Below are 121,896 nucleotides of genomic sequence, written 5' to 3'. Positions count from 1 at the left end.
AAGCAACGATGAGGGGAATCACAGCCGGCAATATTCCATCTCTATAACTGACGCTTGTTGATAACGAAGTGGTAGGCAGGTACGCCAGTGATTGACAGGGAAAGCAACGATGAGGGGAATGACAGCCGGCAATATTCCATCTCTATAACTGACGCTTGTTAATAACGAAGTGGTAGGCAGGTACGCCAGTGATTGATAGGGAAAGCAACGATGAGGGGAATCACAGCCGGCAATATTCCATCTCTATAACTGACGCTTGTTGATAACGAAGTAGTAGGCAGGTACGCCAGTGATTGACAGGGAAAGCAACGATGAGGGGAATCACAGCCGACAATATTCCATCTCTATAACTGACGCTTGTTAATAACGAAGTGGTAGGCAGGTACGCCAGTGATTGACAGTGAAAGCAACGATGAGGGGAATGACAGCCGACAATATTCCATCTCTATAACTGACGCTTGTTAATAACGAAGTTGGAGCCAGGTCCGCCAGTGATTGACAGTGAAAGCAACGATGTGGGGAATGACAGCCGGCAATATTCCATCTCTATAACTGACGCTTGTTAATGACGAAGTAGGAGCCAGGTACGCCAGTGATTGACAGGGAAAGCAACGATGAGGGGAATGACAGCCGACAATATTCCATCTCTATAACTGACGCTTGTTAATAACGAAGTGGTAGGCAGGTACGCCAGTGATTGACAGTGAAAGCAACGATGAGGGGAATGACAGCCGGCAATATTCCATCTCTATAACTGACGCTTGTTGATAACGAAGCGGTAGGAAGGTACGCCAGTGATTGACAGGGAAAGCAACGATGAGGGGAATGACAGCCGACAATATTCCATCTCTATAACTGACGCTTGTTAATAACGAAGTGGTAGGCAGGTACGCCAGTGATTGACAGTGAAAGCAACGATGAGGGGAATGACAGCCGGCAATATTCCATCTCTATAACTGACGCTTGTTAATAACGAAGTGGTAGGCAGGTACGCAAGTGATTGACAGGGAAAGCAACGATGAGGGGAATCACAGCCGACAATATTCCACCTCTATAACTGACGCTTGTTAATAACGAAGTGGTAGGCAGGTACGCCAGTGATTGACAGTGAAAGCAACGATGAGGGGAATCACAGCCGACAATATTCCACCTCTATAACTGACGCTTGTTAAAATGAAGTGGTAGGCAGGTACGCCAGTGATTGACAGGGAAAGCAACGATGAGGGGAATGACAGCCGGCAATATTCCATCTCTATAACTGACGCTTGTTGATAACGAAGTGGTAGGCAGGTACGCCAGTGATTGACAGGGAAAGCAACGATGAGGGGAATCACAGCCGACAATATTCCATCTCTATAACTGACGCTTGTTGATAACGAAGTGGTAGGCAGGTACGCCAGTGATTGACAGGGAAAGCAACGATGTGGGGAATGACAGCCGGCAATATTCCACCTCTATAACTGACGCTTGTTAAAGACGAAGTAGGAGCCAGGTACGCCAGTGATTGACAGTGAAAGCAACGATGAGGGGAATCACAGCCGACAATATTCCATCTCTATAACTGACGCTTGTTGATAACGAAGTGGTAGGCAGGTACGCCAGTGATTGACAGTGAAAGCAACGATGTTGGGAATGACAGCCGGCAATATTCCACGTCTATAACTGACACTTGTTAATGACGAAGTAGGAGCCAGGTACGCCAGTGATTGACAGGGAAAGCAACGATGAGGGGAATGACAGCCGGCAATATTCCATCTCTATAACTGACGCTTGTTGATAACGAAGTGGTAGGCAGGTACGCCAGTGATTGACAGGGAAAGCAACGATGAGGGGAATGACAGCCGACAATATTCCATCTCTATAACTGACGCTTGTTAATGACGAAGTTGGAGCCAGGTACGCCAGTGATTGACAGGGAAAACAACGATGAGGGGAATGACAGCCGGCAATATTCCATCTCTATAACTGACGCTTGTTAATGACGAAGTGGTAGGCAGGTACGCCAGTGATTGACAGGGAAAGCAACGATGAGGGGAATGACAGCCGACAATATTCCATCTCTATAACTGACGCTTGTTAATAACGAAGTGGTAGGCAGGTACGCCAGTGATTGACAGTGAAAGCAACGATGAGGGGAATGACAGCCGACAATATTCCATCTCTATAACTGACGCTTGTTAATGACGAAGTAGGAGCCAGGTACGCCAGTGATTGACAGGGAAAGCAACGATGAGGGGAATGACAGCCGACAATATTCCATCTCTATAACTGACGCTTGTTAATAACGAAATGGTAGGCAGGTACGCCAGTGATTGACAGTGAAAGCAACGATGTGGGGAATGACAGCCGGCAATATTCCATCTCTATAACTGACGCTTGTTGATAACGAAGTGGTAGGCAGGTACGCCAGTGATTGATAGGGAAAGCAACGATGAGGGGAATGACAGCCGACAATATTCCATCTCTATAACTGACGCTTGTTAATAACGAAGTAGGAGCCAGGTACGCAAGTGATTGACAGGGAAAGCAACGATGAGGGGAATGACAGCCGACAATATTTCATCTCTATAACTGACGCTTGTTAATAACGAAGTGGTAGGCAGGTACGCCAGTGATTGATAGGGAAAGCAACGATGAGGGGAATGACAGCCGACAATATTCCATCTCTATAACTGACGCTTGTTGATAACGAAGTGGTAGGCAGGTACGCCAGTGATTGATAGGGAAAGCAACGATGAGGGGAATGACAGCCGACAATATTCCATCTCTATAACCGACGCTTGTTAATAACGAAGTGGTAGGCAGGTACGCCAGTGATTGACAGGGGAAGCAACGATGAGGGGAATGACAGCCGGCAATATTCCATCTTTATAACTGCCGCTTGTTAATAACGAAGTGGTAGGCAGGTACGCCAGTGATTGTCAGGGGAAGCAACGATGAGGGGAATGACAGCCGGCAATATTCCATCTCTATAACTGACGCTTGTTAATAACGAAGTGGTAGGCAGGTACGCCAGTGATTGACAGTGAAAGCAACGATGTGGGGAATCACAGCCGGCAATATTCCATCTCTATAACTGACGCCTGTTAATAACGAAGTAGGAGCCAGGTACGCCAGTGATTGATAGGGAAAGCAACGATGAGGGGAATGACAGCCGACAATATTCCATCTCTATAACTGACGCTTGTTAATAACGAAGTGGTAGGCAGGTACGCCAGTGATTGATAGGGAAAGCAACGATGAGGGGAATGACAGCCTTCAATATCCCATCTCTATAACTGACGCTTGTTGATAACGAAGTGGTAGGCAGGTACGCCAGTGATTGATAGGGAAAGCAACGATGAGGGGAATGACAGCCGACAATATTCCATCTCTATAACTGACGCTTGTTAATAACGAAGTGGTAGGCAGGTACGCCAGTGATTGACAGGGGAAGCAACGATGAGGGGAATGACAGCCGGCAATATTCCATCTCTATAACTGACGCTTGTTAATAACGAAGTGGTAGGCAGGTACGCCAGTGATTGATAGGGAAAGCAACGATGAGGGGAATGACAGCCGACAATATTCCATCTCTATAACTGACGCTTGTTAATAACGAAGTGGTAGGCAGGTACGCCAGTGATTGACAGTGGAAGCAACGATGAGGGGAATCACAGCCGACAATATTCCATCTCTATAACTGACGCTTGTTAATAACGAAGTGGTAGGCAGGTACGCCAGTGATTGATAGGGAAAGCAACGACGAGGAGAATCACAGCCGACAATATTCGATCTCTATAACTGACGCTTGTTAATAACGAAGTGGTAGGCAGGTACGCCAGTGATTGATAGGGAAAGCAACGATGAGGGGAATGACAGCCGACAATATTCCATCTCTATAACTGACGCTTGTTAATAACGAAGTGGTAGGCAGGTACGCCAGTGATTGATAGGGAAAGCAACGATGAGGGGAATGACAGCCTTCAATATCCCATCTCTATAACTGACGCTTGTTGATAACGAAGTGGTAGGCAGGTACGCCAGTGATTGATAGGGAAAGCAACGATGAGGGGAATGACAGCCGACAATATTCCATCTCTATAACTGACGCTTGTTAATAACGAAGTGGTAGGCAGGTACGCCAGTGATTGACAGGGGAAGCAACGATGAGGGGAATGACAGCCGGCAATATTCCATCTCTATAACTGACGCTTGATAATAACGAAGTGGTAGGCAGGTACGCCAGTGATTGATAGGGAAAACAACGATGAGGGGAATGACAGCCGACAATATTCCATCTCTATAACTGACGCTTGTTAATAACGAAGTGGTAGGCAGGTACGCCAGTGATTGACAGTGGAAGCAACGATGAGGGGAATCACAGCCGACAATATTCCATCTCTATAACTGACGCTTGTTAATAACGAAGTGGTAGGCAGGTACGCCAGTGATTGACAGGGAAAGCAACGACGAGGAGAATCACAGCTGACAATATTCGATCTCTATAACTGACGCTTGTTAATAACGAAGTGGTAGGCAGGTACGCCAGTGATTGACAGTGAAAGCAACGATGTGGGGAATCACAGCCGGCAGTATTCCATCTCTATTACTGACGCTTGTTAATAACGAAGTGGTAGGCAGGTACGCCAGTGATTGACAGTGAAAGAAACGATGTGGGGAATCACAGCCGGCAGTATTCCATCTCTATTACTGACGCTTGTTAATAACGAAGTGGTAGGCAGGTACGCCAGTGATTGACAGTGAAAGCAACGATGAGGGGAATGACAGCCGACAATATTCCATCTCTATAACTGACGCTTGTTAATAACGAAGTAGGAGTTAGGTACGCCAGTGATTGACAGGGAAAGCAACGATGAGGGGAATGACAGCCGACAATATTCCATCTCTATAACTGACGCTTGTTAATAACGAAGTAGGAGCCAGGTACGCAAGTGATTGACAGGGAAAGCAACGATCCACATCGTTGGCACAGATTCAGCTAGATCGCACATTAAAACCACCCTATTCCAGTTTTAGTCGGCTGATGGGTTCCCGCGGTCATAATATTCCCTGGAATCCCGACAGGACTGGCAGCTTTGGAGGAATCGGCGCTCATGCCGCAGAAAACTGGTTCAGCTAGGTCAACGCGGTCTGGAATGTATAAATAAACCTAGACCAGGTCAACCACAGGTAGACTTTTGTGAGCATCGACCGACAAAGTCGGAGAACGTTGACACACAAATCAACCATGATAACGGTACATAGCATTAACTCGCTCGATCGTCCGAACACAGGTGTGACATAGGGGACCCCATTGTCTCTCACTCGAACACAGGTGTGGCGGGGGACCCATTACTCCAGCACAGATTTGACGGGGGCCCGGCCATTACTCGAACACATGTGTCGGGAGGCCGATTATTCGAACACGCGTGTGACGGGGTTTCCGTGAGGATTCCGGGTTAGAATAGGTCTTCAGCAACCCATGCTTGTCGTAAGAGGCGACTAACGGGATCGGGTGGTCAGGCTCGCTGACTTGGTCGATGCATGTCATCGTATCCCAATTGCGTAGATCGTTGCCCATGATGTCAATCACTGGATTGTCTGGTCCAGAGTGGATTGTTTACAGACCGCGGCGTTAAACAACAAACAAATAATATGTGTGACGGGAGACCCATGACTCGAACACTTGTGTGACGGGAGACCCATTACTTGAACACACGTATGGCGAGGGACATTACTCGAGCATACGTTGGCGAGGTGAGGTGAAATTGGGTTTAACGTCGCGTCCAAGATTATTGCATACGTTATTAGCGACGTGCATGCACGTGTATGTGTTTGTGTGGCTGTTTGGACTGATGCCGATTTATAGTGCTAGCTCACTGAGTCACAATGCCGCAGTTTAACATGAATACCCCACTCAAACACTGTTTACTCCGAGCCGACCAGTCCTTGTTTTATCCCCTTAATGCCGAGCGCCAGACAGGGTAACAAAAAATACCATCTTATAACGTCTTTTGGTATGACGCGGCCGGTGATCGAGCCCCGGACCTTCCGCTCTCCGGGAGGACGCTCTACCACTAGACCACGGAGGCGGTCTCTCGAACATAAGTAGGGCTGTGGGGTAGCCTAGTGGTCAAAGCGTTCGCTCGTACAATGTGTGAAGCCCATTTCCGGTGTACACCGCCGTGATATTGCTGGAATATTGCTAAAAGCGGCATAATGCCATACTCATTCACTCCAACAGATGTGTGACGGGGGACTCATTACTCGAACACAGATGTGCAGCAATATCCATTACTCGAACACTGGTGTGACCTCAGACTCATTACTCCAACAAAGATGTGACGGGAGACCGAATACTCCAACACAGATGTGACGGGAGATCTATTACTCCAATACAGATGTGACTGGATACCCATTACTCCAACATAGATGTGACGGGAGATCTATTACCCGAACACAGATGTGACCTCAGACCCAGTACTCTAACACAGATGTGACGGGAGATCTATTACTCTAACTCAGATGTTACGGGAGATCTATTACTCCAACACAGATGAGACTGGAGACCCATTACTCAAACATAGATGTGACGGGAGATCTATTACCCGAACAGAGATGTGACCTCAGACCCAGTAGTCCAACACAGATGTGACGGGAAATCTATTACTCCAACACAGATGAGACTGGAGACCCATTACTCAAACATAGATGTGACGGGAGATCTATTACCCGAACACAGATGTGACCTCAGACCCAGTAGTCCAACACAGATGTGACGGGAAATCTATTACTCCAACTCAGATGAGACTGGAGACCCATTACTCCAACGCAAATGTGACTGGAGACCCATTTCTCTAACACAGATGTGACGGGAGACCCATTAGCTCCAACATAGATGTGACGGGAGATCTTTTACCCGAACACAGACGTGACCTCAGACCCATTACTCCAACACAGATGTGACGGGAGATCTATAAACGGAACACAGACGTGACCTCAGACCCATTACTCCAACACAGATGTGACGGGAGATCTATAAACGGAACACAGATGTGACCTCACACCCATTTCTCCGACACAGATGTGACTGGAGACTCCACGGTCTTTCTCGCCAACACAGACGAGACGGGAGATTGAACGTTATCCAATCACCCACAATACAGGTTCATAAAAAAAATAATGTAAAATATATTTCGCCACCCAATACATATTTACTAATCTTGTCATATTGCCGTCGGATACCAGATGACTCATCTGCTCATTCCCCGAACCAAACGGAACCAAACAGATTCGGGATCGTGAGTGAGTGAGTATGGTTTTACGCCGCTTTTAGCAATATTCCAGCAATATCACGGCGGAGGACACCAGAAATGGGCTTCACACATTGTACCCATGTCGGGAATCGAACCCGGGTCTTCGGCGTGACGAGCGAACGCTTTAACCACTAGGCTACCCGACCGCCCTTCGGGATCGTGAATATATCGTGGATATATTTCCTGAAGGTGTGTGCTCAGTCTTCACTACAAAAAATATTCCCTTAAAAAAAATGATCCCTGATAGTTTCTGTTCAGTATAGTTGAAAAGAGACACTAAGACAGGGAGAAACACTTAGTAATTTAGAGATTGGAAGTTCCTGGATTGACAACAAACACGAAAAGGTTGGCTAGAAAGTTTATTACATTCACGACGTATAAAAATAGTTCTCGCGCGCCAGCACGCGGGAAATATGAACGATGACATAAATACTGGAAACTAGATGGACGATGTGTATGTACAAGCAGCTATTTCCTGAGTGCTGACGCTAGCGAGATAACAAGACAATCTGGCCTTGAAACTCGCAGTTCTGGGTGCACCTGTACCCATCGGTCACGTGATCTATCATTGTTTGGGCCCGTTCTATTTTTCCGTTAGTTGCGATGAGCTCGTAGAGCGTAACTTAGCATAACAGTTGTCTCAGCTTCAGGACAGGCTCAATGGAACATGTATCATTTCTCCGTACCGCAGTGAGGTATCAGCGTCGTCGTAAAGATGTGTTTAAGTAAGAGTTACGACAGCGTTAAGAAGACGTTGGAACTGAGCTTAACATCGTTGCTTAAATCGAAGATAATCTTAATGTCAATCATAAAGACAGAGCCCAGTCCTATACACGTCGTTGCGCAACGACTGTCGTAAGTCTACGCCAAGTGAAAGGAGTTACGACAGGTTAAGGTTACGATTGCTTTCGGAATCTTATTGATACGCACATCGTAACTTACACAGTTCAGCAAAGACTTACGACGGTTCGTAGCGCAGTGATCGTGTTGTAATCAGAGCTATCTTATACTAGCTTAGCTCACTCCTTAACCTTTCCACAGTTTAACTCGAAAGTATTGAGATCGCTCTTTGCTTGATCTGTTATTAATTGAATGTTTTCAGTGAAAAGACTTCGTTAGTGTATTGGGCAGCAACATGTAATATTAGTTTGTACACACACAAGTAAGACACTTTTATAACATGAGGACATGAAGTGACCACGTGACCAGCAGCAGTACATCGTGCACCTAAAACACAATTCAGTAGGATGATTGAATAAAGGCAGGTAAGGTAGAGAGCCTTGTAGTAGTACTGCTTCAAATGGGTCTCTCACTATACTATCTAGGAGTAACAGTGTACTTAATATAATGTCGTTATATAATTCATATATATGTACATGTATTGTTTAATTGTTGATGACGTACTTGTATAGGCGTGACGTTTAGCGTCTATTTGAACAGTTCCTTCTATATGACTGTATGTCGCTATCCTGTTTAGTGTCGTGGGCGTTTGTCACTTTAGTGAAACCTGCGAGAACCTGAAGCCTTTTAAATTCCCGCTAGTCTGCAAGCCCGATGCCACTAAATTGTGCTGAGGACAAGTGAAAACCAATTATGGTATTCCTCATTGATTTTTTTTGCATTTGAATGCCAAAATTCTGAGCCAGTTCTCAAAGCTTCAATTTTGCTACTAAATAAAACTGACAGAAAAATTAAACACAGTGAACAGTTTTGTCGCGTTCACGCAGAACTAGCTTCAAACTCTGAGGACAAGTGACATAAGGTTTATGCTACACTTGTCCTCAGGACAACGTATACGGTGTCGACACACCAGGGATCATACTCGGGACGAATCAGAGATTCTAACCGAAGACTAATGGCCCCTTACTGTAAAGGATACTCCGATCTACAAACGATCGTAGCGTTAATGTCACGCCTATATCTTTACACAGCCGTAACGTTAAGGTGGTTCACGCCTCAACCATGCTCGTGGGTTTCACAAAAGTGGTATACTAAAAGTGTCTACGCCTTACGTCAGTTTGGGCTTTCCACCCACATAACGCTGACTATGGTATTGTTAAGAGGCGTTGAACTCAATTCACTCACTCACTAAGATCGTTCAGTGGATCGGTTGGCCAAGTCTCTTAACATATCACCCTAGTCAGTAATGTGGTTTCCACAGCAACATAGAAATCAGTCTCGTCCTCTGGCGTTCCTCCCTATTGTTGTAAGTTTGGTTTAGGACATAGCTTTATGCAGATAGGGAATACAGTGTTGAGAACGAGAGGGTTTTGTAATAATAAGATGATTTAATATATAGCTAAACAAAATGTAAAATATATCAAAGATGAAAATGTACATGCAAGTCTATACACGTCAGTCTTTTGTCAGTGGCATTAAATGTCCTCCAAGTGCGCATGTCCGCGTTTACAACAACACGGAAAATGATTCATGTACTCAGAACATATGTCGTCGTATCGCACACGTTTCCAACGGAACGTCGTCAAGATAATTCCAATAAGACGTCACTATATATGGCGTTACTGATCGTTCGCTCCACGAAGACGTCAAGATGGTCCAACAAAAGGTCGCTTTATATGGCGGTACAAATGGGCCCTTCGTCAAGATGGTCCATCAAAAAGGTCGCTTTATATGGCGGTACAGATCGGCCCTTCGTCAAGATGGTCCAACAAAAGGTCCCTTGTTATGGCGGTACAGATCGTTCCTCCGGCAAGATGGTCCAACAAAAGGTCGCTTTATAAGGCGGTACAGATCGTTCCTCCGTCAAGATGGTCCAACAAGAGATCGCTTTATATGGCGATACAGATCGGCCCTCCGTCAAGATGGTCCAACAAAAGATCGCTTTATATGGCGGTACAGATCGTTCCTTCGTCAAGATGGTCCAAAAAAAGGTCGCTGATATGGCGGTTTTCCCAGTTCGGTCACAGCTGACCATAGTTGACATAAATGGTCTTCTTGTCTATACGTGAGTCCCATATAGCATCTGCAGATACCGAAGCCCTACAGCCATTCTCTTAGCGCCAAAGTCTCTCTCTTATAGCACATCACGTGTCCTTTATCAGAAGAACTGACGTCATTCAACCAAATCGCTTCCTTGGTACTGTGATACACGACCATGTGGCGACCGCGCTACTGTCTACAAGACTCCACAATGTATAGCAATAGTGAAGTTTCATGAAAGACTACTGTGAAATCACGTGATGATCGATCTAGTCCATGATATTTACAGAGTGACAGCAACATCCACGAGACCGGAAGTGAAGGTGTATTTCAAATGGCGGAGATCGTAGCGAGATCAATGATTTCAGGGATCGAACTTAAAACTAGCCCAGTAGCCCTAGAGCTGAGTTCGAGCCCGGATTTTCTCGTGGTTGATGGTATGCAAAATGCCAAAGACTTGTGAGTAGTAATTGTAAAAACACTTTTACCAAAGCAGTCATACTTTCCAACACCATAGCTTGTGCTGTCATTAGCTCACGTGACCATGTCACGTGATGCCCGTGACGGAACCTCCTCCAAGATGACGTGCACTCTCGTCCGTGGAATGATTTTCAAAATTCACTGTTGTTATACGTCTAGTTATAACCTATTGCCCCGTCCTTGACGTCATCAACTGCACCGGCTTTGTAGAAACACACACAAACACACGAGGAGGCCTCCAATACTATTGAGTCCTATCACAGTGGCGCTGTTCACACCATTCGGCGGATCGAGCACGGACAGAAACCCTTCACCTTTCTCCTCAGCCTCGTTACGAAGGTTCCCCGTGTTTCGTCCTCTGAGGGTATTGGTGTCGTTGAGCTGACTGAAGAGGTCAATCTGGGGCGGATCCGGGCACCCTAGCCACCAGCTGCCCACGTCTCTGGGGTAACCGTCATCAGCCTGCAGGGACACAAACATTAATATAGAAATATTATGATCGTCAGTGTTTCTCATTTGAGGATTTGGTGTCCACAATGGCTGTTGTAGGATCGTTATGGCTTAATTGGACACTAGGTTACATGATGTAGGTCTTCACCAAATAGTAAACACCAGTACTATGTCATGACTCTAGTAAACAGTATTTCAGTTATATCGCGGCTCTAGTAACAATAGGGACGGTCGGGTAGCCTAGTGGTTAAAGCGTTTGCTCGTCACGCCGAAGACCCGGGTTCGATTCCCGACATGGGTACAATGTGTGAAGCCCATTTCTGGTGTCCCCCGCCGTGATATTGCTGGAATATTGCTAAAAGCGGCGTAAAACCATATTCGCTCACTCACTGACTCTAGTAATAATATAATAGTTGTAAATCGGCTCTACTAAACAGTATTCAGTATTTATATATCGCTTCTACTAAACAATATTAGAGTTATACCACGACTCGAGTAAACAGTATTACATTTATATCACGGCCCTAGTAAACAATCTTACAGTTATATCAGGTCTCAAATAAACAGTATTACAGTTATATCACGGCTCAAATAAACAGTATTAGATATATCTCGAATCTTATAAACAGTACTACAGTTATACGGCGGCTGTAGTAAACAGAATTACAGTTATATAACGGTCGTAGTAAACAGTTATATCTCGGCCCTAATAAACATTATTACAATTATACAACGGCTTTAGTAAACAGTATTACAGTTACATCACGGTAAACAGTATTATATACTGAAAATACTGAAGACTTGTCAACTGCCATGGACTTCCTAAATCCGACTACATCGAAACTCCCGCCGTGGTAAAGTGTGTCACGTACTGCTTCTCTTAACCTGTATATAATAACGACTGGTGACCGTTCCACCTAAATCTTACGACAAACGACTTACCCTAAAATTGCTGTCATGGAAACGATAGTATTTGCTTCCAGTGAAGAAGTAAGTGCGACCATTCTTCCACTTGAACGCTGCTTCAGCTCCCGGGGGTATCCCCCGCCACACAGACATCGGCTTGGGGTAGGTTGAGTCCACCCGGTTGTCCGAGTAACGCCAGTACTTGTCCCCTAAGTCACAGACAGAAAGTGGGATAAGCCAGATGCAGGCAAGAAGCAATCTCACATTCACAGAGACTTAAATAAGTTCTACAACCAAACGCCTTCATTGTCATCTCGACGCCTACACAGCGTCCTCAATGTCTATATAGTAACGTTGACGCTTGAAATATATCGTAAACTTCACATACATTTTCGCGTCAACGTTCATGTGTTACAACTTTGTCTACTTTCCCCCGTTGACGGTTACACTGTTACGTTGCTTCCTGAGCGTAACATCACCGCCATCTTTGTCACGCGAACGTGGACATTTAACGTCAGTGGCCATGTCTCTTTCTGCACGTTGTCACGTTACCATTTTAAATATCATGGCGTCTGCTATCAACCGTTAATGTCTGCACAGTCACGTTACTATTTTAAATATCATGACGTCTGCTATCAACCGTTGATGTCTGCACTGTCACGACACCGCCGGCTCTACTGTCACGCTGACGCTAAAGCTGTCACGTCAACGTCTACTCAATACCACTAATACACTATTACGTCAATGTATGTATTGTCACGTCAACGTCAAAACTGTCACGTTGATTATCAAAATGTCCAAATTAACGGCTACACTGTCACATACTATCATAACAATGTCTCTCTCATTGTTTCACTGTCACGTCATCACTGTCACGTCAGCGTCAGTTAGCTCCCATTGATTCCCACACTGTCGCGTGACTAGGGAACGCTTTAACCACTAGACTGCCCCCAGGAAGGGGGGTGGGGGTTGGGTGTCTGCAGCACCTATGCATGAGGCGACAAAAATTGGAATCTCATGGGGAATACCGGAATGAACAGCCACATAGCAAACTATGCTGGTCGTAAATGGCGACGTGATGGATCGGTTGGTCAGGCTCGGTGAATTGATTGATGCGTGTCAACGTACCCCGACGGCTTTGATCGTGGCTCATAATATCAATCATTAAAGTTGTCTGGTCTAAACTCCATTATTTACAGTCCGCCGTCTTATAGCTAGAACACTGCTGGATGTGGCGTTAAACAACAACACTACTATAGTGAAACACTGTTGTGTCGAAGTTGAAGGGCACTAGGTTAATACTTCGAGTTATCCGTGGTTCGGCACAACCGAAAATGATGACTTAAAAGGAATACGCAGCGACCAAGATTTACTTCGAGACAACCGTACGTTTGACACATTAAAGTTCGAGACAACGGTGTTTGACTGTATATGTTGCTAGTAGGCTTACTCCATGCGTTGAACTGTCTCTCTCAACTACGCCAACGGTGATCAATCTCCCGTCACATTCGCTATACCCACTGACGGTCAGCTGACCCGCAGTCGCGAGCTACCAGATCAAACAACACCCGCCAGCTTCACTATCTCCACATACCGTCGGCTGATTGGTCGACGTAAACAATCAGACTGATACCACATTTCCACTGACCAAATCTAATATCGAAGCTTTCATATCGAATTAAACAACTATATTTACAGTATAGGTACTTGACAGTGTCAAGCCATCGTTTACTCCGCTTGTGACCACCGTCCAACGTCATCGACGCCGATAAAAGCATCCCTGTAATTCAATAATGAGCCCCCATCTCTGGAGCAGTGTATTATGGGTTGGGGCTAGATCAGTTGGTACACAGTACAGACTCTAATTGCTACCATATGATGGAAATAATTAAATTGGGACGCTGGCTTTGAACATTCTCATAGGATTCTTAATTAGATAATTATTCACGCATGGAGATATCATCGTTCCGTTGCCTATCAATATAGACATTAATTTGGTTGTACACTGTATGAAGCCTTTTCAGTCGACCTTGTGATTCTGATTTTGACCTTGATACGACTTCTCGTTGCTGACGTTGCTATTGGTTGACGTTTGGTACACGTTTTGATAGGTGATCTGTTAGTGTTGATGCACGGTCTGTTGATGACGTCACCTACCACTTGATATTCTGGTGGCCCTTGAAATACATTTCAACAAAATTGTCTGCGAAAAGTCTTGAAAAGTATAATTACGCTTCAGATTGTTGAACAAATTTTTTTGCCTGCCACAAATTTTGCAAGGTGTTTTTCATAAAATATATTTAGGCTCGTTATTTTAATAAAAAGAATATCTGTTTTTGCAGCTGTTGCTGATAAAAAAAAGGATGGAGACACCCCCACCCACTCCTACCCCCACCCCCACCCGATTACCAAATGGTTGGCCCCTATGTACATATCCGTCTTAGCTTAACATCAGGTAGTACGGTTAAGATTGTTATTAATTAATTCGAGTTTCAAATTGACTTCTTTAAAGGGAGGCTTGGCTCTATTGATGAATCTGATTCAAGTCGTTGAAACACCATTTCTTAACCCTATTATGTGATCTATAGCAATTTAACAGTTGAGGATGACAGATATGTCAATATGTCCCTTTAACACAGGTTACCACTTACAATTGAAACAGGCGCGATATCTTGGAGCATAGTCCCGCAGTGAGGTTTTAATCAAATGTACTTAATTAGATGATGCGGTGGGTAGGACTATTGGTCACTGTGTTGACTTGTCACGCCGAAATCCCGGGATCGATCCCCACATGGATAAAAATTGTGAAGATATTTTTTGTGCCCCGCATTTTACTGGAATAAACGGCGTAAAACCAAACTCACTCACTCACTCACTCACTCAAGACATGTTCAGATACTGAGGGGGAACATCTACATTGTGATGACCGGAAGCTAGGACGCATTGTGAATGAGTGTGAGTGAGCCAGACAGCGGCTTATAACCCCGGACCCGTATTTGTTGCACTGTTGCCCAAATTTAACTTTCAGAGTGAGTGAGTGAGTATGGTTTTACGCCGCTTTTAGCAATATTCCAGCAATATCACACGGCGGGGGACACCAGAAATGCGCTTCACACATTGTACCCATGTCGGGAATCGAACCCGGGTCTTCGGCGTGACGAGCGAACGCTTTAACCACTAGGCTACCCGACCGCCCCTAACTTTCAGAGTGTGTATCGAGACGATAAATTTGACAAAAAATAACCACATTCAATTTCAGATTTCATTAAAAAAAAAATTCACAATCGCAGGAACGTCATTAGACGTCCAAATTACCTAAAGGGGTCAGATGGGCGTCACTAACAAAAATCGTTACGTTAACTTCAACTCATGCAGCTAAGGACATTCACCTCTTCATGAAATATTTCCTTTCATCAGAGATTCATTCACGGAATTAAGTAATATAAACATGTTTATTTAAGATTGTTGGTTGGTTGGTTCACGCCGAATGAGGTCGGTAGGGTATACGAACAGTTTAAGCGTCGATTCGTCATGTCATTTACCCGGGTTCGATTCCCTTTGCCTTTGCTTCGTTGTTTAACGCCACACTCAGCAATATTCCAGCTATGTGACGGCGGTCTGTAAATAATCGCAATTGGGATCGATGACATGCATCAACCAAGTCAGTGAGCCTGACCACCGGATCCCGTTAGTCGCCTTTTACGACAAGCAGAGTCACCTTTTACGGCAGGCATGGGTTGCTGAAGACCTATTCTACCCCGGAATCTTCACGGGTCGGGTTCGATTCCCAACGTAATGAAGGCCAACTGATATATATGTGAACCGGTCGAGGATGAACCATGAAATGAATCTCACAAGATACTTTGGACATATTGGTCCGGTTATATGACAGAGCACTGGAGTAGCCGGGTGGATAACTTTCGCTCGTCTCGTCGAAGGTAGGAGTTCCCCATGGGGTACAATGTGTGTCTTCCGCTGTTAATACAGCTGGCACATTTATATAGAGGCAAGAACAAACCCACTCACTCTGCTGCCTTGCAATCCGCTTTGTGTGCATTTATGACCGTACATAAAGACATGTGCGTACTAATGCCTCCCGTGAGACTTCACCGACCTTTCACGAAGTATGTCTTGCCGTTGCCGCTCCAGACAAAGGCGGCGTCGATGTGGTCGGGGACGCCGCGGAAACCCTCCGTGATCTTCCTTCTGTAAACCAGGCGAAAATTGTAGAACTTCCAGTACGTCTCCCCCTGAAAGATAAGACAGCAATGCTAGAGCTTACAGCAAGTTTCTTCTAAAGGCATGGCAATATTGTCGAACTTAAGCTGAGGTTCCTCTGAAACACATGGAAATACTGTCGAACTTATAGTAAGTTTCCTCTAAAAGGCATGGCAATATTGTTGAACTTATGCTGAGGTTCCCCTGAAACACATGGCAATACTGTCGAACTTATAGTAAGTTTCCTCTAAAAGGCATGGCGATATTGTCGAACTTAAGCTGAGGTTCCTCTGAAACACACGGAAATACTGTCGAACTTATAGTAAGTTTCCTCTGAAAGGCATGGCAATATTGTCGAAGTTATGCTGAGGTTCCTCTGCAATACATGGAAATACTGTCGAACCTATAGTAAGTTTCCTCTCGAAGACATGGCAATACTGTCGAACTTATAAGTAAGTTTCCTCTAAAAGACATGACAATAATGTTTAACTTATGCAGGGGTTCCTCTGAAAGACAATAATGTCGGACTTGCAGTAGGTTTCCCCTGAAAGACATGGCAATAATGTCGGAAGTTAAAATAAGTTTTCTTTCAAATACCACGACACTGCCACGCCCAAACGTACAGCAAGTCAACCCCACACACAAGACGCCAACATCAGCACGTACACCGACTGAAAGACGACACAACGAATTTGTTTGTTTGTTGCTTAACGCCGCACGCAGCAATAGTCCAGCTATATGACGGCGGTCTGTTATTAATCGAGTCTGGACCAGACAATCCAGTGGTTGACATCCTGAGCATCGATCCACGCATTTGGGATACGATGACATGCATCAACCGAGTCAGCGAGCCTGACCACCCGATCCCGTAAGTCGCCTCTTATCTTAACCACAGTCGCCTTTTATGGGAAGCATGGGTTGTGAAGACCTATTCTAACCCTGATCTTCACAGGTACACATCGCAGTAAATCTCCCATTTAGCGTCTTCCTTGAGTTTACAACTTGTTATAAGGATGACAAGCGTTGGTAGGTGTTACATGAACATACATTGCATTGATTCCTGCCATCACATACGGTAACCCATCTTAAACACGAACTTAAATACAGAACGTGCTATTCAAACACCTTGGCCACGGAAGTCCCCGTATGTGTTAGGCGCCACAGTTGGCTGAGCTGCGTCCCTTGCGCACAACAGAAACCTATGATCATGGGTTAGAATCTTGGTTCTCCCTGATTATGTTTCTAGGTTTGACACCATACCAATGCTTGTGGGTTTCACCAAAGTGGTAAACGTCTAAGACCCGCATCACTTCGGGCTTCCCTCCTACATTAAACTGACACACCGTGATACAACTGGAATAGTGTTCAAAGCGTCGCTAAACTCAACTCAATCACTCACTCACTCCAATTGAAACCACTCGGAAGTAAGAATCTTTGTTAAATTAATGGCCTTGCTATTTTAAGACGTGTTCTAAACTTTGTCCATCAGTATCACGGGGTCCGGATGAGCCTCGGATGGCCACAATGGCTACTTTGTGTTACTTTGGATGGCGATCAGTTGGACAGATAGGACAACTCTCAGGACCACTGTCTGAATCTTCGAGAGCCACCATACTCCGCGGTGAAGCATCCATCTCCAGTCGCATTCGTGACCAACTCGTGTTATTCCGGCACAAGCCGAATAGCGACTCGTGCCCCTCTCATGGCCATTTTTTCGACTGGGTTCCGTCTGAGCGCAAACGGGCATAGGCAAAAAGACATGCCGTGATATAAATGATGCGCATGCAATGGTTGTGAGTTGTTTGTGTGGCGGTGGGAATGTTGGGGGGGGGGGGGGGGGGGAGGGTGTTGGGGGGTCCATACTGATTTCCTTACTCGGTTACGGCTGGGTCTCTCTTCAGCGACCATGCATTGGGTTCTGGTCGTCCTCTCCGACAACCGACCTTCTTCAGCCGCAGCAAATTGCATCTAACTTAGCTATTGACGTCCCTGGACGATTCACTAAAGGAATTCAATTTATCTAACTTGCAGAAACTTGACCTCCCAAATGTGTGCAAATCGGTGGTTGGAGACCCTTGAGCTCTGCACTGCGTCATCAGCGCAAGCAGTGTGTAGAGTCTGGCTAGTGTAGGACTATCGATCTCTTCACTTGGAGTCAGTGTGAAAGTATCTCCTTCTACTGAGCGGCGAGGTGCGAGAGGGTTTCAGAGGCGGCTGGCGAGTTAAACACCTCACGCGAGTAATAACTGAAAAACATATCCGCAAATACGTAACAGTTACTGTGGTAATCTGACAGAGTGACGTCAGACGCCAGAGTTAGCGGGACCTGACGTTCTGGTTGCCATGACGACGCGTCTCAGTGGCGCCCTCTATTGAGCTTGGGCCATTGGCCATGCTTCACAGTTCGGTGAATCTATTATTAAAGTGGGGATAATCTATATACAACACAATGGCGTCCGGTAAATGCTGATGACTCTTCCTGTTACGCAGAAGGTCCCGCGGCCAACTGTGAAATGTAGCGGAAAGTAATCCCGAGAACTCTTAGATCTCAATCAGCATTCCACTGACATTTTTCAGTGTCGAAAAAATGTGTTTTTGGCCGCTGACTATGGCGCAGAATGCGAGTATTATAAATCCCAATGTGTCGACACAAGTCGAGCATATAGTATAGATAGGGAGCTCTTGGCTAACATAATGATTCCAGTAACGCCTCCTCAATCAGGATCATACCATTCTAGTAATAAAAATGGGTGGCCCAGTCGTCTAAGGCACAGCAATCGCTCTGCAGAGTTGTGTCCCTTTGGCACGCCAGAAACATATGATCACGGGTTCGAATCTCGGTTTGCCCCGATAATTTTTGTTTGTTTGTCAGCACTATGCCCGTCCTCGTGAGTTTCACCAAAGTGGCAAACTCTTGAGACCTGCATCACGTCCGGCTTTTCTACCACATTGAGATGACACGCCGTGATATAACCGGAATATTGTTCAAAGCGGCGTTAAACCCAACTCACACACTCATTCCAATTGAAACTATCCGGAAATACGAATCATTGTTAGATAAATGTAATTGCTATTTTAAGGGGGCACGGGTGGCCCAGTCGTCTTAGGCGCCGCGATTTGCTGTGCAGAGTTGCGTCCCTTGGGCACGCCAGAAACCTATGATTGTGGGTTCGAATCCCGGTTCGCCCCGATTATGTTTCTAGGTTTGTCAGCACCATACCCGTGTTCGTGGGTTTCACCGAAGTGGTAAACGTCTGAGACCTGCATCACTTCGGGCTTTCCTCCCACATTAAGTTGACACGCCGCGATATGACTGTAATACTGTTAAAAGCGGCGTTAAACCCAACTCACTCACTCACTATTGCTATTTTACGACGTGTTCTAAACTTTGTCAAAAAAGTATTACAGGGTCCACTTTATGATGAGTCTCGGATGGCCACAATGGCGACTTTGTGTCTCTTTTGATGGAGATCAGTAGAGGGCCATGCTCCATGGTGAAGCGTCCATCTCAAGTCGCATTCGGAACCAACTCGAGTTATTCCGGGACAAGCCGAATAGCGACTCGTGTCCCTCTCGTGGCCATTCCTTTTCGACTGAGTTTCGTCTAAGGGCAAACGGGCATAGCTAAAAGAATTGTCAACTCGTTGCGTAATGGTCGCGTCTATTCCCCCGATGCTATTGAGAACACATCGGGACTCACAGTATTATACAGGATGATTGAACACCTTTAACTGTATCTTGGCTATGTTTTTAAATGCAGATATATGTAACATAAAAAAAATATTCCTGAGGGATTCTTTGACCGCATTCTGCTTCTGGTTAGTCTTTTTCGCACATGACATTAATCGATACGGGGACGAGTCTTTTTGCAGGTTACGGAAAGGGGCGAGTGGTGACGAATGCTCCAGTCGCGATCTCAGTATTAAAGTGCCCTTTTTGAAATTCGGACATTGTCTCTGTGTAATAAGTTGGTTGGTTGGTTTGTTGTTTTACGCCGCACTCAGCAATATTCCAGCTATATGACGGCGGTCTGTAAATAATCGAGTCTGGACCAGACAATCCAGTTATTGACCTCATGAGCATCGATTCACGCAATTGGGATCGATGACATGCATCAACCAAGTCAACGCGCCTGACCACCCGATCCCGTTAGTCGCCTTTTACGACAAGCATAGTCGCCTTTTATGGCAAGCATGGGTTGCTGAAGACCTATAATTCTACCCCTGATCTTCACGGGTCCTGTGTAATAAGATTAATCATTAACTGCTAAAATGAAATGCATCATATAATTTGAGTCAGCAATCAAAGAGAGGTTTTGAATGATCTAAATCAAGCATGCGAGGGTTGAAACATTGGTCCGAGCATGACAAAGACTATTTTTGGTTTGCCTGCTCAAGACTCGAACTCATAATTCCGGCTTCAGCTGCTGCCCTCCTCTGTCCCAGGACTTCATCTACATCCTGTTAGTATGTACGTGGGTGTGGCCAAATGTCGTCACCAAAACGTCTTGGTAAATACAAAGAGTCGAGAATATCACGTATTTCTTCTCACCTTAAAGAGAAAGGTGTAGCCATTGTCCCAGTGTAGGGCGGCATCTATTGGCCCTGACACCTCCACCCAGTCCCAGGAGATTTCCCTGGGGAACCCGGGCTCAATCCCCTTCCCGTTCAACCGGTAGTAGTACCGCCCTGGAACAAGCATGGTCAAACATAGTTAGATACCGTTCAACCGGTAGTAGTACCGCCCTGGAACAAGCATGGTCAAACATAGTTAGATACCGTTTAACCAATAGTAGCCCTACTCTGAGACAAGCATGGTCATACATGGTCAGAAACACGTTCAACCCATAGTAGCCTTACTCAGAGTTCGGAGAGCGGATTAATATATGAAGTGAGTGAGTATGGTTTTACGCCGCTTTTAGCAATATTTCAGCAACATCACGACGGGGGACACCAGAAATGGGCTTCACACATTGTACCCATGTCGGGAATCGAACCCGGGTCTTCGGCGTGACGAGCTAACGCTTTAACCACTAGGCTACCCGACGCCCCTAATAAATGTAAAGCAGTGATGTCACTTTATGGTGTTGTTATCAACTGTACTTGGTCTGACAATTGCATAGTAAGTACTTATCTCTTAATGGAGTCTTATTCACGCCAGATAAAGAGATGTGTTTGCTCCAGAAAGATATGTCTGGCATAAATAACCAAATGCGTCTGGAGTAAATAACCATTGTGGTTACGAGTCCCGAATACGCATACATTGCTGAGGAGAAATGTTCCCTCAGGTCAACGCCGGTAATTTATTATAGATTTCGCTGACAGAAAACGACCATGCCATTAAAAGATCATAAGTGAGCTCAAAATCAAAGTCTCTTACCTTTAAAAACGTACGTAAAACCGTCCGCGTTTTGTGTAATGGCGTCGATGGATGGATCTCGACATATACTGGGAATGGTGATCTTTGGACCCTCGGTGGGGCGTGGCTGTTCGGGGATGGGCTTCACTTCGTTGCGGGGACCTGAAACACATTTGTATGTCTGATTGGGTATGGAATGACGGTGTGTGTTGGGGCGTGGCCTCTCGGGGATGGGCTTCACTTCGTTGCGGGGACCTGAAACACATTTGTATGTCTGATTGGGTATGGAATGACGGTGTGTGTTGGGGCGTGGCCTCTCGGGGATGGGCTTCACTTCGTTGCGGGGACCTGAAACATATTTGTACGTGTCTGATTGGGTATGGAATGAGTGTAAGTGTGTGGGGGCGTGGTCCCTGGGGGAATGGTTTCACTTCGTTGCGGGGACCTGAAACACATTTGTATGTCTGATTGGGTGTGGAATGAGGGTGTGTGTGGGGGCGTGGCCTCTCGGGGATGGGCTTCACTTCGTTGCGGGGACCTGAAACACATTTTTATGAGTCTGAATGGGTGTGCAATAAGGGTCTGTGTGGGGGCGTGGCCTCTCGGGGATGGGTTTCACTTCGTTGCGGAGACCTGAGACACAGTTATATGTGTATGATTGGGTGTGGGATGAGGGTGTTTGGGGGCGTGGTCGCTCAGGGATGGGTTTCACTTCATTGCGGGGACCTGAGACACAGTTATATGTGTATGATTGGGTGTGGGATGAGGGTGTTTGGAGGGCGTGGTCCCTGGGGGAATTGTTTCACTTCGTTGCCGGGATCTGAAACACAGTTATAGGTGTATGATTGGGTGTGGAATGAGGGTGTTTGGGGGCGTGGTCGCTGGGGGAATGGTTTCACTCCGTTGCCGGGACCTGAAATACAGTTATAGGTGTATGATTGGGTGTTGAAAAGTGTGTGTGTGTTTGTGGTCGCTTCCACTTTGTTGCGGGTACCCTAAACTTGTATAAAGCGGACACTTGACTTACCGTACAGCTCCTGTATTGCAGCCACGTCGTCGGGGTCCAGGCTAAATGATCTCTGGTAGCCCCGATAGAATGGAGCCATTAAAGCGGTACTGACGTCAGAGTGTGCGAGACCCAACGAGTGGCCAAACTCATGTGCCGCCACCTGGAAGAGGTTGATTCCTGAAATAAAGGGGAGATAACCGTTTAGAGGTCATTTCAGCTGTCTTGTATTTCCTGTTTTCTAAAAGTTCGTGTTCCCGTCGTTTTGAGGAACCAATACATCTAACTGAATATATACCGATGTTTATGCAGAAAATTGATACCGGTATTACATAACCTGAGAATCCGCTGATATTAATTCGGCATCTTTTGGCGTATCAATATATTCAATAACACCAAAATTCATATATTACATTTCCAAGCACTAAATGTATTGTGTACTTCTAGGTAACGTCATCACTCCACATACCATCCGGTACAGAGATGGTCCAAGGCTCATCCAGGTCAAAATGGGCGTCGCCTCCATATTGGGGGAAGAACGCATGCGCGAGGGTTCTGCCCCGCCCATCAAAAGGATTGCCGTCACCATGGGAACGACTGACAAATTTGACTTCAATATCAGCAGGCCCATGGCTTCGTCTTGTAAATCGGAGCGGCGTCACTTTGCTCCACACCTGAAACAGAAAGGCAGAGTTGATAACATAATGGTGAGGTGAGGTGAAATGGGGTTTAACGTCGCGTCCAAGATTATTGCACTTATATAGCGACGTGCATACACGTGTATGTGTGTGTGTGTGGCTGCTTGTACTAGTCTGGACTGATGCCGATTTATAGTGCTAGCACACTGAGATACCATGCCGTAGTTTAACATGAATACCCCACTCAGACACAGTATACTGACTCCGAGCCGAACGGTCCTTGTTTTAGTCCCTTAATGCCGAGCGCCAGACAGGGTAACAACAAGTACCATTTTTTAACGTCTTTGGGTATGACGCGGCTGGGGATCGAACCCCGGACCTTCCGCTCTCCGGGCGGACGCTCTACCATTAGACCACGGAGGCGGTCTGATAACATAATGGCTTTATTATGAACAACTGGTTTTATTTAATAGGACTGGTAATTTGTTTAACTCGCCCTGCTTCGAAGAGAGATGTGGACGAGACGTACACTATAGGGACTGCAAATAATTGAAGTAGGCCGTTTAAACCACACTTATCTCGTCTAGTAACTCAAGTTGTATGATGGAGTTTGATATAACAATAACTGATTCATCTCTTTAAAGTAAAACAACATCTCTGTTTCACGTGACATTTATTGTATTGCGTGGTTGAAGACGGGAGCTGGTCACCAGACCGAGGAGATGAAGCCCGATATACTCGTCTGTAGCATCATTAAATCTGCATGGTATCTAGAAGCGAATCAGCAGTCTGCTGGAGACTGTACGGGGTAATATGTCGGGAAAGTTGTTTGTATCAGTGCTCTTTGTGTGATGGAATAATGTGTCCTCGGACCTCTTGATGTGTATTTAATCCGTAGTGAGGGGAAAGAGACTCCGAGCCGACCAGTGCTTGTTTTATCCCCGTCATGCCCAGCGTCAGAAACGGTAACAGGTACCTTTTTAACGCCGGGAGTTACATTTATATTCACAAAGGCAGTGTTTCAGCTTTTGAATTTTGTTAACGTCTTTTGGGATGACGTTGCCGTGGATCGAACCCACGATCTTCCGGTCTCCGGACAGGCTCTCTGTCCACTAGGCCACGGACGCTGTCACGTCGGTAATATAGCCACTGAGCTGTAAATGTGCCCCCCTATAGGACGACTGCTACAACAAAGTTATCATTAAAACGCCAGCATTCTCAGTCCGACACAGCGACACTGTAGTCATAACAACAGCAACCAACTGCGTTCGACATCGAGACATTGTAGACATAACAACAGGAGCCACCTGAGCTCGACACTGTTATATTGTAGACATTACAACAACAACCAGCTGAGTTCGACACCAAGACATTGTAGACATTACGACAACTAGCTGAGTTCGACGTCGAGACATTGTAGACACAACAACAGGAGCCAGCTGAGTTCGAAACCGAGATATAGCAAACACTTAAAAAGAAGCATGTATGAAAGTTTGATGTTACCTGAGAAACGGACACTTTGGGCTAACACTCTGACATCGTCATACCTTCCCTGGGACACGTGACTTACCTTTAACGCTCTGTCAACTTCCATCACAGTTTGCCCCTTGGACAGTTCCCGGCTGAACATGGTGATCCTGTACGTCAAGTCGGTCTTGGCCCACTTGCTTCCTGGAGAGGAGACCAACACATGGTAAACACAACGGGGAGCATGTGGCTTCACTGTCAGTATTGGGGAGGAGACCAACACATGGTAAACACAATGGGGACAGGTGGCTTCACTGTCAGTATTGGGGAGGAGACCAACACATGGTAAACACAATGGGGACAGGTGGCTTCACTGTCAGTATTGGGGAGGAGACCAACACATGGTAAACACAATGGGGAACATGTGGCTTCACTGTCAGTATTGGGGAGGAGACCAACACATGGTAAACACAATGGGGAACATGTGGCTTCACTGTCAGTGTCGGGGAGGAGACCAACACACGGTAAACACGATGGGGAACATGTGGCTTCACTGTCAGTGTCGGGGAGGAGACCAACACATGGTAAACACAACGGGGAACATGTGGCTTCACTGTCAGTATTGGGGAGGAGACCAACACATGGTAAACACAATGGGGACAGGTGGCTTTAGTGTCAGTATTGGGGAGGTGACAAACACATTGTAAACACAACGGGGAGCATGTGGCTTCACTGTCAGTATTGGGGAGGAGACCAACACATGGTAAACACAATGCGGAACATGTGGCTTCACTGTCAGTATTGGGGAGGAGACCAACACATGGTAAACACAACGGGGAACATGTGGCTTCACTGTCAGTGTCGGGGAGGAGACCAACACATGGTAAACACAACGGGGAACATGTGGCTTCACTGTCAGTATTGGGGAGGAGACCAACACATGGTAAACACAACGGGGAACATGTGGCTTCACTGTCAGTGTCGGGGAGGAGACCAACAAATGGTAAACACAATGGGAACATGTGGCTTCACTGTCAGTATTGGGGAGGAGACCAACACATGGTAAACACAACGGGGAACATGTGGCTTCACTGTCAGTGTCGGGGAGGAGACCAACAAATGGTAAACACAATGGGAACATGTGGCTTCACTGTCAGTGTCGGGGAGGAGACCAACACATGGTAAACACAACGGGGAGCATGTGGCTTCACTGTCAGTGTCGGGGAGGAGACAAACAAATGGTAAACACAATGGGAACATGTGGCTTCACTGTCAGTATTGGGGAGGAGACCAACACATGGTAAACACAACGGGGAACATGTGGCTTCACTGTCAGTATTGGGGAGGAAACCAACACATGGTAAACACAACGGGGAACATGTGGCTTCACTGTCAGTATTGGGGAGGAGACCAACACATGGTAAACACAATGGGGAACATGTGGCTTCACTGTCAATATTGGGGAGGAGACCAACACATGGTAAACACAACGGGGAACATGTGGCTTCACTGTCAGTATTGGGGAGGAGACCAACACATGGTAAACACAACGGGGAGCATGTGGCTTCACTGTCAATATTGGGGAGGAAACCAACACATGGTAAACACAGTGGGGAACATGTGGCTTTACTGTCAATATTGGGGATGAAACCAACACATGGTAAACACAATGGGGAGCATGTGGCTTCACTGTCAGTATTGGGGAGGAGACCAACACATGGTAAACACAACGGGGAACATGTGGCTTCACTGTCAGTATGGGGGAGGAGATCAACACATGGTAAACACAATGGGGAACATGTGGCTTCCTTGTCAGTATTGGGGAGGAGACCAACACATGGTAAACACAACGGGGAACATGTGGCTTCACTGTCAGTATTGGGGAGGAGACCAACACATGGTAAACACAACGGGGAGCATGTGGCTTCACTGTCAGTGTCGGGGAGGAGACCAACAAATGGTAAACACAATGGGAACATGTGGCTTCACTGTCAGTATTGGGGAGGAGACCAACACATGGTAAACACAACGGGGAGCATGTGGCTTCACTGTCAGTGTCGGGGAGGAGACCAACACATGGTAAACACAATGGGGAACATGTGGCTTCACTGTCAGTATTGGGGAGGAGACCAACACATGGTAAACACAACGGGGAGCATGTGGCTTCACTGTCAGTGTCGGGGAGGAGACCAACAAATGGTAAACACAATGGGAACATGTGGCTTCACTGTCAGTATTGGGGAGGAGACCAACACATGGTAAACACAACGGGGAGCATGTGGCTTCACTGTCAGTGTCGGGGAGGAGACCAACACATGGTAAACACAATGGGAACATGTGGCTTCACTGTCAGTATTGGGGAGGAGACCAACAAATGGTAAACACAATGGGGACAGGTGGCTTCACTGTCAGTGTCGGGGAGGAGACCAACAAATGGTAAACACAACGGGGAGCATGTGGCTTCACTGTCAGTATTGGGGAGGAGACCAACACATGGTAAACACAACGGGGAGCATGTGGCTTCACTGTCAGTGTCGGGGAGGAGACCAACACATGGTAAACACAACGGGGAGCATGTGGCTTCACTGTCAGTATCGGGGAGGAGACCAAAACATGGTAAACACAATGGGGAACATGTGGCTTCACTGTCAGTATGGGGGAGGAGACCAACACATGGTAAACACAACGGGGAACATGTGGCTTCACTGTCAGTGTCGGGGAGGAGACCAACACACGGTAAACACGATGGGGAACATGTGGCTTCACTGTCAGTATTGGGGAGGAGAAAGTATCCATGCATGGTATCTCGCGGGCCAATCACTATACAACTGGCATACGATCGTACACGTACAAGCAGCCACACACACACACACATGTATGTGTCAACGATCATCATTGAATTAGTTCCATCCGGACAAATATTGTAAATGTACCGTGGATAAAGTTTCTTAATAAAACTGTTCAATTAGAACAATTCCCCTCTGCAGGTCGCACATAATCTTGAACATTGTAGTGTATTGCTATTGTGAGTAGTGTTACAGTTAGTAGTTTGAGCTACCTCGCGCTATGACGTAGTGAATGACGTCATCACATGTACTGCTGCAAGACTAAGAATAAACGTGTGAAATGGCGAGTGGTGACGAATGCTCCAGTCGCGATCTCAGTATTAAAGTGCCCTTTTTGAAATTCGGACATTGTCTCTGTGTAATAAGTTGGTTGGTTGGTTTATTGTTTAACGCCGCACCCAGCTATATGACGGCGTTCTGTAAATAATCGAGTCTGGACCAGACAATCCAGTGATTAATATCATGAGCATCGATCCACGTAATTGGGATCGATGACATGCATCAACCAAGTCAGCGAGCCTGACCATCCGATCCCGTTAGTCGCCTCTTACGACAAACATAGTCGCCTTTTAGGGCAGGCATGGGTTGCTGAAGACTTTTTCTACCCCGGATCTTCACGGGTCACGTGTGTAATGAGTCCTGATGTCTTCGTGGTTGAAGATTTATACAGAGATAGCCTTCAATGTGACACCACGCGGAGAAACATCACAAACACGACATCAACCCATTTCACCCCACTTCGTCTACTGATGCGGCGTTAAGCAAGATTCACTCCTGCCTCCGGCGCTGCTTCTGGAGTGATGTATTTGCAAAGGTGGACTAATTAGGACTATGGGAATTGCAGACAACAAGTCTAGGGCTTAGCCAGTACATGAGCAACGTCAAGATTAACACGATGTCCATATAGTCCAGGCTAATAAATAATCAAACAGCTTCAGTCTCTCAAAGCCCAGCTGCTACGATCTGTTTATTTCGTAGTGTCTAAACATAGGGCCAATACATCGAGACACCAATCAAATCAAATCTCGTATCATTTGGTACATAATTCAAGAAACTCGGGAGGTTTCAAGTTCTTCCAATCAGCAGGTCACGAATGAGGTCATCCGTAAGTAGTGCGTTATAGTCCTCGTCTGCTGGTGATTATCAAACATTCATGTCACACCACACACTACCAGGAATGAATATTTAAAAGAAATAAAGCAAGTTCGACCATGAATTTGGAAATTACTCGATTCTGATTAGTCAATCAGAGGTTGTCAAATCACAATAAGTCCCCTGTGATTAATACAGCCGATTTGACGGCCGCATCACCGCGGAAGCTAATATTCATAGAACTTTTTTCAGTCATCGTCGGTAGGCATATTTAAATAAGTATATCTACAATTATAGGCTACAAAATGCAAAGTTGTGTTTACTACAATAGTCAACGGTTGTGTGGCAACCCATTTTGGGCAGAAAACACGATAGAAATCTACAAAGATAATGTATTTTAAGTTTTGGGGAAAACAGGGAACATGGAATTTGGCGCTTTTATTCGACTGTGACTTCATATTTTTGCGTCACAATGAGTGATATGACGTCATGATGGTGATGTGCGGTGTAGAACGAATGCTTTGCAAAGCTTGCTTAGTTTTCTTCAAGAGTGCCGACCTCGTTAGCTAACGAAGTTGCTTATATGCTTTCAAAGCCTGTCATATGTTCGAGTGAAGTATTACTGTGTAAACAAACAGCTTGAGCATGTACAGCGCCATTTTTTGTTTAAAGACTTGTCGGTGATTCTGTAATTCTGATCGACAACACACTCAAAACACTGGACTCAACACATGCCGCTTCACTCAGTATATTTGCTAACACCAAAGAGTTCGCGTTTTATTTAGTCATTGTGTTTTCAATGCGGCGCGTTCGGTTTCAAAAGTTAATTTTAGCGTGGTAAAATCTACAGGTAACATAGCTCTTTGCTGAAAACACAGTAGGTCTACTCCTAAATAAACCATGCATAGAGGTAGCAAATCAACACCTTGTTCATAATAAGCATCATTATTCAACCTTTCTTTCAGGACATATTGGTTCTAAGGTTTGAGTTAATGCCGCTTTGAACAATATATATCACGGCGTGTCGTTTGTATATACAGTGATGCTCACTATAAGGACGAGGTAGCATAAGGGCCTTTTTTGGCCCATTGAAAATGTTTTTAACTTGTTATAAACTTGAAATCTTTTTACACTGAAACTTATAAGGGAACAATGAAACATCTAGGGAAATATGATTTTCTGTCAGTAGCGCGTATACGAATTCAATACATGTCTGAATCAAATTTTGAGGTTAGTTTGTGTGCATTGTTTCCAAAGCGTATTTGGCCGACAAGGCTGGGAACCCATGATAACATATCATTTTACTGTGTCATAAAAAGTGTTTCCTTATTCATTTCCATCAGTAAAGCCAACTCCCCTTTCTTTCCCACACTTGCAAGTTTTGGACTTCTGACAAAATAAAATCCATAAGAATGGCTAAAATGAGTGAAAAAGGCCGATAAGTTCGTCACTCAAAATGAATGTTTTGCCATATATTTGGAGGTGAGGTGAGGTGAAATGGGGGACTGATGCCGATTTATAGTGCTAGCTCACTGAGTCACCATGCCGCAGTTTAACATGAATACCCCACTCAGACACAGTATACTGACTCCGAGCCGACCAGTCCTTGTTTTAGCCCCTTAATGCCGAGCGCCAGACAGGGTAACAACAAGTACCATCTTTTAACGTCTTTTGGTATGACGCGGTCGCGGATCTCTCCGGGCGGACGCTCTACTACTAGACCACGGAGGCGGTCATACATTTGGACAGCTGTATCTACATTTGCAAAGAAAGTCAGTTTGGGTCAAAGACCTGCTAATGTTCAAACATTAGAAAATCGCTTCCTGGAAACATGTATAGTCAGGCTTTTTGACAGAACGCATCCTCAGATATACATTACATCTTTTTAAGTCCCAAATATGAAACGAACCAAGTCAAATTCCCATGCATGTTAACACATAACTTTCATAACGATTTGAAAAGGCTTCCCCCCATTTCTTCAATTATGCAGATCTCGTGGGCCGAAAAGAGCCCTTGTCATGCCTTGTTTTTTCCGTATCAATGAATCATGACGATACTATAATGCCCCTAAAGTTTATATAGAGAAATTACACCACGAGTGGATGTCAGATACCATTTATCTTACAACGAGTGGTTACACAACGTATCTAAAGAGCGAAAGGGTTAGAAACGTTTTTGAAACGAGTTGTAAGATAAATGGTATATGACAGGCACGAGCGCATTAATCTGTTTCTTACACCCCCTAAAATCGCGCCAATTTAGCATCGAATCGATGCATAATTTTTCTTCTCTTATGACCGCAGTGGCGCAGTGATACAAGGGTCATGAGTGTCATCATCCGGCTGACTGTTTACTACTCATACCAAGTGTGACCCTCTACAACAATGTTTCCGCCATCTCTCTCTATCTTATAGGCGATGATGATAATGCTAACTATACAGGATGAAAGAAAACGTATTAACACTCTGAAACCATAAAGTTTTGACACAGACGTTGGTGAATCACGAGTTACTTATCAGTAGATTTCAATCTAGAAAGTAGTCCGTCATCATCTGACTTTTGGTCAACACCATGGAGTAGAAATCACGGACTTGAAATTCGATTTCACACATATGTTTGATACCAGGTGTTTCAAATGTGTGTGTGTGTGTGTGTGTGTGTGTGTGTGTGTGTGTGTGTGTGTGTGTGTGTGTGTGTGTGTGTGTGTGTGTGTGTGTGTGTGTGTGTGTGTATATGAGTGAGTGTTTGTATTGGTGTGTGTTTTATTATATACTACAGTGTGAAAGACTGAGTTTTCTGAAGTTGAGAAAGGTGATAAGTGTGTGTAAGAAATAGAAGTTCGATGGCTCAATGGCGTTCCTAAAACCAGGAAATATGAGTGTATTGAACGCGTGGTTTGTCTTTTCTTTGTTTGTTGTTTAACGCCGCTTCCTGCAATATTCCAGCTGTATGACGGCGGTCTGTAAATAATCGAGTCTGGACCAGACAATCCAGTGATTGACATCATAAGCATCGATCTACTCAGTTGGGATACGATGACGTGTAACAACCACGTCAGCGAGCCTGACCACCTGATCCCGTTAGTCGCCTCTTACAACAAACATGTGTTGCTAAAGACCTATTCCTACCCGGTTCTTCACGGGTCAAATCGTTTAGTAGACGGGCTAACGGACTCACAAGGTTTCGCTGTATAAAGATATCCATTGGAGAGGCTAGTTGGGCAGTGGGGGGCACAATCTAACTGATACAGATTACGTCATTCAAAACTACACTCGTCCAGTTTTAGGTCAATTTGAAGAATAAAAACCAGGCACCCGCACCTTTCAACAAGAAAGGCTCACTCGCAAAAAAAATCGAAATTTTCGACATTACCACAAAGGTCCAGTCCAGTGTATGCGGTAGCTGGGAACGACTGTCTCTTTGAGACACATGGGTGATGATATGCATAGTTCATCCACACCACGTGTATAAGTACAATGTTCAAACCTCAGCAAGAACATATGTTGTTTCTTCTCAAACCTCAGACTTCAACCTTCAATTGATCCTGACTGATCTTGTCTCGCGAGATACGACGAGAGTAGATTGAACATGGCGTAGCAGGAGTTTCAATATTTGATGTTTGTACTGACAGACTGGCTGAGAGTTATTTCCTATGAGATGAGAGCAGTCAGGCAAAACCCGTGTGTATTGCTGTCGTCGTGAACGGCAATCTCAGGAAACACGTCTACAGTGAGGCGTCTCGTTTTAGTTTGATTTGCGGTTCCTTGAAATTCCTGTCGATGATTAATTACTTCAACGCAGGAAATATATTTTTTATATGTCTCCCCACGATGGTGTTATTCGTACTGTATCCCCGTCACGACACATGACGTCATCACTAGTTTGATGACGACACTGCTTCTGACGTCAAAGTAGTGGTATGTGATATACTCTGACTGTTAACCTTCACAGGCAGCTTGGGTTGTATACTCCCCTGGGAGCTGAGAATGAATATCGAGTGCACACAGATTTATTTTGCTTTGAACATGATACCCAGCATGACAAATGCACAATACAAATGGATTATTAGGGCTCCAAGCCGAAAGGCTGTAGAGCCCTCTTGTAATAGTTCGATTCATCATCATCATCATCATCATCATCATCATCATCAGCAGCAGCAGCATTATTGTTATTATTATTATTAGTAGTAACCATATCAGTTAATTGTCAAAGAGTATGGGGGATTTTGCTTTACTCATATTATTCATTTGTGTTAGCAAAGTGCGAACATTGGCCACGATGAGGTGACAACAAAGTGACGTCAAGTCATACGGTATGTCGTCATGATGTCCATTTAGGCCCCTGCAGCAGGCTGAAATCATTGCTGTGAGCCTAGGCTGAGGTCACTCCCCTCTACGAGGCCCAAAACACTCACTCCAGGTTAAATCATTCATTTACATTTTTACAGTATTCTACTACTGCTGCTCTGTTTTAGCCTGCAGTTCTGAAACGTTCCGATGTTCACGTGACCATCTCCTTACCTGGAAAGGTAGTAGGTGACTGTCGACATCCATTATTATTTGTAGACAGCTGTGCTTGAAAAGATCTCCGCATATTACTTTTGAATTAACACTTGACTTCACTCTCTCTTCACAAATGTGAAAGTACGTGTATGTTTTATTTTACCCTAAAAACAGTCAGATCTCAAATACTTACTGTACTGTTTCACCAACTGTTTCTAATCATAACAAACACATCAGGTTTATGTCTAACTTCGAAGCATGAAAAGAATAAGATGCATTTATGCAATGGGGTATACCCCTATCAAATACATATAGATGTTATTTCTCAATGAACTTATTTTCGAGAATATAAGTTGATTTGGATTTCATAATATAGAAATCAGAGCATATCATAATTGAACACTGTTTGTTCAGTACATAAGATGTAAAATCCACACACTTCTGCTGTGTTTACCCTTTTACCTGGTACTGTCTGCAGTTACCATCTTCTGCTGATTCCTGTTTCACTAATGGAACGCGCACATGTTTAAAACTATATTTTGTAGCTATAAAAACTTTCAACACCCTATATTGTACTTGTGCATGGTGTTATAATGAGTGATGAGAAATTAGTCTGTCACTGCCTATTATAAACCCAAAGAGATCCTACATGAGATCATAAAGAGATCCCCAACATGACGAACTCTCTTGATATAATGTAGTGGGCTAAATCAGACTGGTTTCAGCTGTTGTGTATCCCTGCGCTAATGCGAGCTAATATCACCCATTCTAGGGCTTCCCTGGGAGGAGTTCAACGTGTTCCTTTCATCCAACTTCCCTATTTTGGTCTGAGTACATACTTCCCCAGGGGTGACAAATGCTCGCCTCTCCCTGTTGGTTCCATGTACTGCCACCTGCCTGGGGGTCAGGGGATGTAACTCTGGCTGCACATGGCGCCCAACCCAGCCCGCTGGCTCACAGGTGGGGCACAGCAACAACAGCCTGCTGGCTCACAGGTGGGGCACAGCAACAACAGCCCGCTGGCTCACAGGTGGGGCACAGCAACAACAGCCCTCTGTGTCCATGAAGTGCCACTGGTGTGTGGAGCTCTGTCGCATCACGTTCCCCTCAGTGCGTTCCTTGAGGGTGAGGTAAAGCACCTATGACCCTCAGCCCGGGTGTGTGTGTGTGAGTGCGTGCATGCGTGCATGCGTCCATGCGTGTGTGTGTGTGTGTGTGTGTGTGTGTGTGCGTGTGTGTGTGCGTGCGTGTGTGCGTGCGTGCGTGCGTGCGTGCGTGTGTGTGTGTGTGTGTGTGTGTGTGTGTGTGTGTGTGTGTGTGTGTGTGTGTGTGTGTGTGTGTGTGTGTTTGAAGGTGGGTGAGTTGGTCGGTGGGTAGATGGGTGGTAGGCTGTGCAGGGAGCATTGAAAACACGTGGGGAACATTACCGTGACGTACAGAGCTACAAGCCTATGGCCATGATAGAGAAAGATGATCATTGACAATCAAGAAATGAATAAAAGATTTCAAAACCTGAAAGTGGAGCGAAGGGGAAAGGGGCACACTACTCAAGCACTCGTAGCGAACACAAACAGAGGTAGGAATGTCATAGAAACGAAAGTTGTCTGAAAATGGAGGATGCGCCCTCTGGTACCAAACCTGCACTGTACATAGAAGGTTCTTGACCACTGGGTCACCCCTGCCCCCAACACCACCTAGCAGGGACAAAAGGGTAATCTCGGCTACCCGACCCTCCACGCAGGGAAAATGACGTGTTGCGTGATGCATGTGATTGATTGATCCATGAAACTACAGACACAGATTGTGAGGCGAGCGGTAAACACATTCCCCTTTTTCTGATGTCTTCAGTGTTGCTGGCGGAATCCCACTGTCGTCTTTGAAGATCCCAGTCATCCACTAACGGCTGTGTTGTATGCCAGCGTTATACTATCACGTATGCAAACGTTGCCATCACATATGCAGGAGATGCCATCACGCATGTCGGGGTGATTCAAGGGAAAAGAGATTGACATGCTTGTTTGATCATTTCCAGAACAAAGGCTGTGAGCAATACTTTGATATCACCCATACAATTATTATTTATAAGCCAGGTCCCAGGTGAGACATGCTCTTTCACGATGGACGTCATCTACACGATGGACGTCATCTGTGTACTATCTTACAGCCAGGCCACTTAACCGTCGTCTATCGATAAACTACTCCAAAGACGAAAACACCATCTAAACGCCAAGGCCATCCATCCAAGTACCATCTACAAATGTATAAGATAAGCCATCCATTCAAGTGCTATATATAAGCCAGACCACCAACCTAAGTACCATCTATAGGCCAGGCCACAATCCAAGTACCATCTGTAAGCCAGACCACCATCCAAGTACCATCTAAAAGCCAGACCACCAACCCAAACGTCATCTAAAAGCCAGGACACCAACCCAAGTACCATCTATAAGCCAGACCACCAACCCAAGTACCATCTATAAGCCAAACCACTAACCCAAGTACCATCTATAAGCCAGACCACTAACCCAAGTACCATCTATAAGCCAGACCGCTACCAAAGTACCACCTATAAGCCAGACCGCCACCCAAGTACCATCTATAAGACAGGTCACCATCCAAGTACCATCTACAAGCCAGACCACTAACCAAACTACCATATATAAGCCAGGGCATCCATCCAAATACAATCTATAAGCCAGGGCATCCATCCAAGTACCATCTATAAGCCAGACCACCAACCCAAGTACCATCTATAAGCCAGACCGCCAACCCAAGTACCATCTATAAGCCAGACCGCCTATCCAAGTACCATCTATAAGCCAGACCGCCATCCAAGTACCATTTATAAGCCAGACTACCAACCCATGAACCATTAATAAGCCAGACTACCAACCCAAGTACCATCTATAAGCCAGACCGCCTATCCAAGTACCATCTATAAGCCAGACCGCCTATCCAAGTACCATCTATAAGCCAGATCTCCATCCGAGTACAATCTAAAGTATATTTCTTGTGTCTCACGCTGTGAAATCTCATGAATGTTGCTAAAGGCAGTGAAAACCCCTACTCACTCACTGACTCATACACCCAGAAATCGAAGTACCACCCATAAGCTCGGTATAAGATGTGAAACAAAGCTGGTATATGTGCACATGGTCTAAACACTAGGACACAAAATACACGTGTTTGAATGGTTCGCAGGTGCAAAAATAGGGCCAAGAAGGTCACGTGACCTGGATGTTATCCATATAGCCTCGAGATTTACTCTCCAGGAAATAAGAATAATTTGACGGCATTTTGAATCCATTCCCAATGACTGTACCCAATGCTACATGGACGAATGAAATCCATATGTATTTTTTGCCTTAGCCTAGAGCAAGTCACCATCGGGTGCTCGTTAAGAATTGTTCCCTGTAGCGGCTTGTGTCATTCACAGTTTCACATTTCCTCCCTCGTATAATGCTGCGCTCAAATAGTTCCTATTTAGGATTTGGTCTCTCGAATCTGACATTGCCTCACACAAACAAGGTGCACGATTGCTTGTGAAATGGATAATTAAAGGAAATGCTTGGTGGTTTTGTCGGAGAAGTACAAGTTTAACTTTTCTAAAATTGCATAAATATATAATGGCATTTTTTCGAGACAGGATCTTGTTCCCATTATATTAGCTCTGGTAGATGCATGGAGGCTATTCCGACAGCTCTACAGCAAACTTCCACCGTATCTGGTGGCGGAACATGAACTGATGAGGCTGTTTTAGGAGTGTAGCAATTATGTTGGCTTCAGCATTAACGGACCATTCAGGTGCCAACGTCAACGTCTTTTGACAAGGTCATCACTGGTGGCTGAATGTGCTGCCTTTACAGAATCAGCGACGGGTTGAACTTCTGACAACGTCATGATTACTAGTACATCCGCGGTTAGCGTTAACAGTCGAATACATGCTGAATGTTTCCTGTGCTATTATCATCGTTGTGTACAGTTTAATGAGATACCAACGTCATCCGTGACAGATGAATCAGTTACAACGTCGTCCTTGACAGATGAATCTGTTACGTCATCCGTTAAAGATAAATCTGTTACAACGTCATCCTTGACAGATGAATCTGTTACAACGTCATCCTTGACAGATGAATCTGTTACCAACGTCATCCTTGACAGATGAATCTGTTACAACGTCATCCTTGACAGATGAATCTGTTATCAACGTCATCCTTGACAGATGAATCTGTTACAAAGTCATCCGTGACAGATGAATCTGTTACAACGTCATCCGTGACAGATGAATCTGTTACAAAGTCATCCTTGACAGATGAATCTGCTACAACGTCATCCTTGACAGATGAATAGGTTACCAACGTCATCCGTGACAGATGAATCTGTTACAACGTCATCCGTGACAGATGAATATGTTACCAACGTCATCCGTGACAGATGAATCTGTTACAACGTCATCCGTGACAGAGGAATCCGTTACCAACGTCATCCGTGACAGATTAACAAGAACTGGTCGGCTCGAAGTCAGTATACTGTGTCTGAGTGGGATATTCATGTTAAACTACGGCATGGTATCTCAGTTGGCTAGCACTATATTATATGTGCAATAATCTTGAACGCGACGTTAATCCCCATTTCACCTCACCTCATGCAAAGTTAAACATGAGTCCGACAGTGTTCGACGAAATGCACGACACAACGCAGTGATTGGAAACACAAGAAGCCAACGGATTTAACATAGAGTTGGAAAATGTTTTCAAAGGAACTTAAATCATTAACGGAAACATTGAAAGGCCATTCCTCTCATCACATTTTGTTCTGCTAGGCGATCGATGTGAGAAGGAAGTGCTTCAGACAATGGGTACTCCTCGCTACGTCACTTCCGCCCAGTTATGCCGACATAGCATAAATGCACGTCATTAAGGCAGCTTGCTGCACGTAAAAGTTCTAGAAATGTTTTTTACAGCCCCACTGATCTGGACGGCAGCTGTACACAAAGCTAAACAAAGACTCTCTGGTCTCTATCGGGCACCCAACCACTCCCATCTAACGGCACAGTAAACGATGTTGAAAGACAGTGATGTTAACCGTAAAGGATGTTGACCGTAAAGGATGTTGACTGTAAAGGGGCATTAACTGCAAATGATGTCAAAACTGTATACGAGGTATACAACTTATAGTGTTCACTGTAAAAGATGTTAAATGTAAAGAATATTATCTGTAAATAAGGTAACATTTTAAGGATGTTAGAACCATAAAGGATACTATTCGGGATGTTAACTGTATATGACATTAACACTGCAAAGTAACTGTAAATGATGTTAAAACTCTAACTGATGTTAACTGAAAGTGATATTAACTGCTGAAGATTTTTAAGCAGTAAAAGTTGTTAACGTAAAGGAATTTAGCTTGTTGGATCTTAAAGTTTAAAAGTTGTTGACTGTAAAGAATTTTACCTTGTAACGTATACCGCTTCCTCCTCGCGCCTCGGCTCATGTCGTCTTTGTCGCTGTTACCACAGCGTGGAAGACTCATTGTATCCTTTGTCTCCTTGTCCATCACACCTGCAACAACAAACACACGTGGTCACACCTTCAAAAAGCAATAAACACGTGGTTACCCCTTTTAACAAGCAACAGTCACGTGGTCACACCAACAACAAGCACCCACCACACGTGGTTACCCCTTCAACAAACAAAAGTCACGTGGTCACACCAACAACAAGCACCCACCACACGTGGTTGCCCCTTCAACAAACAAAAGTCACGTGGTTACACCGACAACAAGCACCCACCACACGTGGTTGCTCCTTCAACAAACAAAAGTCACGTGGTCACACCAACAACAAGCACCCACCACATGTGGTTGCCCCTTCAACAAACAAAAGTCACGTGGTTACACCGACAACAAACATCCACCGCACCATCTTCCCGAGGCAAGGGAGTTAACTGACTATAAAAGCCCAGTTTCCACCCTTGCCGAACTAGGCTGGTATTATGGAGTTACATTTTGGCTGGACTAACGAGTCTATGCATGGTCCAATCAAAATCGCGCAACGAAATGGAAATCCTGTTTGAAAACTGTCATGTATATTTCGGTCGATTGCAAGATTTGTAAAGTATGTTCACCGCCAACTCGTTGTCAACACATATTTTTCTAATCTTTTCATGTTTTTAAGCAAGGTGCTCACGTGATTTGATGCATGTAAGACCCGTTTCATGACAATATAGATCTTGATTATCGATCAGATCGTCATCACTGGGCGCCGCCATTTTGTTTGAAGCAAATGTTAGTGATTCCGGAGGTGGAATCTGATTGGTCCATAGGGGAGGCATAGAAGGGACATAACTCGTAATAGCCACTGGTGGCGCTACGATCGAGCCCAGAAATACCAGCCTAGTTCGGCAAGGGTGGAAACTGGACTTTTAAAGTAAGTAAACTCCCATGATTGTGACTGATGTGTCTGTGAGGGAATGATTGTGACTGATGTGTCTGTGGGGGCATGATTGTGACTGATGTGTGTCCCATCAGTCTGTGGGGGCATGATTGTGACTGATGTGTGTCCCATCAGTCTGTGGGGGCATGAGTGTGACAGCTGTGTGTCCCATCAGTCTGTGGGGGCATGATTGTGACTGATGTGTGAGAGAAAACGATTGGGTTTAAATGTTACTTCGCATTAGCTGTTTCTTCAGCCATATAGAGGAGAGTACGTAAGATTGTGTAAATGTTCATGTGAGTGTGAAAATATGTAAGTTATTGAGAATGTGATATGTGAGTGAGTGAGTGAGTATGGTTTTACGCCGCTTTTAGCAATATTCCAGCAATATCACGTCGGGGGACACCAGAAACCGCGTCTTCGGCGTGACGAGTGAACGCTTTAACCACTAGGCTACCCTACCACCCCGAAAACAATAAGTGTTAATATGAGTGTGAGGATGTGTAAGAGTGAGTGAGTGAGTGAGTATGGTTTTACGCCGCTTTTAGCAATATTCCAGCAATATCACGGCGGGGGACACCAGAAATGGGCTTCACACTTTGTACCCATGTCGGGAATCGAACCCGGGTCTTCGGCGTGACGAGCGAACACTTTAACCACAAGGCTACCCGACCGCCCCCAGAGGATGTGTAAGAATGTTAGTGAGTGTTAGAGTATGTTTTACACAGCACAACATCAAAATCACGACGGAAAATCCCGAAACGTGGTTTCGCTACCCTATAAAACTTCGAAGCAGCGAGAACAATTAACCAATAGGTCACCACACCGCCCCTAATGCGAGAGAGACGAACACTTGACTCTAATGATGGCGCATCTTCTGTTGACTTGAGGTCAACATTTACCCTAATTATAAGCCACAACGCAAACGACTTCACTCACCGCACCGGCTGCGTCTCTAACTGCACTGCAACATCGTCCAAGAAGAAACGTCTTCAAAAGACAACAAACACGAAAGCTAATTTAAGAATTCTGTTGTAAAACAGCTATAATTTCAAGCTTACAACTCCCAGTGTTTGTCCTTAATCCCTGTTCGCCTCTACACAGACAGTGAATGAGTAGACTAGGAGCAGCACTAATGGGCCGTGTATTACATAACATCCCATTCCACGACAAGACGGCTCCCAGGGCCGTGGTAGACGATGCTGTGGTAAGGAAACTAAGCAGTGAGAACGTTAATTATAACCGAGGCAGTTTTTGTTGTTCGTCAGGATCAATATTTGTGGTGAACACTTCAACTACACTGTAGCCCCGAGGCGTCAATGTGGATTGTCAGATTCATTAATGTACATCTCCTTACGAGGATCTGTAGACTCACACGTTAATGTTCAGGGTGGTATTGAGATGGGAAGCTTAATATTTGATTTGGCCAGTATCAGTGAAAGCGAGGAGGTTTCATATTTAACTGCTTGGTCTTGTCGTTACGATTGGTGTTAAGGTTGGCTGAAAGGATGGTGTTAAGGCTTGTTTTACGGATGGCGTTACGATTGGTGGTAAGGTTGGCTGAAAGGATGGTGTTAATATAAGGCTGATATTACGGATGGCCTTACGATTGGTGTTAAGACTCATTATAAGAACATACTGCTGTGTCTCCTTTGCAAGAACTATTCCTATCAAGCTTCCAGTATCAAACAACGTGCGATTTGAATCGTAAATGTCGGACATGGTCAGATATTATCTTGATATTATCAGCCATTTTAACGTTATCTGAACTTTATCAGACACCATTAGGACATTATCAGGCATCTTCTGGACATTATATGACATAATATGGGCATTATCATACACCATCCGCACTCTTTCAGACACTTTCTGTACATTATCAGACACCTTCCAAACTCTTTCAGACACTTTTTGTACATTATCAGACACCTTCTGCACTCTTTCTGTATATTATGAGACACCTTCTGCACTCTTTCAGACACTTTCTGTACATTATCAGACACCTTCCATACTCTTTCAGACACTTTCTGTACATTATCAGACACCTTCCATACTCTTTCAGACACTTTCTGTACATTATCAGACACCTTCCAAACTCTTTCAGACACTTTCTGTACATTATCAGACACCTTCTGCACTCTTTCAGACACTTTCTGTACATTATCAGACACCTTCCATACTCTTTCGGACACTTTCTGTACATTATTAGACACCTTCTGCACTCTTTCAGACACTTTCTGTACATTATCAGACACCTTCCATACTCTTTCAGACACTTTCTGTACATTATCAGACACCTTCCATACTCTTTCAAACACTTTCTGTATATAATGAGACACCTCCTGCACTCTTTCAGACACTTTCTGTACATTATCAGACACCTTCCATACTCTTTCTGACACTTTCTGTATATTATGAGACACCTTCTGCACTCTTTCAGACACTTTCGTACATTATCAGACACCTTCTGCACTCTTTCAGACACTTTCTGTACATTATCAGACTCCTTCCATACTCTTTCAGACACTTTCTGTACATTATCAGACACCTTCCATACACTTTCAGACACTTTCTGTACATTATCAGACACCTTCCATACTCTTTCGGACACTTTCTGTACATTATAAAACACCTTCCGCACTCTTTCAGACATTTTCTGTACATTATCAGACACCTTCCATACTCTTTCGGACACTTTCTGTACATCATCAGACACCTTCCATATTCTTTCGGACACTTTCTGTAGATTATCAAACACCTTCCGCACTCTTTCAGACACTTTCTGTACATTATCAGACACCTTCCATACTCTTTCAGAAACTTTCTGTACATTATCAGACACCTTCTGTACATTATCAAACACCTTTCGCAGTCTTTCAGACACTTTCTGTACATTATCAGACACCTTTCGCACGCTTCGAGACACTTTCTGTACATTATCAGAGACGTTCTGGACATTATCAGACTTTCTGTACATTATCAGACACCTTCCACACTCTTTCAGACACTTTCTGTACATTATCAGACTCTTTCTGAACATTATCAGACACTTTCTGTTCATTATCAGACACCTTCCGCACTCCTTCAGACACTTACTGTACATTATCAGTGACTTTCTGAACATTATCAGACACCTGTACATGATCAGACACCTGTACATTATCCACCATTAAACATCACTCAGACATTATATGAACATCATCCACCATAAACTCATACACAATCAAGACATTATCCGTACATCATCAGAAATAAACAAGACATCAGTCAGACATCAATCAAATATCAATCAGACATAAATGAAATGTCAGTAAGACATCAATCAGACACCAGAAAGACATCAATCACACCAGAAAGACATCAATCAGACACCAGAAAGGCATCAATCAGACATCAGAAAGACATCAATCAGACATCAGACTTCAGTCTTCATCAGGGCTTGTAGGTGTTTCTCCTGTAGACTTACTGGTGAACCGTCTCCAGTTTGGGGCGTATTACTATGACGAGTGAGCAGTGAGAGGTGATGCGCGACAAGCAGCAAGCCGCTGCACTACCTCTGACGTAGACACACAACATCTGTAAACATTACAAGTCACGCTGTATGCCGTTTGAAGGACAACTTTGAAATTTAATTCTTTACAACTTGAAATTAAATAAAAATTCTGAAACCTGTGCATCTAGCGAGTTTCCATCTCCGAGGGATCGTAAGAAATGTATGAATTGAAATCAATAAAAATTAGTTTTATCTCATCCCGATCAAAGTTCGGGGAAGACGGAAGTGGAGATACATGTAAGCGTGGATGAAAGATTAGGAGGGACGGTAATTGGAAAACTTCCCCAGTCCCGCAGGAGTTACTCTGTACTTTAATTTGAATTAAACTTTTTGTCAGAGTACAAGAGGAAGTCTCTTTATTTATTTCACAAGGATATCTTCAGTCGTTAGTTCAGAAGCATAGAGTAGGAAGAAGTGGTTTGGAATTGAGGCATGTTATTGTCAGTACCCACTCCTCCGTGAGGTCGTTTCCAAAGGATGCTCAGACATCTGTCTGTGGTTCGGCAATATATACAATGTGTAAGTTGTTTGATCGCATTGTCTTTGAAAAGCCACGTGGGTCCGAAGCCATATGTTGAGAGGTAGGGGATGGAAACGAAGAAGATGGGGATGGGGGATGTGTGTTTGGTTGTGGTGGTGGGGATGGGGGTGGTGTAGTGTGAAAATCTTGGGTTAATGCAACATCTGGTTCACCTGCCAAGCAATGGGGATGCTCACCACAGCATGTGCTAATTGTGTCTACAACTAAACAGTTATTTGGGTCTCAAGCTTGGTTTTGCAAGCAGTGGCATCTGCGGAGACAGCTGTTGGTGAGCGTCTTAAGTCGATTGATGCTTCTGGCATTTCTTGTTCAGTAAATGTTCTAACTCTCTCTGCGTGTCTAGAAGAAAATCGCTGATTCGACAAATTAAACAGCTTTGTCGCGTGAAGGAACTGTATCGATAGTAGGTGTCACTGTCACTTGCTGTGGATGACGCACATTAATGAAGTGTCTGTTAGAAAAAAACCCCGTTTTTTAGGTGTTCACTGATGGTCGACAGGTGTTTACCGACGGACGATAGGTGTTCATTGACGGACGATAGGTGTTCATTGAATGACGATAGGTGTCCACTGACGGACGATAGTGTTCACCGAAGGACGATAGGTGTTCACTGACGGACGATAGGTGTTCACTGACGGACGATAGGTGTTTATTGACGGACGATAGGTGTCCACTGACGGACGATAGGTGTTCACTGAAGGACGATAGGTGTCCACTGACGGATGATAGGTGTCCACTGACGAACGATAAGTGTTCTTTGAGGGACGATAGGTGTCCACTGACAGACGATAGGTGTCCACTGACGGACGATTCGTGTCCACTGACGGACGATAGGTGTTCACTGACGGACGGTATGCATCCACTGACGGACAATAGGTCAGGGAATATCTAGAGATGGCTTCTCTAGCACATATACAGGGAATATCTAGAGATGGCTTCTCCAGCACACCGGTAGGGAATATCTAGAGATGGCTTCTCTAGCACACCGGTAGGGAATATCTAGAGATGGCTTCTCTAGCACACCGGTAGGGAATATCTAGAGATGGCTTCTCTAGCACGCCGGTAGGGAACATCTAGAGATGGCTTCTCCAGCACACCGGTAGGGAATATCTAGAGATGGCTTCTCTAGCACGCCGGTAGGGAACATCTAGAGATGGCTTCTCCAGCACACCGGTAGGGAATATCTAGAGATGGCTTCTCTAGCACACCGGTAGGGAATATCTAGAGATGGCTTCTCCACCACACCGGTTGGGAATATCTAGAGATGGTTTCTCTAGCACGCCGGTAGGGAACATCTAGAGATGGCTTCTCTAGCACATATACAGGGAATATCTAGAGATGGCTTCTCTAGCACACCGGTAGGGAATATCTAGAGATGGCTTCTCTAGCACACCGGTAGGGAATATCTAGAGAAGGCTTCTCTAGCACATATACAGGGAATATCTAGAGATGGCTTCTCCAGCACACCGGTAGGGAATATCTCGAGATGGCTTCTCTAGCACACCGGTAGGGAATATCTAGAGATGGCTTCTCTAGCACACCGGTAGGAAACATCTAGAGATGGCTTCTCTAGCACGCCGGTAGGGAACATCTAGAGATGGCTTCTCTAGCACACCGGTAGGGAATATCTAGAGATGGCTTCTCTAGCACACCGGTAGGGAATATCTAGAGATGGCTTCTCTAGCACACCGGTAGGAAACATCTAGAGATGACTTCTCTAGCACGCCGGTAGGGAACATCTAGAGATGGCTTCTCCAGCACACCGGTAGGGAACATCTGGAGATGGCTTCTCTAGCACACCGGTAGGAAACATCTAGAGATGTCTTCTCTCACAGAAAGGCAGGGAACATCTAGAGATGGCTTCTCTAGCACACCGGTAGGGAACATCTAGAGATGGCTTCTCTAGCACGCCGGTAGGGAACATCTAGAGATGGCTTCTCTAGCACGCCGGTAGGGAATATCTGGAGATGGCTTCTCTAGCACACCTACAGGGATCATCTAGAGATGGCGTCTCTAACGTCCACATCAGGTGCAACTGACTCCATTCATTAACACAGATTTACGACTTTTGAACCGGGCCCGGGAGGACTAGCTGCAGTAAGTGCACAGACTACTGGGTTTGCAATGTGACAGATGCCACGTTTCCGACACATCCAGCAAACTCCGGAAGTCCGCTCTGAGTACCTGTCTGTCTGGAGAAATACAATCTCAGGTGAAACCTTTAGGAAAGGCATAATTATTCACGTTTTCTTGCGAGACGAAATAATGAGAAAACATTACGCTTGAAGACATTTTAATGAACCGCAGAAGAAACGTGATACGTGAAGTGTTCGTGGAATGTGCATGTCAGGTGTGAGGGCAACCATACCATTACTCAATGCAGGTAACAGGAAAACGTATATAGCCATGTAACAGATATACCTGACAGCAATCTAACATGTTAGGAGTGAGCGAGGTGGGTTTAACGCCGCTTTGAACAGTATGCCAGTTGTCACGGTGTGTCAGTTTAATGTCTATGTCAATGTCACATATCACATATTATATACTTGTATAGTAGTGTTTCAAATATACGTGTATAGCCATGTATCAGATATACGTGTATAGCCATGTGATATATATATACGTGTATAGCCATGTATCAGATATACGTGTATGGCCATGTGATATATATATACGTGTATAGCCATGTGACACATATGCGAGTATAGCCATGTATCATATAAACGTACGCGTGTATAGCCATGTAGAATACATACGTGTATTGCAATGTAACATATACGTGTATAGCCATATATCATATATACGTGAATAGCCATGTATCATATATACATGTACGTGTAAAGCCATGTTACATATAAACGTATATAGCCATGTGACATATATACGTGTATAGCCATGTAACATATATACTCGTATAGCCATGTGACATATATATGAGTAAAGCCAAGTGACATATATATGTATATAGCCATGTAACATATATACGCGTATAGCCATGTAACATATACATGTGTATAGCCAAGTGACATATATACGTGTATAGCCATGTAACATATATACGTATATAGCCATGTAACATATATACGCGTATAGCCATGTGACATATACATGTGTAGCCAAGTGACATATATACGTATATAACCGTGTAACATATATACGTGTATAGCCATGTAACATATATACGTGCATATCTAGGTGACTGATATACGTGTACATCTATGTACCATATGTACGTGTATAGTCATGTAACATATATACGTGTATAGCCATGTAACATATATACGTGCATATCTAGGTGACTGATATACGTGTATAGGCATGTAACATATATGTGTTCATATCTAGCTTACTGATATATGTGTACATCTATGTACCATATGTACGTGTATAGTCATGTAACATATATACGTGTATAGCCATGTGACATATATACGTATATAGCCATGTAACATATATACGCGTATAGCCATGTGACATATACATGTGTATAGCCAAGTGACATATATACGTATATAACCATGTAACATATATACGCGTATAGCCATGTGACATATACATGTGTATAGCCAAGTGACATATATACGTATATAACCATGTAACATATATACGTGTATACTGATATACGTGTATAGTCATGTAACATATATGGGTGCATATCTAGCTTACTGATATATGTGAATCTATGTACCATATGTACGTGTATAGTCATGTAACATATATACGTGTATAGCCATGTGACATATATACGTATAGTGAATGAGTGAGTGAGTTTGGTTTAAGGAGCGAACCGGGATTCGAACCCACAATCATAGATATACGTGTATAGCCATGTATAGCGAATCGCGGCGCCTTAGACGACTGGGCCACCCGTGCCCCCTATATACGTTTACAGCCATGTGACATATATACATGTATAGCCATGCGACATATATACGTGTATAGCAATGTAACATATATACGTATACAGCCATGTGACATATATACGTGTATAGCCATGTAACATATATACGTGCATATCCAGGTTACTGGTATACGTGTACATTATTGTAACAGATATCCCTGTACAGCAACGTAACAGATATGGGTGAATGGCCATGTATCAGATATGTATGTACAAAAATGTAACAGATTTGTGTATAGCCATTTATCACGTCTACCTATGTAGTCATTTTAGAGACGGACGTGTATAGCCATGTAACAGATATACGAGTATGCCCATGCATCATGTACACGCGTATATTTTTAGTCATGTAACACATATGCTTACGTTTTGATTGTTTCGTTAATTTCTCGTTAACGCCCCACTCAGCAACATTCCAGCTGTATGACAACATTATGTAAATAGTCGGGTCTGGACCAGAAAATCCAATGGTTGACATCATGAGCACCGATCCACACAAATAGGATACAGTGACATGCAATCACCCAAGTCACCGAGCCTGACCACACGAACTATTGAAACGCCTGCTACTACAAGCATTGTTGCCTGGGGCATACATTCATACCCAGAATCCCCACGAGGACAATGTATACGCGAATAGCTATCAGACAGGTATACGTGTATAATACGCGTATACGCGCGTAAATGATTACCCAGTAATACGACTGCTTTACGGCCTAACGCGTATCCCTACACGCTCATTACACTAGACGAAGGAGGTTATCAGGCTGAGATCGGCGGCTTTAATCGCCATCCACATATGTGAGTGTCTGATCGTGTCTGCCAGAGCCCTACCGTCTGTCTGTCGCTATCTGAAACAAATCTGGCCTAGGGTCAAGATCTATAACCACAGATCTAAGTGTTTAGTAACCTAGATAATTGAACTGCACTGTGTCAGCCATGAGGGTCTGTAAATGAATCACATACCGGAACCGGAAGTGGTAAGTTACGCGAGACGTCTGCCCAACAAGCACCGTAGTCTCGTGAACCTGTAGTCTGGCAATATCTTGGGTTTGCGTGGTAGGGTGTTGCAGGACCCATGGTAACATCGGTATCGTCTCTCCACGCTGTGATACACTAAGGATGTCGTCTGCGGGTAAGTGGTTTGTTGAGGGTCAATGTTCTGTGTGGTATTTATTGAGTGGAAACTTCAAGAAACATGTGTCGAATTTCAGTTACACGTGGACGAAAGGATATGCCTTCAGGATAATAGAAACACTTGAAGTCTTAAACTAGTTATGCGTGGGTGAGTCTTTGTGCTTGCCCACTGAGATACCCTGCCGCAGGTTAACATGAATACCCCACTCAGACACAGTATACTGACTCCGAGCCGACCCGTCCTTGTTTCGTTCCCTTAATGCCGAGCACCAGGCAGGATAACAACAAGTATCAACTTTTAACTTCTTTCGGTATGACGTGGCCGGGGATCGAACACCGACCTCCCGCTCTCAGGGCAGACGCTCTATCCACTTGACCATGGTTTGGCCCTGGGTGAGAGGATGTGCGTGCTACGTCACATACGTATTGAGTGAGTGAGTGAATTGGGTTTAACGCCGCTTCTAACAGTATTCCAGTTATATCACGGCGTGTCAGCTTAATGTGGGAGGAAAGCCCGAAGTAATGCAGGTCTCAGACGTTTACCACTTCGGTGAAACCCACGAGCACGGACATGATGCTGACAAACCTAGAAACATAATTGGGGCGAACCGGGATTCGAACCCACAATCATAGGTTTCTTGCGTGCCCAGGGGACGCAACTCTGCCTAGCGAATCGCGGCGCTTTAGACGACTGGCCACCCGTGCCCCCTATATGTATTGAGTGTATTAACAAGGTATATGTGGTCGACGCGACAAACGACAAAGTTTATGGTATGTCAGCTTGATTGACACAACCATCACTTCTAACAATACTATACACCTCACCCTCACCCATCTACTCAAATTACCCCACGCCGTACCCATCTTTCCCCTTACCCCATCGCTCTAAGCCACCCACCTGCTATCCCGCCTCCCGCACCGTCCACCACTACCCCGCCCCTCACACCCGTCGGGCCCCTACCCATCATCACACCCTTCAATCCCAATCCCCAGTCCCATCCCCCCACCCTCACTGCTCCCCCACAGCCCCTATCAGATGAACACACCTACTTAACCTCACAACTAAAGGTATATCAGCTTCACTAATAAAACAATTCCAAAACTTCGACTTCACATTAAACAAACAACGGTCTGTTTCCCCAAGAACGAGTTACATAAACTTCGGAATTCAAACCAAATAAGCAATCTCAGTCTCCTTGAGCTTCACAGACACAGAGGGGTTTGGCCAAGGAGAGGTTAATGCATTTTCGATACGTTTGTAAACACACCCGGAAGCTCCAACGTTTGCCCATATGCATTAGAGAGCCTGTGGTATCCTATGTGGAGGCAACGTTTCCCTTGCCACGTTGTTCTGGCCACAAACTGTCGACTGTCCCGCTGATTGAATCCGGTGGGGCCATCAGACAATATGGCCGGGTAATTGGCCCCGCGTGGGTACACAAAAGTAGAGGTAAACCCAGTGACAGATACATATAAACCACTTGGGAAATAACAACATACTTTGAGAAAGACATTGCTCGGGCCGTGACCTTCGTTCAGAGGCGTTTTACGCTGGAGATACCGGGAATGTATGATCGACGTGACGGCGCATGTGTAGATGTGTTGAAAAACACAACCAAACAAACAATCACACGAGGCTTCCGTGGCATTGTCTACGAGGCAACTCTTCGCATACAAGGTAATCCCTGAAGACCATTAGGCAATCGCTTCGGTTACCCAATCATATACAAGGCAGTCGCTTCGAATACCAGGCAGCCTCTCAAAATACCTAAATATACCAGAGAGACCCTTCAACTACCTGGAAACCCGTCCTACTACATAGAAACCCGTCCGACAACATAGAAATCCCTTCGACTACCTCGAAATCCGTTTGACTACCCGGTAACCCGTTTGACAACCGAGAAACCCCTTTGACTACCTAGAAACCCCTTCGACTACCTAGACACCCATTCGACTACTGAAAAACCCCTTCAGCTACCTAGAAACATCTTCCACTACCTAGAAACCCCTTCCACTACCTAGAAACCCTTTCCAGTACCTAGAAACACCTTCGACTATCAAAAAACCACTTCGACTACATTGAAACCATTTCAACTACCGAGAAACCCCTTCGACTATCGGGAAACCCCTTCCACTACCGAGAAACCCCTTCGACTATCGAGAAACCCCTTCGACTACCTAGAAACCCCTTCGACTATCAAGAAACCCCTTCGACTACCGAGAAACCCTTTCGACTCCCTAGAAACCCCTTCAAATATCGAAAAAACCCTTCGACTACCGAGAGGAACCACTTCCACTACCTAGAAACCCCTTCGAAACCTAGAAACCAACCATGAGATAAACATCATACTTCTTATTACATTTTAAAACTACAGTATCTCAGGACCACAAAAATATACAAACATGTGGATTCGTTTTCTGCAAAGTCCCATTTTTCAGATTTAAGACCGTTTATGTAATAATTGCAGTTTTTAGAGCTAATGTAAGATTAATTGAAAGTAGATAGGCATGCTGAAATGCTTTGAAATAATGTTTTCATTACGACCTAACGAGAGAGAAAAACAAGATTCTTTTGACAGTTTGAACACTTGGCGAGTACGTTGACGTCAAACGTCTTCCTGTTTGACATCACAGCACACTCCTAGCACACTCAGGTCCATTTAGTCCAAGCAATATATGCCATTTTTGCACTCAACTTTGAAAAAATTGCAACATAATTTATTTCATACTAATTTTATTACATACTAAAAGTCCCAAGCAATCCCAGTTTGGGAAATATGTCTAATTTGCACAATCCAATCTGGCCACCAATTATCAACATATCTTTCATGTTTCAGATCAGGTTCAATGTTTCAATGAAAACGCATGTGTTGTTTTGCTAAATAGACGTATAAAGTTTCTAGAAACAACTACTGAACGTTTTCGACTGTTGACAAATTACAAAAATTCAAGATGGCCGCCAATTTCAAGATGGCCGACAGATTCCCTAAATGTGTGTTTATACTGTTGAATCTTTTAACTCTAAAACAGGGTGCTAGGACTTATATGCATATAACTTGGCGAACTAACTCACTGAACTATAGTATACAAACTCCGTCACCAGAGTTTTGGTGAGCTTCAGTACATGTATATAAGTGCCCAAGCTGTGTATATGTGTTCTGTATCTGGAAAACAGTCCCAGTCAAATTCTAATATTAGTCATGTCACTTTGACATGTTTTTAGTACGGATCATTTGGAGGTGCCTATTAAAAGTGAACTATATTTTATGAGGGAGTACAGATGGAATCAAAATCAATATTAATTTCCCATAGGGGCTCGGCTATCGGTGAAATTATTTTCAGTATTCCACACTGAGGATGTTTGCTTCCTACTGGCGAGGTCACGCATCTTCCACAGTTTTCGTTTTGTGCTCATGCAACGTCACGATGACGTCATCCATTATTTATGACATCATAAGCGATCTTATGTGACGTCATTCCAGTAATTGATTGATTCAGCTCATCCTGAAAGCAAATGTTTTCCACATTCATTGACATTTATAAATAATGGCTCGTGACAAATCTCAGTCGGGACAGAATCCGATCCTAGTACCTCGTAGGTTTTATTTCGTCAGGAAGCCAAAACGTCAGAACAAACGACAAGCTATAAGTAAACCCTACTCGTCTACGACAAGTTGAGCTAATAACGCCCAGACAGTTGTGATACGTACGTCCAACAATCAGTGATCCAGGAATAGAACTGGGTCATGCCTGCACATCAAGCAGCCCCTGTTTCATCAAGCAGGCGACGTTAACAAGAACGCCAGACGTTGCCGCTGTCCCGCCCTGTGTGTAATAGGTAGTACCATGAACTACTTGTATGGACGCGGGCCTCATAAAGCAAATGTATCGTGTGTAGAACGGACATGAGTGACGAGATGGATGATGTGCAGGTAGTCGGGATGAAAATCAATTCTCGGGGGCAATGGGGAAAGGTCATTTAACGATGGTGCAGCAGCTGTAGCGCACAACGTGCCTCACATAAAACAGAGAAATTACAAATTAACGAGGCCGCGCCAGCGCTGTATGAAAGATAAAAAGCGACGCCACTTTGATGATATATTACTTTGAATGTATGTTGAGAACATGCCCTTCATATTTGATGGACCAGGTGGTTTATATAAGTGTGAGGATGTGATCTATTACAGTTGCGAGTGGTAGTGAGTGAGTGAGTGAGTGAGTGGGTGGGTGAATGAATCAGTGTGGGTGGGTGGGTGGAAGTGAGTGAGTGAGTGGGCTGGTTAGTGAGTGAATGAGTGTGTAGGTGGGTGAATGAATGAGTGTGGGTGGGTGGGTGTGAGTGAGTGAATGAATGAGTGTGGGTGGGTGGGTGGGAGTGAGTGAGTGAGTGGGCTGGTGAGTGAGTGAATGAGTGTGTGGGTGGGTGAATGAATGAGTGTGGGTGTGTGTGTGTGTGTGAGTGAGTGAGTGAATGAATGAGTGTGGGTGGGTGGGTGGGAGTGAGTGAGTGAGTGGGCTGGTGAGTGAGTGAATGAGTGTGTGGGTGGGTGAATGAATGAGTGTGTGTGTGTGTGTGTGAGTGAGTGAGTGAGTGAGTGAGTGAGTGAGTGAGTGAATGAATGAGTGTGGGTGGTGGGTGGTAGTGAGTGAGTGAGAGGGCTGGTGAGTGAGCTGGTGAGTGAGTGAATGAGTGTGTGGGTGTGTGGGTGTGTGAATGAGTGAGTGAGAGAGTGAGTGAATGGGTGAGTGCTCAGTTGACCATAAGAGCGAATTCGTATGGCTATGCACTGCCCTTAGCAATATTCCAGGAATAATAATTAATGTAACCCCTAAGCACAGAATGATCGGGTGTAATAACTTTCCGATATATTAGCGGTTCTCAATGCTTATTTGAAGCCACATAACGTCACCGTACGGATCTATTGTTTATGACGTCACAAATTGATTACATTACGTCATCTGAACAACAGGGTGCCCTCAGTTTTCTGCAGGGTTGGGATTAACACAATTCCTTCACTCGGGACAGATAATCAGTAACCCCTCGTAGCTCGGTGCTTGTTCTATAAATACATTGTAAAGTTCGACTAAAATAGAGCCGAAAAGTATTAACTTAGGGTGGTGATCATCTGGGTGTTTCTCTTTACTGGTCGTACATTTCGTCCTGTACTATCAACCACTGGTTTTCCAGGCCCAGATTCGTGTATCTCAGGTCGTCATTAGAAAGCTGAAATGTTGACGTCAAACACCCACTCACTCACTCACTCACGGAGACACCATCGTGTGTGTGTGTGTGTGTGTGCGTGTGTGTGTGTGTGTGTGTGTGTGTGTAGCGACATCGTGGAATTTACAGTACATCGGTGATTGTGTGAGTGAGAGAGCCGTGATACTGTGGAATATCCCAGTCAGCTGTATATCTCAGATAGGAATAACTGACTTGCTGTAGAAACACTGTCACTGCACGTTACCATATATCCTGAAGTAAATATCACTCGTGTGATGAAGTCAGTATTACAACGTGGTACTTGTGTGATGAAGTCAGTATCGCCCCGTGGTACTCGTGCGATGAAGTCAGTATCACGCGGTGGTACTCGTGTGATGAAGTAAATATCACTCCGTGGTACTCGTGTGATGAAGTCAGTATCGCCCCGTGGTAGTCGTGTGATGAAGTCAGTCTCACACCGTGGTACTCGTGTGATGAAGTCTGTATCACTCATTGGTACTCGTATGATGAAGTAAATATCACTCCGTGATACTCGTGTGATGAAGTCTGTATCACCCTATGGTACTCGTGTGATGAAGTAATTATCACTCCGTGGTACTCGTGTGATGAAGTCTGTATCACCCTATGCTACTCGTGTGATGAAGTAAATATCACTCCGTGGTACTCGTGTGATGAAGTAAATATCACTCAGTGGTACTCGTGTGATAAAGTCAGTATCGCCCCGTGGTACTCGTGTGATGAAGTCTGTATCACCCTATGGTACTCGTGTGATGAAGTCAGTATCACTTGGTGGTACTCGTGTGATAAAGTAAAGATCACTCAGTGGTACTCGTGTGATAAAGTCTGTATCGCCCCGTGGCACTCGTGTGATGAAGTCAATATCGCCCCGTGGTACTCGTGTGATAAAGTCAGTATCGCCGCGTGGTACTCGTGTGATAAAGTCAGTATCACTCGGTGGTACTCGTGTGATGAAATCAGTATCGCCCCGTGGTACTCATGTGATGAAGTCTGTATCACTCAGTGGTACTCGTGTGATGAAGTCAGTATCACTCAGTGGTACTCGTGTGATGAAGTCTGTATCACTGTATACTGAATGTGGTCAATACCAGTCCGTAAGCCAGTATAAAAAGCATTCAGGTTTGTCATATTACCCATGGCCAAATAAAATGACCGATTATCAAACATACGAAATGTAGTGAAAACTGATTATTTCTGTTGAAGTAATCCTCCGGAATCTTGCCTTCGACTAGTTGAGCCAATAACACTTAAAACCTCATCCCAGATGATAATACGCGCCCCTTGGCTTCGGCATCGTTAAACGCACAGATCACGAAGAACGGCACTTCAATGTCGGTCAGCGCTGAACACGCTCTTCACAGATCTGCCTATACCGCGATTCATCTTTTATTGCAAGGACTGTATTAAAGGGAACGTATGTGTTCTCGGTCGGATGCTATCTGCCAATGATCGTACATCCTCTCTCTGAGGTCGACTTAACTGTCCCAGTACGATGGTGTCGGCGTAGACCTCCACAAGCCTCCGAGGCAATGAATATTAGTTTAAATCATAATTCCTAGATTATATACATAATACGAACGCGTTGTCCTAAAAAAAGACTGAATGCTTATCTGGACATGCCGATTATAAGGATAAAATAACGATATATCCATGGCCTTATAATTCAATGTAGCCTTGGAGCAAGGCTAGTGTTGGCGCTTTATCGGCGTTTGTAAAGCGTTTTGGCAAATGCTTTCTGAATTGAGTCAGAGAATCTTGTGCAGACCGTCGTCATTGTGAGGGTATCAATAACTGGTACTTGCTACGCCGTGATGTATGTAAACATAGGCACAATATAGACACGCGACCATTAGGGGCTGGTAATTTATAATGGGGGTTGGTGTGTATGCGTGTGTGGTGGTGGTGGTGGTAGTCGGAGGGGAGGTGGGGGTCTGAGGACTGTATCGCAAATTGCCGACTATCCATGTTCAATGTCCAGTATTCGTCGTCACACAGAGGGAGTGAGTAAGTATGCTTTTACGCCTCTTTTTACGCAATATTCCACAATATCACGGCGGGGGACACCAGAAAGGGACTTCACAAATTGTACCCATGTCGGGAATCGAACCCGGGTCTTCGGCCTGACGAGCGAACACTTTAACCGCTAGGCTACCCGACCGCCCCTTGTCACAAACAATTGTGTGTGGGGGTGTGTGTGTGTGTGTGGGGGGGGGGGGGGGGGGGGGGGGATAATAGCCCCTTGAATGTGTGAGGTCATTGTCACGATTTGACATGACTGACTTATCTCATAGGGACCGACCATTTGAAAGTACTTCCCGCAAATGCAAATAAAAATCCTGCAACAGTATGATGTGGTTTAGTTAAATAATTGTGTTTGGTTCTTCTTTTAAAGAAAGAAAGTGTATGTTTGGGTGCGATTGCCGAGTGGTTCATATGCGTGTTACTGGACAAACTGAGAATATCCGAATCAGTGTTTCTGGCTCTGCTGAAGACGTTCCAGTGGTGTGGATGTGTGTTATCACCTCTCTTCCCTGAACGCCAGATCAGAAGGGAGGTGTGAAGCCTCCTCACACTGTCACGCAATCAGGTGGCAGCACAGGCCACGACACGCACGGCGCAGCCTTCGTCACGTTACGGGCAGCAAAGGTCACGGCTCTCGCAGGACGCCTTCGTCACGTGGCAGGCAGCAAAGGTCACGGCACCCGCAGTGAGCCTTCGTCACGTGGCAGGCAGCAAAGGTCACGGCACCCGCAGTGAGCCTTCGTCACGTTGCAGGCAGCAAAGGTCACGGCTCTTGCAGTAAGCCTTCGTCTCGTTACAGACAGCAAATGTCACGGCTCTTGCAGTAAGTCTTCGTCACGTTACAGGCAGCAAATGTCACGGCTCTCGCAGTACGCCTTCGTCACGTTGCAGGCAGCAAAGGTCACGTCTCTCGCAGTAAGCCTTCGTCACGTTACAGGCAGCAAAGGTCACGGCACCCGCAGTAAGCCTTCGTCACGTTACAGGCAGCAAAGGTCACGGCTCTCGCAGTAAGCCTTCGTCACGTTACGAGCAGCAAAGGACACGGCACTCGCAGTAAGCCTTCGTCACGTTGCAGGCAGCAAAGGTCACGGCTCTCGCAGTAAGCCTTCGTCACGTTACAGGCAGCAAAGGTCACGGCACCCGCAGTAAGCCTTCGTCACGTTACGGGCAGCAAAGGTTACGGCACGTGCACTGCAGAATGTAATGCAGTGTCGCTAAGACCCTGAATAGCAGGTACAATATGCCAATCCAAGGACAGATAACGTCACGGATATCATGTTAAGGACACCCATATACAATAGCAGATAACGTTAAGGACACCCATATACAATAGCAGATAACGTTAAGGACACCCATACACAATAGCAGATAACGTTAAGGACACCCATTCACAATAGCAGATAACGTTAAGGACACTCATATACAATAGCAGATAACGTTAAGGACACCCATACACAATAGCAGATAACGTTAAGGACACCCATATACAATAGCAGATAACGTTAAGGACACCCATACACAATAGCAGATAATGTTAAGGACACCCATATACAATAGCAGATAACGTTAAGGACACCCATATACAATAGCAGATAACGTTAAGGACACCCATACACAATAGCAGATAACGTTAAGGACACCCATATACAATAGCAGATAACGTTAAGGACACCCATATACAATAGCAGATAATGTTAAGGACACCCATACACAATAGCAGATAACGTTAAGGACACCCATATACAATAGCAGATAACGTTAAGGACACCCATATACAATAGCAGATAATGTTAAGGACACCCATATACAATAGCAGATAATGTTAAGGACACCCATATACAATAGCAGATAACGTTAAGGACACCCATATACAATAGCAGATAACGTTCAGGACACCCGTGTACAACGGCAGATAACGTTCAGGACACTTGTGTACAACAGCAGATAACGTTAAGGACACTTGTGTACAACAGTAGATAACGTTAAGGACACCCGTGTACAACAGCAGATAACGTTAAGGACACCCGTGTACAACAGCAGATAACGTTCAGGACTGAAATATGCAGTAACCACTACCCATTCTGAGACGTAAGTAAAACATCAGAGATAATCCACCAGTTCCTGCCATATTAACCAGAGCGCATCCCATATAAACTTCTTTTCTATCATGATTTCTGTGACCACGAATTCTAAGAACAGAAATATGTGTGGCGACCGAAGCATCCTAGTCTTGTACACTGAATAGAACTGGTCGCTGTTATCGTCAAGAAGGAACGTGTTGCAACCAGAGACAATATCTATGCTTTGACAACTGTTCACGTCTCCTCCAGAAGACAGAGGTCGTCATATCGAACATTTCCAATGCTACTATATCAATACTGATGCAGATGTCAGGTCCGGAGGACGGAGGGGGAGCCGTGTAGACAACAAGTCCACTCGTCAACAAAGCGTGGTCTCGATTTCCCCGTCCCCTGCCTGGGATACATAAACAAGGGCCCAACCCACATCCTGGCGCACCCACGCACTCAGAGTCGTGTGTGGATGGTTTTTGTACGGAGATAACGATAGTTATATTACAATCGATAAAGTTTAGCAGATGATCACAATCATCACAAACATACAGGTAGGTGCACTGAGACTGTCCTGTGTCTTGGACACAGGAGTGAGTATGGTTTTACGCCGCTTTTAGCAATGTTCCAGCAGGGGAACACCGGAAAACGAGATTCAGACATTGTACCCATGTCGTGAATCGAACCGGGTCTTTGGCGTGACGAGCTGGCGCTTTGACCACTGGGCTACCCCACCGCCCCGATTTAGCAGAAACGAGAACAAAGATATGTCCCACTGTTCAGGAACAATACCGAAACAAGCAATTTAAGACCTACCTGTAACATTTAGGCCAGCCATCCTCTGGAACTGACGAATGGCGTCCTTGAACGAGGCCTCTGTTCGTAACGCTCCCGTCTTGGGATCTTGGGGCACGAGGTATCCATATTTTATGAGGTAACTCTGGAAAGGAAAATGAATATTTATTACTAACCAGCGGAAAAAGGTTACTGAATATGTGTGTGAGTGTGTGTGTGTGTGTGTGCGTGTGCGTGTGAGGGTGCGTGCGTGCGTGCGTGCGTGCGTGCGTGCGTGTGTTACATAGCTGCTTGATGTATTGATTCATCTACCAGCGCGTCATCGGTTATCGCGCGGATCTCACCATCGAACAGTGATTAAATCATGATTAAATTTATGTACACTGAACGATATGCTCAGACACACCATGACAAATAAACTTACACTGTACGATATACTCAATCACATCATGGCACGATGTATGTTTACTGTACGATGTACTTAATCACATCATGGCACAATTGTATGTTAACTGAACGATGTACTTAATCACATCATGGAACAATGTATGTTAACTGTGTGATGTACTCAATCACATCATGGCACAATGTATGTTTACTGTACGATGTACTCAATCACATCATGGCACAATGTATGTTAACTGAACGATGTACTTAATCACATCATGGCACAATGTATGTTAACTGTATGATGTACTCAATCACATCATGGCACAATGTATGTTAACTGAACGATGTACTTAATCACATCATGGCACAATGTATGTTAACTGTATGATGTACTCAATCACATCATAGCACAATGTATGTTAACTGTGTGATATACTCAATCACATCATGGCACAATATATGTTTACTGTACGAGAAACTCATATACCAAGAACATAATGACACCATAATGTGCTGTATACTTATACACAAACAATACCATGACCCAATTCATGCACATACCGAACGCTACATTCTTATATCGCCTCTTTCAGTCTGGACTCTAAATATACAGAATCATGCAATGACTGAGTAATAGTATCGATGATAAATAAGCGCGTCTTTGATATACATTACTCATTTGCCGCTGCCGCCAATCGGTTTTAAAGAAGTGGAATACATGACTTCTAGACGCACGTAGACCATATCTATCGAAGTCATTGACGTCAGATTGTCTTTACTTCATATATAAGAGCAGTTATCTCAGTGTTGTGCCGCATCTTCCGCTGCAGTGTGTTGATACTTAATGCTCCAACAAGAGCAGATCGATCTCTAAGACTGCTATTTTGTACACGATGAATTATTACTGAGCCAATAGATTATCTGTAGTGGAGGAGACTCTCAGCTGCTCTTCCTAATGGAAGGTAGATGTTCCTGGACAGCTGCCAGTCTCAGTGTCCGACTGTATACACACGAATTGGGGATCGATTCCAGCAACAACCCATCGGTGTACCTAAATATTTATGATAAATATACACCTATAATTGGCGATTGACGTATATTGTCCATCAAAGTTGACAGATTGGGGGAGGCTGCATGTTTTGGTCCAGTCGGGCAGGAAGACCGACCCTGAGCTGATCAGAGATACCAGAATTAAGAATTGCTAGTTTGGGTGTATTTTTGAAACTTAGGTTGCTTATTTCTTTAGCTAGGCGGGGGGAGTAGGGCATGTCCTGGGAACTGTCCTGGACATGTCCTATATCAGTGTACATATTTACAGAGGGGGACGACCAAGGACATGACCTTTACTATTTGTGGATGCTTACTATCAACATAGTGGAACGAAATAAAACGTCAAGCAATGTGCATGTGTGCTGGATTGGAGTTATGGTGGGGATGATGCACACAGTTTGATTGTGGACTGGTGAATGATGATAATGATTGGTGGTGATGGGGATGGTTTTTGTAGATGATGAGGATGAGGATGAGGAGGATGAGGATGAGGAGGAGAAGCAGGATGAGGAGGATGATGATGATGAGGAGGAGGAGGATGAGAAGCAGGATGAGGAGGATGATGATGATGATGACGATGAGGATGAGGATGAGGAGGATGATGATGAGGAGGAGGAGGATTAGGAGGATGAGGATTAGGAGGATGAGGAGGAGAAGCAGGATGAGGATGATGATGATGATGAGGAGGAGGAGGAGGAGGAGCAGGAGGAGAAGGAGGAGGAGGAAGAGGAGTGGAGTGGAGGGTGGTTGTGATAGGAATGGTTGTCAGCGAACCAGACCACCCGATTACGTTAGTCGCCTCTTACGACAAGCATAGTCGATGATGATGATGATGTTGATGATGATGAGGAGGAGGAGGAGGAGGAGGATAATGATGGGGTAGGGGTAGGTGATGGCAGGATGGATGTGACGGTGTCGTTATTGGTCGTGGTGGCACTTCTCCAACATTTGTATCAGGTCTATATAAAATACTCTGTGAATATATAACCTGTTACTGTTGGCTAGATACGCCTCAATGTCTGTCTGTCCGTGTCTAGGCTTGCAATGAGTGCCCTGTGTGACACTGAGAAGCTGCCTCTGTTTAATTAGGTAAAATAAAACTAGTTATAACATACTAGAGCGGGACAATAAAGCTGTATTTAGCAGTCAAGTACAGGGAAATTAGCCGATATAGTTCCTCAGGGCGAGATCGGCGGTGTGGAAGAGCATATAGCGTGCAGCCTATATCCCTAGAGTGAGTGAGTGAGTGATAGGCGTTTTATGACATTATCAGCATTATCTCGACAACCCCACAACCTGGGATCAGACAAACTAGAGATCGATAATGTGCTCATCGACCCGATCACTCAATAAATCAGTCAATGTGAGATTTCTTCCCTCGCGGCAGTGCGCTCAGTATTGAAGCTAACCTGTCTTTGTGGTGTCACTTTACCACAAAAAGAGAATACCGAGAAAAGATTCTCCTCAGAAGTGTCTGCAGGACATTTTCGTCGAGAAAGAGTTGTGCCCTTCGCAGGTATGCATTTCAGTGGTGATGCGTGTGTGATTTCCTATATCACGCATAGACTAACGCCATCAAAATTCAGGTTAAACGGCAGTACAATTGTAGGAGCCTCCATTAATGTTATCACGATACGTCGTAAATGCATCGCGGGTGTATACAAAATATGGGTTCAGTGGAAATCACTGATGCTACCGCGGATTCACATTAATATCTTTACATGAAACGCCTTATGAAAACATCACTAATAACGCCATGTGAATGACGCTGTGAATAATGACGTCACGCGACTGGCGCCATGAATAATGACGTCACACACAACTGACGTCACGCTCTACTGCATGTGTACTACATGTTTAATCAGTGTGTAGTTCATACAGACCACCTCCGTAGTCTAGTGGTTGAGTGTCTGCCCGGGAGGGGAGGGTCCGGGTTCGATCCCTCGTCGCGTGATACCAAAAGACGTTGAAAGATGGTACTTGTTGCTACCCTGCCTGGCGCTTGGCATTAAGGGGCTAAAATAAGGACTGGTCGGCTCGGAGTCAGTATACTGTGTCTGAGTGGGGTATTCATGTTACACTGTGGCATGGCATCTCAGTGGGTTCGCACTATACAATCGACATCAGTCCGGACTTGTTCAAGCAGCTGCACCACACACACACACACACACACACACACACACACACACACACACACACACACACACACACACACACGTGCATACACGTTATATAAATGCATTAATTTGGGTCGCGACGTTAAACCCAATTTAACCTCACCTCACCTCACCTCACCTCACCGCACCTCACCTCACCTCACCTCACCTCTTATGCATTCTATCATACCGCTACAAGACTTCCTCCCCATTTACAAGTGATTAATATAATGCATTTCTATATAGTCATACAAAAAGAACGGTAATGAGCCTGGACGAGGAATATAAAATCAGTCCCTAATACCTCATGAAGTGATAGACCACCATGGCACTGGTCAAGTGTTGAGACTAACCGGAGTCCATCCGGAGGTGAGAGGTCAACCAGTACCAGCAAATAGTTCCATTGTCATCTGGCCACGCACAGAAATATGACATCCGGCTTGTTGGATGTATTCAGTCTGACAGTCATGTTAAATGGTGTCCTGTTATGGCTATTCAAATCATTTCAAAAGAACTCTATGTTATCGACCATTAATGCAATGCAATCACAATGCCGCTGTAATGTTGTGTTCAACAAAGATCACTTGCATTGTAAGGTCATCGATCGGACAGTCAGTGGCACTGATCACTGTTCAACATCCAACCAATCACCCGCCCACCCCACCCCAAACACTACACACAACATACCCACTTTCCCAGTTCCGGAACAACCCCGACGTCACGCTGGCAAACTGATTGGCACAAAGAATGTCAAAGATTGTCAAACTGATTAAGCAAATACTTAAACTGTCATATCAGCTAGAATCAACATGACATGATTAAGCTCATTGACATTTAAAGGTAATTTCTAGACATCGTGAGGCTAAGTGAGCAGGTTGCTGTGCGATCATCATAATAAAAATAAATAAAACACGAACTAAAACATACCGATTTGATTCCTAAAAAATTGACCGGTATCCGTTCAAGTCTCGTGTGTTTATTCTTGGGAAATGTGCTCCTATTTAGATCAATTGGAAAGGCACGGAATGCGCCATCTAATGTTTTGATTGTCTTGAAATTTCAAGACACGTACATGTAGTTGAACATTCAATAAAATATCTTGAAATTGAAGAAACTATGTTGAAAATTCGAGTTGTTATCTTGCAAATTCAAGTTATTGAGTTGAAAATTCAAGATATTGTGTATTCAGATAAACTGACTTTAAAAAATTAACTCCAAAAGGCTTCACTTTCGGCTTTGATATAACACTGTTTCGAGATAGAAGCTTGAATATAAAAATAGCATCTCGAAGTTTCAAGATTGCACCATGAATTTGCAAGATAAAAAGATACCGTTTACAGTCCTAATGGGCTTCCGTGAGAATTGTAGCATCTGATCGACTTTTAGTATGCTCGGAAACAGTCTGTATTGGTGTTTTTCCATCTTTTTAAACTTAATAAAAGGGTTGAAAATGAAGAATCAGAACTGTTGCATTTTAGAAGTTGATCCATACACACATTATAACTGGTTCTAGATTTTGAAACGGCTTGAGATATAAATTATTTTCAACCTTTAATCACATCAGTTGTATTATACAACCCCGGTGATGTCCGTTACGGCATGCGCCTGCATCAACTACTGCATCAACTACTGCATCAACTACTGCATCGACTACGGCATCAACTACTGCATCGACTACTGCATCAACTACTGCATTAACTACTGCATCGAATACTGCATCAACTACTGCATCGACTACTGCATCAACTACTGCATCAACTACTTCATCAACTACTGCATCAACTACTGCATCAACTACTGCGTCAACTACTGCATCAACTACTGCATCGACTACTGCATCAACTACTGCATCAACAACTGCATCGACTACTGCATCGACTACTGCATCAACTACTGCATCGACTACTCCATCAACTACTGAATCGACTACTGCATCGAATACTGCATCGACTACTGCATCAACTACTGCATCGACTGCTGCATCGACTGCTGCATCAACTACTGCATCGACTACTGCATCAACTACTGCATCAACTACTGCATCAACTACTGCATCAACTACTGCAACGACTACTGCATCGACTACTGCATCGACTACTGCATCAACTACTGCATCGACTACTGCATTAACTACTGCATCGACTACTGCATCGACTACTACATCAACTACTGCATCAGCTACTGCATCAACTACTGCATCAACTACTGCATCAACTTCTGCATCAACCACTGCATCAACTACTGCATCAAAATGGGCACTGTGGTCGTCATATCACTCACTCAAAAGAATTAGAATAACGCTTAGTCTCTGAAAATACATAATTTTGATGGAAACAAATAGGTCCATTAACATTGAAAAGGAGCCCAATTGGAATGGGAGATTCAAAACCTGAACCTGATGAAAATCTAGACTTACTTCATTTAAGGCTTTTGCATAACACAAGGGGCTGAGCGGAAGGGAAAATGGTATGGTTGTGGGATTAGACATACTATCAAGAAACGAACGGGAAGTTAAAAGTTAGAATCTTCAAATCCATTCTTCATATTCTTTTTAAAAGAGAAGAACGCATTTGTCACTGTGCGCCCTAAATGACATTGAAGATGAATACCACTTCCTTCTTATATGCCCATTTTATGCAACATTAAGGGTTAAGTATATACCTGAATATTACCATGTCAATCCCAATTTCTTTAAATTCACATCTCTGTTAAACAACTCTAAGTACTTACATTTACAAAATGTATCTATGTACTATTATCATGCAATGAGACACAGAAAAAATATCATGGTATAGACTCTACTACTCTGAATGTTCAACTCATAAATGTACTATAAGCCTGTGGCCTCCATCAGTACGGAAATAAAGAAATTGAATCACATATTAACAGAAAACAGTCCCAACAAACTGAGGCCACACATTCTAGATGCAACCTCTGCAACAGTGATGACACCAGCTGTCATGGAAGTCCAGTCAATGAGTTTTCGCTGTAGGACAATGACCAATGGTTCATCAAAGCATAACCTGGGGTGAACTTTCTTTACACCCAGGCAAAAACACCATGACCTGTGAAAGGCGAAAGTGAAGGCCACACATGATTGACACTCGACAATAAACGTCAGACAATTCAAATTATATAAACACTGAACTAAAAAAGTCAGGGATGACTGATTTGGAGGATATTTTTGTTGTGAAGATTGAGCTCACAATTTCATAAACATATGCACCAAACTTTTTTGTTCAGCATATGTTCTCTAGGTGTCGCATAATGTGGGTGTGGTGGATGGTTTTTCGTAGAATAACTGTACATCTGTACGTGAGGTGAAGGGTTTATTGGCTAAACGCTCTCCCTCTATAGTCGGTACGCGACACCCGGGGTAGGTGTGCCAGATCAATGAGCATAATCTACGCGAATCATGAATTGAAGTGAGTGAGTGTTGTTTGACGCCGCAGTCATAGCGCAGCACACACACACACACACCACTTTGATAATTTAATGTAATTTATAATAGGAAGGACAACGGAGATAGTTAAGAAATACGGAGATCAGTTAAGAAATACGGAGATCAGGTAAGAAATACGAAGATCAGTTAAAAAATACGGAAATCAGTTAAGAAATGAGTTGTTGAAAAATATAGTTTTCGTTTTCTTCTAGCAGATTTTGCGAAGATTTGATGTCATGAGGCAGTGCATCACGAAAACCAAGGCATTATCAATTCTCGACAAGACAATCCAGTGATTGATAGCATGAACAACAAGTCCTGCCATCGACTACGATCTTACAAGTACGTGTTTAAGTATTTAAGTGCCCCGTTGACATTTACTTTATCATTCGCGTGAATCACCTTAGGTGCCTGCATAAATGACAACAAGTTATGAATACCATCAATGTTATCTGACAAGTTCTTGTTTAAATATAAAAAACCCTATTCATTTAAAAACGACTTTAAATGTCAGTACTGCGATTAAAATCTGCCAAGTTATAAATCGTTTTTATTTTCTGCCTTCTGAACACGCAAAGAACTCATTTGTAGCATAAGGTTATATTTAAAACGTCGGAGGCGGATCGAAGGAGGGGGAGAAGGAAGGGGGGTGCCGTTTTGTTTCTTGACTCAGTTACCATAGTTTCAAATCAAGTCCAAATAGTTTATGTTAACTACGTATACTAAATAGTGAGTGAGTGAGTGAGTTGGCTTTTAACAGCATTCCAGTTATATCACGGTGTGTCAGCTTAGTGTGGGAGGAAAGCCCGAAGTGATGCAGGTCTCAGAGGTTTATCACGTCGGTGAAACCCACGAGCGCGGGTATGGTGCTGACAAACCTAGAAACATAATTGGGGCGAACCGGGATTCGAACCCACACTCATAGGTTTCTGGCGTGTCCAAGTGACGCAACTCTGCACAGCGAATCGCGGCGCCTTAGACGACTGGGCCACCCGTGCACCCCTCCCCCTCCCTCCCCCGACCTCCCTCCCCCCACCTCCCCCGTATACTAAAGAAATATTATCTATTCCCCCAACGCATTGAATGTATTAAGGGTCTCGTGTTAGAACACATGGGCTCTCTGTTAATGGCTATCTTAGTGTTACGACTGTCGTAAATAATATATTTTAATGTGTGATTACAATCGTCTTGGGGCTAAGGTCGTGGGGCCGGGGCGGCGGATGTCTCCCAGCGGAGCATGTATTACCTGGGTCGGGCGTTCTCACAGTCCGTGTTGTGACATCCGAGTTTATATTCATTCTAGTGTATTACATCTTCATTCACTTATGTTGAGTCGCTTTCATAGAGTTGCAGGCCGGATGGGTAGAATTCGCCGTAATATTGCTGGACTAAAAGCGGAGTAAAACCCCACTCACTCACTCCATTGCGTTGCTGAAGTCTCGGTTCGCACTGAGATAGCCTTGCCACGGTTTCACACTCATGTGAGAGTGAGTGAGTGAGTTGGGTTTAACGCCGCTTTTAACATTATTCCAGTTATATCGCGGCGTGTCAGCTTAAAGTGAGATGAAAGCCCGAAGTTATGCAGGTCTAAGACGTTTACCACTTCGGTGAAACCCACGAGCACGGGTATGGTGCTGACAAACCTAAAAACATAATCGGGGCGAACCGGGATTCGAACCCACAATCATAGGTTTCTGGCGTGCCCAAGGGACGGAACTCTGCACAGCGAATCGCGGCGCCTTAGACGACTGGGCCACCCGTGCCCCCCATTCATGTGAGATATTACATTCAGTGGGAATGTATGACGAGATGGAGATAATGACGTCACTTCCTCAACGAACCAGGATCCAGGGCATTTATAATGATAGGAGTGAGTGTGTATGGTTTTACGCCGCTTGTAGCAATATTCCAGCAATATCACGTCGGGGGACACCAGAAATGGGCTTCACACATTGTACCCATGTCGGGAATCGAACCCGGGTCTTCGGCGTGACGAGCGAACGCTTTAACCACTAGGCTACCCGACCGCCCCTATAATGATAGGAGGTATAGTACACTGCAAAACCATTGTGCTTATGTTTGTTTGTTGTTTAACTCCGCACTCAGCAATGTTCCAGCTTTAAGACGGCGTTCTGTAAATACTCGAATCTGGACCAGTCTGTCCAGTGATTGATATAATGAGCATCGATCTACGCAGTTGGGATACGATGAGATGCATCAACCAAGTCAGAGAGTATGACCACCCGATCCCGTTAGTTGCCTCATAAAAGCATCTAGTCACCTCTCACGGCAAGCACCGGTTCCTGAAGACCAATACTAACCCGGATCTTCACTTAAATAATAATACATATGAATATGAATATAACACTTTTCAAAGCATACGATATTTTAACAACAAAAGAAAGTACGGGTCCGTTGGTTCTTAAAGTAATCATCGAGTGATACCCAAGGTTGGAAGACCTAAAGTGACACGTGACATTCTGTCACAGAGGAACTGCCTGTCTGCACACGACAAATGTGTTACAGCTACAAGTTAGGACTTATGTGTAGATAAACTCACTGACGCTAGAAATAGTAACCTGACGTTGTCCAAAGACCACCCAATAATTTATCTGATCCTGACTGGAATATTTAAATGCCGCACTAATTTATCTTGGATACTGCAGACTGTAACGTTTAACAAACGCAAACAAACAAACTTAAACACAACACATTTCTCCTTTGCAGGCATCGATCAAATGCCGAATTAACACGCGAGTCGAGATGGCTACAACGACTAGAAAGGAACAGAAAAACAACCGATCTTGTGCGGCGTACAGCTCGCGATGTGAATATGTTTGAAATCCACCGCAAATTTCAGCTTCAAAGAATTAAGTCTTCATCCGAAAAAAATCCAGATCTCCATCTCCAAAAGATAATTTATAGAAAAACAAATATGTCATCCCACCCGTCGTGTAAGTGTATGATATTTCACATCCAGAGTATTATGGAGAATGTGTTTTAAATCAAAATGTATAGAGTTGATCCACCAGATGGCGTTATCCCGGAGCGGATGTGTAGTATGGATACACAACAGTGTAATATACGGGATTTAGATAGTTATATCTTGTCTTTATCAGTTTGAGTAAAACCACACAGGCACTCGTTGAATCGGGCAACAACCAACTCTGTGGACCTGTAGGCCAGCCATCTTCCTGACACAGCACCTGTAGGGAACAATTGTTTTCAATATATGGCTGTGTCCACGTCTCGTGCATGAAGCACGTGCTGACGTTTCCTACTCGCGCCAGACCTGACTTCCGGTATGCTGTGGTAATATACAACTGCCCTCTCGCTCTCAGTTGGGTAAATAACGGTTGAAGTAATCTCCGTCTCGTGTCACACATGCGCAGAGCCATTCCACCTTCCCCGGAAATGAAGTCCAGTCGGAGGCCAGCATATCAACACTTTGGGCATGTTTTTCGCGGGGGTCGAGTCACCAGGAAGTCATTATGCCTGGTAACGGATATGAGAGCACATGCTCCGACTACCGGGAGACAGAACGCCGGGGATTCAGGCCCACAGACCGGCTCGACATGGGGACGGGTAAACTCAGAAATGAGCATATTTTACAGAAAAAAAACAGCTGTTAAATTATAGTCATAAAATATTATTAAATGAAAATTATAGTTATAAAATATAATTAAATGAGCGAAGAGGCTTTCATGCCAGAAACTACGGTAATCTAGACTTTACAAATATTATAGATTTTCATGGGTTGTATCGGATATGTTTGTTTCAGGGTCTGAATGAGAGACCGCGTGACGAGTTACTTCTGTATGATTCTTACGCTACACCCGCACATACTGACAGAGGCAGGTGTTGCATGCCAAGGGGGTTGGCTGGAGTGAGTGAGTTGGGTTTAACGCCGCTTTTAACAGTATTCCAGTTATATCACGACGTGTCAGCTTAATGTTGGGGGAAAGCCCGAAGTGATGCAGGTCTCATACGTTTACCACTTCAGTGAAACCCACGAGCACGGGTATGGTGCTGACAAACCTAGAAACATAATTGGGGCGAACCGGGATTCGAACCCACAATCATAGGTTTCTGGCGTACGCAAGGGACGCAACTCTGCACAGCGAATCGCGGCGCCTTAGACGACTGGGCCACAAAGACGTCAGTTTTACAGAAGACATATCTAACCTAGTCATATAAAACTCATAGCTCTACCCGCAAATACACCTGTCAGCCATACCAGTCACTTCCTGGCTCCAGTTACCCACGTGTTATGTTTAATTGAGGCCACTAGCTCAGCCAACGATGTCAAATTACGAACTGGAAACAAACTATCCCATTACAATCGGATTACATACTCCATCGACTCTCTACAGTCCCTTACCACACTTCCATATGAACACCCGTGACCACCCAGCAGCTTCTGCACGTGGGATTAATTAGCACGTGTACGTCATGAACGAACGTACTGCCAAGTCAACCCTGCAGCTGATGGTTCCTGCCCAGTGTTTTCTTGTCATGTGTGATGTAGTAGCATTCTGTGTGAGAAACTGGCTTCTTGGTGTAGTGGCGCAGAACGAGAAATGTAGAGCACAGATGCCTCATACACAAGTGCACTACAGGACATGTGTGATATAATATCTCCATTCAACTCCGTTTCCCGTGAAGATCTTGGTTAGAATAGGTCTTCAGCAACCCATGCTTGCCATAAGAGGTGGCTGTGCTTGTCGTAAGAGGCGACTAACGGGATCGGGTGGTCAGGCTCGCTGACTTGGTTGATGCATGTCATAGATCCCAGTTTAGCGGATCGATGCTCATGATCTCAATCACTGGATTGTCTGGTCCAGACTCGATTATTTACAGACCGCTGTCATATAGCTGGAATATTGCTGAGTGCGGCGTTAAACAACAAACCAACTAACCAACCAACCATTCAGCTCCGTGTTAGAATAGGACCCTAGCAAAGAGTCGACTGGGTGACTTGGTATATTGCGTGTCTTCATACCCCGACAGTGTGGATCGTTCATCGTATCAATCACTGGATTGTCTGGATCAGATGCCATTATTTACAGGCTGCCTTCAATCTACGGAACTGGGATACGATGACATGTTTCTTTGTTTGTTCTTTAACGCCACACTCAATATTCCAGCTACATGATGGCGGTCTGTTAATAATCGAGTCTGGCCCAGACAATCCAGTGATTGACATCATGAGCATCGACCCACGCAATTGGGATACGATGACATGTATCAACCAAGTCAGCGACCCTGACCAACCGATCCCGTTAGGTGTCTCTTACGACAAGCATAGGTTCCAGCAGCTGAAGACCAATTCTGACCCGGATAATCACGGAGTAGCGGGAATAGTGTTGCATGCGGCGTTAAAGAACAGATAAAGAAATCTCAATAGATGTGTATACGGCTGGACAACAGAACAACCTCTGTATCAACATAGCTTTCAAAGAGTGTCATAAGTGATACCCCAACGTGATTTCTATTTTTACCTAGGAAAAGGTCATGTTCAATGAATTCACTACTTTTCTTATTCTCTACATTGTTAATAACAAACTGATATCATGCCCTGTCCAAAAGAACCTGTGCCACTCTCCATCTGGGAAACTGTGTTGTGCTGCAGGTTACTGACCCATCACTTCTAAACGAAACTGTCGTACAAATATCAGCATTCATGACTGCCGTTCCACAACGCCATTGTAACCGTGCAGCGTGTCCCACTCCAACATAAGGAGTGCATCTACTCCCTCTATATTGACGTAACTTCCGTTCCAAAATATCCTCTTCCGGTTTTTTACATTGGGTGGCACATCCTGGCATGCGCAGTGACTTTTTGATTGTATGAATGGCAAAGTTAACGTGTTACACGACCACGTGGTATGTATCACCGCGTCAAACGTCTGAATCAAGTTATGTAGCAAGTTTTGTGACAAGAAACTATTAAACACATTTGTCCAAAACAACATTTTCTTTGACAGCGCGGCCAGAGCCTATGACGAGAACGTATTTCATTCATGTATTCGACCTACAGGTGTGAGGAAGTGCACAGTCTAGCAAGCAATCTGATATGGCATTAAGCGTAATGATGATTATGTCTCTGTTTGCATCAGGATGACTCATTATTTCCTAACTGAGCTAGATAATCTTGCGTGGACAAACATAGAGGTAAGATAAGGGTTGAATGGATGCCAGAGGTCTTAATAGGTATGTTCTTATAAGAGTTTTGCTACATACGTATTGCAACGATCTGTAAAGTCGTCCTTCACCTTGACCTTGCCACGGAACAACGTACAGGAAGCAGATGGCCCTTTTCGTGGATATTTCACTGGCCCAACAAAATTTTAATTGTAAGCGATGATAAAACTGATGCTCCCATGTAAGCACGTGACTTGACTGCGACGTGAGTCACGTTATTATCGACAGTGGCAAGATGCCCCGATAATAGTCACGTCTGGAAGAAACCTTCGTTTTGTCATTGCCGCTAATAAAGAGTTTCAGGTTTTATTAACATCATCATCATCATCATCATCATCATCATCATCATCTTCATCTTCATCATCATTATTGTTGTTGTTGATATTATCACCATCATCATCAGTAGCAGCAGTATATGTTATGATGTTTATCAATGAAACAGTTAATGTTAATGATTCTCCTAATTAATGAGTCAAATCACATAATTCATGCCCTAAAGTCATGCCCTAATTATGTTTCTAGGTTTGTCAGCACTGTACCCGTGCTCGTAGGTTTCACCGAAGTGGTAAACGTCTGAGACCTGCATCACTCCGGCCTTTCCTCCCACATTTAGCTGACACGCCGTGATATAACTGAAATACTGTTAAAAGCGGCGTTAAACCTAACTCACTCACTCACTATTGCGGGGTTTCAAATCCAAAAAAGCTGACACTTAAACGCCTTTGTATCATGCAACTGCTATACATGTTCTTACAACTGTAGCGACGAAGCGTGGATGTACACGTTATATAACATATCGACCAACCAGGACTCGCGTTCTAAACCAATGACAGTCCCCTCTTAATAAGCGGATATATTTGCGTATTTACCAGTGATAGATACAAATAACACGTGGTATTCAAATTATGTCAAATTTATCCAAACAAAAATACGTTCATTGAATGATTACCAAACTAGCGGCATTTATGGATGATGTATGCGCAGTTAGTGTCATAGGTCTTGGCAGGGGTCGCAGCTTCCGGCTCAGCATTTTGTCAATGCCATACGCCCCCTGGTGGCCACTTAGGTGTATGGTAACAACAAAATAGTCCAGTCACACTGCCGCTTGAATTAACAACAGGATAGAGCGTCTGCAGGGTGAACGATTCCAATTGTATAATACCGCTCTTATTTTGCCGCAACAACCAGAATCCTAAAGGAGATCGTGAAAGGGCATAAAACTAGTAATAGAATACAAAACAAGCGAAAGAAGACAGCATAAGGAAAGCGAGATCGGTTGTGCGCGAATCAATTAATACCGAGCCGTAAACTGCGCCTCGTAAAATGTCCAGCTTTAAAGGTGAAGGTCGCTTCTGTCACACTACTTCCGGTGTGCAGGTTAACGAAGGTAAAACGAGTTGTAACAATGACTTGGACGAGTTCCACGTGCGTCAATACTTTTACTGCACCCCACCACGCAAATAACAGTACTTCCATGTGTTGAAACATAACTACATTATAAGTTATGTATGAAGAAACGACAACATGGTGTCAGGGAAAGTCCTTATCAAACCTGTCTCACTTGGAGTCTCAGTATCACTCAACACACGAAGGGCAAATGTGGTTTTTTAAGCAGTTAAGTTTTATACCCAGGATCAATAACCTCGTCCGTGTTGTCGGCCACGTCGTAGTTTGCTGTAGCTGATGCCGACTTCACAACTCCGTTAATGCATCTCTGACAGGTAACTATTTCAATGTGACGTTTGATATTCGAGAATTTAAATATCATCTGCTGTAGGAAGTGGAACACAAGAGCTTTAGCTACTATTTTCATAGTTATATTTCTCCCAACCCCCACGTTGAACATTTTGAACAGACGAAAACAGAGTAATTTGTCATTTCTTCACTTCACAAGTGGGAAGGCTTTGTGTGGAGGTACAATATGTTATTCAAAGGGACGCATTTCTTGTTTTTGTAACAAATGGGAGCTTAGAGTTTGAGTTGATAGGAATTAAACTGACAGCTTCTTTAAAGTGTTGGTCGGTTGTGATTGTTACAGTGCAGCTGAGATTATAAAGAGGCAAGAAGACTTCACAGACTTGACAAGCGTAGTGACCGAGTGTGTGAGTGAGTGAAGGAGCGAGCGCTCTTTAATCATCATCATCATCATCCTCATCCTCATCCTCATCATCCTCCCGCTTCTCCTCCTCCTCCTCATCCTCTTTCTCCTCATCATCATCCAGCATGGTTGATTGAGTATGGTTTTACGCCGGTTTTAGCAATATTCCAGCAATATCACGACAGGGGGACATCAGACTGACTGACTGACTGAGTATGGTTTTACGCCGCTTTTAGCAATATTCCAGCAATATCAAGGCGGGGGACACCAGAAATGGGCTTCACACATTGTACCCATGTCGGGAATCGAACCCGGGTCTTCGGCTTGACGAGCGAACGCTTTAACCACTAGGCTACCCGACCGCCCCCATCCGGCATGGATGTAGGCCATCGGCCCATACAGCTTGTTCTTTGAATTACACATTTGCACTATTGTTTCTTAATGGCACAGTATAAATACAAACATAGACATCAGTGTGTTACATTTCTGTGCAGTGGGATGTACAAGCATGTAGCATTTCTTGTAAAGGTTAATTTGACGCAGATCTGCATTAGCGTTGTACTATTCAAACGTCACAAAAGGAGACACCAAGAATGGGTACACATTTACGGGATTGGAACCCGAATATTCGATTCTCCGAGTCATAGCTCTAAACACTCCATATGGACCATATGGATGGGGGTGGCGTGTGTGTGTGTGTGTGTGTGTGTGTGTGTGTGTGTGTGTGTGTGTGTGTGTGTGTGTGTGTGTGTGTGTGTGTGTGTGTGTGTGTTTGTGTGTGTTTGTGTGTGTGTGTCTGTGTGTGTGTGCGTGTGTGTGTGTGCGTGTGTGCGTGTGTGTGTAGGGGGTGGGGGCAGTGTGGCTCTACGTCACAATATTCCAGCAATATCATGGCGGGGACAAACCAAACGGGCTTCGTCTCTGTCGGGAATCGAACCAAAAGTCTTCCCCACAGGCCATTGACCATATACATAGACGATTAACACCATAGATAAAGATCATCATCATAAATAACATAATATCGTCATCATAAATGACATAACGACTCTTCACAACCTCCCACCTTGTGTGTGGCAGTGACTGATTAGATGTGATGTCTGTAACAGACTCAGAAGCCAATGCAGTTGAGAGAAGATCAGGACAAAGCTTCTATTTTAGCATCGCTATTTGAGATCTTATTGCACCCAGCCATCCCTGAAGAGTCAACTACGAGCGATATGGCCATTATTGCTTTGAGAATCTTCGCAACGCACTTGCCAGCCATCCATCAACAAGCATGCATTACCATTCCCTGTGATGTCCTTCTTACGAAAGTTACTTCCATTGTTCCCCGTACATTATCAGTGTTATTCAAAGTCCATTAAAAGATCTCCCACCAGAATAACCCAGCCTTTGAACGGGTAGCACAAAAATACACCTTGCAGATTCCAAGGCGATACTAATCGATAAAACGGAAGGATACATCTGTCAGTATCTCTTGACTCGTTGGTTTTCGTTTTGAGGCGAGAGTTGCTGTAATGCACACACTCTATAACCTCCACTCGTGCTTCTCATCTCATTGTCGTGGTTTGCACAACTGTATATACGCGTCTATTGTATGATGAGGTGAGGTGAAGTGAGGTGAGGTGAAATGGGGTTAAACGTCGCGTCCAAGATTATTGCACTTATATAGCGACGTGCATGCACGTGTGTGTGTGTGTGTGGCTGCTTGTACAAGACCGGACTGATGCCGATGTATAGTGCTAGGCCCCTTAATGTCGAGCGCCAGACAGGGTAACAACAAGTACAACGCCGCTTTGAACAGTATTTTTTTTTTTGGGGGGGGGGGGGGGGGGGGGTAAAAGGCGACTATGTGTGTCGTGAGAGGCGACTAACGGGATCGGGTGGTCAGGCTCGCTGACTTGGTTGATGTATGTCATCGATCCCAATTGCGTGGATCGATGCTTATGATGTCAATCACTGGATTGTCTGGTCCAGACTCGATTACTTACAGACCGCCGTCATATAGCTGGAATTTTGCTGAGTGCGGCGTTAAACAACAAACCAACCAACCAACCAACCAGTCTACCCGAGACTTATACCGTTACTTGAATAACAAATGCGAGGATGTATATCAACGTGTCGCTTTAAAACCACGTGTCCTTGAGAGCGCTAATCACATCGGTTAAATCGATAGACAGTCAGTGCGACTGCTGTCGCAATAAGATCGATAGTCAATCAGTTAGACCACTGGCGCCATAGGTGCAGCTCTTACAGAAACACACAACTGTCAGGTGCATGACGGGTAACGACCCAGGATACAAAACTGTTCAGGGACGGTAGACAATCTCGAATCATCAGAAGCTTCCCGTGAAGATCCGGGCCTTCAGCAACTTAACGGCGACTACAGCTCGCTGACATGGTTGATGGGTGTCATCGTATCCAAATTGCGTAGATCATTGCTTATGACGTTAATCACTGGATTGTCTGGTCCAGCCTTGATTATTGACAGACTGACGTCTCAGACGTTTACCACTTTGATGAATCCTACGAGCACGGGTATGGTTCTGACAACCCTAGAAACATAATCGGAGAGACCCGGGATTCTAAATCATAATCGTAGGATTGTGGTGTGCTCAAGGGACGTAACTCTGCACTGCACAGTCAACTCTCGGGCAGGGCCCTGTTCCTCAAAGCGATCTTAGCGCTACGATGATCGTAACCCTATGTTTAAGTATGGGACTTACGATCACCTTAGCGCTAAAATCGCTTTGAAGAACGGGGCCCAGGACAGTATTGCTGGGAACGTCTACACGACGACAAAGTGAAATTAAAGGGGTTCACTGAATAAACTGCCGGGCAAGAGAAAGTATACACTTTAAACTTGGAGATGTACAAACAATTACAAACGTTTTCTAACCATTACTAGGCTCAAAATAGTCGCCGTAACACTGCAAACTTAGGTTTAAAACACAACTTGACACCGTATAAAAATAACCATCGAATTATCATTTTTCAAACATGGGTGTATACTTTCTTTTGCCCGGCAGTGTATGCTGATAATCCTCATGCTACCATTATTTCAACAACATTCCGAATTGGAAGGAGTTGCGTCATTTGTTATGACGTGAGTCTGGGCAGGTAGTTACACGCCTAATGTAATAGCCGTTTATCAGTATCACAATTTCGTGAAGAAAATATACGTTCCAGAGCTGTTTTTGTAAATTTCAGTTCTTTAACATCGTCATTAACATCATTTCGGTTTGTAAGGTGAGAAGCACCAATATCTTGAAATACAGTAATGACGTACCTCGATCTCCGCTCTGCCGCCCAAACGCAGTCAGTTTAGGCAACCCGAGTCTAATAACAACACTGCACCCATAGCCGTGTGTTTACAAACTGAACAAAAGGACATGTGCACTAAAGTGTTGCTGGTAACGCCCTCTGGTGGCCGGACTTCGTGTGAAGGTGTAATTTCCCCACAGCCTCCACGCAGACCGGCCATGTGGGGATTACTGGGTATTGATCATCACTGTCTTATATAAGGCATCACATGCATTGTTGTAGCCTGCAACACTGTATGTAGGTACTGTTTCCATGGTGACTGATTGCAGTGCTACTAATTGATGAGTACTTCTACAGTCGCACGTATTTTGACGGACATTGTTGAAGAACAAGGTGAGATCGCCATGACGATATGACGCACTACACATGTAGATTTAGAACGTTGGATCGTCACGATATGACGCACAACATAGTGGTCGTGTAGGTGTAGAACGTTGGCTCGTCATGGCGATATGACGCACGACATAGTGGTCATGTAGGTGTAGAACGTTTGATCGTCATGGCGATAAGACGCACGACATAGTGGTCATGTAGGTGTAGAACGTTGGCTCGTCATGGCGTTATGACGCACAATGTAGTGGTCATGTAGGTGTAGATCGTTTGATCGTCATGGCGATATGACGCACAATGTAGTGGTCATACTGGTGTAGAACGTTGGATCGTCATGGCGATATGACGCACAACAAAGTGGTCATGTAGGTGTAGAACGTTGGATCGTAATGGCGATATGACGCACAGTGTAGTGGTCATGTAGGTGTAGATCGTTTGATCGTCATGGCGATATGACGCACAATGTAGTGGTCATACTGGTGTAGAACGTTGGATCGTCATGGCGATATGACGCACAGCATAGTGGTCATGTAGGTTTAGAACGTTGGATCGTCATGGCGATATGACGCACAACATAGTGGTCATGTAGGTGTAGAACGTTGGATCGTCATGACGATATGACGCACAACATAGTGGTCATGTAGGTGTAAAACGTTGGATCGTTATGACAATATGACGCACAACATAGTGATCATGTAGGTGTAGAACGTTGGATCGTCATGGCGATATGACGCACAGCATAGTGGTCATGTAGGTTTAGAACGTTGGATCGTCATGGCGATATGACGCACAACATAGTGGTCATGTAGGTGTAGAACGTTGGATCGTCATGACGATATGACGCACAACATAGTGGTCATGTAGGTGTAAAACGTTGGATCGTTATGACAATATGACGCACAACATAGTGGTCATGTAGGTGTAGAACTTTTCGCGGATCGTCATGGCGATATGACGCACAATGTAGTGGTCATGTAGGTGCAGAATATTTAATCGTCATGACGATATGAGGCACAACAAAGTGGTCATGTAGGCGTAGGACGTTGGATCGTCATGACAAAATTCAAAATTCATTGTCAGGGAGGAAACAGTATTCTGTTTGCCGTTATTATGTTGTGATATGATTCTTTGCCTGACAATAGTGACAATATGCGAGAGTGTTACTAAACGAGACTCCGTCACACTCCGCGAGACTCATCAAGTTACATGAGATTATGCCAGGGAGAAATGCTTGCAGTAAATGTTCAAGTGTGGAAAGCGTCAAAACAAGTGTCATCAGGAGGAGTTTGGTTACTTCTACCCAACTTTAGGTTCATTAGCTTTGTATACCTGCAGTTCCGTGAAGAACTAAAAAAAGTCCAACTTGTCATGAAAACAAAATAAAAGATCCCAGATTATCAAAAGGCACCATGCAGTTCACTACTAGACTGATCTGTTCAGCAAGTTCACCTTGAATTATTCAAGAGCTTAGGAGTTCTCTCCGGAAACGACCAAGTCACCTTCGTTTTCGGTATATTAAAGTCGTCATGACCAGAACAAAAAAAATGCATAACAATCCCAAATCAAACAGGCACCAGTTCACCGCTGGACTAATCTTTATAGCAAGTTTCAACAAGAAATATTCAATGGTTTACGAGTTCTGCTCCGGGCACCAAAACCGGACGGAGGCCAGACTGACCAACGAACATGTAGATTGCTATAGCCCCCCCCCCCCCCCCCCCAACCCCCTCCGTTTATTAAAAACCCTCCGTTTATTAAAAATGTGGGTTAAAGCATATAAAAAATCTCAGCGACTGTACCGCATCGCTACCACCACATCAGCCACGAACTACTTCTAACTTGACACAAAGGCTTCAGTCGTCTAATTGCCCCCAGTAAAACATGCTGCAAGGTCAGTGACATAAGCACTTTGACACTTACGACAAACACAAGTCCTGGGGAGGAGAAGGAGGGGGCGGGGGGAGTGGACGGGATGTATATACGAGATGGGGTGAAACTGGATGGGTCGGGGAAGGAAGAAATACATTACAACGATATGGCAATACGTTAGAGAGTCACCGACTGAACACACGAACCACTGGCTGTATGAGCGGAGTATAAGCCCTGTATCCTCCGGCCCACATAATGGGAAGTTCTGTAATATCGTATGGCAAGCCGTTTTCACATTTATTACAGAATTACAGATATCTTCAATTGTTTTAAAGATATCGGTATTTTATTTAAAGATATCAATCATGTTTTTAAGATATCAAAAAATAATTAAAGATATCTTAAATTCATTTCTGATATCCATAATACTATTACTGATATCTTAAAATGTTATGGTGATATCAACAAATTAGTTTGTGATATCTCTAAATGTATTTAAGATATCATTAAACAATTACCATCCTACTGTACATAAACATATTAGAAATAAATTCAAGATATCTTAAATTCAATTTAAGATATCTTGAAATAAGTTATACATATCCACAAATGCTTTACAGATATCTTTAATTCAATTAGATATATCTTTGATTCAATTAGAGATATCTTGAATTCAATTCAAGATATCATTAATTCTGACCGTTACTGATATCAAACATCCAATTAAAGATACCATTAATACTTTTGATGATATCTTTATATCAATTATTGATATCAGTTATCTAATTTAAGTAACATTATTAATGTAACATCTTTAATAATGGCAACAATTGAAGATATCAATAATTAATTACTGATATCTGTATTTAGTTTCAAGATATCAGGAATTGAATTAATGACATCATAACAAAACATGACATTTTGATATCTTTAAATCATATTTTGATATCATAAATCGAATTTAAGATATCAGCAATTCTTTTCAAGATATCTTCAATTCCATTCAAGATATCTTCAATTCATTTCAAGATATCTTTAAAACAATTGAAGATATCTTAAATTTTATTGCAGATATCCACAAATATCTGCATTTAAGATATGTTCAATTCCATTCAAGATATCTTCAATTCATTTCAAGATATCTTTAAAACATTTGAAGATATCTGTAATTCCGTAATAAATGTGAAAACGGCTTGCCATAATATCGTGCAGTGGATGTAGATTGACTAGCGAACTGGGTCAGTCTTGGGTATTACACTGGCCAACTGTACGGCAGAGTTCGCTCTGTGTCGTGCCAGCTCTTTTGGTCATTAGTCTCCGCTCAATTATACCATGTAGCCCCAACATCAAAGGCACACACAACACAGGGGACACACGCATGAAGCGGCATCACACAGGACTGTGTGATGGTTGTCCGCAATATGCATTAGTCTAGCTATATCACGACTGCCTCGATACAATCTAGTCTGGAACAAGAAACAGTTTGTTGTTTAACGCGCACTCAGCAATATCACAGCTATATGACGAGGTCAAGTAAATAATCGAGCCCGGGCGAGACAATCCAGTGATTTGTATCATGAGCATCGATCTGCATACGATGACATGCATCAACCAAGTTGAGACTGACCCCCCAAATCCCGTTAGTCGCCTCTAACGACAAGCTTGGGTTGTTGAAGAGCCATTCTAACCCGGATCTTCCCGGAACTCAGAGACTGAAGTTACACGAGCAATATAGGTGCTGACAGACCAATGGCCACATTCTTGGGGAATCTGGGATTTAAGCGAGTGAGTGAATGTTTAATTACGACGCAGGCAGTTCTTGTTCATCTGTATAATGGCGCCATGTAAACTTTCGAGTCAGGGTCACACAAACCAACGACGGAACTCATGAGAAACTATCCACTCCGTCGGTGTACGATGACACAGAAACACACAATCAGTCAAGTCAGATTCAGATCATGGTATCACGACTCCTATTCATCCCTGATGCATGGTGGCCAAGGAGGACATACAATGCTTGTCGTAAGAAGCGTCTAACAGGATCACTTCGGCAACGGACCCGTGAAGATCAGGGGTAGAATAGGTCTTCAGCAACCCTTGATTGCCGAAAAAGTCGACTATGAGGCAGCTACTGGGACCGGGTGGTCAGGCTCGCTGACAGGGTCGGTTTGCGATGATCGAGATATCACAGGTCCAGATTCCAGACCAGACCATGAAAGGAGTCGATTAGAGTGAGAAGTTGGAAGATGGAAACTTAGGTTGAAGCGCGAATATACTTGTATAAACATTGTTTTTATTATAAATAGTTTTGATGCCAACGTGTTCCTATAGCTAGAAGACCCGTGAAGATCCGGAATAGAACAGGTCTACCGCAACCCATGCTTGCCGTAAAAGGCGACTATGTGTGTCGTGAGAGGCGACTAACGGGATCGGGTGGTCAGACTCGCTAACTTGGTCCATGCATTCCGTTGTATCCCTATTGCGTGGATCGATGTTCATGATGTCAATCACTTGATTGTCTGGTCCAGACTCGATTATTTACAGACCGCCGTCATACAGCTGGAATATTGCTGAGTGCGGCGTTTAACAACAACCAACCAACAAATCAAACCAGGAACACCCCCGGGGCTCATTGTTAATTGATTACTCTTTATGTTAATTACCCAGCCCCGGGATGACTGTTATCTTATATTCACAGAACACATACAATATACGAATTAACAATGCATGGCGTGTTTTTTTTTTTATTGTTCTTCATTTAAATGAATCTACGCCATTTGACTTTAACGTCGTAATAATTGATTTTTGTATTGTGTTAAGAATAATTGATCTTGATGACAGCTCCGTGAAAAACAAATCAGTCTGCACAGACCATTCAGTGACCTTGACCTTCTCTGTGCCGAACAAGCCCCAGCTTTGAAGCCGCGCGCAATGTACACAGTCTATGTTTTTTTTCTCAATCAGCTTGGCAATCACGTTGTCCCCCAGGAACACCATCCATTTGTTTATTGATTTTTATTCGGCTTTCTACGATACCGGTGTAGGATGCGCGTTCATCCTGTTTGTTATTGTATCGACGATGGGCGTTCTAATTCGCCTGGAGTCGGTGTCGGTGCGTGTTTGTGCCCTTGTTACTGATGTAGCGAGTAAATGGGTAAATGGTTTTTTTTGATGTTTTTAATATATACAAGCGTACCCATGAATGGCTTCATGCACGATAGCGTTTAGGGGAGTCGAACCCGATACTTCATTAAGAAGGTTACCCACGAAGCTACCCCCACGCTCTCTAAGATCTGACAAATTTCTTGACGTTAAAATAAACTAGTAATTGCCTCATTACTGTTATGGAAATGTATAATCGCGGCTAACCCTCACACACACACACACACACACACACACACACACACACACACACACACACACACACACACACACACACACACACACACACACACACACACACACACACACACACACGAACACACACACACACACACGAACACACACACACACAGAGACTCTCTCATAATCCAAATTCACTATCGACGTGCACATGACTACCAAACTACCTCTCCCCCCACCCCCAACACACACACACACACACACACACACACACACACACACACACACACACACACACACATACTCTCTCTCTCATCATCCAAACACCTCATCCAAATTCACTATCGACGTGCACATGACTACCAACATACCTCCCCACCCCCACCTCCAACACACACCACACACACACGAACGCACACGCACACGCGCACACACACGCACACACACACACACACACACACACACACCCAAGCTGAACGCCTGGAAGGCTGCTTTTACTCTGAAAGAAATATCTCTAATATTGTTCATCAAATTTAAAAAAGGCGCAGCAATCTGTATCCCTATGGCATAACGCCATGCTGTTAAATTTAGTTATATCTGCCTTTTAGGCAAAGCGGACGTATGTGATCTGTCGTATCGATCGTGGGCAAAACATAACTTAACAGGCCTCGCTTGTTGAAACATCAATTCATGACAAGTCCTCCGATACTGATTCAGAAAGGTGTCGGATTCCAAGTCAGCCTGACTAGCGCTGTAGTCGAGATACGTCGCCAACTGGAATATCTCTTGTGCCTTTATTTTCTTATTACTTGGCTTGAGGATATTAGGTCGAAAAAGAAAAAAACCGATTTAATTTGTAATTTTTTTTTTTTTATGGGAGCTCCGAATGGATATGAACGGAACACAGGTGAAAGAACTTGAGCTGATTCTAGTGTCTTTGTTGCTTCTAGCTTCTGTTGTTATTGAAGCTACGGCTAGGTTGGACAACAAGTAGGCTTGTTTCTGGCGAAGGCCAGTGTCGATGGCATTGCGGGTAGAGTGCTCGCTTGTTCCGATATAATGACTGATTGTTGACCGACTATTTGATATGAATGGGGTTTAACGTCGCGTCCAAGATTATTGAACTTACATAGCGACGTGAATGGACGTGTGTGTGTGTGTGTGTGTGTGTGTGTGTGTGTGTGTGTGTGTGTGTGTGTGTGTGTGTGTGTGTGTGTGTGTGGCTGCTTGTGCTTGTCCGCACTAATGCCGATCTCATAGTGCTACTCACCTGAGATACCATGCCGTGGTCTAGTGGGGAGCGGAAGGTCAAGGGTTCGATGGTAAAAGATGGTACTTGTTGTTGCCCTGCCTGGCGCTCGGCATTACAGGGCTAAAACAAATACTGGTCGGCCCGGAGTCAGTATCTCACTGTGCTAGCATTATAACATCGGCATTAGTCCGGACCCGTACAAGCATCCACACACACACGCGTGCATGCACGTCGCTATATAAGTGCAATAATCTTCGACGCGACGTTAAACCCCATTTCACCTCACCGACCTATCAACCCGTCAATCCAGACGTTCGCCGTAGTAAGTGACCGACACCTTCTAATTCCCCTATGGCGCACAATCTGAACCTGCGCACGATGATTTTCTTGCCTACCTGATTCTGATTCTGTATTTCACCATAGACTACCGACGGTTGGTACAAGAGCATACGTTAAGTACAGGGATAAATATAGTATGCACATCTAGAAGGTTGTGTGCATTAAGATTTAGCTTTCAAAGTGATAAATACAAATAATACATATTTTGATAGACGTTTTAGCTCGTTTAGTTTGGTTGTCGAAAATAGGCTTTTTAATGAAAACACATTTGACCAAGTTAAATATCTTCTCGGAATAAGTGAATGTCTTTTGTTAATGGAATTCATCTGCTATTGGCGGGGAGTTACAGAGTGAACATAGACGCTGTTCTCCAGGTACCTGATTCCAGCTGCCAGCTCGACTGGTAAATTGTGCTTATTTGTGCGAAATCATAAGAGCGGGCCAATCCAGACTTTCGCCGTCGTTAGCTCACCGACACCTTCTAATTACCCTATGGCGCACAATCTGAACCTGCGCCTGTTTACGATGATTCTCTTGCCTACCAATGTCCACCAATGTGATCTGGCGGGCACTGACTGAATTCATTCACGGGTCTAAGTGGGTACTTCAACTGAAGTGACAGTTCCTGATCCTGTGGTTACTTCCCAAGGAGTTCTTCAGGTTTTGACATAAGGTCAAGGTGAAATGATGATCAAGGTCATTCACTGAACATGTTCACTTCCGTCCTCTCCATCAAAACAAGTCAAGATGTAGTGATTCTAATCAGTAAAGTAAAACAGTTTCAGAGTGAGTGAGTGAGTGAGTGAGTATGGTTTTACGCCGCTTTTAGCAATATTCCAGCAATATCACGGCGGGGGACACCACAAATGGGCTTCACACACTGTACCCATGTCGGGAATGGAACCCGGGTCTTCGGCGTGACGAGCGAACGCTTTAACCACTAGGCTACCCGACCGCCCCAAACAGTTTCGGAAGCTGCCCGTGTATGTTGCGCGTTCTGGCGACAGGCTTCTATAGGAACGTTCTGGCTATAGTTTCTTTCTTTTTTTATTTGTTATTTAATGCAGCATTCAACAATATTCCAGCTATATGACGGCGGTCTGTAAATAATCGAGTCTGGACCAGACAATCAAGTGATTGACATCATGAGCATCGATCTACGCAATAGGGATACAATGGCATGCATCGACCAAGGCAGAGAGCCTGACCACCTGATCCCGTTAGTCGCCTCTTACGACAAGCATAGTCGCCTTTTACGGCAAGCATGGGTTGCGGAAGACCTGTTCTATTCCGGATCTTCACGGGTCTTCTAGCTATAGGAACACGTTGGCATCAACACTATTTATAATAAAAACAATGTTTATACCAGTATATTCGCGCTTCAACCTAAGTTTCCATCTTCCAACTTCTCACTCTAATCGACTCCTTTCATAGTCTGGTCTGGAATCTGGACCTGTGATACCTCGATCATCGCAAACCGACCCTGTCAGATATCGATGTTCCACCCAGTGTAAATAATGTGTTTAGATTGTACAAACAACCCCAGCGCATTCCTTTTGCCATAAAATAGAGTCCTAACCATGTTATGAATTGTGTTAATAATATAAACACGTTTTGATAAAAAAATATGTCCAGAAAATCGAGGTTTGGCGTTAGAACATTTCACAGTTTTGGCAACATCATTTATAGATGTCAGCTTCTTTATTATGAGGATCGGAACGTTTCGGAATATATGCTTACTCCTTCATCACCTGAAGGAGGAGGCATTTATTCTGATGAAGGAGTAAGCATCTACTCCGAAACGTGTGTGTTCCTCATAATAAAGAAGCTGACATCCACACATATTCTCTCTCACATATCTGTCACTTCTAAATGCCATTCAAAGACTTAATGTGGTAAAGTACCTGTGTAGACCTATGAAGATCAGAATTAGAATAAGTCTTCAGCAACCCATGCTTGTAACAGGCGACTAACGGGATTTGGCTGACTTGGTTGATGCATGTCATCGTATCCCAATTGCGTCGATCGATGCTCATGATATCAATCAGAGGAATGTCTGGTTCAGACTCGGTTATATACAGACCGCCGTCATCTAGCTGGAATATTGCTGAGTGCAGTGTTAAACAAACTAACAATAGTATCTATGTAACGACGTATGGGTCAAACATCCAGTCCAACCTACACAACAGAACAGCATCAACACAAATGACCTTCAAATGAAAATGTGCCATATCAAATACTAATTTCAATTAATCATGAAACCTGTCTGGGGTACAAGACTCCCAAAGATCCATTTGCACCTAATCCCACAGCCGGGGGTCAACGCACAATGATCGACAGGCAAAGGTTGCGTTATTTAAATCAACAAAGAGTCACAGCGTTCCATATCTGGTAAACTTGCTGAGAGGTGAGTTTGAACAGGATTGACTTAACTGGTATTGAGATGCTCTGGCAGACTTTTGCGATGGTATTACTGCCAAAACTAAATGCAATAAATGATCGATGTTGGGACAATGGCAACATGCCAGGCAGAATATACGGCAAGGAGGGATGGAAGGTTAATAGAGAGACGCCGCCAGCACTGCGAACTCCTGAGGGAGAGTTGGAGAGCAGTGGGCCCGATACTGCAAAGCTCATACATGGATAACGCTGTTCCAGCACCTTTGGCCGTGCTAGAGTGGCGAGGGACCACCTGTGTAGGTATGCGAGATAACGGTGGTCGAGCACCTGCGAGAGTGCCAGAGAGCCGTGGGTGGACATCGCCATTACCAGGGCTAACGTTGGTCTAGAGCCGACGGGACACAATTGCATACATCATTGATAGTGGTGTTCGAGAACCATTGGGAGTGCTGGAGTGGCGATGTACTACAATTGCATATATATATTAATGTTAGTTGAGTGCGTTGGGGTGAGTTGGAGCGTCCAGGGGCTGAAGTGCATATATCATTGATAACGTTATTCGAGCACCTTTGGGAGCGTCGATGTACTACAATTGCATATATATCTTCGAGTACTTTCGGCGAGTCAGATCGTCGATGTTACACAATTGCGTATGCCATAGACAACGCTAGTCGAGAGTCTTGGGGTGACTTCGAAATACTACCATTATGTATAAATAATTGCAATCGACGTCCTGGGGGAGTGCGAGAGGTCCAAGGGGTCACCATAGCGTATGCCACAGACAAAGCTGACCGTGGTGTCAAGGGTCATTATCCGCACCGCGCGCATAAATGTCATGACCACAATCAAAACACAAGTGAAAACACATTGTCTCCAGAACATTGAAAACAATAAGCAACAATGACTAGCCTCTGGACTCCGATCTGATCGACGTGAAGGCTACTGTACAACCCGTCCTGCAGAGTATCGATGTTAGATTTGTGTTAGACATGCAAATCTACTTACCCAGGGTTACACTGGTCCCCGCATACAGACTCGAGTGCTTGTTTATGTAAAACAACACATAACAATAGCCTGTAATTTGTATTGATACAAACACAGAGGGCTTGACTAGGGTCAGATGAAATCGATGTCGCCTGTACCGTTGTACAGTGCACTGAATGCCTACAGGCGTGAGTGAGTGAATACGGTTTTACGCCGCGTTTAGCAATATTCCAGCGATGTCACTGCGGGGGACACAGAAATTGGCTTCACACATTATACCCGTGTCGGGATTCGAATTGGGTCTTCGGTCTGACGAGGGAACGCTGTAAACACAAGGCTACCCGACCTCACCCAGGCGATGAAGAGATCACACAAAACCTCTGTAGTCCGGACCCCTGTAATCCACACACCCCACTATCAGGCCGCTTACTACTGGCAACGTGTATAACTTGTTCATCTGAAAACCCCTTAATCAGGAATATTTAAGCCGCATTAACGGAGATTAGTGAATACAATTTAACCCTTTAACACGAAGTCGACAATACATCGAGCTGGCCATTGTTCGAGATAAGTGAAGCGCCGTTATTATTCAGTAGCACGAAGCATCTTTTGTCGGCACCATCACGTAAAATCATCTTATGAGATACACTGATAAAGTAATTCGAGATAGCAAGGTTTCACTGTAATGCGAATCGTTCAGAATATGTCCTATACAGCGAAACCTTTATAATAAGGACGGTATCACTAACAATGATATCGTCCGGGTTAATGGGTTACCGGATTAACAAATGAAGGATTAACGAATTACGGGTTCATCTTTTTCATAACATACTGAACAAAATAGACAAGGGATCATGAATAATAGTGGGATATTTTTTTTGTATTATAGACTGAGCCCACAATTTCATAAAAATATAAATGACGCTCCCTTTTGTTGGATACGGAATATTTTGTTGGTCACTCCATCAGGACTACAATTTGTATCTGTAAAATGGGGAGGTAGACAATTGTTGTCACATATATTTTCAGGGGCGGTCGGGTAGCCTAGTAGTTAAAGCGTTCGCTCGTCACACCGAGACCCGGATTCGATTCCCCACAAGGGTACAATGTGTGAAGCCCATTTGTGGTGTCCCCCGACGTGATATTGCTGGAATATTGCTAAAAGCGGCGTAAATCCTTACTCACTCACTCACTCATGTATTGTCAGGACATCTAGCATTATCCAGGGTTCAATATTGAGAACAATGAGGCAAAATGATCAATTATTCAATTATGTTTGTATCTGCATCATTGCGGTTGAGAAACTATATTTGTTAACGTTGTTTCTGTCATTAGCATTGAACACGACAACTGGATGAAATATTGCCCTTCCGCCTCACAGAACAATACGGCAACTTGTTTAGCAATCAACTCATATTACCCCGTAAATCTATTTTAATTCAAAAGTTTATTCGCTTTGCGATGTAATGATCGCTTTAAAAAAAACAAGGAAATGACAGAGTTACAGTAAAGCAAATAAAGCAATCAATACTGGAATTACTTTATTAAGTTCTTGTCTCTTATAAAATCAAGTGCTAATGCCGTAAGCGATGATAAGTTCACCAGAGATACGCTAACTCGGACTGAAATAGCTCATGGCCGAATGTTGAAAAACAGAAGCAAAGTATTAACGAATAGACGTTTACGATTTCATTTCTTATTGATTGAGTGTCAGCTAGATCAAAGCGATAGTTGTACGCTATAAATCACTACTAGCACACGAGTGTGTGACTCACCTTAGGGAAAATCACTTTTACAATTCATCCTCGACTATCAAGGGTTTTACATTTCACTGCTACTGATAAATACCCCGAGGCCACCCGCCACTATAGCGTGTTTTCCAAAGTGACGTCACCACCTCCATATCTTGGTTTGCACGGAATTTCTCTCGCTGATGAGTGTAATTGTATAGAAAGAAACACTGTAGCGTCTTCAAAACGGCCCAAAAACGAGGCTATGGAAGCGAATGGGTCCAGGGTACTTAATAAGATAAATGAATTATGCCGCTGATAAACGAGGATGATTCCAAATGGTAATAAAGTCCTTGATGTTCTAAAATGGTCAATTATATAATATAAGAGGTGATCGGACCGGGGAAAACAGTGGACGAGAACGTGAGCTTCGAATCAAGCCTGCGTACGATGCGATATAACGGGATCACACATGTATGTGAAGATAGTGGCGTTGCGTGAGTTGGTGGGTTCGCTGTGTTCAGGGTTGTTGGCTGCCATTGAGGCAGGTCGATTAACCTGGTACTGTGTTGTTTATTCTACCTGAACGATATGCCTTAAGATTTACGTTGAGCAAACGACACATGGCGCTATGGATAGAGCGCTGCAATTAGATGGAAGAGTTGCTTCCCCTAGCCGCACCAGGATCAAACATCCCCCTCCCCCCATCTATGACCTTGGTCTTCCCTAAATTGTTGCACATTCCAGTAGGGTCAGGACCCCACACAAATATCTCCTCGACTCGTCTCGAAAGGAGCTGTTTGTTGACAAAGGTGAGACGGACAATAACATCCTGTCTGGAACATAGCATTGTCTTCACGACTATATTTAATGCACGAATTACTGCCAAGACGTCAAGCGGACTTGATTTGTAAACCAAAACCTGTCGGTAATCGTTTTACAACAGCAAAATGCCGTTAAAATACCTATCCAAAATTCCCGTCAGTCTGTAGTACCGAGGTAATGGCAAAAAGGTTCAGTTTGTATAATCATAAACTGCTTTGTGCAAAGCGTCAGAGCAACACCATTGATGCTGGCGGGGCTCGCGTATACAAAACACAGCACGAACAACAACACTGACTTACATCAGCGGCGACGAACATAGCACAAGTACTGTCAGCGTTCCATGGATGCTTCATCCACCAACATCAGTAACCGAAGCATACCGTTACAATGTTAATTACCGTGCGAACTGATAGGAATATGGTTATGGAGATATTAGAGAGTCTCCGTGCCACCTAGTGCCAGGCGCTTGTAGTGAGTATGGTTTGGTACTGCCCAGCAATATCAAGATGGACCCAAGCAATAGGCTCCACATTTTGTACCCCTGACGGGAACTGAACCAGGGATTTCGGCGTGACGAGTGGACGCTTTACCTGCTAGGCTAGCCCGTCGCAAACACGGCGTTGTGAACGTCAGTGACGGTGTTGTGGATACGTTACAGCGAGAACGTATTTGTGCCATATTTGTATTGAAATATATATTTTGGTTTTCTTCATATGGTCGACGTGACCATGATGCCCGCTGGTCGCTGTTCTCGCCCCCCTGGGACTTTAAAGGGCCACTATGCTCCACCGTCTTTCTCCTGTTTCAAGTCTAGTTGCAGTTGTTGTAATTTGTGTGTATAAATTTGACAGTCACACCCTGTAATAGGGGTAATTAGTGGATGTACATCGTGAAATTTAATTAAGCAGGCAGTTGAAATGGCGTTTAATCAGTCAATCATGCAAGGACTACCAATTTGCCAGAGTCTAGTCCAACTTTAACACTGTACTGACAAATCGTAGACGGTACTAACGAGTGAGCGAGTATGCTTATACGCCGCTTTTAGTGGGGAATCAAACCCAGGCCTTCGGCGTGACGAGCAAACGCTTTAACCACTAGGCTACCCCACCGCCCCTAGACGGTAATAGGAACACACCATCAATATATAATTTGGCCAAAGACAACTATCTAGACTGCAAACAATTGTAGCAATAACACACTCCAAAACATTCCAAAAGTAAAAACCTGTTCTTGAACACAAACAACTGGAATAGATACGAGAATGTCATGTTCTTCTGGAACCGCCATAAAACAAGGGGGTCCCGCTATAACGCTAGTGTTAATTCTACGCTTCCCTAGCGTAGTGATAGACTTGCAAAAGTCACGTAGGCAAAAAGTAGCATTGTCATGATTTCTAGATTATATTAACAATAATAACAAGTTGTCCGCTTATAATTCAGCACGGCCTTGGAGCAAGGCTAGTGTCGTACGTCCATGGTCGTACCTCTCTGGACACCCCGACCCCCTCCCTCCCCTATCCCAAACACCCCATCAACCTTAATTAATCGTTACTCCACCTTTGTACTTACCAACGTCAAGGCACTATTTTAACAACAGTCTAACGGTGATTTGATTTAGTTCGGTGGTAAATCTACCCATTGATTTTCTGACAGAGCCTGGTGTAAACACGATCTACAACTACAATCATGGACCTTGTTGATCGGCCTCCTATGTACATGCACGGCGTGGAGATACGTGTTCCAAGTCTCCGACTGCGACGCTGTACTTTCAAATCTATTATTACATTGCGGGACCACGGAGAGTGAGTGAAGGGGCTCATGGGAGTGAGTGTCTCTTATACTGAAACATCTCACTTACCACGCGCCTCTCAAGAGTAGGTGCACTGCCTTCATCTCTACTTGAAATCTGGCCACAATGTGCACAGTATTCTACATGTAAACCATGACACCTTACGTTCTTTGTACACGGCTCAACACGTAACTTCTTTACGTGAAACTTTTGAGATAATTACCCATATACAGTAAACTACATGTAAACCATGACACCTTACGTTCTTTGTACTCGGCTCAACACGTAACTTTTTTACGTGAAACGTTTGAGATAATTACCCCTATACAATATTCTACATGTAAACCATGACACCTTACGTTCTTTGTAGACATCTCCACACGTAACTTCTTTACGTGAAACTTTGAGATAATTACTTATATACAGTATTCTACATGTAAACCATGACACCTTACGTTCTTTGTAGACATCTCCACACGTAACTTCTTTACGTCAAACTTTTGAGATAATTACCCATATACAGTATTCTACATGTAAACCATGACACCTTACGTTCTTTGTAGACATCTACACGCGTAACTTCTTTACGTCAAACTTTGAGATAATTACTTATATACAGTATTCTACATGTAAACCATGACACCTTACGTTCTTTGTAGACATCTCCACGCGTAACTTCTTTACGTCAAACTTTTGAGATAATTACCCATATACAGTATTCTACATGTAAACCATGACACCTTACGTTCTTTGTAGACATCTCCACACGTAACTTCTTTACGTGAAACTTTTGAGATAATTACTTATATACAGTATTCTACATGTAAACCATGACACCTTACGTTCTTTGTACACGTCTCAACACGTAACTTTACGTGAAACTTTTGAGATAATTACTTATATACAGTAAACTACACGTAAACCATGACACCATACGTTCTTTGTACACGGCTCAACACCTAACTTCTTCACGTGAAACCTTTGAGATAATTACCCACATACAGTAAACTACACGTAAACCATGACACCTTACGTTCTTTGTACACGTCTCAACACGTAACTTCTTTACGTGAAACCTTTGAGATAATTACCCATATACAGTAAACTACACGTAAACCATGACACCTACCGTTCTTTGTACACGGCTCAACACCTAACTTCTTCACGTGAAACCTTTGAGATAATTACCCATATACAGTAAACTACACGTAAACCATGACACCATACGTTCTTTGTACACGTCTCAACATGTAACTTTTCTAGAAGTGTACAGACTCTTCTTAACTTGGTACAGTAACGTCAGCATGTATATTCCGAGCAGAGCGTGTTAATATTTTGATCCGGTGGGAAGGTAAGGAACTCGCTGAAGATACGGTTCTCTTGTCACAATTCAGAACTTTTCTTGTTGAAGGTGCGAAAGTAATCACCCCGCTATGTAATAACTCCCAAACAGCCAATCTAAGCTTATACATAATATATGAATAGCATGTTGAGGAAGAAAAAACTACAAACGTTAGTTTTTACATATTTCACAGTGAAACAAATATGAGACGCGAGTGGAATGCAAACGCCGTTAGACGTCCTACCGTAGATTCTCCAATACCCTACATTGCTATGCAGAATACAGAAACGGTAATTCGATGGTTATGTATTTGATACGGGTATCACAGTTATGGTTTGTGACTACGTTTGCGCCTTTTTTAGTCCAGTAACGTTTTTATAACGGTTTCATAATTTTTGTCGAATGCGATTTCCAAGTGTATACTTTCTTTTGCCCGGCAGTGTACCAGTATACAGTAATACCGCATTTCCTCCATCAAATCTGCTGTTTTAAGTGATCAGCTGTAAACATCGTAGCATGAGCTGATGTCTTCATTGTCGTCACTGATGCAGCAGCATCAGCAGCATCTGTGTTAGACAGCAGACACAGCGACTCCCCGTTATGCGCCGCGATTCGCTATGCAGAGTTGCGTCCCTTTGGCACGCCAGAAACCTATGAGTGTGGGTTCGAATCTCGGTTCGCCCCGATTATGTTTCTGGGTTTGTCAGCACCATACCCGTGCTCGTGGGTTTCACCGGAGTGGTACACGTCTGAGACCTGCATCACTTCGAGCTTTCCTCCCACATTAAGCTGACGCGATATAACTGGAAAAGCGGCGTTAAACCCAGAACACTCACTCACTCACTCCCCGTTATATGGACTCACTGGCTGGCTGGGAGAGTATATCTAAGACTGCTCACATTTGCGACAGATGTCTGTTTGTCTGGTGCGATGAAAGCTGCACCGTTGACCCCATAAACTCTCTACAACATATGCATATCAATCAGAATCTCAGTCACCACCGACAATCCCTCCCCTTCCTCTTACCAACACGTGGGCAGCACACGTTACCGTGCGTTTAACGGCAGTTCCCATTGGTGGACCTTAGGCTCTTCAACAAGCGGTGTGCGGAATTAGCATACAACACAGCCAATACAATACCACTTGTCAGGTTGCCACTCCAAACACTGCATGGAGTGACGAAAATTAGACAACACGGCCTGCGCGTGCGTCTTCTGTACGGAGTAGATGTCGGTTCGGGGTAGATGCGTATAGTCTGCATATGTTTAACATGCATGTGCATATTTGATAAGATATAATCGGCATACAATGTGCATTTGTCAGTTCCCATCGTGTCTGTTGCAGCTGCCAGACACATCAATTATAAACATTAATAGATGCTGGTTTGCCGCTATCTCAAAGTGTTTGACTGTTTGACTCTGTTGGACGGGACAAGTCAGATGGGTTACGATGTACTGCGCTATTGCGAAGAACACAAGGTCCCCGTTTCACAATGCGATCGAAGCGTCACGACAATCGTAATTCTATGCAGCACGACCGAAAGCAATACCGCAGTTATAACAGGGGGCACGAGTGGCCCTAGACTTGCACAGGTCTCTAAGGAAATAAATATTAGTTTATATCATAATTTCTAGATTAGGTGAATAATAAGAACATGTTGTCCATATAAGAGACCGGAGTCCTTGCTGTCCACACATCTAGACTTGCCTTATAGGAGGATATAATTACTACACATTCATGGACTTATCTTTCAGTACAGCCTTGGAGCAAGGCACGGGTGGCCCAGTCGTCTGGGGCGCCGCGATTCGCTGTGCAGAGTTGCGTCCCTTGGACATGCCAGAAACCTATGATTGTGGGTTCGAATCCCGGTTCGCCTAGATTATGTTTCTAGGTTTGGCAGCACCATTCTCGTAATGGTGGGTTTCACCAAAGTGGTAAACGTCTGAGACCTGCATCACTTCGGGCTTTCCTCCCACATTAAGCTGACACGCCGTGATATAACTTGAATACTGTTAAAAGCGGCGTTAAACCCAACTCACTCACTCACTTCGGGCTTTCCTCCCAAATCAAGCTGACACCCCGTGATGTAACATGAATACAGTTGAAAGCGGCTTTGAACCAAACTCAAACCAGATATACGATGTAGTCAAGTCTTGTCTACATAAACTAGAGGTTGCATATGATCTCGGCTTTAAACCCGCCTCTTGCAACCGATATCGTGCCAGGGAATATCCACGGGGAGATAACTCCATGCACCCAACATGCTCCTCCTTGTCCAATGTGGTTAGTCCATTCATGCGCGTCACTAATCAGACGTTATCTTACATCTGTTATACGTATGTAGCAATGCGTTTGTATTCATGTGTGAATGATGTACGCTGACTACAGCACGTCCCGGGACCCAAGGCAACAGGGGAGAGGGAGGGTAGATGTAAGATATATACAAACATACGTTCTGTAAACAAAGCCACGTGCGAGTGGTGCAATCTTGCGGGTATTCACGCGCACACACGGGGGTCTCCGACTGATGCCTGCCAAGGTTCGCAGGAAAAGGATAAGATTTTAATCTGCTAACGAATTCAAATTAACTTCAAGGTGACGTTGACTTTAATGATCTAGCACAGCTGCTTAAGATAAACTTACTTCCACATACGAGTGTGTCTCTTGAAATTAATATAAAGATGGCGTGGTCATGCCAAGCGCGACCTGAGACGTCTTGTGTTAAACATATAGTCTTCCTGACGCGGTGTGTTTTGCGTTCATCGCGAGAGCATCTACATATTTACATCCCATGTTCTTTTGTCTACTTCCTCTGATCCGCTGAGACACGGACATGGTTAGTGGTCAAGCCACGAGGAAAGAACGCGGACGTAGATGACCAGATGAGCACGGACATACGTGGAAGCCAATGCAGTGCGGTCATACAGGTAACACAACTGTAATTACAGGTTACAGTATTCGTGTACAAAACTACAGGTTACATGTCATGTAATACGGCACATGCCAATATACCTGGATACCATACGTACTGACAATACTTTCAATGAAACAACACGCAATCCCAATACTCTAAATGCCACTTCACGCATCCCAATACTCTAAAAACACTTCACGCAATCCTAATACTCTAAATGACACTAAACGCTATCCCAATACTCTAAATGACACTACACGCAATCCCAAAACTCTAAATGACACTAAACGCAATCCCAATACTCTAAATGACACCACACGCAATCCCAATACTCTAGATGACACTACACGCAATCCCAAATACTCTAAATGACACCACACGCAATCCCAATACTCTAAAAGCCACTTCACGCAATCCCAATACTCTAAATGACACTACACACAATCCCAATACACTAAAAAACACTACAGACAATCCCAATACTCTAAAAGCCACTTCACGCAATCCTAATACTCTAAATGACACCACACGCAATCCCAATACTCTTATAATACTACAGGCAATCCCAATACTCTAAAAGCCACTTCACGCAATCCCAATACTCTAAATGACACCACACGCAATCCCAATACTCTTAACGACACTACACGCAATCCCAATACTCTAAAAGCCACTACACGCAATCCAAATACTCTAAAAGACACTACACGCACTCCCAATACTCTAAAAGCCACTTCACGCAATCCAAATACTCTAAAAGACACTACACGCAATCCCAATACTCTAAAAAACCACTACACGCAATCCTAGTACTTTAAATGGTACTACACGCAATCCCAGTACTTCAAATGGTTGTACACGCAATGGCAATACTCTTAAAGATACTACGATTTAATTCCACTTGCAGCGACAATACACATTAATGCTACACACAATAGCCACACACTATAGCACTACAGGCAATGACACTGTGCGTTAATACTAACGCAATGACAATACTCTTTTATATACAACGCGCAATGTCAATACTTCTCCGTGACACTACATGAAATAGCATCTGCTTATATTAAGTCCTACATGCAATGGCACAACACGTTAAAATACACGCAATGGGAATACAATGCGATGTTATAGTACGCGCTGTGACACTACTCTAAGTACCGCTACAGGCAATGAGAATACACTTTAATACTACATGCATGACAATACATTTTAATGATATATGCATGACAATACCCATTAATACTATATGCATATGAAATACTCTTAAATTCTACGCGAAATGACAATACGCTTAATAGTACATGCAATGACAATTCTCTAAATGGCGCTACATGCAATGAAAATACACTTTAATACTATATGCAAAGGAAACACTTTAATTCTACGCGAATTGACAATACAATAGTACACGCAATGACAATACTCATAATGACACCATAGGAAGGGCAATACGCTTCAGTACTATAGTCTATACGCGGAGTGATAATTAATACTCTTTAATTCTACAGGCAATGACAGTTCTCTAAATGGCGCTTCAAGCAATCGCAATACACGGCAATACCATATGCAAGGACAATACACTCTACTAGTACACACAGTAGCAATCAATATGCCTTAATACGACACGAAATGGCTTTACGCGTTAACACTACACGCAATGATATTACGTTTGAATTCTACAAGCATTGGCTATACATATAAATACTACCCTCAGTGCCTATAGGATGCCATCGATCGACAGTGACTATACAGTATGATGCTAATCGTCATACCAATATATTATATACTTCAATAATACGTCATGGTTTGATACGCTGTGATACTGGCACACACGGCAATACGTACAACGATACTGAAAGAGAAATACGCTGTTATAGGTGCAATAAAACTACAATCTATTATGGGCACGATACCTTATGGGTACACAAATGCATACAAATGTGTAAGTCTGCATTAAACTAAAACGTGGAATACCCACTTGAGAAAGCTTGTGTACGTCACCATACACCAGGAATACACACGCCCATACTACACGTGAACACACAGGCATACGTACGATACAGGAATACACACATTTAAACACAAAATAGACACACACATACGCACGACTCAGAAAGATACACACATGCACATACACACATATAAAAAATATACACTTAGCACAAATACACACGTGAATACATTGGACTGGTGTAGATGAGAGTATTTGAATTGGTGGTGATTAGTGAATTGGTGTAATAGCATTGATTGAAATCTATTTCTGTACCTCGTCAATGTTGTGAAATCAAGTTTCTGTGATGCAGGTTGGAGCTTAGCTTTCATGATGAGATCGACACGGTGCTATCAGATGCTGTGTGCAGTATCAACGCCTCTCTACGTCCCGACTGTGTATACGTAGAACCAGACCAGAACGATCCCGTTCCCTACTTAACCCCTCGTTGTTGTATATAATCAAGAAGTTGGCACTCAACAATACATCGGCCAATCTGCAGCATATTCAATACAAGAAACACAGTCATTCTCCCGTCATTCAATATCTCGGAAACTAGGCAATATCGTGTCTTAGCTTCCCGGAGGTTTAAATGGATCGCGGGTTGTGGTTCAACACTGCTAATCAATAATGAGCTCTGAGGATTTGGTTACAATGTATAAGATATTCCTTACCATTCCATCCGAGCTCGAAGCTACGTTGTCTTGTGCTGTATCCAAACCACCAAGACACATCACCAACACCGTCAGTGTCCACGCCGTCCCCTCGGCGTTCATGACGAGCGACTACACCACCCGATGTGGACGTCGTCACCAGCTGCCTCTACCTCCACACCCGGCAGCCAGCACACACACGCACCCTGATGTCGCCGGCAGTAAGGGTAGGTAGGAAAACACCCCTCTCTCACCGGCCTCTCTCGAGTATAGCACCCTGCACTTCGATCCAAGGTTAGCGAGAACTTACAACACCCTTCCTCGAGCCGTTATCCGTCCTGTGAGGGAAAACAGACACGTATAGCACACACGGGAGCTTCACGTCGTAGTCAGCTGGCACCGTTGTTGCTGTGGGGAGAGAGCGGCGGTGTACGAGAGCCCGAATTCAGAATCAACACTCTCTCATCTACCGTCTTGAAACCAACTTCGCCTCTCGACCGCCAGCCACTGTTAAAAGCGAGACCTGCTTGCGCTTGCTAAATAATTCATATACGGGGAATGTAATTTCTGTGTGGCCCAGCACACAAGAAATAAGTAATTGCTGTATAGGGATAGATGGAGCGACTGTTTTCCGCGAGACGAGCTGTGTAGCGCTCTAACTGCCCAGTGCTCGCCGCGCGAAGAGGGAAGAACCCACCGCTGCTCTGTCGTCTGCTCCCGTGGTAGTTCAGCCTTCCTCTTCCTCGTTGTAGGGACTCTCTGAAGCTGTGTCTCTCACTCCAAACTTACGTCCTTCGCCACGCTCAGTCTGCTGTACACTGCCATACTGCTCAAAGACATCACCCGAGCTGAAAACTATATAATAAATAAGTCACCACGAGCAACGATTGACATGTGCCTTTTATGGTAGTGCTATTTTTAGTGGTCGCGGGAAAGCCCCCTTTAAGTAGGTCAAAGCATGTTGTGACGTCATGTCATTTGCATTGTTGTAAGCTGAACCGACAATTTTTGGCGCCTTATTAAGCATGATTCATTTACCTACATTTAATCAACTTTACTGCACGGAGTGACCTCGCGGAAAGCGACTTGTGGTGTGTGAAGCTCGTGTATATAGTCTAGTGGTTGCCATATTACTGCTTACATATAACATTCTGCCTGGTTTTAACACTGCGCATTACCATAATTACATCACATAATTTCGGATAATCATTATCCTTTGTTTACAAATACGGTGTTTCCTTACCTCAGACAGACAGATAGACAGCCAGACAGACATCTATTTATTAACGCTGCACTTGTAACAAAGATTACAATCAATCGCTTTGCGATTTATGGAAGGCACTAAAACAATATAAATATAGTGAGTGAGTGAGTGAGGTTTTACGCCGCTTTTAGCAATATTCCAGCAATATCACGGCGGGGGACACCAGTAATGGGCTTCACACATTGTACCCATGCCGGGAATCGAACCTGGGTCTTCGGCGTGACGAGCGAACGCTATAAATATAGGTATGTACATTATAAAGATGGACCGCTCCACGGACAGAACATAAGACAATCGGTGCAATGAACTCACTATTTTATCCTAAATTTAATTACACCGCCGCCTTGGTCTAGTGGTAGAGCCTCCGCCCATAGAGCGCAAGGTCCGGGGTTCGATTCCCGTCCGTGTCATACCAAAAGACGTTACTTGTTGTTACCATCCTTACCCTCGGCATTAAGGGGATAAATCAAGAACTGGTCGGCTCGGAGTCAGTATATTGTGTCTGAGTGAGATATTCATGTACTGTGGCATGGTATTTCAGTGGGACCGCCATCTTAGCACTATAAATCGGACTAGTACAAGCAGCCACACAAACACACATGCATGCACGTCGCTATATAAGTGCAATAATCCTGAACGCTACGTTAAATCCCATTTCACCAAAATTAAATTAACAGAAATTGAATCGATATTTATGATTGAAACTGGACATTTTTAACTGGCTGATATAAACGAACATGTGGTGGGGGCACGGGTGGCCCAGTCGTCTAAGGCGCCGCGATTCGCTGTGCAGAGTTGCGTCCCTTGGGCACGCCAGAAACCTATGATTGTGAGTTCGAATCCCGGTTCGCCCCGATTATGTTTCTAGGTTTGTTAGCACCATACCCGTGCTCGTGGGTTTCACCGGAGTGGTAAACGTCTAAGACCTGCATTACTTTGGGCTTTCCTCCCACATTAAGCTTACACGCCGTGGTATAACGGGAATACTGTTAAAAGCGGCGTTAAACCAAACTCACTCACTCACTCATTCATGTGGTTGTTTGTATCATCACATATTCTGCCACCCGTGAAGATCCGGGTTAGAATAGGTCTTCAGCAACCCATGCTTAGCGTAAAAGGCGACTAACGGGATCGGGTGGTCAGGCTCGTTGACTTGGTTGATGCATTTCATCGTGTCCCAATTGATTGGATGGATGCTCCAGATGTCATTCACTTGATTGGCTCTCCGAGACTCGAACAAACAAACAAAACATATATCTCGTGGGCTTCTTACTTTTTTAATGCATATCACTTTGTTCGTAGTCATCGTATCATATACAGTAAACTACGTTTATAACGAACACGCCTATAACGAACTGACAGATATACAAACTATTTTTGGTCCCGTCCTTTTTCTGTATATATATTGTATATGTGCTTATAACGAACTACGGTTATAACGAACTAAATTGTGTGGTCCCTTTGAGTTCCTTTTAATCCTAGTTTATTGTATATCATAAAATTACATGGCATTACTTTATATTGCTAATATAACTCATGTTCTATAATATGCTGGCACACACTGTTGGTATGTTATTTTACGCCGCAGTTAACAATATTCCAGCTACACGATGGCGGTCCTGCTTCTGTTTCATGTTAATTGCATTTAATATCGGCACACTGCTTGTTTCGAAAACTTGGATAATATTATAATAATGTATATGGTATGGTATATATACTGAACAAACAATGTTAAGCGTCATTTATATTTTAGAACATATGTTTTTTGTAATAAAGACTGAGCATATAATTTCATACAAATATCTGATGATCCCTAACTTGTTTTGTTTAGTATAGCCTCAAGCACTTGAGTGGGGTACTGTGTGTGTCTTCTTGAAGATGTGTGTGTGTGAGATACCATGCCTCAGTTTTGGTGGGGTGAGGTGAAATTGGGTTTAACGTCGCGTCCAAGATTATTGCACTTATGTAGCGACGTGCATATAAGTGCATGCACGTGTGTGTGTGTGTGTGTGTGTGTGTGTGTGTGTGTGTGTGTGTGTGTGTGTGCGTGTGTGTGCGTGCGTGCGTGCGTGTGTGTCTGTGTGTGTTTGAGTGGTTGCTTGTTCTAGTCCGCACTAATGCCGATTTATAGTGCTAGCTCACTGAGTCGCCATGCCGCAGTTTAACATGAATACCCCACTCAGACACAGTATACTGACTCCGAGCCGACCAGTCCTTGTTTTATCCCCTTTATGCCAAGCGCAAGACAGGGTAACAACATGTACCATCTTTTTCCGTCCCCTGGTATGACGCGGCCGGGGATCGAACCCCAGACCTTCCGCTCTCCGGGCGGACGTTCTACCACAAGACCACGGAGGTGGTCCCATGCCTCAGTTTGACATGAATACCCCCCTAAGACAGAGTATATTGACGCAGACCCGACCAGTCGTTGTTTCAACCCCTTATTGACGAGCGCAGGCAAGTTAACAACACGTACCATATTTTAGCGTCTTTTGGTATGACGCGGCAGGGGATCGAACTCCCCAAACTTCCGCTCTCCGGGCGGGCGCTCTACCACTACACCACGGAGGCCGACTACACATCCGTCCTGGTCTCATTTCCTCAAGCATGATAACTAACTATACGACTGTGGTAAGTTGACGTTGGTGTACAGGACTTACGACAGTCGTAGCGCTGTGATCGCTTCGTGAAACGGGACCTGGGGTTTAACCTAGACGACGGAAACGTGGAGTCATCATGACGCATTCGTCGACAAAATATTAGTAACAAAAATAGATCATGACTGAAACATCTTTATCTTCTGGGACGTTTTGTAGGAATTAGTACTGACTTATAAGTCCTTTGAAGATCCGGGTTAGAATAGGTCTTCATCAACCCATGCTCGTTGTAAGAGGCGATTATGGGAGACAAGTGAGGGTAGACTAAAGGGATCGGGTGGTCAGGTTCGCCGACTTGGTTGATGCATGTCATCGTATCCCAATTGCGTGAATCGATGCTCATGATATCAATCACCGGATTGAGTGGGCCAGACTCGAATATTTACAGACCACCGTCAAATAGCTGGAATAGTGAATAACCGCCCATGTACCTCCAGCACGTACGATTGTTGAGACCGAGGTTTACAAACCGTGAAATATGATGTAATAAGTTGTGTGAGAGAAAATAGTTTTGTTTAAAACTTAATCTTGTAAAACCGATTACTGTTTCTGGAAACATCGTTGCATTTAACACTTGTGACGCTAACCTTCTCCTACGACACTCGACACTGAGGGTGGGGGTTAGGTGGTGGGGGGATGACTGTAGACGTGTTATTTCCTCTCTGTTTGATGTGTGCGTCAGAGGACCCAACATGTCACGTGGTCGACGTCTCAGACTCTCATGTCGTCCCACATTAGTCACATCAAACGCATTGTAAAAACAAACATAGTGTGAGATTTTATCAGGAAATATCTTAAACTAATGAATGCTTGATATACAGTCAAACACCGTTGAAGGGACTTCCATAAATACTTCTAGTTATACAAGGTTCGGCACAACCGAAAATTATGAATAAAAAAGGAATTCACAGGGACAATACTATTACTCGAGACAGCCGTAAGCTCGACACATCAAAGTTCGACACAACGGTGTCTGACTTTTAAAATTCATAATTTGTTTTTAATCGTATCTTGTATACTTTTCATATCCTATTTCTTTTGTGTTATTTTTTCCCTTTCTTTTCAAATTCATTTATATTCAGTCATTCAATTGGTAAAAAAATGTTGAATATTTGTTTATATTCGTTGTTACTGCGAGTCATTATGACGTCATGGAATGAACGTCAATCAAACAGAATTTGTGTCACACGCCAGGGCAGCTTAGACATAAAACAACGGCGTAGATTGCGGTCCCAAGTCGGGTGGGGCGTACAGAACTTGCAGTCACGTGTGTGACTCAGTGTGACATCACAGGGGACAGAAGGTCCGAGGGACGGATGTCAACTTTGTTACACAATGTACCAGGAGATGCGTGTGTTTCAATAATTACAATAACGCAATACATATCGGCGGAAATTGGACCCTAGTGATATCACAGCATTACAAATAATAATAAGCATAATAATAATAAATGTAAGGTCCCGTTAGTTACTGAGTGAGTACGTGTGAGTTTTTCGTCGCTTTTAGCAATAATCCAATAATATGATTAATATCATGGCAGGGGACACCATCAATGGGCTTCATACATTGTACTGATGTGGGGTTTGCGGCGTGCCGGGCGAACGCTGAACGATTAGGCTACCCCACCGCAATACCCCAGCAATATGAGTGAGTGAGTGAGTTGGGTTTAACGCCGCTTTTAACAGTATTCGAGTTATATGTCAGCTTAATGTGGGAGGAAATCCCGAAGTGAAACCCACGAGCACGGGTATGGTGCTGACAAACCTAGAAACATAATCGGGGCGAACCGGTATTCGAACCCACAATCATAGGTTTCTGGCGTGCCCAAGGGACGCAACTCTGCACAGCGAAACGCGGCGCCTTAAACGACTGGGCCACCCGTGCCCCCTCCAGCAATATGATGGCAGTCTGAAAATAATCGATTGTGGACGAAACGCACCAGTGATTGATGTTTTGTACATTCCCTTCTTCCTTCCAGTGGGTGAGTGAGTGAGTGAGTGAGTGATATACTATCCCAGCCAGTCAATGAGTTCATAACGGGGAGTGAGTGAGTGAGTGTGTTGGGTTTAACGCCGCTTTTACCAGTATTCCAGTTATATCGCGTCGGCTTTATGTGAAGGAAAGCCCGAAGTGATGCAGGTCTCATACGTTTACCACTTCGGTGAAACCCACGAGCACGGGTATGGTGCTGACAAACCTAGAAACATAATCTTGGCGAACCGGGATTCGAACCCACAATCATAGGTTTCTGGCGTGCCCAAGGGACGCAACTCTGCACAGCGAATCGTGGCGCCTTAAACGACTGGGCCACCCGTGCCCCCACCAGCAATATGATGGCAGTCTGAAAATAATCGATTGTGGACGAAACGCACCAGTGATTGATGTTTTGTACATTCCCTTCTTCCTTCCAGTGAGTGAGTGAGTGAGGGAGTGAGGGAGTGAGGGAGTGAGTCTTTGACGACACACTCAGCAATATTCCACCTATATGACGGCTGTCTGTAAAAAGTTGAGTCTGGACCAAACAATCAAGAGGTTGATATCATGAGCATCGATCTACGCAATTTGGATCTATAACATAATTACGTCAACGACGTCGGCGGGCCCGACCATCCGATCCCGTTAGTCGCCTTTTACGGCAAGCATGAGTTGCTGAAGATGTATTCTTCCCCGAATCTTCAAGGTTAAAGGAACCATATATGGACATAAAGCAGAGAATTAATTTCCTTGTTACGTCGTCGGATATGAGCTGGATAGCTTTTAATACTCAAACAAGTCTGTGTTATAAATAACTCACACACAAAACAGGCCAACATTTACATAAAGCGCGAGTTCTTTGTTCTCAGAGATCAACATGAATCATTTCGCCGGCGGCGGTGTCACGTGGGCTGTCACATGACTTGACCTTTACCTGTCCAGCGCCATCAGCACATGCACAGCCCGTGGTGTACCAGATGACGTCACTTGGAAAAACAATGCTTTGTTCGTGTGGCATAAAGTCATTTATCTGTAACCCGATATGTAAAAACTGATATAATATGCATCCTTTAACCAGAGACCATATATGGTCTCTGCTTTAACAATTTAAATCCAATTATAGTCATGGAATATCATATTCTTTAGGTACTGATGAACATGAACTCTCGGAATCGGTAAAAAAAAGACTTTAAAAAATAGATTTTAAAAAGAAGAACTATTGATGTATAATAGCATGCTTTGTGGAGGGAAAAAAGGATGTTAAAATATACCTGTACTCATCTTCCATGTCTTACGGATAAGGAGAGAAACCAATGCAGGGATGCTGGACTCGATATGCACAAAAATAGATTGGAATTAGATCGAAAAACATAAAAAATGAGCATCACCTGCTCCGCCAAGGAAAGGAAAGACATTTCAAGTATGTGTGCGTCACCAACTGAACGTTCAGTCTCTTTTTCCTCTGCATCGCATATGGAAGATTTGCACACGACTCCTTTCAACGTCTTATTTTAATCTACTGGTTTACGGATGTTTTTTTCAACAACTGTAAGACCGCTGATCAAAACAATAACATGATTATAATGAAGAAAAAAATGTCTGTATTGATCTCATGAAAGAACCTGTCGGACGGGTGAAATAAAAAGATACATACAAATTATATGTTTTTGTATGAAAGGGCTACGGCACATTTACATTAATGTCATCAAATAAATCGTTATTTCGTTAAGTCTTAAGGTTAAGTCGAAGGTGTCACTGTTCTTACCATTTTAAGTCTTTATAATTGGATAAATTATTTCAGGTGGGATTAAAGAACTATTGTTCTCAAAATCCAGGAAGGGGACACCGAGGTCATGTGTGTGTAGTGTTCAAGCAGGTCATCAAGGTCGGGCAGTATCCGGCAGTATCCGGCAGTACTGTTTGTATGAAGCTTAACGCCGCACTCAGCTATATCCCAGCTATATGACTGCGGCGATTAAAATAATCGAGTCTGGGCCAGGCAAACCAGTGATAGATATTGTGAGCAACACATAGCCGCCGCGGTACGTCTACACGTTACACCAAGTCACTGAGCCTGACCACGGGATCCATTTGTTCGCTTCTACGACCAGCATAGGTTTGTTTAGACCAGTACGTCTACACGTTACACCAAGTCACTGAGCCTGACCACGGGATCCATTTGTTCGCCTCTTACGACCAGCATAGGTTTGTTTAGACCGGTACGTCTACATGTTACACCAAGTCACTGAGCCTGACCACGGGATCCATTTGTTCGCCTCTTACGACCAGCATAGGTTTGTTTAGACCGGTACGTCTACACGTTACACCAAGTCACTGAGCCTGACCACGGGATCCATTTGTTCGCTTCTACGACCAGCATAGGTTTGTTTAGACCGGTACGTCTACATGTTACACCAAGTCACTGAGTCTGACCACGGGATCCATTTGTTCGCTTCTACGACCAGCATAGGTGTGTTTAGACCGGTACGTCTACACGTTACACCAAGTCACTGAGCCTGACCACGGGATCCATTTGTTCGCCTCTTACGACCAGCATAGGTTTGTTTAGACCAACTCTAACCCGGAATCCCCGCGGGGCACTGGACTATATTGATCCCAACAGCCCTTCGCCAGTCGGGTTATGAGTAAGGAAAACAACCTTCTATTATGTCCTTTATAATTTTCCAATTATTCGTATTACAGCGTATATCTACAATCTGTGTACTATAATACGGGACGTCGACAGAAATGGACACCATTAATGCCCGGATGTAGGACTGATTTCGAGGAATATGAAATTGTATTCGGAGCCAATTCGTCCAACAACGAGCTTTTGGCAGTCGATGTCGCCATTTATCTTCAGCCATTCTGAGACCCGTAGTTATGTAAGCGAATATCCTGACGTATCTATTATAGGGCTCACCCCTGGCATTTCTGCTGGTAGTGTACACAGTTTATATCGAAACAAGGTGAACCCGGCGATTACCCCTTTTGTTTTTGTTGTAATGTTTAACATATCGTGTTTCTGAATCGTGCCGAGCCTTAAACCATGTCAGATAAAACACACTGTCATTTTTTAAAATTATTTTAATTGTTCCCTAGCCTTGAACAGAAATCAAATCTCATCATCTCCAACGTTAGGGGTTGATAATCATCTTTGAGCTATCAGTACATTCGGTCATCACAAATGTTCGCTCAAAACACCCTGAAGATCAATATAAATTAGTGGGAAGTTTAAAGCAGGTTCTTTGGAAATAAGGCGTTGAACAGTGTTTTAGTTCTGGAAGATATATTGGCGTGACGTCAATTTAATAAAGAGAAACGCCAAAAATCATGCGTTTACTATCTAAATGAAAACCAAGAGATAATGTGCTGACCGACTACGGCTTATCATCGGGTCGAGAAAGGGATTCGAACACACAGCTAAGAGGTCCCTGAAGGCAAGGGGCGCAACTCTGCACATCGTTAGACTAATATTATGGACCTCTCGTATTGCCTTTCGAAGAAAACATTAAGAGAAAAGCTTATCAAACATACGTCCATTTACGTCATTTTTATCTTCAAAATAATAATTTATGTCCAAGAAAAGGTAAAAACGTGCAATCTAAATAATTCATAAGTACAGGTTTTAATTGTTACAGTAACTAAAAAGAATCCTGCTTTGTCCTGTTGGGATTGTTGATGGTTTAAACTGAAGCCATCTTTGTGGGGTTGACAAAGGAAGAGCACGTGACAATTGTCACATGACAGTACGAACGCCCTCTGTCGGACTAGTGTCACGTGACAGCCAGATCTGCGCAGCGATATGACGTGTAAGGTAGAGCCGGCACAGAACAGAAGATATGAGATCAAGAAATAATGCGAGTTAATTTATAAGTGATTTGCTACCTTTGTATCGATTGTGACTGACTCATGGCTGAATCAGCGGCTATATCTGGCGGGCGAGCTATACATGATCAGCAGCCATTACGTACGTCATCATGATGTGTCTGACGTTACATCAACTAGAGCAGTCACTTCAAGCTGTTTCCACACGTCTCCGTACAATCCAGGGAGTCATCGGGTTTACAAGGGAAACGATCGGGACCGATTAGCATTACTCTTAGCTCTGGTTCAACTGTTTCAAAACCTAGTGTTGTCTGCTAATTTTAACCCTTTATGAATATCGATATGATTTAATGGGATATGGGTACCATTACGTGGAGCATAGCACACACACCCTCCCCGAAAACCACCTACCCCCACCCCCACCTCCCCACACAAACACCACCCCGGCATTAAACGCCATTTGTATGTCTCCAGTATGTGAGTGAGTTGGGTTTAAAGCCGCTTTGAACAGTATTCCAGTTAAATTTACTCGTGGCGTCTCAGCTTATGTGGGAAGAAAGCCTGGTCTTAGACGTTTACCTAGAAACTTCTGGTATGTCACGACGTGTTAGTATAAGAACGTGAACGAAAAGGCCACTGGACACACTGCGGTTTAATAACTCTGAATAACTCTGAGCTTAACTGCCGTAAGACTGCGATTGTGGTAAACCCACATCATTTAAGACTTACGGGAGGGGTTTAACCTAATAATCTTTAAATGTCTGCGACCTGCGTCAGTATGGGCGTTGCTGAACATCAAGCTGACACGCCTTGATATAACTGAAATACGGGACAAGCATTGTTCACTGGTCACCCTTGGAAACAATGTTGGGTTTATCCTTTCAATGATAACATTATACGATGTCTTGATGTAGTGACTCAAAAATATTATTTCAAAATAAATCCCAGTCCTGCTTCTCTCCTCCTTCCGTCCTCCCTACAAACATATACATGGTTAACATGAAGCGGTTAGTTAACCTACAGCATAGTGAACCTATAGTTAGTTAACATATAGCATATATATATAAGTATATTTCCTTAACTTTTGCAGTTCAAAGAGAGCGTAGGTTGCTGGCGGCTAGGATAAGTGGGGATAGTATGGTAGAAATGGTTTGTTGTCCCAGTAATATTCACATTGCTACAATTAATGTACGCAACCAACGCTCTCCCTCAAAGTAACTCCAACCCGTCTTCTACCCTCAAGTAATCCCTCACACGCTCAATTCAACAATAACCACAACCCACACCCAAGACTATAACCCCTCCCTCAGCTAACAATAACCATACAACCTACAAACCGCGACAATAACCCCTCCCTCAGCTAACAGTAACCATACAACCCACACCCAAGACAATAACCCCTCCCTCAGCTAACAGTAACCATACAACCTACAAACCCCGACAATAACCACTCCCTCAGCTAACAGTAACCATACAACCCACATCCAAGACAATAACCCCTCCCTCAGCTAACAGTAACCATACAACCTACAAACCCCGACAATAACCCCTCCCTCAGCTAACAGTAACCATACAACCCACACCCAAGACAATAACCCCTCCCTCAGCTAACAGTAACCATACAACCCACACCCAAGACAATAACCCCTCCCTCAGCTAACAGTAACCATACAACCCACACCCAAGACAATAACCCCTCCCTCAGCTAACAGTAACCATACAACCCACAAACCCCGACAATAACCACTCCCTCAGCTAACAATAACCATACAACCCACACCCCAGACAATAACCCCTCCCTCAGCTAACAGTAACCATACAACCCACACCCAAGACAATAACCCCTCCCTCAGCTAACAATAACCATACAACCCACAAACCCCGACAATAACCACTCCCTCCCCCAGACAACAATAACCTTACCCACGCACCTCCCCCGACAATAACCAGACCCATCCTCAGACAACAATAACCACACACACCCGACAATAACCACACTCACCCACACACCCGACAGTAAACACACACACCCTCAGCTAACAATAACCACACCCACACCCGACAGTAAACACGCACACCCTTAGCCAACAATAACCACACCCACGCACCTCCCCCGACAATAACCAGACCCACCCTTAGCCAACAATAACCACACACACCCGACAATAACCACACCCACCCACACACCCGACAGTAAACACACACACCCTCAGCCAACAATAACCACACCTACACACACACCCGACAGAAAACACACACACCCTCAGCCAACAATAACCACACACACACACACACCCGACCATAAACACACAAACCCTCAGCCAACAATAACCACACCAACCCATACCGACGAATTAACCACACCCACCCTCACCCAACAATAACCAACCCCGTCCACACTCTCGACAATAGTCACTCCACCCACAATAACCGTCTCCCTCCTGAACCCCACCCGTCTTCCTCCTCACAATAACTCCACTCGTCTTCCTCCTCACAATAACCCCACCAGTCATCATTCTCACAATAACCCCACTCGTCTTACTCCCCAGAATAACCCACCCGTCTTCATCCTCACAATAACCCCATCCGCCCTCATCCCCAGAATAAACCCACCCATCTTCATCCGCACCCGTCGTCATTCCCACAATAACCTCACCGGTCTTGATCCCCACTCCCCCTCATTTCCAATAACCCCATCCGCCATCATCTCACTCACAAACTCAAACCACCCCCATCCCCACAGAGATCCCATCTCCCTCATACCCAAAATAACACCACCCGCTCTCAACCTCACCTCAACAATACCTCCTCACACTGCAGTGTATTGCCGTTGACTTGTCGCCTGCAATCCCCACCCCCGCAAGTTTGTGGTGTCTCCACCGGTGAATAGGTTACCTGACGGTCTATTTCGAGCCCGGCCCCGCCAGGAATAACGGCATCCTCTACTTATACCTTGTTGCGGCCACTTGAGTCCAGGTAATGTGTGATAAGTGGCCTAACCAGTCAATGGGGCGATCAAAGTTCTCGATATGGCACGGGCTGACCAGAATGGCTACATCTGTCGAGGTGCTCTGTAATCCACTCTCGCGGACGAGGCGTGTGGCAGCGTCGTTCAGGTGACAATGTTGGAAGCTGTTACATCTTGGAAGGTTGACGTGTTTTTCGAGAGAATGTTCGTTCATCTATGGCAGTTCGTTCTCTCTGAACCTGGACTATGTCCCTAAATACCCACATCCCTTATCCATCCAACGCTACACATCCAAGTTCGTTCTAGCAAGTCCTGGAACTGTATGACACTACCCACAACAATCCAGCACACCCAGGACGACCCGGCCACCACAGCACAAATCACCGCACAACAGTACAATCCATCGAACCGTAGCACAATACATGGTACCACAGCACAATAACATCTCTACCATATCCTCACAACAGCCCACCACACCCCAGCCCGACCACAACAACCCAGCCCGACCCACCACACCCCAGCCCGACCCACAATATCCCATTCCCGCCAACAACAACCCAGCCCCACCCACCACAACCCAGCCCCACCCACCACAACCCAGCCCCACCCACAACGACCCAGCCCCACCCACAACAACCCAGCCCGACCCAAAACAACTCAGCCCGACCCACAACAACCCAGCCCCACCCACCACACCCCAGCCCGACCCACAACAACCAATCCCGACCCGCCACACCCCAGCCCGACCCACAACATCCCAGCCCGACCCACAACAACACAGTTTGACCCACAACAACCCAGCCCGACCCCCAACAACCCAGCCCGACCCACCACAACCCATCCCGACCCACAACAACCCATCCCGACCCGACACACCCAAGCCCCACCCACAAGAACCAAGCCCGACCCACAACAACCCAGACCGACCCACAACAACTCAGCCTGACACACCACACCCCAGCCCGACCCACAACAACCCAGCCCCGGGCACCACAGCTAAGCCCGACCAACAACAACCCAGCCCGACCCACCACACCCCAGCCCCACCAACAACAACCAAAGCCCGACCCACAACAACCCAGCCCGACCCACAACAACCCAGCCTGACACACCACACGCCAGCCCCACCAACACCAACCCAGCCCCACCCACGACATCCAAGCCCGACCCATAACAACCCAGCCCGACCCACAACAACCCAGCCCGACCCACAACAACCAAGCCCCACCAACCACACCCAAGCCCGACCCACAACAACCCAGCCCCACCCACCACACCTCAGCCCGACCCACAACAACCCAAGCCCCACCCACCACACTCAAGCCCGACCCACAACAACCCAGCCCGACCCACCACACCCATGCCCCACCCACAACAACCCAGCCCGACCAACCACACCCCAGCCTGACCCACAACAACCCAGCTCCACCCACCACACCCAAGCCCGACCCACAACAACCAAGCCCGACCAGCCACACCCAAACCCGATCCACAACAACCCAGCACGACCCCCAACTCGACCAACTACAAGCAACCAGCCACAGTCCAGCACAATCCATCACACCTAATCTTGGGACCCACGCCATAGCTCGACCCACCGGAGCACAAAACAATCCAAAACACAATCAAGCAGACCTAAGGACGATCCATCCAGGCATAACCAATTACATACCTAAAATATTCACCACACCCAATGACACACGACAACCACGTGCAATCAGCCGCTCCCAGCACAATCCACCAAATCTTAACACAATCCATCAAATGCGCCACAATCCAGGACTAACCACACCCAATCTCACTGTCTGGCATGTTTGAGCACCCAGCACAACTCCACTTCATCCCTGGACCCTACATCAAACATAACCCCCAGTGAACCCCCAACAAGAGAACCCACCACATCCAGCAGATCCCGACACGCCCAAGACAATCCATTAGTTTCCCTTCAAAAAGGACTAACCAAGCAAGACTACCACACCCCAGCAAAAATCACTCAACCTACCCATAGCACTGTCATAGCACAATGCAGTTAACTCAAGCATCACCCGCCACACTCATCCACAATCCACCACACCCATCCACAATCCACCACACCCCAGTATAGCACACCACACCCATTCACAAACCACCACACCAATCCACAATCCACCACCCACCAGTATAGCACTTCACACCCATTCACAATCCACCACACCCTAATATAGCACATCACACCCATTCACAATCCACAACATACAAACCAAGTCCAACCACACAGTCAAAGGATGTGAGTTCTTCGCCACACGTAGGCTTTCAGGGTAATCCTAGATGTCCCCGCCGTGAAAACGATGCTGCTTTATTAACTATACAATCAAACCCAGTTCGCCCACTCACTCACTCACTCACTCACTCACTCACTCACTCACTCACTCACTCACGCACCAACCCAAACACCCACCCACCCACCCACCAACCCACCGACTCACTCACTCACTCACTCACTCACTCACTACAGCTAAACGTGCAAGTGGGCTTGAAGGCCCGACCATTAAATATTCTGGAACGGGAGAGAGGGTCAGATATTTGGAATCGAGATTGTTCAGCTACAGCTACAAAACCAGATGTTTTATTTATTTAAATCTACGAGCCTGAAATTAGTTTAAAGATAAACACCTTGCAACAGTGAGGCTGGCATTTTTTTCAACAACTGTTCAATAATGATCGGGGACAATTTATTCTTTTCGATGAAATCCCAACAAGCAAAAAACAAACAAACAAACTACTCATGCTCTATATAGTGACTTGTGGTTACAATGGACGAATTAGAGAGCATTCTTTGTCTTTACGACTGTCCCGAGTGTTTCTCACGACCGACATCAGCTCATTGAGTCATCACTCGTCATTTTCCGACCTCGGATCTTCGTAGGGGATTTCGAGTCAAAGAGTGATCAAAGTATCAAATGCTTGCAGTAGAAGTGGATCCGGCCACAATGGCTGCTGACAATGGTCAGCTCTCCGATGAGTGATCACTTGGGCGGTCAGCGGACAGACTCTCTGCTGTGACTCGATAGGCATCGCACCTCGAACACCGCTGGCTTCTAACAACATTAATTCACACTGACCAAGGTCCGAAATATCAATTTAAACATAAACGTATTTCCTGTCACTCAAATATAATTACTCGTTTCTAATGAGATTTAGCACATGTTTACGATGGCCCATAAGGGACATGGAGTCTATATTTTGATATTTCACTTACTTTCATCGTAACCTTTTGCAAATTAACACAATTTGTCACACAAATATGTGATAAATCATGTATAAAAACAACCGAAAACATGGAAAATGTACTTTCAAGTAGCTATTGAATCGTTGAACTGTGAAGCGAAAATGTCAAATACTAAAATGAAAATGTCAAAACAAAAACGAAAATGTCAAAAACAAAAGCGAAAATTGCAAAAACTAAAATGAAAATACAGGAAACTATTCCCACCGCGGTGTAAATAGTTTTTACCGCGGTAGAAATATTATCACCGCGGTGGAAATATTTTTCTACATTTTCATTTTAGTTTTTGACATTTTTGCTTTTGTTTTTGACATTTTCGTTTTTGTTTTTGACATTTTCATTTTAATTTTTGACATTTTCGTTTTTGTTTTTGACATTTTCATTTCAGTTTTTGACATTTTCGCTTCACTTTTCAGCGATTCAATATCTTCTTTATACATGATTTATCACATATTTGTATGACAAATCGTGTTAATTTGCAAAAGGTTACGATAACAGTAAGTGAAATATCAAAATATTGAAAAACAGACTCCATGTCCCTTATGGGCCACCGTACATGTTATATACTTCCACTTTTAGTCTGGGTTATCCTGCAAGAGAACAGAGGTGTTCCTTGATTACGGAAGCTCTCCACACATCCCCCAACACCTTACATCAACGCGCCCGGCGCTTCGCCCCCTGCTCTTTACAAAGGGGGATCATGTTGAGTGGCGTTACGACGTCCTTCACAGGCTGCGCTCAATCATCAAATGAGTGTAATTATTCTCGGCGTAATGAAGATGTTGATATCACGGGAGGAAGAAAAGGTGAAATGACGACGTGAGCGGCATGCAGCGACCCAAGCAGCACTACAGCGTTGACGGCGACATTGATAGGTACTTTGACGTCGGTGGCGGTGACGAACGCTGTCTCCTGATTTGCTACAAGATCAACGGAGAGGGATCAGGGCGCGACATTCTCTGCACTCCAGTCAATACGATGGCATTCATACAATGGTATGCAAATGACAATCAGCTTTCTGGCTTTGTCAGAAGGGCAAAAGCATTATTTTTTCACGGGAATAATATAAGTAGGGGTGACTAACGCTATAGGCATGGGCCACGTTTCACAAAGCGATAGTAAATCAAATATTTTCACACAGACTTACGAAGTCGCAGTGCCCTGATAGCTTTGAGGAAGGAGCGGACACTAGTCAAAGTTGTGTCTTCATTCAGACAGTACTTGTATGATGAAGATGTATCGAGCAGGAGTGAGTGAGTGAGTGAGTGAGTGAGTGAGTGAGTGAGTGAGTGAGTGAGTGAGTGAGTGAGTGAGTGAGTGAGTGAGTGAGTGAGTGAGTGAGTGAGTGAGTGAGTGAGTTGGGTTTAACGCCGCTTTAAACAGTATTCCGGCTATGTTCACGGCGTGTCAGCTTAATGTGGGAGGAAACCCGGAACCCCGTCTAAAAACCTTTGGTCAGAGATCTTTCCAGTTCTGCGCTTCCTCGCTATGGGACAAACTACCACCTGATCTTAAGCTGTCGCCATCGCTTTCATCCTTTCAGGCTCAACAACTTTATCAACTCTACTCCCCCTTTCATTAGCATTACTTGCTAAAACTATGTAGCGCCATGAGCATTAACTCGGTGAATGAAATCTGGCGCAGTATAGATGGACTTATTATTATTATTTTAGTGATGCAGGTCTCAGAGGTTTACCACTTCGGTGAAACCCACGAGCACGGGTATGGTGCAGACAAACCTAGAAACATAATCGGTTCGAACCAGGAACTAACCCACAATCATAGGTTTCTGGCGTGCCCAAGGGACGTAAATCTGTATAGCGAATTGCGGCGCCTTAGACTACTGGGCCACCCGTGCCCCCGAGTGAGTGAATGAGTGAGTGAGTGAGTGAGTGAGCGAGCTTGGCTACTCCACCACCCCTATGTGAGGAGTGACATATACTATGAGTAGGGGCCAAGGACTTTCAGCTTATAGTTGTCTTTGACCTGATGGATAGTTGGAGAAGATATTATATGCACTTCAAGACAAACAATTATCAGAAAAGCAGTTTTCCATGTACACATTCAAATAGACCCATCACTGAAACTTTCCAGTCATGGAAGCCTATCTTACCATGTTTGCATTCAGTTGCAGAGAATCCAATCAATCTTTATTAGCCGCTTGATAAGCTAGGAACAGAATACTTAGCCAAGGGTTAGCCAGAATATGTTTAAGCAGTGAGCTAGATATACTTTACCACATCCAGATATACTAGTGAACCAGAGGCGTTTACCAACTATAGATTCTCAACAACAGTAAAACAGATTGAATCAAACATCTGACAGATCGAGGGAATTTGATCGCAAGGCACTGCATCTTACATTTCGAATCTGCTTCTCATCCCGCATTATCCAATATTTATAGTCAGCAGTCGATATCCTATGCATTTATACATGTGAACTGTCATGGTGGATAAAAACCATGATACCAGATACCGATACTGAGTGGCATTTGCTCGCAACAAATAATCACAACACACGCAAACAGCACAATTCAATTTAGCTATCTGTCTCCCTTGTCGAACGTGAGTTGTGCAGCTGTCTCCGAGCACTGTCGGATTGTGTCTGGCGGGATGGCAAGTCAGTTGCCGTTCTTGTCCACCTCAGTATTCAAAAAGTGTCTGTCATCGTCCTCAGCATTGCGGCAGGTGCCCGTCTTTGTCTGCCTTAGTATTGCAAGAGGTGCCCGTCTTTTTCTGGCTTAGTATTGCGGCAGATGCCAGTCCTTGTCAAACTCATTATTGCAACGTTTACCTGTTCTTGTCCGCATTCGTATTTTAACAAAGGCCCGTCCTTGTCCGCCTCAAATGGCAAAGATGACCTTCCTGGTCCGCCTTAGTATTGCAAGATGTACCCGTCCTTGTCTGCTTTAGGATTGCAAGATGTGCCCGTACTTGTCTGCCTTAGTATTGCAAGAGGTGCCCGTCCTTGTCTGCTTTAGTATTGCAAGAGGTGCCCGTCTTTGTCTTCCTTGGTATTGCAAGAGGTGCCCGTCCTTGTCTGCTTTAGTATTGCAAGAGGTGCCCGTCTTTTTCTACCTTGGTATTGCAAGAGGTGCCCGTCCTTGTCTGCCTTAGTGTTTCAAGAGGTGCCCGTCTTTGTCTGCCTTAGTATTGCAAGCGGTGAACGTCCTTGTCTGCCTTAGTGTTTCAAGAGGTGCCCGTCTTCGTCTGCCGTAGTGTTACAAGAGGTGCCCGTCCTTGTTTGTCTTAGTGTTGCAAGGGGTGCCCGTCTTTGTCTGCCTTAGTATTGCAAGAGGTGCCCGTTCTTGTCTGGCTTAGTGTTGCAAGAGGTGCCCGTCTTTGTCTGCCTTAGTGTTACAAGGGGTGCCGTCTTTGTCTGCCTTAGTATTGCAAGAGGTGCCCGTTCTTGTCTGCCTTAGTATTGCAAGAGGTGCCCGTCCTTGTCTGCCTTAGTATTGCAAGAGGTGCACGTCTTTGTCTGCCTTAGTGTTACAAGAGGTGCCCGTCTTTGTTTGTCTTAGTATTGCAAGATGTGCCTGTCTTTGTCTGCCTTAGTGTTTCAAGAGGTGCCCGTCTTTGACTACCTTGGTATTGCAAGAGATGCCGTCTTTGTCTGCCTTAGTTTTACAAGAGGTGCCCGTTCTTGTCTGCCTTAGTGTTCCAAGAGGTGCCCGTCTTTGTTTGTCTTAGTATTGCAAGAGGTGCCCGTCAGTTACAATTAGATGTCGGTTTCCGTAAAGTTACGTGCAAGGGGAAATTATGGGGTTGTATTGGTATTCATTGGCTTTTGAGTGATGTGAAACATACTTGACTTCTAAGAGGCAGAATGTATCACAAGTAAGAAACTAGAACGCTCTCTAATACGTTGTCTACGTATTCTGTTAATGTTGCAGTCAGGGCTCTGTAAGATGATCTCCGCCTTGCTGTGGAGTGCCATGCTGCCATGCATTCCCGTATGGCGAAGACTCTGCTGGAGCAGCCGCGACAATAGACATTATCTTCCCTGTCACGTTCTGGTATAGATTTTATGGAAAGCTTTTGTCAACCGAGGTTTCAACAGCTTTAGAGACGGGCTCAAGTTTGATATCCGTTGATCTTATTTTCGGCCAAGTTGTCTGGGTTGCGGACCCTGATTAAGCGTTTCTATCATGCGGAGGAGGTTTCATTAAACACCTGATTCCGTGTGGACCCTTTTCTTAGAGCTCCATACAGTGTCAAGCTATGCTCAAAGTCTGCACCTAATAGCTGCCCGTCTTCTTTCTGTCTCCAATCCCAAGCATTGTCAAACAATAGGACGTCCTAATTGCGCTCCTCCGACTCAAGACACTTGTCAGCCTACCTAAGATGTCACATAAATCACTTGTCAGCCTACACGACATGTCACATGGACATTTGTCAGCCTACACGAGATGACATAGAGACACATGTCAGCCTACACGAGGTGACATAGAGACTCTTGTCAGCCTACACAACATGACACATGGACACTTGTCAGCCTACACTACATGTCACATGGAACCTTGTCAGCCTACACGAGATGACATAGAGACTCTTGTCAGCCTACACTACATGTCACACGGACAATTGTCAGCCTACGCTACATGTCACATGGACACTTGTCAGCCTACACAAGATGACATAGAGACTCTTGTCAGTCTACACGACATGTCACACGGACAATTGTCAGCTTACACGACATGTCACATGGACACTTGTCAGCCTACACGACATGACACATGAAAATGTGTCAGCCTACACAACATTTCACATGGACACTTGTCAGCCTACACGAGATGACATAGATACTCTTGTCAGCCTACACGAGATTACATAGAGACAATTGTCAGCCTACACGAGATTACATAGAGACAATTGTCAGCCTACGCGAAACGACAAAGCGACTCTTGTCAGCCTACACGAATTGACACATGGACACTTGTCAGCCTACACGACATGTCAAATGGACACTTGTCAGCCTACACGAGATGACGTTGAGACTCTTGTCAGCCTACACGAGATGTCAAAGGGATTCTTGTCAGCCTAAACGAGATTACATAGAGACAGCCTACACGACATGTCAAATGGACACTTGTCAGCCTACACGAGATGACGTTGAGACTCTTGTCAGACTACGCGAAATGACAAAGTGACTCTTGTCAGCCTACATGAAATGACACATGGACACTTGTCCGCCTACACGACATGTCACACGGACAGTTGTCAGCCTACACGACATGTCACATGGACACTTGTCAGCCCACACGAGATGACATAGATACTCTTGTCAGCCTACACGAGATGACATAGATACATTTGTCAGCCTAGACGAGATTACATAGAGACAATTGTCAGCCTACACGAGATTACATAGAGACAATTGTCAGCCTACGCGAAATGACAAAGCGACTCTTGTCGGCCTACACGAAATGACAAATGGACACTTGTCAGCCTACACGACATGTCACATGGACACTTGTCAGCCTACACGACATGACACATGGACACCTGTCAGATGACCTAGAGACTCTTGTCAGCCTACACGATATGTCAAAGGGACTCTTGTCAGCCTACACAAGATGTCATAGAGACAATTGTCAGCCTACACAACATGACACATGGACACTTGTCAGCCTACACGAGATGACATAGAGACTCTTGTCAGCCTACACGACATGTCACATGGACACCTGTCAGCCTACAGGAGATGACATAGAGACACTTGTCAGCCTACACGACATGTCACATGGACACCTGTCAGCCCACACGAGATGACATAGAGACTCTTGTCGGCCTACACGAGATGACATAGAGACACTTGTCAGCCTACACGACATGTCACATGGACACCTGTCAGCCTACACGAGATGACATAGAGACTCTTGTCGGCCTACACGAAATGACAAATGGACACTTGTCAGCCTACACGACATGTCACATGGACACTTGTCAGCCTACACGACATGACACATGGACACCTGTCAGATGACCTAGAGACTCTTGTCAGCCTACACGATATGTCAAAGGGACTCTTGTCAGCCTACACAAGATGTCATAGAGGCAATTGTCAGCCTACACAACATGACACATGGACACTTGTCAGCCTACACGAGATGACATAGAGACTCTTGTCAGCCTACACGACATGTCACATGGACACCTGTCAGCCTACAGGAGATGACATAGAGACACTTGTCAGCCTACACGACATGTCACATGGACACCTGTCAGCCCACACGAGATGACATAGAGACTCTTGTCGGCCTACACGAGATGACATAGAGACACTTGTCAGCCTACACGACATGTCACATGGACACCTGTCAGCCTACACGAGATGACATAGAGACTCTTGTCGGCCTACACGAAATGTCACATGGACACTTGTCAGCCTACACGAAATGACATAGACACTCGTGTCAGCCTACACGTCATGTCACATGGACATTTGTCAGCCTACACAACATGTCACATGGACATTTGTCAGCCTACACAACATGTCACATGGACATTTGTCAGCCTACACGAGATGGCATAGATACATTTGTCAGCCAACACGACATGTCATTGATACAATTGTAAGCCAACACGACATGTCATAGATACATTTGTCAGCCAACACGAC

General features: G+C 44.4%; 2 protein-coding genes across 2 annotated transcripts; one reads left to right on the top strand and one right to left on the bottom strand.

Annotated features, from left to right (window-relative positions):
- Positions 1–7,955: 7,955 nt before the first annotated feature.
- On the bottom strand, positions 7,956–100,178 carry LOC124112473 (matrix metalloproteinase-16-like). Its single transcript, XM_048390876.1, has 11 exons — positions 99,338–100,178; positions 58,913–59,036; positions 38,655–38,762; positions 24,865–24,965; positions 23,126–23,330; positions 22,678–22,836; positions 21,672–21,812; positions 20,844–20,980; positions 16,189–16,324; positions 12,111–12,283; positions 7,956–11,180 (listed from the first exon to the last, which is right to left on the bottom strand). Exons 1-11 carry the CDS (start codon positions 99,437–99,439, stop codon positions 10,908–10,910), a joined length of 1,659 nt encoding a protein of 552 aa, XP_048246833.1. The 5' UTR covers positions 99,440–100,178; the 3' UTR covers positions 7,956–10,907.
- A 12,251-nt stretch (positions 100,179–112,429) lies between these two features.
- Positions 112,430–113,575, top strand: LOC124112459 (extensin-like). Its single transcript, XM_048391102.1, has one exon. It carries the CDS (start codon positions 112,430–112,432, stop codon positions 113,573–113,575), a length of 1,146 nt encoding a protein of 381 aa, XP_048247059.1.
- The last annotated feature ends 8,321 nt before the right edge of the window (positions 113,576–121,896 follow it).

The sequence above is a fragment of the Haliotis rufescens genome, unplaced genomic scaffold (assembly GCF_023055435.1).
Source record: "Haliotis rufescens isolate VD_foot unplaced genomic scaffold, xgHalRufe1.0.p SCAF_9, whole genome shotgun sequence".
In the NCBI taxonomy this organism is placed as follows: Eukaryota; Metazoa; Mollusca; class Gastropoda; order Lepetellida; family Haliotidae; genus Haliotis; species Haliotis rufescens.
The sequence above is the reverse complement of the archived record's forward strand: the minus strand, read 5'-3'. Positions and strand labels throughout refer to the sequence as shown.

Coding starts and splice junctions, on each gene's coding strand:
- LOC124112459 (XM_048391102.1), top strand. CDS start 112,430: ATGGTACCACAGCACAATAACATCTCTACCATATCCTCACAACAGCCC.
- LOC124112473 (XM_048390876.1), bottom strand. CDS start 99,439: ATGAACGCCGAGGGGACGGCGTGGACACTGACGGTGTTGGTGATGTGT. Junction 23,331..24,864: donor AAGTTGACAGAGCGTTAAAG/GTAAGTCACGTG, acceptor TTTCTGTTTCAG/GTGTGGAGCAAAGTGACGCC. Junction 12,284..16,188: donor CAAGACATACTTCGTGAAAG/GTCGGTGAAGTC, acceptor TCTGTGACTTAG/GGGACAAGTACTGGCGTTAC.